The sequence below is a fragment of the Coffea arabica genome, chromosome 8c (genome assembly GCF_036785885.1).
Source record: "Coffea arabica cultivar ET-39 chromosome 8c, Coffea Arabica ET-39 HiFi, whole genome shotgun sequence".
In the NCBI taxonomy this organism is placed as follows: Eukaryota; Viridiplantae; Streptophyta; class Magnoliopsida; order Gentianales; family Rubiaceae; genus Coffea; species Coffea arabica.
The window spans coordinates 44,928,028-45,038,674 of NC_092325.1; the positions used below are offsets into that span (position 1 = coordinate 44,928,028).

The 110,647-nt window shown below is 36.5% G+C and overlaps 16 protein-coding genes, 1 long non-coding RNA gene and 1 pseudogene across 30 annotated transcripts; 8 read left to right on the top strand and 10 right to left on the bottom strand.

The window, feature by feature from the left end:
* Window positions 1-5,418: 5,418 nt before the first annotated feature.
* On the top strand, window positions 5,419-14,451 carry LOC113707243 (respiratory burst oxidase homolog protein A-like). The gene is made up of 14 exons (XM_072063052.1): window positions 5,419-6,489; window positions 6,617-6,776; window positions 7,014-7,062; window positions 7,966-8,079; window positions 9,520-9,942; window positions 11,165-11,551; window positions 11,647-11,742; window positions 12,071-12,186; window positions 12,322-12,489; window positions 12,746-12,905; window positions 13,071-13,268; window positions 13,351-13,479; window positions 13,688-13,766; window positions 13,851-14,451. Exons 1-14 carry the CDS (start codon window positions 5,805-5,807, stop codon window positions 13,958-13,960), a joined length of 2,874 nt encoding a protein of 957 aa, XP_071919153.1. The 5' UTR covers window positions 5,419-5,804; the 3' UTR covers window positions 13,961-14,451.
* A 2,804-nt stretch (window positions 14,452-17,255) lies between these two features.
* Window positions 17,256-18,428, top strand: LOC113706626 (late embryogenesis abundant protein At1g64065-like). The gene has a single exon (XM_027228552.2). The coding sequence runs from the start codon at window positions 17,488-17,490 to the stop codon at window positions 18,106-18,108; it is 621 nt and encodes a 206-aa protein (XP_027084353.1). The 5' UTR covers window positions 17,256-17,487; the 3' UTR covers window positions 18,109-18,428.
* A 1,162-nt stretch (window positions 18,429-19,590) lies between these two features.
* LOC140013241 (late embryogenesis abundant protein At1g64065) lies at window positions 19,591-20,805 on the top strand. Its single transcript, XM_072062442.1, has one exon. It carries the CDS (start codon window positions 19,944-19,946, stop codon window positions 20,598-20,600), a length of 657 nt encoding a protein of 218 aa, XP_071918543.1. The 5' UTR covers window positions 19,591-19,943; the 3' UTR covers window positions 20,601-20,805.
* A 3,166-nt stretch (window positions 20,806-23,971) lies between these two features.
* On the top strand, window positions 23,972-24,833 carry LOC140013201 (late embryogenesis abundant protein At1g64065-like). Its single transcript, XM_072062321.1, has one exon. The coding sequence runs from the start codon at window positions 24,031-24,033 to the stop codon at window positions 24,703-24,705; it is 675 nt and encodes a 224-aa protein (XP_071918422.1). The 5' UTR covers window positions 23,972-24,030; the 3' UTR covers window positions 24,706-24,833.
* A 2,066-nt stretch (window positions 24,834-26,899) lies between these two features.
* On the top strand, window positions 26,900-28,029 carry LOC113706396 (late embryogenesis abundant protein At1g64065). Of its 2 annotated transcripts, XM_027228299.2 has the most exons (2): window positions 26,900-27,096; window positions 27,136-28,029. In XM_027228299.2, the coding sequence occupies exons 1-2, from the start codon at window positions 27,079-27,081 to the stop codon at window positions 27,784-27,786; spliced, it is 669 nt and encodes a 222-aa protein (XP_027084100.1). In that variant the 5' UTR covers window positions 26,900-27,078; the 3' UTR covers window positions 27,787-28,029. The 2 variants fall into 2 exon arrangements, with proteins under 2 accessions (XP_027084100.1, XP_027084099.1); XM_027228298.2 differs by having other exon boundaries at window positions 26,902-28,029.
* Window positions 28,030-32,232: 4,203 nt separating this feature from the next.
* On the bottom strand, window positions 32,233-35,191 carry LOC113706249 (probable membrane-associated kinase regulator 2). The gene is made up of 2 exons (XM_072062376.1): window positions 33,837-35,191; window positions 32,233-33,578 (listed from the first exon to the last, which is right to left on the bottom strand). Exons 1-2 carry the CDS (start codon window positions 35,128-35,130, stop codon window positions 33,514-33,516), a joined length of 1,359 nt encoding a protein of 452 aa, XP_071918477.1. The 5' UTR covers window positions 35,131-35,191; the 3' UTR covers window positions 32,233-33,513.
* Window positions 35,192-41,740: 6,549 nt separating this feature from the next.
* Window positions 41,741-43,941, bottom strand: LOC140013845 (glycosyl hydrolase 5 family protein-like). Its single transcript, XM_072064029.1, has 3 exons — window positions 43,338-43,941; window positions 42,622-43,213; window positions 41,741-42,419 (listed from the first exon to the last, which is right to left on the bottom strand). The coding sequence occupies exons 1-3, from the start codon at window positions 43,929-43,931 to the stop codon at window positions 41,977-41,979; spliced, it is 1,629 nt and encodes a 542-aa protein (XP_071920130.1). The 5' UTR covers window positions 43,932-43,941; the 3' UTR covers window positions 41,741-41,976.
* A 926-nt stretch (window positions 43,942-44,867) lies between these two features.
* Window positions 44,868-46,952, bottom strand: LOC113705019 (glycosyl hydrolase 5 family protein). The gene is made up of 3 exons (XM_072064131.1): window positions 46,367-46,952; window positions 45,610-46,207; window positions 44,868-45,467 (listed from the first exon to the last, which is right to left on the bottom strand). The coding sequence occupies exons 1-3, from the start codon at window positions 46,922-46,924 to the stop codon at window positions 45,046-45,048; spliced, it is 1,578 nt and encodes a 525-aa protein (XP_071920232.1). The 5' UTR covers window positions 46,925-46,952; the 3' UTR covers window positions 44,868-45,045.
* A 3,664-nt stretch (window positions 46,953-50,616) lies between these two features.
* On the bottom strand, window positions 50,617-53,331 carry LOC113706394 (uncharacterized). The gene is made up of 3 exons (XM_027228297.2): window positions 52,810-53,331; window positions 51,487-51,616; window positions 50,617-51,002 (listed from the first exon to the last, which is right to left on the bottom strand). Exons 1-3 carry the CDS (start codon window positions 53,236-53,238, stop codon window positions 50,782-50,784), a joined length of 780 nt encoding a protein of 259 aa, XP_027084098.1. The 5' UTR covers window positions 53,239-53,331; the 3' UTR covers window positions 50,617-50,781.
* A 1,945-nt stretch (window positions 53,332-55,276) lies between these two features.
* Window positions 55,277-56,453, bottom strand: LOC113706250 (uncharacterized). Its single transcript, XM_027228128.2, has 2 exons — window positions 55,954-56,453; window positions 55,277-55,864 (listed from the first exon to the last, which is right to left on the bottom strand). The coding sequence occupies exons 1-2, from the start codon at window positions 56,407-56,409 to the stop codon at window positions 55,277-55,279; spliced, it is 1,044 nt and encodes a 347-aa protein (XP_027083929.2). The 5' UTR covers window positions 56,410-56,453.
* Window positions 56,454-59,973: 3,520 nt separating this feature from the next.
* Window positions 59,974-62,551, top strand: LOC113707159 (reticulon-like protein B2). The gene is made up of 5 exons (XM_027229339.2): window positions 59,974-60,514; window positions 61,269-61,449; window positions 61,563-61,704; window positions 61,962-62,031; window positions 62,121-62,551. Exons 1-5 carry the CDS (start codon window positions 60,319-60,321, stop codon window positions 62,288-62,290), a joined length of 759 nt encoding a protein of 252 aa, XP_027085140.1. The 5' UTR covers window positions 59,974-60,318; the 3' UTR covers window positions 62,291-62,551.
* A 625-nt stretch (window positions 62,552-63,176) lies between these two features.
* On the bottom strand, window positions 63,177-71,543 carry LOC113706453 (uncharacterized). 2 transcript variants are annotated; one of them, XM_072063724.1, is made up of 16 exons: window positions 70,414-71,543; window positions 69,260-69,381; window positions 69,083-69,171; window positions 68,806-68,841; window positions 68,578-68,671; window positions 67,324-67,366; window positions 67,126-67,226; window positions 66,604-66,668; window positions 65,969-66,465; window positions 65,787-65,874; window positions 65,590-65,706; window positions 64,653-65,221; window positions 64,305-64,443; window positions 63,906-63,974; window positions 63,672-63,803; window positions 63,177-63,574 (listed from the first exon to the last, which is right to left on the bottom strand). In XM_072063724.1, exons 1-16 carry the CDS (start codon window positions 70,623-70,625, stop codon window positions 63,458-63,460), a joined length of 2,490 nt encoding a protein of 829 aa, XP_071919825.1. In that variant the 5' UTR covers window positions 70,626-71,543; the 3' UTR covers window positions 63,177-63,457. The 2 variants fall into 2 exon arrangements, with proteins under 2 accessions (XP_071919825.1, XP_071919826.1); XM_072063725.1 differs by having other exon boundaries at window positions 69,260-69,332; window positions 70,414-70,553.
* A 2,798-nt stretch (window positions 71,544-74,341) lies between these two features.
* On the bottom strand, window positions 74,342-77,817 carry LOC113705555 (uncharacterized; annotated as a pseudogene).
* A 1,472-nt stretch (window positions 77,818-79,289) lies between these two features.
* Window positions 79,290-80,783, bottom strand: LOC140013246 (uncharacterized). Its single transcript, XR_011820318.1, has 2 exons — window positions 79,775-80,783; window positions 79,290-79,695 (listed from the first exon to the last, which is right to left on the bottom strand). It is a non-coding gene; the product is annotated as an uncharacterized lncRNA (long non-coding RNA).
* A 1,045-nt stretch (window positions 80,784-81,828) lies between these two features.
* On the top strand, window positions 81,829-88,410 carry LOC113705312 (uncharacterized). 3 transcript variants are annotated; one of them, XM_072062335.1, is made up of 6 exons: window positions 81,829-82,053; window positions 82,567-82,725; window positions 84,298-84,435; window positions 85,084-85,221; window positions 85,305-85,448; window positions 87,738-88,410. In XM_072062335.1, the coding sequence occupies exons 1-6, from the start codon at window positions 81,967-81,969 to the stop codon at window positions 88,080-88,082; spliced, it is 1,011 nt and encodes a 336-aa protein (XP_071918436.1). In that variant the 5' UTR covers window positions 81,829-81,966; the 3' UTR covers window positions 88,083-88,410. The 3 variants fall into 3 exon arrangements, with proteins under 3 accessions (XP_071918436.1, XP_071918438.1, XP_071918437.1); XM_072062337.1 differs by having other exon boundaries at window positions 82,013-82,094; XM_072062336.1 differs by lacking the exon at window positions 81,829-82,053 and adding an exon at window positions 82,063-82,186.
* Window positions 88,411-88,687: 277 nt separating this feature from the next.
* On the bottom strand, window positions 88,688-94,336 carry LOC113707247 (calcium-dependent protein kinase 1-like). Of its 4 annotated transcripts, none has more exons than XR_011820267.1 (9): window positions 93,626-94,336; window positions 92,427-92,570; window positions 91,821-91,973; window positions 90,958-91,073; window positions 90,706-90,873; window positions 90,109-90,158; window positions 89,807-89,934; window positions 89,629-89,728; window positions 88,688-89,401 (listed from the first exon to the last, which is right to left on the bottom strand). XR_011820267.1 is itself a non-coding variant. In XM_072062333.1 (9 exons), exons 1-8 carry the CDS (start codon window positions 94,263-94,265, stop codon window positions 89,318-89,320), a joined length of 1,533 nt encoding a protein of 510 aa, XP_071918434.1. In that variant the 5' UTR covers window positions 94,266-94,332; the 3' UTR covers window positions 88,688-89,183; window positions 89,276-89,317. The 4 variants fall into 4 exon arrangements, 3 of the variants coding, with proteins under 3 accessions (XP_071918434.1, XP_071918433.1, XP_071918435.1); XM_072062333.1 differs by lacking the exon at window positions 90,109-90,158 and having other exon boundaries at window positions 88,688-89,183; window positions 89,276-89,401; window positions 93,626-94,332; XM_072062332.1 differs by lacking the exon at window positions 90,109-90,158 and having other exon boundaries at window positions 93,626-94,332.
* Window positions 94,337-96,423: 2,087 nt separating this feature from the next.
* Window positions 96,424-99,652, top strand: LOC113706663 (aluminum-activated malate transporter 9-like). The gene is made up of 6 exons (XM_027228595.2): window positions 96,424-96,966; window positions 97,273-97,413; window positions 97,555-97,824; window positions 97,899-98,038; window positions 98,155-98,301; window positions 98,978-99,652. Exons 1-6 carry the CDS (start codon window positions 96,684-96,686, stop codon window positions 99,602-99,604), a joined length of 1,608 nt encoding a protein of 535 aa, XP_027084396.2. The 5' UTR covers window positions 96,424-96,683; the 3' UTR covers window positions 99,605-99,652.
* Window positions 99,653-100,746: 1,094 nt separating this feature from the next.
* Window positions 100,747-105,024, bottom strand: LOC113706686 (uncharacterized). Of its 7 annotated transcripts, none has more exons than XM_072062324.1 (3): window positions 104,750-105,024; window positions 104,402-104,478; window positions 100,747-103,501 (listed from the first exon to the last, which is right to left on the bottom strand). In XM_072062324.1, the coding sequence occupies exon 3, from the start codon at window positions 103,233-103,235 to the stop codon at window positions 101,199-101,201; it is 2,037 nt and encodes a 678-aa protein (XP_071918425.1). In that variant the 5' UTR covers window positions 103,236-103,501; window positions 104,402-104,478; window positions 104,750-105,024; the 3' UTR covers window positions 100,747-101,198. The 7 variants fall into 7 exon arrangements, with proteins under 7 accessions (XP_071918425.1, XP_071918429.1, XP_071918427.1 ...); XM_072062328.1 differs by having other exon boundaries at window positions 104,402-104,556; window positions 104,750-104,977; XM_072062326.1 differs by having other exon boundaries at window positions 104,649-104,977.
* Window positions 105,025-110,647: the final 5,623 nt, after the last annotated feature.

Sequence of the window (110,647 nt, forward strand, 5' to 3'; positions counted from 1 at the left end):
TCCATCCATCTTTAGACTGAAAACACGACAAAAATTTGTAGGTAGATAAATAAATAAATAAATTGATGTATTGCCTGCCTACCTAATCTGATCATACGAGTATAGGCCATGGCCTGCCTGCAGACTACACCTTTCAGACATATGCGCGAATTCGATACACAGTTCAGACGATGAGGGAAAATAAATCCATAAAATTGTTGAATAGTTTTAACATAAACTGGACTACAACCCTGAAATGTGAGGTTTGAACCCATCGCCTCGTAAATTAATTGGTTGTTCTTTCCAACATAGTTTACAGGCCTGATTGGCGGAACTCGAATGGCTTATCTTCCATGAGAGAATAAAATGAATAGCAACTTGATTCCAAGCATCCAAGACCCATTTAAATTCAACCCAAGAATCATCATGAGCTTCCTGACTCTGAAACTTGACTTTCCTCTTTTTCTAGCTATGAACTCAAAAGAATTCCATTGAGCTTTCCTCAAAAAAAAAAAAAAAAAAAAAAAAAATGCCCTTTGTGATCAGGTTTTGAAAATCTGTCGTGAATTAGAATGACGTACTTTGGGTTTACTAGTAGTAATGGCACGTTGTTTGGATTGCATTTTTTTTGGATTTTTTGTAGAAAAATTACTGTAACGATTTGATATACGTGAGATAAAAAGATAATTGAAAAATGTGTTCACGGAAAACATTATAATTTTTCTTTGAAAACTTGCAATCCAAACACAAGGTTTCCTTCAACTTTAGTTTTTTTTTAGTATTTTTGCTCTCTCTTTTGGTTTATAAATTAGTTCATGAAGACAACGGATCGGAGGTTTCTGTTGCAAGTTAAAAAAAAAAAAAAAAAGAAAGAAACAAACAAAAGGTTGAGATTTCATAAACGGTAAACGGTACACTTCTAAACCAAGCACAAGATGGTTAATAAAAAAACAAAAAAAAAAAAAGGCAAAAAAGGGGGCGACTTTGTCAGCAGATGGTTAATATTTACATTCCCGGCTTGGAGTAAACGTCACAATGGGTTTAGGATTGAGGCCATTAATTTTACGAGTCATGGGAATCCAGGGAGTTGGTGGCCTCATGACCGATAGAATTCTGCTCGGCACTTTCGAAAGAAGTGGGCCCAAATGGACCGTGGGCTTTCGTACTACAGATCTTCTAGAACCTCACCAACTCATGAATCATGATCCACTTCCACTTCCACTTCCAACATCGATGATGTGAAAGGGGTTCCGAGCTTTGCCCTGCTTAATCATTTGACAATTGTGTGTGTGTGTGTGTGTGAAACAAATGGATTGGATTTCTTTTTTGCTTTTGTACAATACAATACAAATTGTTCACATCTTTGTAATTTGAATCTCTTCAGCCAAAATCCCTTTTGCCTTCGACTTTGAGGATCCCATGTTGGCATATTCTATTTTATCGTGTTTCATCCACTAATATTGAGTTGATATTTCTTAAACATTCAAAGCTTGAATATTATCTCCTTATTATTTTGTGATTTTTTTTTAGAAACATCAATACTGAACTTAGGTCTAAATATATTGAGATTTTGAATTTAAGCCTTCTAAAAAAGTGAACCGTTTATGATTTTCCCTATACAAATCCTCAATTAAGTTTACCTTAGGAATTCATTGTTCATGAAATTTTTTATCTTTTAATGATATCTTCGTCTAAATTTCCTGTTTGGATTGCTATTTTTAAGATTTTTTTATAGAAAAATATACTGTAACGATTTGATGTATGTGAGATAAAAAGGTAATTAAAAAATGTGTTCACGGAAAATGTAAAAGTTTTTTTCCGGCAGAAAAATGCAATCCAATCAGAAAAACATGTGTACCCTTTTTTTTTTTAGAAAAAAAAAAATTCAACTCCAGTTCTCACCATAAGTCAATAAATGTTGTCGAAACCATAGATCCCTCATAAGGATTTTTATAAATGCCTACTAATACAATCCTTATATCAACAGTAGAATTTAAACATACAATTTTTTTTTTAAAGAAGATTGTCTGTTCTCATCAATTGAGTCAATTTATATTTGCAATATTTATCCTTTACCACTTGTACTATGATAAAGAATCAGACTTAAAACCCTTTAAAACATTAATTTGCGAACTACTTGAAAATAAAAGTTGGCTCCTCCAATTGAACGTAAGTAAGAGGAGTCATTTGAATTCGATGATCTGAGAGTCTGAGCAATTATTTTTTCTGGCAAGAATGCCGCAATAGACTTTATGTCCTTAGCGTAAGAAAGATTATTGATTGAATTGCCCATAACAAGAGGTTGTTACTTGTTAGATTCTGCTTCTTTTATGAGTGGTTGAAATAGTACTCTTTTCTGTTTTTCCAGGCTTGATCTTGTGAAAATATTCATGTAGTTTTGAAGAGTGTAGGCTAAAAGTCAATAATCTCTTGTCTTTTTCAGCATTATCTTAAGCAAGAAGTTAATTTACTGGTTATCTTTTTCCAAATTCTAAACGAATATTTCAATTTTGCAAAAGTAACCTTTAGTTGAATTCGATGTTTACTCACAAAAAAAAAAAAAAAAAAAAATCGATGTTTACCGATTAAGTTACTTCCTTGTGTAATCAAATTCAAAGCCCAAATGACTTCCCATCCAAAATATAATTTTGTTTAAAAAATCTCTAGCATGACTTGTTATAGGAACACACAGTTTAGAGAGTAGATTTTGTTTTAATCATCTTGTACTCATCAATGGATGTAGTACAACGATTTCTTTGCATCGTTGTTAAATTTTTATGTCTCTCATCCCTTAATTATCTCGACACAAGTGCATTGGTTTATTTATTTTTTGTATAAGTGCTAATTTGAGAGTACCTCTCACTTATGCTTATTCTCTCTATATCACCCAACTCATCCCTCTCACATCAAATTCATTGGTTGTCGATAAACAAACTAAAAATATTTTTTAGCGTAAACAATTTTTGTCATTTTTTAAATTTCTGATTTTGCCCTTACAAATTCTAATTTTTACTCTCATCATCTAATGACATTTTGTTACTCATAGCTACCCTAACGTAACTGGCAAATTACTATAATTGTTTGGATAGGGTATTGTTTGAAATATTATTATTTGGAATAATTACTGTAGTACTTTTTGTGATGTGATGTATGCGAGATAAAAGGGTGATTGGGAATATAAAAAGGTGGGTTGGAAAACATGTTTATGATGCAAGCGAAATATTATTTGGGATAATGGAACTATGCGAAATATTATAAGCCAGGGATTTTTAATGAAAATTTTATATAACTTTAGAGTAAATCTTATATACACTGACGGTGTATACACTATCACGGTTGGATATACGACACATATACAAAATTTGAGTTTCAAATTCAAATTCGAATTATGTGTCATGTATATAATGGTAAAAATGTATTTGGATTGTAAGTTATTTGAAATATTTTTACTGTAGCACTTTTTGTGATGTGATGTATGTGAGATAAAAAGGTAATTGGGAAGATAAAAAGGTGTATTGGAAATTGTAATGGTGATGTCAGCAAATATATTTGGCCAAATAATTAGCTGTCCAAACACACTCACTGTCAGTGTATAGAAGATTAATCCATAACTTTATTTATGTAAAAAATAATAAAATGTATACAAAATTAATTCATTTTAATTACTTGTGAACTGTACACAAATTGCGCATGCCCTTAATACTAATACAGAAAATTAAAGTTAAGCGTGAAGATTGTATAGATCGATTGCTGCAATTAATTGGGAGCTGGTCCAAACTTTAAAGTTAGCACTAATTACGTTGTATCACACGTTTTAATGAAATTGTAGTTAAATTTATGGCCCTCCAAAATTCTTTAAAAATGTCCATTTTGGAAGAGAAGAGATGAAAAAACAAAATTGAACTCAAGCTCTAATTCAAGTTGAGACCCGTGTGAGAACGAACTAAAGAGCGCACGCAAGGATGTCGAGATCCATTTTTGCAAGTTGGATCTTTCATTCCATATATGATATACCTAACTAATTGTATCCAAAATTAAGCTTTAGTACTTTCAATTCATCAACTCGCGCTCATTATTAGTTTACACATTTATTTTTGACGTGACTGCATTCCAGATTGATCATGCCATAAAATGAATCTAACATGATCCACTATCGGAATTCTCATGTTCCAAGGTGGCTTCCTCGTGAAGGGGGAAAATATATATATATATATATATATATATATATATATATATATATATATATATATATATATATATATATGTATTTATATATATATGTATTTATATATAAACAAGAGAGAGAGAGAGAGAGCAAACACCGCCGTAGCATGTGATTTTTTATATGCTCTGTTTCACGACGAGTCTATATATTTGAACTAATGAAGATTTCTAATCTTTTGTTTTAAAGGAAAAAAAAATCTAGTGATATCATAGATACAGTAAAAGTTACATAAATAAATAAAACTCTTTTATTTTGTCTCAAAGATATTTGACGTGTATAAAACGAACAGGTGGAAATACCTAAATCAAGGATGCATGATTACAGATGTAGAAAAAAAATAGATTTTCAGAGGCATCTATAACTTTCAAAATCATGTGTATGTAACATTTATACTTTTTTTTAAAAAGAAAAACACACACATCAAGCAATCATGTCCGACTCACGTTTTCCAACTCATAAATATATTTTTTAATTCACCTTTTTATACTTTTAATCATTTTTTTATCTCACATACATTATATCATAAAAAGTGCTATAGTAATTTTTTTAAATAATACTCTATTCAAACAAACCTGGCATCATAGAACACTCGTTAAAATATATTTCAGGTGTTATATTTTTGAAAATATAAGATTAATTAGAAAAAAATAAATAAATACAAGAAAGGGCAAGTAAGATTAAATAGAAAAAGTATATAAATGTATGAGAGAATAATAATTGCTAATATACATATATATATATATATATATATATATATATGTGGTATGTTAGATGAATAGTAGGTGTCTTAATGAGTTTCCTAATTGCATCCATTAGAAAAACTCATAAAAAATACCATTCTTTTTTTTATTGATATAAAAAATACCATTATTGACCAGTAGTTCAGTGCTATTCTTAATCAATTAAGTACTAATGAAACTAAACCTAATTGATAAATGCTTTAACTATATAATTTATATGTCTCGCAAATTTGAGTTATCAAGGAGATAAGTGAAAAAAGACCGTTGATTCTCTTATAAATAGAAAAAGAAAAGGAAAAGGGGTATCAACCACGTAGAGATACGCAGCGCTAGTATAATTTAAGTGGTGTCAGTAGAATTTTTCTTCGGGAAGGAGGACGGATCGATCGGACATAGTCATCTCTTTCCCTCCGTCTCTCTCCCTCAACTTTCCTCGTATCGTTGATTTACTTCGCAGACTAAATACCAATGCATAAAGCCACCTCAAACAAAACCATCTCTATCGGTCCCCCGTTTCTCCTCTCTCTCTCTCTCTCTCTCTGCCTAGCTCTCTCTCGCCAGACCCAGAGCACCCTTGTCTCTTTTGCCTCCTCCTCCTCTCTCTACTTTTTCCGTTTCTCTCTCTATCTCATTATAGTAACATTCCACTTCCACCGCGTACATGTCTTTTCCGTTAGATTCCGGACGCGTACTACTCCTTCTCTATCACTGCTATTAATTTAACAGTACTGCTACTTCTCAGTTCTGATTTACTTTACCCTTTCTCAGTATTAGACCATCTCACCATCCCAACCTCGTTATCCTGCACCACCCCCATTCAAATTTTATTGTTCTATATTCCACTGCTTATTTTTTTTTAAATGAGAGGATTTTCGAAGCACGAACGTCGGTGGGGCTCCGACTCTGTTCCGGTGGATAGAGCCGTCAGCAGCTCCTCCTCCCCCGGGACCGACTCCGCCGCTGCGTCATCAGTAGGTACGGAAGAGTTCGTCGAGGTCACGCTTGATCTCCAGGACGATGACACCATCATTTTACGGAGCGTCGAACCGGCGACTGTCATCAACGTGGACAATGACGTCACTGTACTCACCGGCGGGAGTTTAAGCGGAGTTGAGACGCCAGTTTCAGGCTCGGCCAGCGTTTCTCGGTCCCCGACGATGAAGAGGAGCTCGTCCAACCGCCTTCTGCAGTTTTCCCAAGAGCTGAAGGCGGAGGCCAAGGCGAAGGCGAAGCAATTCTCCCAGGAGCTTAAGGCGGAGCTGCGGCGGTTTTCGTGGAGCCATGGACATGCATCACGTACTCCAGCCTCGTCGACAGGAGCAGGGAACAGTGGCTTGGAATCGGCTTTAGCGGCTCGCGCCATGCGTCGACAGCGAGCTCAGCTCGACCGAACTCGTTCCGGCGCTCAGAAAGCTCTGCGAGGACTCAAATTCATCAGTAACAGCAAAACTAACGGCGTTGATGCCTGGAACGAAGTTCAGAAAAATTTTTACAAGCTTGCTAAAGAGGGTTATCTTTACCGTGCCGATTTCGCACAATGCATAGGTTAACACAAATATATTAGTATATTCATATGATTATTCACTTACATCATATATATATATATATATATATATATATATATATTAATCGGAATATTCGATGCTTTTTTTTTTTTTTTATTTGGATGAAGGGATGAGAGATTCTAAGGAATTTGCGCTGGAATTATTTGATGCATTAAGCCGAAGGAGAAGATTGAAGGTGGAGAAGATCAGCCGAGATGAACTGTACGAGTACTGGTCCCAGATCACCGATGGGAGTTTTGATTCTCGGCTTCAGATATTCTTTGACATGTATGGTTTACTTAATCCTTAATTAATTGAAGAAAATTACGCTAATCACAGTAAAAAGATAGAGCTGAAAGCTATAGTATATACTATGTTATTTGTAGGAATTAATCATTGATGAGGAGTGGTTATTAAGAAACGAAATGACAAATATACAGCTACTTCCAAAAATTAGTACGGTTGCGTGCAGGGTCAATACTGTCCTTTTGTAGCCAAATGATTAATGCGTACCTTGGGTTACAGGGTGGACAAGAACGAAGATGGTCGAATTACTGAAGAGGAAGTTAAAGAGGTACTAATTTTTCTAACCTTACTCCTCCCACGCGAGCAAGGTAAAAGAATTTTAAGTTTTCTGATTAGTACTCCCAAATAGGCTTTCTGATCTTGTAAACCATAATCTTTTTTTTTTTTTACCCTTGATTTAACTAATTATTATTGACCAGTTGTGAGGTGCAAGGTCAAAAAACATTTGATTTAGGCTTAAACTAATCATTACATATAGTTGATCACAGTCTGTCAGATTCCGGTGACCCCCAAAAGAAAAAAAAAGAAAAAAGAAAAAAGAAAAAAAGAGAGAGAGAGAGAGGGTGCAGCTGACCTTTTCAATTAGCAGACGACTCATAACTTTAGCAGTACTAAAAAGAATAACATAAAATAAAAGTGTACTGCTCATAATTTTAATTTTATAAGTAGATACATACATGCATGCATATGCATGAGATTAAAACTACGGCCGAGTTGTTATGGCTAAGCTAAGGAGGACGGTGGTTTATAATTTTTATGTTTTTTGGGTTAGGCGTGATTTGGTGAGTATAAATTGGAAAAAAAAAATCCCAAGCCAACGAATCCATGGTATATGTGGTTTTAGACAGTAGTGATTAGATGAGGGTTTTTTTTTTCTTGATTTCTGACGTTTCCCACTTTTTTTTTTTTTTTTTTTTTATCTATCTTTGGGGATAACGGACTTGAATATTCGAATTACCAGAATTCGTAATGCTCCTGTGTCACTTGCCGATATTCTCCAGTTTGCACCACACACAGTTTCAAAATTAGCTTTAAGTCATTTTCACTGGGGTTGGTGAGGGTACTCTTTTCTACTCCACGTGGAAATTATCTGCTGATAATTTTTTTTCCTCTCTCTCTCTCTCTTTTTTTTTTTTGGGGGTGGTGGTTTAATTTAAAATAATTAATGCAGATTATCATGCTAAGTGCTTCTGCAAATAAGTTATCAAGATTGAAGGAGCAAGCAGAGGAATATGCAGCTTTGATCATGGAAGAGTTAGATCCTGAAAGGCTTGGCTACATTGAGGTAATGATGCTTAATTAGTTGCTTGCGCGACAATTAATCATCCTTCCAGTATTCCCTATCGATCTACTGAATCGATCACATTATTGAATTTAGTTATTCAAAACAAGCAATCTGAGTTCAGACGACGCCCGTCAAAGCGCGCCTTGGACTCGTTCTAAGAAAATGGTTGTAACTAAATTAATAATTATATATCAGACTTTTTTGTTTTCGGAGAGTCAGTAGTCGGATGACAAATGCTTGACTAAAGTTTGCGGTGGGTTACTTCTCCTTGTTCAACCGTACACGAAGAAGAAACGAACTGCTCTATTAGTTATTAGTTGTGTATTACTTTTAATTTGCTCTCTGTTTCGGCTCACTGCTTAATTGGTCATAAGTTGTTCAACAATTTCGGTACTACTTCAGTCGTTCTTTTTATTTTTTTTTTATTATGGATTATATTAGATTGGCTTTGAAATAATACCAAGATGAGCCTATATGAAACCAGATAATGCTTTTCTCCATGATGATTTTTATTTCTCTTTTTAACAACGTTGTTGGTACCTAATTTAGGACAGATTAGCTGGACAGATATCGAAATGATAAAGAGTTATTTGTTCTACTTGCTGTACGTTAACCTGAAAATAGCAGCAGTAAATGCTACTTTATGAAATTGTGGAAATAATTATATTAATTTTCCCACACATGAGAGGGAGTCTCATCAGTTTGGCCACAAACGGAAAAAGAGAGAGAGAGAGAACCAGAGAAATATGGACAAAATAATATTTGTTAGAAAATTGCAAGTACGGATGTTTGATTGATTGGGCGTGTTCCAGCTCCATTAGTATGCGTCTGTCATTAGTTTACTTTATTATATTATTTTTTTGTATGAAAAAACGGTTGACTTCATTAGTAACAGTGCAATAAATTTCATGTGATAGTCTTTTAATTTTTTTTTTTTTACCCCTTCTCAAACATGATCCATATCAAGTTGATTAGAATGAAATTGTAATCAAACAGAGAGTATGACTATATGATTAGAATAAAATATTTTTTTCCCTACACAGTAAAAGTATTTGATAACTGTTACTATACGTTTGCACGCACGAAATTACTATGTGGTGCAAAATGACAGTAGTGCTTTAGATGTACTTTTGATTCCACTTCTACAGAAAACTATCGACGCTACCCTCCCCTGCGACCGCTTTTGCGGTCCAGGCACCACTTATCCCATCCATCCATCCATTGTTGGGTTCCCCTATTTGACTTGAAACGCGCGTTTTAAGCAGAAACACGTGCTCAACAAGCTGTGGCCCTGGATTACACTAATGTATTGTAATGTAACGAGTAGGTGAAATGTTGAATTGTCCCTTGGTGGCGTGGGTAGCATGATTTGATGATTCATCTGATTTTCTTCTGATCCCATATATATTTCTTGCATGTTGGGTTTTCATGATGATGCAGTTGTGGCAGCTGGAAACACTACTGCTTCAAAAGGACACGTATTTAAGCTACAGCCAAGCCCTGAGCTACACGAGCCAAGCTTTGAGCCAGAACCTACAAGGGCTGAGGAAAAAAGGCCCCATCAGAACTATGAGCACAAAATTGGTTTATTACGTGCAAGAAAATTGGAGGAGAATTTGGGTTCTGACGTTGTGGTTCGTGATTATGGTTGGACTCTTCACTTGGAAGTTTTATCAGTACAAGCAGAAGGATGCATTTAAGGTCATGGGCTACTGTCTCCTCACGGCTAAAGGTGCGGCTGAGACGCTTAAATTCAACATGGCTCTTGTTCTGTTGCCTGTGTGCAGGAACACCATTACGTGGCTGAGGTCCACCAGGTTGGGGTGTCTTGTGCCCTTTGACGACAACATCAACTTCCACAAGGTAAGTTAAAAAAGAGTTGAGACTGACTCGGCTTCACTTTTTCAGTTTTCACAAAGGAAAATTTCCTCCTCATTGCTTGTTTTATTTTAGGCCTTAATCCTTGGGCCCACTTGAGATACATGATGAATAAGTCAGCGTGATCCGTTGACGTCAACCATGAATCGCAATAGATATACCTTCTGTCTGCCTTCGCTTTGATTAGTTCACAAGAAGCAAAATTTGACCACTTCCAAAAAAAAAAAAAAAGGGACTCGAATTAACTTAACAAATGATCATAAAAACAAGCTTTGGCAGACATCAATCCGTTAATCAAAACTGTATATGTAGCAAAGTTGTGCATTGTAAAAGGCTTAAATAGTCAACTGGATGGTGTATATTTATTATGTGTACATAACATTATTGGGTAGTGGGTACCATAAAAAAGTTCCCTAAATGTTGGCCACGGAAAAGCGAGGTACGTGCTACAGTCGACTTAAAGGATGGATGGCTGGCTTTGTGTGACATATTGGACGAGATAAGTTCATTCTAGAGTCCTTTTAGCCATAGATTGTTGTACTGCATAATGCACTTCAATTGTAGTCCAGCGTAGAGAAAGACTTTTAATATCGCGAAAAAATTACTTGCAGTTTGATTATTGAAAGTTTTTCCTTCTTGTGAAAAGAGAAGAGAAGGTAGCGTAAAATAAGAATTTATGCAATTTAGGGATGACTAAATTCACGCCCTTCCTGTCTAAATCCACACCCGTGATGCATTAATAACTTGTATCACGAGCATTGATAACTTGTCAAATTAGTATTAAAAGTTATACCAAGTGAAAACTAGTGGTTTCACTTGTAGATGATTGGTGGTAAGACAGCATCAAGAATCCATGGGTTCTCATGCCTCATCACTAGATATCCACGTTCCATCAATGATTATTGTGATTCTCAAAAGTACTTCTGGGAGTGATATATATTAAAACATCCAATTATGTTATGTAGCCTTTAAATTTGAGCATGATGTTCAAAAGTTTGACTCATAAGAGCAACCTACTAGGTTCATGGCATTTCTATGCGAACCTTGGCGCAACTGATTCTTACAAATCTTTAGACAAGATTTACTGCACCAGTCAACGAAAATGAATTTTTTGTTCTGTCGTATCGTATGATAGGATATTCTAAAACCTGCACTGCTTATCATGGTTGGTTATGTAAAATCCTGACTTTTCTTGTTCTCTTTGAAGACCATTGCAGCAGCCATTGTTATTGGTGTCATACTCCATGCTGGAAACCACCTTGCATGTGATTTTCCCAGGCTTATAAATGAAACTGATGAAACTTATGCTCATTATTTCTTCAATGACTTCGGGCAACATAAGCCCCAATATTTGGACCTGGTACGAGGAATTGAAGGTGTGACTGGAATTCTGATGCTTATCTTCATGGCAATTGCTTTCACTCTTGCAACGCGGTGGTTTAGGCGGAGCCTTGTTAAGTTGCCCAAGCCCTTTGACAGGCTTACTGGCTTCAATGCCTTCTGGTATTCACATCACCTGTTTGTGGTTGTTTACATCTTGCTCATCATTCATGGCTTTTTCCTTTACCTTGTGCACAAATGGTACCTTAAAACGGTATAGTTGCTAACTCCTGATTTCCTTTTGCTATAAATCAAATTACAGGTAATTCCATTTTAGTTAGCTTAACGGACTTCCTCATTTGCTTGCAGACATGGATGTTTCTAGCTGTTCCTGTACTTCTATATGCAGGGGAAAGGACCCTTAGATTCTTCCGCTCAGGATTCTATCCTGTCCGACTTCTAAAGGTCAATTAATAGCCAACTCTCAAGTATCATACTAGCCTTGTTCATGCAATTATGAGAATACCAATTCTAAAGGCTTCTTTTCTACTTAAAACTGAAGCTAGGCATCATGTGCATGATTTAACTGTCAAATTAGTGGCTGGTTTCATTTCAAATTGACGAAGAATAAGAAAATTGGAGATGCAAATAGAGGAACTCAATTTTATGGCCACAACTGAAAGTTTTGCAAACTTAAGAAAAACTCTCCTGATTCTTGTTGCTGTTCTTTCATAGAAGCCTACTCTTATTCATTTTGAGGGTAATGAAAACTATCAACTTTCTACCCTTTCAGGTTGCAATTTACCCTGGAAATGTCCTCACACTGCAAATGTCTAAGCCTCCTCAATTTCGATATAAGAGTGGACAGTACATGTTTGTCCAATGCCCAACTGTTTCTCCATTTGAATGGTAAGCAAAAAATTTTGCCTGCACAATATGATGCATTTTATGGCCTCTTTAGCCCGGTCTATTTCATCTTTATCAATGTCCAACAATGTAATTTTCCTAGTTTCTCAATTCACCTTTTAATGTTTCGATATACAGGCATCCATTTTCCATTACTTCAGCTCCTGGAGATGACTACCTCAGTATTCATATCCGGCAGCTTGGTGATTGGACACAAGAACTTAAAAGGGTATTCTCAGAGGCTTGTGAACCTCCCATGGCTGGGAAAAGTGGGCTGCTTAGAGCAGATGAGACAACCAAGAGAAGGTATATGTCCTTAATTAATACAGTAGTTGGAGCTACTTGTAGATGTCTTCAAATTAACAAATGCTGCTTTTATAAATAAATTTGACACAATCTCTTTACTAAATGCTACTTGTAAGTAATTCGTATTCTTTAGGTGCAAGTTTGTCAGATAGAATTGACTAACCTCTTTTACCTGCCAACTTTGTCATAATTTTGGTTTCCTTATATCAAAACAGTACTGTAACTGCCTTTTTGAATATATTCCTGTGCATCTTAGTTTGCCAAAGCTATTAATTGATGGACCATATGGGGCTCCAGCACAAGACTATTGGAAGTATGACGTGCTGTTACTTGTTGGTCTTGGGATAGGAGCAACACCATTTATCAGTATCCTAAAAGATTTACTCAACAATATTGTCAAGATGGAGGAGCAGGCCGTAAGTTCCTATGTTCTTACTAAGATGAACTATCTGCAGTACTTCCATCATTCTGCAAATACTGAGACATGCTACCATGTTTTAACAAATTCTTGCATGATATTAATTATTCTGCACAATGTTCTTACTCATACATGAGCTTGATTTCAGTTTCCTAACTTTCAGGATTCAGTTACAGACTTCAGTAGGCATTCAGATCAGATTAATGGATCCACAACATCTCCCTCTCTTGACAAGGTTTCTGGAAAACGCAAGAAGACATTAAGGACAACTAATGCTTACTTCTACTGGGTGACAAGGGAACAAGGATCATTCGATTGGTTTAAAGGTGTGATGAATGAAGTTGCTGAACTTGATCAAAGGGTAATGCGATGTTTATGGTCTTCTGTATCAATAGAAGACATTCTAGATCATACGCACTTATGTTTCTGCTTCTGAATTCTAGGGCGTTATTGAGATGCATAACTACTTAACCAGTGTATATGAAGAAGGCGATGCACGTTCAGCTCTCATAACCATGGTTCAGGCACTTAATCATGCTAAAAACGGTGTTGATGTCGTATCTGGCACTAGGGTAAGATGTTTCAAGTATTAGTACTTTTATCATACCCCAAATGCCTGTAGAAAGGCCAGTATATCTATAATTTTGGAATTGAACCGGCTGAATTGAACTGATGGTCAATTTCTCATTTTGGTTGATGGTCCCAAAGAGATATGGCGATGGAAAATTCGAGGTTTGTGCTTATCTAAGAAAAAGACTAATTCTAATTATCTATTCACAGGTGCGAACACATTTTGCAAGGCCTAACTGGAAGAAAGTACTATCTAAAATTTGCACCAAGCATGCTAATGCTAGGATAGGTAAGTGCATTTTTCTGAACCTAAACATCAGAATTTTATTCTTGTTAGGCAGTGTATCGCAATCATAATTAATTATCTGGACAGGAGTTTTCTATTGTGGGGCTCCAGTCTTGGCCAAAGAACTAGGTAAGCTTTGCCAGGAGTACAACCAGAAGGGTTCAACCAAATTCGAGTTCCATAAAGAGCATTTTTAGAATGCCGTAAAGATAAAATTATGCCATAGAAGAAGTACTTCGATCTTAGCTGAAACACCAAGAAAGATGTGTCAACAGATAGTTAGTTGACTAAACATCATTACCACATTGATGCTCGATTGGAGCACTATAGAAGGGTGAAACGACAGAAAAGGAAAGGCATAAAGAAGGCAGGAAATGTTGTACAGTTCTGCGTTAGGGCAGCAAAAAAATTCATTGAAAAAAAGAGAAAAAGTAGAGATATACAAGTACATTGGCAACGATGGTTTAGCAGCATTTGTTTAAAGTAGATCCTCACGACCAGAAATGATTCTGGTTGGCTGTGAGATCGATTGAATTTGAATCAGGCGGTAGAGGTTGTGTTTCATGCACGTGGCAGAATCAAAAGGAAAATCGCAGGATGGTGGCCTTCACATCCAATGGAGATCACTGAGACTTGAGAATGCATTACAGCTAAAAGATGTTGACCTTTGTGATAATTGAGCATGAAAGGGAGACGTGACCTTTGTGATGTTAAAAAAAAAAAAAAAAAAAAAGCCACTACAATTTTTAGGTGAAGATGAGGCAGGTCTTCTGGATTTGTAGAGTTTGGGGTGGACGGCTTGCCGATTGAACTATTGCATTTTTTGGAGGTGGGCTCCTCAGGGAATCCTAGAAGATCATGCTGATGTAGGTGTCTGCTGCAATTTTTCTCATTATCTTGTTTGTCAGAATGCTAAGCTTGATGACACACTTTTTACCGGTACTGCATGTTTGCTGAAATCAAGAAGGTTAGGTAGGATAATTAACAATATGTAAATGAGACTCACTCAATAGCATCAGTCTTCCACACTCCTCAGACGATTAGAGATACTAAAGTGTATGTAAGAATAAAACTGAATTCAATTTATACCAAGGAATGTTTGGGCATTCCACATACTTGAAAAGCTCTTTTATGGACACCCTTTTCGCTTTTGTGCAGCTCTGGTTTACTGCTGCTGGCGGAATGATGGCTGTTCCGGGCAATTTTGAACAGTGATTAATACTATTTCAAGCCATCGCATTAGACCATCTTTAACTCCTCATCTAGTTATCGCGCTTACAAAACTCTTGTCTAGTTGATTTTAGCCTGTTGAGTTCATCACATGTTGGTCCTTTCCATCCGAAGTCAAATGCAAATCCATCACGAAACATTAAGGTCGCTTTTCTGTTAGTATTTAAAAAACACTTGTGCCTAGCTAGCATTATAACAATCCAATTAATGGCCACCTCATTTGATTATTTGACCCTAGGACTTTCTGAAACATTAGCATGTGCAATTAATCATTCCTGTCTGGCAATTTATTTACTGCTAGTTAGTGCAAAAAAAAAAAAAAAAAATTGTTATAGAAAAAGAAGAGGAGCCAGAGTCAGCAATCTGTACCCGACAAATTGCAAATTAGCTAAAGACTAAAGCTCAAATTTTTTAGAGCCCGCTGCCGGCAATGCCGCTAGTCTTTTAGTTTCTTTATTAGAAATTTAGGATCATAATTACTTAGCTTTAGCTGCTTAGAATTTTACCGTAGACAATTTAAAACAATATCTTTTTTCTTTGCAATAATTTATGAACTTTCGTCTTACCACAGTCATTCATGCATTTAGGTGTTTTTCGTTCCTACACTTTAGCGTCACTAACTTTCCATCCTACTTTGTAGCAGTATTTATGAATAACTTTGCAATAATACATTTTTTTTTTTTTTATGCGACACAAGTTAATTCAATTAGTAAAGTGAGATCGTCTCTTCAATAAAAGTCGTATATTCAAATCTAGTTACCAAATCTAGATGGGCAGTTTGTAAGACGCTCTAAACAACTTATTATTTTTTGATTTGACAAGAAGAGATTGACATCTTCTAGATAACCTCGCGCCCACTCAAAATAAAGTATATTCTCGGTTGTTTACATCAGAATGAATGGTACTGTATTTCTTCCGCTTCGTTCTTTGTAAATCCAGGCTCAATACTGAAAACACTGGGTAGGCCCAATCTTCAAATTGAGCCCGTGGGTTCTCTGCGCACAAATTTTTGATTCCTTAGGACCAGACGAAGAGAGGAAAGTGATCCATTATCCATAAAAGGAAAAAGAGTAATCTTTTCCATTTCAGGAAAAAAGATAAAATATGCATCACATTTCTTTTTTTCTGTTTTGAATTTAATGCTTGTTTTTACTTTTTTGGGGGTCAATCAGAAATTCAGAATTAGCTAGGCGTTCTCAACTCAATATGGAGTAAAGGTGCTGGTAAAATTCTCTTCTTTTAGGATTTGGCCTACTGCTGAGTACGAGAAAATTTAAACAGTAGGCATGCAAGCATGTTTTATGCTTTACACAATCAAAGCTCGGTGTCGGCTTCAAAAAGCATAAAATATAAGTATTTATTTGAATCATCCATCTAAATTGAGTTCATATATATTTGTATATATAACTTATTATCCAATTACGTACTAATAATTTTGTACCTACCCAAGCTCTGGAGGCATGGCTCTTATCAGGAGGAGTTTGATGGAGTACCATGTATTTTATCCTGTCTTGGACTTTCGGGTTCTATTCTTCCATTTGGTTGGGATTCCGTAAAATTTCCAACATCTGCGTAGGCTATTGATCAAGAAAGAAACTTGGCCCACTCGTCAAGACATCAACAACTTTCTCTAGATCCACTTGCCCCATTAATTGGCATACCTTCAATGTGCCAAAAAATTTTAGATCTCAAACTCAAATTGTGCATGAAAAGCTGATAAAAGTACCAAAAAAAAAAAACTTTGTAAGAAATATGAAGACGCTTGTTTCACACCTATTGAGTCCTAGGCCGATGCATACTTTTGATGGATTAAAGTTTTTTTTTTTTTTTACTGCAACGGTAACAATTCTATAAGTTAATCTGTTATGCTCTACGTGGATGGGATGCTAAATAGGCTATATAAAGGGTTAGCAGGTATATAAACCTGACTAGATCCTACGGGGTGGAGTTTGAATCCTGATCTCATGATGGACTAAGTTAGTCTTAGTAGTTTTTTCCTTTGTCGGACTCACACTATTAGCACTACAATACTCCCATAAGGAACCCCATATGCTGTAACGAGTCCGAAAGAGCTGCTGGAAATGAGTGTAAAATCGCGCGTTTTAGACTTTTACGTCATCTCGTGGTACACGTCCGCCCAAGCGGGCACAAGAAAGTCATAGCTTCTCGAAGGTAAAAAGGACCAAATCAAAGCTTAAGCTGAATAATACAATCAATGATCTTATCTTAGTTCCTACAAGTAGAAGACGAAAATGTCTTGGAGAGCTCTAATTGTCAAATTTGAAGCAAAAGTCTCGATCACACAACGCGATATGTTGCAAATTTTCGTTGCTGCTGCATTTTCCAGGAAGGCGTTCCTCTCTACAAATAGGAAAAAAGTGCCATACATAGATAGTACTACAATGGTACCTATGTAAGTTTCTTCCATTCCATTAAAGACAAATTGAGATAGTTTGAAGCGACCAAAAAAAAAAAAAAAAATCCTGTGAGAAACATGGCTGAAAAATACCAGCAGCAGCAGCAGGTGTACCCACTGGCACCATCTACTATTGTGCCCAGGAGTGATGCTCAAGAATCAGGTACCTATGAATCCATGGAGCTCAGGAAGAAGAAAAGAATGAAAAGGTTAGCATATATCGCTGCGTTTGCTGTATTTCAGACAATAATCATCCTTGTTTTTGCCCTGGTGGTGATGCGCGTAAAATCACCTAAAGTAAGATTGGAGGACATCAATGTCATCACCAAAGGGAATGACAACATCAGGCTCAATGCACAAGTCAGGATAAAGAATACTAATTTTGGGCGTTACAAATTTGATAGCAGCATAGCTACTTTGACCTCAGGAGGTGTATCGGTGGGAGAATTTGTGATCCCTGATGGGCGGGCCAGATTGAAATCCACCAAGACATACTATGTTGTTGTGGATGTTACTAGCCCTTCAAGCTCTGGCAGAGGTGGCTCTAATTCTGGACTGCTGCAACTGAACGCTAAGGCTGAGTTGACTGGAAAAGTCGAATTCCTGCTGGTGTTGAAGAAGAAAAAATCTGCAGAAATGGATTGTACCATGTCGGTTAATTTGTCAACAAATTTTGTCCAGGACCTCACATGCCAGTGAGGGCTTTGCTCAAGAGCATTCTTTTTGTAAAAAGCTTGTTTAGCTCGTCTGCTGCCTGTGAAAATGCTTCCTCATCCTTGTTTTTTTCACTCTGTGTTTTTACTATGAAATTCACGTTTTAGGTTAGTTTTTGTCAGTCACTTGAACTCTTCTTGGTCTTGAACTACTATTATTTACTTCCACCTTCACATCTTGTGAACTTTTGATATTGTAACAGCTGCAAAAACTTTTGTGACACCATTGAGAATGAGATTCTCTGCGGTGATTCATACATGTATACATGTGTATATATATATATATATAAAGCAGTTTGGTGATCATCAGGACATTTCCTTTGCTGTTTAGAGCAGTAAGTTTCAAAGTTACTGATATGTTTGTTGTGGGGGGGGGGGGGGGGGGGCTATAAAATCAGGCATTATTAAATTATGCTTTTTCTACTATTTGATATCATAAGAGCACGGGATACTGCACTAGGTAAAGAAGGTGAATCCACAATAAAAACTTTAAAATTACCACTCAGCCTTAATTATGACAAGGAAGCAATTTATAGAGTGTTACAATAGTTTTTTTTTAAGAATACCTAAATAAAATTTCAAAATTTACAAATATCTTAAAAAATACATCTACAATAAAAAAATTTTCACAGGCAAATGCTACAATGTAATAGATTTAAAAAAAGAATCCCTAAAAACACCTAATCCACACATCAACAGGCCAGCGACACGCACTCATGGGTACTTCTCTTTGATCGGCTTTGGCGATTAAACTATTGGGCCTGCATTGTTGGATGGTGAGCTGGGTTTGTTCTGGGCTGTAGTCAAGTCTCTCTGGTCTAGGTGGCACGACAAGTTCAAAACGATCAACCAAAGTCTACTTCGTGAGTCCGATTTAATTTTAGCCCCCAAGCCCAAACTGTACCTCACAATTTGCATAGAGAACAAAAAAGAAATAAAAAATATAATTATTCCGACATGAAAAAGAGAGAAAGAGATGAGACAAAAAGGGCAAAAGCATGCAGCAATAACGGTTAAAAGAAGCTCTCTGTTTTTTGAAGTTTAAAAAATCAGTTGAATTCGAAATGGCAGCAGGGAAGGTTGCGATACGAGGAGGCACCACACCAACAGATTCAAGAAGGTTTTAACTTTTTCTTTTGGCTCTTTGGAGTTTGAGAGTCGATTAATAAATTCTTCAAACTCTTCTCAAATGGATTCCCTACTAAAAGATATTGCAGAGAAAGCAGGCAGTTTTGAGTATATGAATTGATCAACTGAGAACACCTTTAAAGGCGTGTGTTAAAATGAGAAAATAAAAACACTAATAATTAAATAATTACTTCCAGTTTGACTTGCTAACTTTTAAGGGGTTGAAGATCATCTTTATTTTTCTTTAAGGGCTTGGATTGCCCTTATCTTGTAACATTCCAATCCGAGTAAGAATACTAATGATTCTAAATTGGTGGACCTTGTCTTTAAAAAAAAACACTCTGCTGATGTCTGCGGTAAAAGCGAACGTGATCGAGTTTGATTACCAATTTGTTCAATCATCGTTGTTTATTCTGATTTAACCAATTTGAAGAAATCAATCAACTCGGTGAATGATGATGGCCATTTCAACTTGTCAAATGCTGCCTTGTATATTAAATATTATATACTCCTATAACAAGATTTTACTTGAAAAGACCTGCTATGTATAAATACGTCCATCCAGCTTCCCAGGCCGACAGGAGCACAAATCCCATCAAAAGATACTGCTGTTGATCTAGCTAGCCGCATACACCCTTCGACAGCCCTCCAAAACTCCTCTCCTCTCTCAAATCTTCAAGCTATCTCCACAAGATGTCGGAGGAAAGCCACGTAACTCCACTAGCACCGCCACAAATTTACCGGAGAAGTGATGAAGAATGGGGGGCTACGGCTACCACAAAACCAAAAGTCATTCATCACAAGCACGGAAGAAGCAGCAAATGTTTCGTCTACCTCTTACTGTTTCTCGTCCTACTAAGCATAGCTTCTTTAGCCTTCGGATTAGTAGTTCTGCGAATCAACGCCCCTAAGCTTAAGCTGGAGCTGGTGGAGATAAAGAATCTCAAGTACACAGCTCCAGATTTTGCTTCACTGAACATGACTATGGTTGCACAAGTGAAGATTTATAATCAGAACTTCGGTGGATTCACGTTTCACAACGGCAGCACGAGCGTGGTGTATGGGAACACCACTCTCGGGATGACGTATTGTAAAAGCGGGCTTGTTAGGGGCAGAAACTCCGAGAGAATGACCGTTGCTGTACAGGTAAAAGCCAATAATGGTTTAGCTGAGAACAAGAATTTTAGCAGTGATATGGGCTCGGGGTTGGTGAAATTGAGCAGCTATGCTAATCTTAGGGGTGAAATTCGTGTGTTGAAGCATTTTACTAGGCGTAGAACTTCATTCATGAACTGTACCATGAGTCTTAACTTGACGAGCCAAGCAGTCCAGGATCTGAGATGCATGTAATCTTCACGGGACGGTTCTCTCTTCTTTTTTTTCCCCCTTATTTCTTGTACATGCTCTAAAACGAGTGAGTAGAGTATCCAAATAGAGATTCAATCTGTACAATTTTTTAGTATAATGGTGGTGAAAGCTGCTTTGGTTTGACGTGTAATGCAACATTAATTGCTCTATAATGAAGCGGGATAATGACACAAAAGTTTACCCGGTTCTTTTTGAGTGCATTCTTGATGCACCTGGTCCCATGATAATGGGGTTTTTCTTGTTCTTCCAAGTCGTTTCTCTTTGTTTTCTGCCCTCTCTAGCTTCCAAGTTGTTCTCTTTACTTTGAAAGTCGGTCAAAATCCAATTACGGCACGAGGCGTCCTGAAAATTCAAGTCAAGGACAATTAGACTAAATCAAGACACGAATTCGATAGATTCTTTAACTAAATATGACCATGTTTGAAGCCTGATTGCTAGCTTTATCGCTCAGAAAAAAAAAAAAAAAAAAACTTGCCGTAAAGTGTCAAAATGGTCTTTGGGATATACAAACCATAAAACTCGGGACTTGTTAAAAGCTAGCTGCTCCTAAATTTTGGGAAAGGTAAGTAACAATTCTTTGTTACAAGAATCTTGCGTCGAGAAATTATGGAAGTACTCGAGTCCGCTAAACTTAGATTTGGTTTGGATAGGCAAAACTTTCTAGGTATTGGCGAGATGTAATAAGCATTCTTGCCAGAACTGTAACTGAATATGTCTATACACAAGTAAAATGCCGACACATACTTGAACATCCTCAGAATAAAACGGAATTTCTAGGCCAACGGCAAAGTATAAATTATGGTACCTGGCTTGGCGGCTGAGCCCGGATGTCACTATCTAATTTTGGCAAATGCATACCGGGCACGGCACAGATTAGTTGCAGGAGATAGTCTGATATGGTTCAGCCGACAGCACCCGTAAGAGCATTTCAGTTTTGCACAGAGTGCCGTTGGAACCTGATAGTATGAATATCTGCACATTTTCCAGGTCAATATTATGGATTTTTAGCCTGCCAAAAGTTGGGGGGGGGGGGGTTTTGAAGTGGTGTAGGTTGTAAAGAATTGTTTTGCCAAATTTTGTTGCAAATCCAATTTCACCCGAAAAGCGAAAATGTTAGCCTAGGGCCCGATTTAACATAGTTCATACACACAAGCTTGCTTATATCTGTGCTGTATCATTCAATCTAGTGGCATAATTTTTGATGATTGAGGAACAAGTTATCAACAATGGATGTCTGTTAGCAAGCTCTACTTAGTGTCGCATTTTACTGAAATCAATCAGGTTTTTCTATACGCTGGAAAACTTTATTAGACTTGATGCATTTTACGGAAAAGAGGGGGGGCCTGAATAGACTACATTTAACCATTGTCTATTGGTGAGCCCACAAACACTTAAATTTGCAACGGCTCCATCCACATGGATGATGGAACCAGTGGCAGGCATGATGCATCATATGGAGCTCCCCTTTCCAGCCGCCACTGCTACAAGTTTTTATGTCTAATTACTGAACCAAAGTCCCAGTTTAAAAGAAAATGCCGTGAATGTTTGCGAAGAAAGGGATCGTTCTATCGTAGGACAAAAAGTTTAGACTTGGTTGACCTGATGATGAAAGATTAATGCACATTGGAAACTCAGACTTGGGAGGGAAAATGGACGTTGGAAGCCACTTGGGCATGAATTAAGTGCAGGGAGGAAAAATTTTAAGCTTGGTGAAGAAAGAGATAATGAAAGAGAATCTGGAGCTGTCACGGGAGTCATTTTTCATTTTGGTCACGACAATGTGTTAATTCAAGAAACGTCAGTACTCAGATTAGATTTAATGACGGGGACCCATATTATCCAAACCGATTCATGGGTGTGGAGATTTTGTTGGCTGGGCTCTCATTCTACCATGGGCTTCTGCAGTACAAGTAGTCAGGGAGCTCATGCAACCAAGATATCTTGTCGAGCAATCAGAACTCTTTTGTTGCCCCCGTAGCTCAAGCGGTCCGCTCTCCCTCTTTAGATTATGGCGACCTTCCTGACAATCAGAATTCGACTCTCGCTGTTAACGCGTTCGGGAGATGAGGTCTCTCCACTCGAGCCGGAGTGGGATTAGTCGAACCCCGTAAGGATTGATCCAAATATCCACTCTGTCAGAAAAAAAAAAAAGAAAAAAAAATCAGAACTCTTTTGTTTTTTCACAATTGCTTGTCTTTTTTTTCGCAACGATAGAATTCCTATAATTTAATCTAGCCTAATCTAGGGGAGGGGGAGGGGGACTCGATGTAAATAAAGATTTCATCAAATATGGCCAATTAAGGCCGTCACATGTTGTGACAAAGTTTTGGTGAGAGGCAAGAGTCAAACCCACGGTTGCTTGTCTGATTGGCTTCCTAAGCCCAAGCTATGGATGTTGTCATTTCATTTGAGAGAAGCAGGTCAACGTGAAAACCCCCTCATGCACAAAAAGAGCCCATTTCGTTTCAACTTTGAGAAGAAGATTTTCTATTTACAATCTCTTTCATTTTATCATCCAATTCAATTATTATCCATCTTAGCCGCATTCTTCCTGGCAAAAATCTTTCTTCGGGTGTCAAAAAAAATTTATTGCTTGGATTGCTTGTTTCCGTCGAAAAATATTGTCGTTTTCCGTGATCACATTTCCCTATCACATTTTTCTCTCACATATATCAAATCACTACAGTAATTTTTCCATGAAAAATGACGGAAAATGCAATCCAAACACAACCTTAAGCTTCTAGCTAAAAACAACTAATAAGCAATGGATGAGTGGTCAAGATCTTTATTAATTGATTTAGTTAGTATTGACCAACCGATATAGATTTAGTTTCATTAACATTAGGACAACTGGTATCGTCCTATGCAAATCAGTTAATGCAAATAGGCCAAGGACGAGGATCAGACGAGAGGGGGGGGGGGGGGGGAACCGCTGCAGCAGCTTATCATGACGTTTTTATGCGTCTTCATGGAGTGATATAAAGAATTTGTGCTCCTCCTTAGTCAACATTAATACAACAAAGCTGCTTTCCTCGTTTGGTATACTTCTTTTTTGCCTGGTATAATTCCGCTTCCTTGTTGCGCAATGGTAGAATGCCAAAACATGTACGAGATTCTGTCACTTGTTGATTCATAAGTTGTTGTGCAATTCCTTCCTGCTCTTGAAGGAGTTCCACCGTACAAGTCCAACTTTACCCCCAATTTTAAATGAGTAAGGAGATGATGCTGAAAATATTACGATTGTTTAACACCAAAGTTTTTAGCCGATAGCATAAAAGTCTCAATCAAGAGTCAATTAAGCTTCGAACGTCCAAAATCTGTGCAAACTAGATATATACCCCCACCTCTTCAAACCACCCTTTCATGTAACAGCTGAACTGTTCTAATTCCCAGTTAGCTGTGCATTTTATCAATGCCTAGGAACCAGCAAGTTGAAGTAGAACCTCTCTCCCCAGCTGCGGCCCCTTACTGGAACAACATAGATGATGATGGCCTCCCCGTGGAATTTAAGCGTCATCGCCGCCACCAGAAGTACGTCCTGTGCTGTGGCTGCGTCACCGCCCTGATTTTGATTCTAGTGGTGGTTGTCTGTGTGCTAATCTTCACCGTTTTTGGTGCTAGATGTCCAAAACTGAGAGTGAACTCGCTCCAGATTGATGGCTTGGATCGTGTCAACTGGACAGATATTAGGCCTAACACAAATTTGTCCATCATAGCCGATGTCTCAGTGAAAAATCCAAATATAGCCTCCTTCAAATACAACAATGCATCAACCATTCTTTACTATGATGGGAACATCGTCGGAGGAGCTAAGACACCAGGAGCAACTGCCAAGGCTGGTCGGACTCTCAGATTGAACGTGACTATGGATATTCTGCTTGCCAAAGTCCTGAATGTTTCCCGGCTGCAGGCTGATTATCTTGCAGGGATACTGCCAATGAGTAGCTACACCAGAATCAGTGGCAGGGTGAAAATTTTTAACCTTATAAAAAGGGGTGTTGTTGTAAGGACAAATTGCAGCATGATTGTTAATGTTACTAGTTATACCATTAAACATCAGGACTGCAAGAGAAAAGTTACTCTGTAGCAGACTGGCAAGGCATATCTGCAGAGGATTATATTCTTTATTTACTGGAATTAATTCCCCAACAGATGTAAATACGAATGATGAGTCTACGTTAAAAAAAAAAAAAAAAAAAAACCGTCCTATAGTCAGTGTCCATTTTTATGAAGCGTATTAGTATATTGTCGTTGATATCATGGTTAAACATTGATTAAATGTTGAATAAACAGGTAAATTGAACTTACAACTTCTGGGAACAAACTCACTGCGCTTGTCAATTTGCATCTGTTTGAATTTTAGTGATGCAAATTCGGGCTTTCCTTGTAGAAGGAAGTCTTGAGACTATAAATCTAAAATGGACTAATTCTATTTTGCATTTCTAAACTTGTATCACTTTTTTAATTTGCACTCTATACTTTAATTTTGAATACCTTGCACCCTAAACTTTTAATTATGGACACTTTACACCCTAGCTTTGCAAGTTTGTCTAATTTAACTCCAATCAATGACAATATTACCAAAATCACTTTACCACATTAACGTTCAATGGCACTATCAATTTCCCCCTTAACGTTACATTATAGTCATTTTACCCCCAAAACTAATAGTCAAAATTAGCGAAATTTGTCAATTAATGTGAAAAGACATGTTTAGCTTTTAAAATTATTATCGTTTTAATTATGGGTCTCATTATCAATTTACCCCATAGAATTATTTTTTAGGCAATTTATCCGATCATTAAACCAACTTAACAACTTTAAAAACTTTAGAAGAAAGTACTCTCCTCTTTGTATAATAAAAATAATAAAAAAGTTTAGAATGACTCTTCTCCTTTTTAGTATCAAGGAAAAAAGGTTAAAGTATTAATCTCTTTCTTCTTGGCAATCTTATTAATATTAAAAATAAAGAAAGATTGGGGGTGGAGAGAGAGAGCTCAATTTTTTTTAAAAAAAATACAAATAAGAAAGAGTTAAATATTTTTATTATTTTAAAATTATTTTATCTTTTTGTTTACCATTCAATTCCAATCCTAATCCCGATAATTTTAAAGTAATACGATAATGTTAGACTCTTCTTTATTTTCTCTCTTTGCAAAACCTAATTTTCTGTATCTTTCTTTCCTTTCTCTTTTTCTTTTCCTAATATTAATAAGTGTGAAAAAAAAATTTGAGAAAATCCTTTTATTTTTATGTTTTTGGATCTTTTGAAGTGAAAAAAAGGAAGAAAAATCACTCCAACTTTTTTATTTTTAATTATATATAAAAAGGTAAATATATTTAAAAAAATTTTTGACTATACTAGTTAGATTAACAATGAGGCAAAAATGCCTTGAAAAAAATTTTAAGGATTAGAGCCATTGTATCACTATAATTTAAAGAATAAAAGGATATTTTTTATCCAAAATTTCTTTAACATATTGAATTGAATTACTCATGAGGGTTAAGTGATTAAAAAATAAAGTTAGAAGGTAAAGTGATAATAAGCCTAACAATATATCGTTTTGTTCTAATTGCAGAGGCTTGTCTCTATACAAAGGGAATATTACAATTGACTTCAAAGACTTCTAGAAGACAAAAAAGATGGAATAATGCACCCAAGAAATTGAATGTTTCTACGCGAGAGCATACATGTGTCTTCCAACTGCATTGCCGCAGTCAAGGTTCAATGCTCAGAGTACGCAGTTAGGACCAAATTCAAGAGTCTACGAAGACTTTAGATGGTCCAGACCCCCGCAAAAGCTCTACTCAGAAAATAGTAAACTATTATTCTTCTAACAAATTTAAGTAAGGTTTGTAGTAGAAAATAGTAAACTAAATTTATTCTTCTAACAAAATTGACTAACTTTTGTTTAACTTGGATGAAAAAAATTAAACCTATCAAAATAAAATGAAGAGAGTATATTAAATAAGGATATGTTAAAAAAAAGTTAAAAATTAACTATATTTTTGAACTGAAATGTGAATTATAATTTAAAACAAATGAAAAAAAAATAAGATTATTAAAATGCAACAAAAGGGAATGTTACAATTGACTTAAAGACTTCTACAAGAAAGAAAGATAGAATAATGCGCCCCAGAAATTGAATGTTTCTTTGACTGGCATGTGCGCGTAAACGTGTCGTCCAACTGCATTGCCGCAGCCCAAAAGTTCTTCCATTTTCCAAAAGTTTGCCGCAGTCAAAATTCAATGCTCAGAGTACGCGGTTAGGACGAAATCAAGAGTCTACGGAGAGTTAGATGGTCCAGACCCTCGCAAAAGCTCTACTCAGAAAATTTGTTCAATTATATAAGAGATTCCGTTATGGTACATACTTTCAGCGAGCAACCTAGCTAATTGCGATCGACCCACTTCAGAAAATCTTGCTAATTGTGATCGACCCACTTCAGAAAATCTGCCATGGGCGAGAAAGAACAGGCTAAGCCTTTGGCTCCTGCCATGGGCGAGAAAGAACAGGCTAAGCCTTTGGCTCCGGCATCCCACAGGATCCACGTAGAGGAAGGAGCTGAAGCTCAGTCCATGGAGACTAAAAATTACAGCAGCAGGAGGAGGTGCATCAAATGCTGTGGCATCTCTACCGCCCTCATATTGATTCTAGCTACGACCATGTTGGTGCTTGCTTTCACCGTATTTCGCGTTAAAAAACCCGTTTTGACGATGAACTCCGTCAAGGTCGAAGGATTGGATGTTGCTATGGAGGCAAATTTTCGTCTGGGGACAAACGTGACACTTGTAGTAGATGTCTCGATGAAAAATCCGAACGTGGCCTCCTTCAAGTTAGATAATTCGACGACTTATCTTTATTATGGTGGCAAGATGGTTGGGGAAGCCATGACTCCGCCGGGGCATGCCAGGGCGAGGCGGACGATGCATATGAATATCACGGTGGATATTCTGGCAGATCAACTGCTGGATGTGCACCGGCTGGGGAGTGATCTGCAAGCAGGGGCTTTGCCTATGGGTAGCTACACAAGAATAAGCGGTAAAGTCAACATTTTAAACATCATTAAGAAGCGCGTTGTTGTGAGAATGAATTGCACTATGACAGTTGATATCCACAGCCAGTCCATGAGGGATCAGGACTGCAAGAAACATGTTTCCCTCTAGATTGAGCACCGGTTAATTAATTAGGATTATTTATTTATATTATTGAGGGTGTATGGTTTCAGAATTAATTTGGTAGAATCCTAAAGATACATAGATCATTCCATGCTTGCATCAAGCGGTGGAATGAAGAATATGCATTCCGTTATGTAAAATTCAAAAATTGAGAGCATTCAAATATGCACTTACAAAACTTTAACACATTGCTTATGATATCAATAATGGCTACTTGAGTATTTTTTTTGATACTATCATATTCTTGACTGGTTAGAGAATTTGTACGACTACTAGCTATGGCCGATGCAGAAGCAGAATACTTTTTTTCTTTTTTCTTTTTTTCTAGAAATGATAACTGTTGTATAATCTAATATATTGTACACTAAGGGGAGGGGATAGATCTAAGAAAGTTCAAGAGTAATCCGGAGAGGACTGAACCACCACTAGATCAAACGAATCCACTATACACTCGTTTGAATTTTTTAAATAAAATTACTTTTTAATATGGCAATTGGTGAGAGGCAAGAATGCATTATATATCAAATTTTAATGCTTTGGTGGTGGCTACCGGTCCAAAGGCTGGTGGTTGCCGATGCCGAATACATTAAAAGCCTTTTCGGTAATTTTTTGTCCAACATGAATATAATAGTCTCTTGCAAATTGAAATAGCGTGAGTAAATTTTACCTGCCGACTAAGCTAAATTACCCGATTTCATAGTGGGTTGAATAAAATTCTTAGGCCTATTGGGTTGGGTGCCAGACCAAGTCAACAAGCAGCCATAATCCTCCTGGGACGACACGGAATTGATCGTGGAGCAACTTCCTAGTCAGTAGTCACTGGTCTAGAGTCTAGACATAGACTAGCCCAATTCGGGTGGTAAAATACTTCGATTGTGTTGATATATGGACTGTAGGTTTAATAACACTACGCGAGGCCACCTAATAACGCATATACGTATTATTGGGCTTTTCGCAAAGAATGGGGAATTTAAGTAGTTCAGTCCAGAAGCACCCAAATGTAAAAGATTTGATTATTGAAAGAAATGAAGTTTAACTGAGTTTTCAGCTTCTTCGTGCTTCCCAATTTACCATATCGAGAAGATGGAAAAAAAAGGGTTTGAAGGTGGCTCCTAAAAAAAGGCACGCGAGGTTTCCCAAATTAGAAACTGCACTATTTATGCCCATATATTACAAGGAACAGTTTCATGAATGTGAGCGAGGTTTATGCTCAAAACCATATAATCCTTCAAGTTTTCTTTTCGCTGCTTTTATGATCTTATATCAACTAGAGCTTCACACTTTTCTTGGACATGATTATATATATACATCCCTTCCATGCATGAACTTGCAAGGTTTTTCCCTCCCAAAGGGCATATGGAACACTTTTGTCTTTGGGTGGCGGATTTGTACTTTTATGATCAGCTCCTACAATTTTGACTTTTGAGACATGAATATTTTTTTTTTTTATCGCAACGATAATATTTGTATAATCTACTTTAATTTAGTCTAAAAGAAAAGGCAGTCGACGAAAAAATTGTCGGAGTCCCACCCTCACCAAGATTTAAATGTCTTGGTGGTGCCAACAGCCCAAGAAGTTTGAGCCATGATTCATCAAATTTGTGTAGAACATTCTTTGCGTAAATTTTTTTTGTCAGAAAAAAAAATAAAGAAAATAAAGTCAAATACTCATAGAATTAATTAAAAGTGGAAAACATGCTAAATTTTGACATTAAGACTTTAGAGAAGTGCATTTGTATGCTCGACCTGGACCCCGGATTGAGCTACATACAACACCCTTAAGATCTCCCATTTCCGGGGGACCGTGAATATGTTAGTAGTACATGAGAATGATTTCTGGGCATTGAAGGGATTTAATTTGAAAGGGTTGATAGGACCCTCCATCCAAGTCTTAATTACGTATATATATCAGGGTCCTTGGCCCGGAGAAACCCTCCCCCAACACGCGCGCACCAACAAGGCAAAATACCACTCCCAGCAATTCAGTGCTCTGAGCTCTGCTGTCTGCTCTTCTTTGGTTCCTTTCGGCTTTTCGTGTCATATGGGTTTCGTCAAGTAGGTGAAGTAACTCGCTTGAATTTACCCACCACATCTTTTGGAAGAGATTTTAACCTAGTACTACATCCATATTGATTTGACCAGGCAAAATTTCTCTTGCCCTTCTATTTTTATTTTTTTTTATCATTTGTTTTCTTCATAAAGTTCTACTTGTCAATCGGGTCCAATAAATTGTCGAATTCAACTCATTTAATTTGTAATATTTTTGGATTTTAAAATATAATTTTTACATTAATAAATATGAAACTCATACTCAAATTACATAATATTTAAATTGCAAGTCTTATTCGAGTTTAGGTCAAACTCACTTATTACTCATTAATTTTCTTAATATAATTACTATAACTATTAAGTTGTAAAATTAATTTAATATTTACAAGACTACAACATTAAAACTAAACATGAACAAGTAATAGTTTTTAAAAGGTATATAAATCAAAAAATTTTCAACACTATTTATATCTAATTCATTCAAAATACATAAAAAATAGTAATAAAACATGCGATCATAAACCAATACATTTTCAAATGTTGGACTTTTTTGTAACCTTGTGATTTGAATCCAAACATGTTTGATGATTTGTGTTTCTAGACAAAAAAAAAAAAAAATCAACCAATATTATGCTAACACAAAAATTTACTCAAACAATAAGAAAAGTTAGATATTCAGTTATGCATTACTAATATTGGGTCTCAAGAAAAGTTAGTAGAAGAGTTTTCAGATATATTTTTGTGTTTTATAATTTGTATATATTTAATATTAAGTAATAATATATTTGGATATATAATTATACATAATATCAAAATATAAATATTATATATATAGGTAATTAAAGGGCCGGACCTATATCGGATTTGAGTCTAATGAGATTCAAACTTGGCTCATATTTAATTCGAACCTAATTTTTAAACTCAAATTTAGACAGACTTAGTAAAATGTCGGACTTATCGGACTTTTTCTCAAGCCAAACGAGTCGAGATCAAATTCATCTTACTCCATTGACAGTCCTAGATAAAGTGAATTGAAATCAAGGTCCTACGGTGGTAATAACTCACTTTTGAATCAAGGGCCTTCAACTTCAAGCCGATTCTTCTTCATGATCTAATCTGAGTCCCTACCTTTCCGGTCCTTGAACAATTGCATTAATATATAAACGGTCAAGTAGACGGATGGATAATGCTACATTGCTACTATAATAATCAATAATGCCAGACTACAGTAACGAATATCAAAGGTAATGGTCAAAGGAGCGAGGGACAAAGCCTTCTCACTGCTTTAGTAGCCCCAAACCAAATGGTCCAAATCCCGCCACAAGGAGACAAATTGAATCTCCCACGTACATTTCATCAAGACAGGAATAGGGAAGTATCAACATCAAGTATCTTCACGAGTTCCAATAGGAATGGAGTCCTGTCGCGGACCATGCTTAGTAAATATGGGAAATGGTAGAGCCTTTTAAGGAATTGAACAACCTACGATCAAGATCATGTCCATATCCGACTCGTTTGAATTCGAAAAAAGTTTAATTATTTAATAAATGAATCAAATTTAAATATAATATGAGAGTCATTTAATAATTAAGTCTAATATGAATTTACACGAATAGTTCATGAATACATATATAAATATATTAAATGTATATTATATTTTACTACAAAGGAGTAATTGTACATAAATTAGTCTAATATTATTTGTTTTTTTAAATCAAGAAACACAATTAAGCTTATTCTAAATAATGCATTATATATTAAAAATATAATTAAATTATCTCCGAATTCAAATTCGGTCTTGAGCTCAAGTTTGAATTTGGCTCATTTAATTTAATTAGTCGAATTCAAATTCGAACTCAAGTATTTGTACAAATAAGTGAATCAAATTCAAGCAATTTAATACTCGAATCGAACTTAAACCCTATTCCTATAATATAGGATCAAAACTTGAAAACAAATATTTGACTCGTTAAAAGTTTTAGACGTGGCTGTGCTTGGTGTAGTTGCAACGTTGCATATGTTATAATTTGATATATGCTTGTACGCACGGCTATGCTGCAACGTTTTTAAACCCGGACCGTAGAGTAAACTAAAAAATTTTTTGATTCGATCTCGATTCAAAGGTTTAATAATTTTTATTCATTTTAATATTAAGAATTATGAATAAAACTAAAATATTTATTTTAAAAATAAATATTTAATAAAAACCGATTAAACCTCCCAATTTTAACCGATTCAACCAGTTATTGACCGGTTCAATTAATTATTTGGTTTTTTTAATTGAATCGGATCGAAGGCATGGCCAGATCACGATTCAACAAGTCGAGCCCCGGCGGATCCGATTCGATTTTCAAAACATTGCTATGCTGTTGCATTGATTCGATGTACATGAATAAAATTATGAATATAATAAAATTATACCACCGTACATTATATTACGTAAACAAGTGTAATAATTGAAAGTCCCAATTATACTTGTCCGTGGTCTGTAAATAATGGACTAGTCAGGTAAAGACGCAATATACAATCTCGTATATTTGTCCCTGAAGTCTCATCCTCGCCCACACAATCTTCTCACTAATCCGTTCCTTTTTCAGTTCTACGACCTTTCGTGTTTGCACTTGCAGCAGCTCGCACGATCGTATATTTTCTCCTCTTTGAATGGAAGACAGGACAGGAACAGGGAAAGGCGTAAAAAGAAAAAGTGAAGCGGAAAGGAAGAATCTCACTGCTATTGTTTTAGGTACTTTCTCCAATTTCTCGAACTACTCCCCCAGCGAGAGACCAGAAGACATATTTTCTTCTTTACCGGCGAGTTCATTCCGATAATGAACAAACACCAAGAAACTGGGGACTATCCGATTTTCCTCCTCAACGTGAATCAAACATTTCCTCAGAGAATGTTAATTACAAAAATTCAACTCTACAAAAAAATCCCAAGTGCTGCTTTTCAAAATCATTTTGCCGTTCCAAAGAAATTCAACAGGAAAGATCAAATCAAACCCTTTACTAATAAATGAACTGTGGTGCCAACTTGAATTCGTCCTTAATTACATGTAGCTAGCACAGCACTACTATTGTGCTCTCAAATTTCTGACCATCCTTACAAAATACAGAAAAATTCTAACACGTGATATCACTGGCATACCCCTTCCTTTCCCATCACAACTTTGCAAGAAAATACCGGAGTAATTGAGATATTTACAGCAAAACGAAGCAGAGAGGTGATAATTTTTTCTAACATTTTTTTACAAAAGTAAGAATTTTCGTCAAATAAATCTAGGTATCCTTACAGTAACTCCAAAGGGTGATAATTGATTACTCATTTCCCAGTCAATGCCATCGCTTACATCAAAGAAGACATACCCCACCAGCCTACCAAACTAGGGCATCTCTACTCTTTACTTTTCACTACATTAATTAATAATAATAAGTTTTGATACCACTTTACATAAATTAATATAATAATATATTATTGTTTGCTTATCTACTGCTACTGCTACTCCATCAAGCACTTACAAACAACCTACTCAAGTACAGCAATTAATTGTAAATAAATCTACGAATTTACTAATAAGTAAACCGTCACGGGGTCTCCTTACAATTGCATGTCCCTCTCTCTGAACAGGGACAGACAGAAGGGATCAAGAATCTGTTGATTCACTACTAACTCACCGATTTCTCATGTGACGGATCGCTTACTGAACGCGATAGAATCGAAGCCTCCAAATCTACAATGCATGTCATCGTTTAAAATGATTATTAAGAACATAAAAGTATTCATTTCATTACTACATTACACCATCTTTTTGAGGTTTAGCTCCTACACCTTTTCTCCAACACCTCTGAGAATTTCTCAAGTTTTGATATCCGTTTGTTTTTCCGGTGATTATTCAGTCACATATTTCGAAAACTAAAAAAAAAACCTTGAACGCATGTAACTGAAATACTACTATGACTGTCAATTTACTGGGTAAATTCTCGTTTACCTCTAGAAGCATTGAAAGATCTTTTGCAATGCAGGATGGCACTTTGGATCCCATCCTGTTGCTGCAACAGGGAATCATCCCGTCGATTCGAGGCTACAGGCGCCGCCGGAGCCGTCACCACCGCCGACGACGCCGACCGACTTTTGCCCAAATGCTTACAGACAACGCGGAGCCCAGCCTGTAAATTCCCCTGCTTCTGAGTGCTCTTCACTACATTACTCCCTCCCGCGGCTTCGCACGCCACCTCGCCCCCCTCACCACCGCCATTCCCTTTCATGGCAGTGGGTTTCTCCGTCGGAGACTCCACCTCCGCCGCCGTCGGAGGTGGACCAGCTCCGGGCTTTGGAAAGCTCAACTGCCCGGAAAATCTCAGCTTATCTCCATACCTTTTTGAAACGCGAACATAGAGCGGCTTAACTTTCTTCAGATACTTTTGCATGACATCTTTGGAAAACTTCCTCTCATCTGTAGGGCCATTCGAATCAGTGGAATTCTCAACGACGACGTCGTTACTCCGCTTAATTGACTTGCTGTTTGTTCCCTTGGAACTATTATCTCTGGTGAACAGAGAAACCAGAGGAACTTCTTCAACCTTCAACTTGACAGTGAAGAGTTTACTAGTCTGTTGTTTTCTTTCTTGATTCTCCGGTTTCTCCTGGGGTTCGGATTTTTTGTGGTTTTCGCGGGAATTGGACTTGGATTTGTTGAAGTTCAACATCTGGACGCGAAATTTGGTAGCGGATTTTAAAATGGAGGAAACTGGATGAAATTTTGGGAGAGCTTCGGCGGCGTTGAGAATCATGGAGGATGAATCTATGGGAACGAGACGGCCTTTGAAGAACAAGTCATCGGAAGGAGAGAGCGAGACATTTGGATCGTTAGAGTCGCCGCTGGAGCTGGAGGAAAGCGTGAATTTTATCTCCTCTCCTTCTTCTTCTTCTTCTTCTTCTTCTTCGTCATTTTCTACTCCTCCTCCATCACTCTTTACCTTTTCACTCACATTTTCTACTTGTTCATCAACATTCGGGACCAAATCTTTGTGGTCCTTCATTTGTTCCTCGGAGTCACTGTCGTCATCTTCTTCTGGAAGAGTGAATTCCAAGTCAAAGAAGGGACCATCGTCGCCGCCGTCAGAGTCGGAGTCTGAGGAGAAAGGACTGACCGCGGTGACTATGGTGGTGGTGGCGGTGGAAGAAGAGGAAGAGGAGTCTGCAGCGCGTAGGTTAGTAGGGCCGTCACTTTTGAAAACTGCACCACCACCACGCCAGTACTTGAGTAAGCTAAATGCTTCCATTGTTGGTAAAGCCAGTATACAAGCTTTTGTTATTCTGCGGCTAGTTAACAAGACTTTGTAATAGCTGATCAAACTTCTATGGAGAATTGAGTCAACTCCACATATATGGCGAATAAACTTGAGAAGGACACGTGTTGATGCTGACATCAGCGTATTTATGGTAGAGAGAGGGTTAACATGACAACTAGACAAAAAGTTGTTGAACGTGGAGGTAATAACCGGTGCACACGGTCAAAAGAAAATGCACTTGCCTTGACAGACAACGCGCCTAATAGGTGTTTATCTCTCTGGCATGCATAAATGTTTTCAAAATAAAGAATAATATGCTCCTATGACAGGATTTTAAAATAAATATGAAGAAAAAATTACAAGGGAATTGTAGACAATTACACAAAAGTGTTTCCAATTTACTTGGATAAATTTAATTATTTCATATAACTAAAATTTATTTATATTGGTTATATTAAAATTTACTAATTTATAAGTTGATTTGCATTGAAACCTAATGATTTGTTCAATTATTTGCACTAAATACCTCGCTTTCTGAATATATATATATATGATCCTCATATCATTTCGGAACATATTTAATAAGAGGGAAAAGTTAGCGAATAACATACTTGTATTGAGGTTACTTATATTAATGCATGTTAACGGGTAAGATTTGATTAGATTCCTTTAATCCAAATTTAGGCCCATTATATTTAATTAGATACAGAAACCCTTGTGAGCCTGAAAAAGTAAATCTAGACACGTATCCTCATGGTTTGGCCATTCTTGGATACTTTTTTGAACATACAATAAAGAACTAAAGTAAAAATATTTTACAAATATATAGAGTTTAAAAATAACATAAATACTATATAATTTTTATTTTCAAATAATAAAATTAACATTCAATAAGTTGAATGCAATATTATGAACTCAAAGAAAGAACTAGTATCAACTACTTTTTTTTTATTTTCAAAACTTCATCTACGTCCATTGAGTCACACAATAGATGGGCGGGATTAGGTGATTTTTTTTATATTAAAAGCATATCTTTTAATTTAGCAGTCATAAAATCTTAATGTATTTGATCCAATGACTATAGAATATTAGATTTTATATACATGTATGTATATGTTTGTGTGTATATCTATATATATATGTATGTAATTTATACATAAATCTGAGTAGAGTCTAGTTTGGATCTGAATTTGGATATAGATAGTAAAAAATTAGATTCTACTAGACCCATGACTCTCTAATAGGGGTTTGGGTCTGGGTAAAGGTTGGATTTGAGAAATTAAATCTAAACTTTACCCAAGTATATTGGGTCTGAATTGGATCTAGATAAGATTTACTAATTAACATGCCTACTTATATCCAAATTTAAAATTTTATTCTAATAGGCCCGTTCTTGTATCATTGATTAATATTCATTTTCATACCAAATATAAATGTATTTCTACAACATGTAATGTGAGGCAAACCAAATGAAACTTCACGCTATGTACTTTTACTAGAATCGTTTCTTTAAGTACCCATGATATTAATCTTTCAACTATTATAAAAAATTTTAAAATTTAGGTTATAGTAGTTTTGCACTTGGCAACATAACATTTAAAAAAATATGATGGGCATTTTAGGTGTAATTAAGGGTGTAAATAAGCGTAACTCAATAGAGTTACTTGCAAGTTTGAGTTCTTAATGATCGAGTTCAAATAGATCGAACAACTTGAAGAGCTCAAGTTTGAACCTAATATGTAAGTCTCGAAAATTCGTCAGTATAAATGAGCTCAATTGAGCTTCAATATATATATATATATATATATATATATATATCAAAATTTTTATATTTATTAGTATAAAATATCTATCGTGTCCTTTGTTTAAAATTGTATAAAATATTAGTTTATATTACTTAAACTTGATTGCGCTCGATTAAACTCAATTGAACTGAATTGAGCTTAATGAGACTTGATTGGGTTGACTAAGCTCAATTAATTGAGCTTTGATTGTGCTGGATCTGATTGAACTCAAACAAGGTAAAATAAATTCGATGTAAATTCAAACTCAACTTTCAAGAACAAAACAAACTAGAGTTCAACTTCAAGTTTTTTCTACATGTTGATGCATCATTTTTGGCAACAAGTAACAATTAAGCATTAGTATAAATTTCCATAAATATTAGTTACAATTCTATTATCATAATTTTCATCACTTGTTTATTAATTTTATAACAAGTGTTCCGTAATTAAATAGATAATTCAAAACATTTTTTGTACTTGCGATATTTAGTTATCATACTTTTTCAAAAATGATATAAATAATCAAACATTAAATATCATACTGAACTATTTACTTTGTGTTTAGAAATTTTAACAATGAATACTTAAATTTTTGTATCTGTATTTATAGTTGACAATAGAAAAGATTTATATATGCTTGAGAGGGTAAAACTAGTAAAAAAGTCATGAAGAGACATCCTTACATTTTTATAAAGGCTTTCACAAGTAAAGTCTAATATTCACAAGGAACATTTCAAGAGGACATAAAACAATTCTGAAAATCCTGCTGGCAAGGTTTATTTTCCGAGGACATAAGCACTAATTTTTAATATTTTGAGGAACTATGAAAAATTTTCTGAAGTCTTGGATTTATTTATGCTCCTCAGTCCTACCATTTCACTCCACTGGCGCGTAGTTATGCGGAGTTAGCGATGCGGAATATTGTGGACCACAAAACTACCAAGATTTGACAGCACCGCAGTCCGTCCAACCAACCCATTTCAGACTGACATAGCCGGTTGCCAATTTATAGACTAATTCATAGGGTCAGCTACAAAAGACACCTTAATTTCAGTGATTGTTTGTTGTCAGCTTCACGTTTTATCTCCCTATATAAGGAGTTGACCTGATTCTCCGCCATAGAATTGTCCCTATTACAGATAGAGATAAAAAGGATAAAGAAAAAAAAAATATCAAGAGCTTTGGGAGACAGAAAATGAAAATGAGAGAGAAAGAGTGTAATGTGGGTAGTAAGTAGGGGGGGAGGGGGTTGCAGGGGTGTGGCAGAATACTGCAGAGGGGCCTGAGGACTGAGGAGACAGAGGAAGGAAGGACGAGGGTGCTGGTAAATGGTATGGGGTTGAAGAGAGGAGTACGGTTGTAGGGTAAGCTTTAATTAACTTTTTTTACCGGGAAAGAGGGAGAAGACGGGCGTGAATGTTGAAAGTGTTGCGAGACCTTTGCCACCAAGGACCAAAGACTAACGGGGAAGAATCTATTGGACTTCATTTGTTTGTTTATTTGGAACACGACTTGGTTCACTTTGTAAATTGGATCCCTCGAATAGGTTTCAACATGAACACAATTATGGGTGTAAATTTACCAATTTAAGAGAATCGGACTCGCAAGTAAGTAGCTTGGTTCGAACTCGACATGACTGAGTTTGAGCTATTTGATAAATTAATTGAGTTAAATTTGAATATAAAAATTAAAACTCAAGTACTCAAGAATTTTATCGACTAGTGTATTTATAATAAAATTTTAATTATTTATTATAAAATTATGAATGAGATCAATTGCATTATAACACACCTTAACAGCGTCGATTAATTTTATAATTTACTAAAACATCAATCTTGAGAACTTGAATGAGATCGATTAAGTTCAATCGAGTTCGATTAAACTTGATTGTACTTGGTCATGATAAAATTTGAACTCAAATAAAATAAAATAAGTTCGAATTCAACTTTGAAAAACTCAACGAGTTGGAACTCGAGTAATACACTGCTCATTCTCGAATCGGCTCTGCAGCAGTAGTTCTAAACACAACTCATTTGACACTACAACAAATCAAACTGACTGCTAGTCTTCTGTTAACAAGTTATAACTTGCCCGACAAATATAAGAACTCGTACTAGATGGGAAAACAAATAAGTTTATAATCAAAGTTTGAACTTGCATTTGTCAAGAAGTGTTTTACCATATCATTACTATAATTTGAAAGCATATTCATTGAAAAATTAAAACCAACGTTGAGCTCTGAAGTTTTCATTTAGCACTCAGATTTTAGCTATGAATAGCTATCGTTCAAGTTTGAACGGCAACCGAATTAAAATCTGATCAATGATTTGTTGAATCAGAAGCAAAATTGAATTCGGAGAATCAAATTCGAGGCCAGGAATCTTGGTTAAATGTTTCGATTTAGATTCGTAATGAATTAGAACTAAAGCTAAAATTGGCCATTTTGGTTGAGTTCGAACAGTCATTTTTATTTAATATTTAACTAATAATATTAATTATACTGTGTATATAATCTGAATGTCTCATATTTAATTTCAACTCTCCATGCAACTCAAAAATTTGCTGTTATCGAGGCTAAATTTATGGTTTTCTTTGGAGAAGGGATTTGAGATTGTTACGGTTTCACTGTTAATTAAATTATTATGGTAAATCAGTCCAATTATTAGGAGAGGATTGTTAAGTGTCAAATTTAAGATTCAAATCCTACCGCTATTGATAGAGGTGGAGGAAAAAGGGTGCGCCAAAGCAAAGGGTACGAGGGTTAAAAATGATAATAGTACACTAAAATTACTGTGGTAACTTTTTTGTAAGGTGGTTTGGCTGCAGAAGAAAGAGTCACGTGATTGCAGGCAGAGTCCGCGTCAGGTGTCAGTGTGTATACGGCTGCAATGCAAATGCAGGCACGAATGTGCAGTGAGTAGCAATAGAAAGCCTTCAATGGATCATTTATTTATTAATTTTAGGCCATTCAAAAATACATTTCTTTTTTTTTTTTTTTTCCGTCAATCGTCAACCCTACTTCTGTTCTTACTGTATCTAAAGGGAGATTCAATTAATTGGACACATAAGGGGACTGACTTCTACTCCTATTCTATTTAGGGAGAAGTCTAACTGGACCTATGAAAGATCGATGGGAACAGAATTATTACCGGACCCGACGGTTGAAAAATACATCTCTCAGTTCAGTACTCCTTTTTTCAGGAATTTGGTAGTGCCTTGAGGTGTAGGGTAATTTACATATAGTAGCCTAAAAAGGACGCAATTATTTATTGAGGCCCCTTCCTTCCATTCAATAATGGTCAGCCTCGTTTTCTAATGCCAAAATTAACCATCCACATGTGCGGTATTCTGGTAGAATGTTAATGTTGAGTGTCTAGTTTGGGATACCCCTCTTTCTTTTTTTACAGCGAAACTCCTCGAGTCACTTAATTCAAACCTAAATAAAATAAAGTAGCTGCCGCTTTACTTTCATTATGCGCCGAGCCCCAGAAAAGCAAGCAACAATTAGTAGTGCCATATATAGCTCTATAGCTTATAGTTTGGCTGGCTAATATTTTATTAGTAGTGTGTTGTTATTTTTGTACTGTGGAATGGATGAGATGGATATACATTTAATTATTAGGACGGAAACGGCGATGGATTATCTATCCATTTCCATTCCATTTTGGGATGGGCTTGTGGACCCTTTTTCTTTTTATTTTCTTTACCATCTTGGGATAGACAATTCTTTACCGCGGGTCATTCAAGCCCACCGTCTTTCACTTGGAACCTATCAGCCGATTTATCATTCTCCCCATATTTTCTTTTCTTGTTATTTATAGAAACAAAAAATGTAAAGGAAAGGGCTTAAGATTCATCAGATTGCAGGAATCATATTCAACTTAACTGATGTCTCTGCCAAGTCCCTCCTCCGGTTTGGCTCCGAAGAGAAGAGATGGTCAAGCTTTGGGCTACCCTATGCCATGAACACGAAAACTTAAGCCTGTTTGACTCGAGCCGAAAAGAAAAATGTTCTAAAGGAATGGATTTTGGACCCATTTCACAAATTCGAAAGGCGTCACATTGTCTTGTTATCTTTATTTTATGGATCATTCTTTATCAAAGTTTAATCATCACGCAGAAATAGTTGAATTCTTTTTGGGCACTATAGTAGCAATCCATCATCCTAAAGCCACTTTAGCTCAGCCTCCAATTTGCCTAATGAGTGGTGACATTGAAGCTCAATTTCCAACGCTCCAACAAACATTCTGCTCCCTTTTTTTTTTTTTTTAAAGAATTACCTATTGTTATGCTCCTGCTCCAAAAAAAAAAAAAAAAAAAAAAAAAGAAAGTACCTCTAGCACCACTACTAGGTTACTAACAACAAACTTTACAACTCAAGGTATTACCATGTTTCCGTCCGACCTCCACAATCATCATGGCCATCTTATTTAGTACTCCTATAAAAATACAATCATGGTGGAGATCCCGGAATTTGGAGCTTTCCCCTCCTTGTTCCTTTCATCATTTCTTTTCTTTCTCCCTTTGTTCTTTCTCTGTTTTGGTCAACCATCCAAAAAGTTAAGAGCATTTCATTCCGCCCTTTTTGATGTGCTGTCATTTCATCAAAATATTTGCGAGCCCATTTGGATTGCTATTTTATGAAATTTTTACTAAAATAAATTATACTGTAATAATAATTTGATGTACAGAAAATAAAAAGATGATTGAAAATTATGTTTAAAGAAAATATAAATAATTTTGGATGAACGATAACAATCCGAATTAACAAGGTCCAAGTTTCTAAAACATTTTATGTTACTCTTCGCGTGATGATTTTCTCTGGAACTTGAAATTACAACCAAACTAGCTTAGAAATTTTTTTTTTTTTTAAAAAAGACTTAATTTAAGACACATGGAGTAGTGTAGATTGTTTCTCCTCCTCTTTTGTTTCCACCCGCCCCCACCTTCCTTACCGTCCAAACATTACATGGCCTCGCTTCAGGCCCTACTCACCGTTTAAATAAAGTGTTTGCACAGTTTTTATCCCAACCCAAAAAAAAAAAAAAAAAAATTAGCTTTCATTTGTAGGAACAAGCTTAAACCATTGCCCCTCAGGATTTTCAGCACAATTGGGAACGTCATTGGAATTCTCGTCCAAGCACAGACACTTCCTAGTGACAACCACCGAGTCGGAAGAGTTCATCTCCAAGCACAAATATCCACCTTGGGCAGCAATGTGAAGCTGCGAGCTTGAAACCAGTTTCCACAATGTCGTTTGGTTCCCACAATCACTTGAAACAGTTGCCGGCTGACCATCACCAACAGCCCTTAAACACCCAAATGTCCCCTCGGCCTCCGCCTCCAGTTGAATTGAACTCCCAGCTTCCTGTTGTTTCCAGCGACCTGGACTTTGGCAATCACTACCCCGGACGCTACCGTTATTTCCAATCTGGGCACATAGGCCACTCTGGGGATGATAAAGCTTGGAATGTGTTGTGTTATTTGACTTTGGATCTGCATGGCATAGAAACAAATTCACTATACTATACTATACTATATATATATTAAAAAGCATTTAGCATCATTAAGAAAATGAACATTTATTTTGTTTCCAGCGTCATCTAGCACAAATTTGAAAGAAATGCATATATTTTTTTTTCATGCGGAAAATCCTGTAAAAAAAAAAAAAAACTAGTTTGGTGATCATAATTCATACCCCAAATAATCTGTTTTACAAGCTGCAGCCTGCGCGAAAGAGTTGAGTTCCTGATGTGATCCCAGTTGACATCAAACATCCCATACACTTCCTCCAACTCAACCACGCCTTGCCTAAGTATATAGCTTCCCTGCAATGTCCACAACGCCCAATCCAAATCGTGCTCGGCTACAAATGCCAACAAGCAACTCAAATACCTGTTATCTGCCTCATTCCCACCTCTTTGATCGGCTCCAAATTCACTCAAAAACAGAGGAACAGGTTTACTGCTGCTGACAACAAAAGCAGAATGATCCGCAAAACGTTGGCTCCTTTGTGCACATATCTGATTGGTTTGAGACAACCAGATTTGCCATGGAGTGTCAAATGCATACCAATGCGCCTCGTACACCAGCTTGTTTGTGAAATTCAGTACTAGTGGCTTTTCCTTTACAAAACTAAGGTCAGTCTCGTACCCTAGACCTGAAACTATGATAAGCAAAGATGGATTTTCTCCATGAATGGCTGCTGCTCCTTGCGGGATGTACTCGTACCAATCATTTGTGTTCTGGCGTGGACCTCGTAGCTCATTCCTCATGCTCATGGCTACAACCTGTCGTAGATCAATATGATTAGCAGATTAGTAGATCAATAAGCTCAGTAGATTTCCTCCCAAAGTTTAATAATTACTACAGTAACCAGACCGCGTTCAAGGATTTATATCATATGTTACTTACATTAGGAGCATCCTTGTACAGGTTTGCAACTGCAGCAAGGCCTTGTAACCATTCCTTGGGATCAAAGAATTCATCTCCAAAGAAGCCATTTCCATCATCTCCACCACAGCACCATTGAGGTTTACTGACATGATTATCCAATATTACCATGATGTTCTTTCTCCCAAGCTCGTAGACAACAGCCTTTTGGACCTCAACAACGGTGGCGTCCAGCAATTGAGGATTATTCATTGCAATGCCTGCGACGGATCCATCGAGGCTCAACTGATTAAGGGACTCCCTGACCGTGAGGTTTCCGTAGTTTTCTCTGGTGAACATGAAAGTAGCCCACGTTAGCCGTACGCAGTTGAATCCCATCAAAGCTACATTGTCAACAATGTAGGGCAATGGCTTCTTCTGCAGCCCCTCTACTACCAAGGGCTCTAAATGGCCTACCCAGTTGACACAAGTTAGCTTCACTCTGCTCCCAGTTTTATCATCAAGTATCCATCTTGAACTTGTTGAAAGAGGCAACGATTTGCTGAGTTTTGCAAATGAAAAAAGAAGAATCCATAGTAAGAATGTATGAAAATGAGAGGAGTTTTTCTTGGCCATTTTAATTGATGCAGAATGAACAAGACTACTACTACGACTTCAAATCTTCAATTCTAGTTTCAAGTAGTTAGTAGTACTATAATTTTGAATGTGGCAGGGGACGTACTCTTACACTCTCCCATGGGCAATTAATTACTGCGCAACGACCTGTCAGGCTCTGATTAAACTCATTAAAGGAGGATGATATGCGCGATAGATAGATGATAGTTGTTTCCCATGATCCCATCCAAGTCCAACACAGCTTTCAAGTTCCAAAATTGATGAAGACAGAGTAAATCATCCCAAATTTCATTCTTTCCAAAATGAACGAGACCATCCACCCCATCACACACATTATTATTTTTTTCATAATCCTTATCAAAGGCAGAATGCCACCAGTACAAAGGGGCCACTTCGGATTGTGTTCACCAATTATTGGGTAATTTTGGGATGCTTAATGCTATGTTATCTACCAATTAGGAGTACTTTCTTAATTTTCATTTCTTTTTGCGTATTCGTCAGCAGCGGTACAGGTAAGGACCTTGATCGCCGACCACGTTGCCGGATATCTTCTGAAGCATGTTCTTCGTTCATTGTAATTTTCATATCCGGGAAATTATATGAAAAAAAAAATGGAATCATAAACTAACTATCTAGGCCTTAGCTTTGGATGCTACAAATACAGTAGTATTTCAGTACATGTTGCCGGTGAATAAGAAACTAAATATAGTGATCTCTAAATTAAGTACATGCATGGCTACAACTTCTAAAAGTGAACCAACAAGGAAAAAATAATTTATACCTACAGTTTATGACTCTTACCAAAATTAAAAATAAAGATAAAAATCACAAGGATGAAATCATGACAATTTTCGGTTCAGTTTAACGTGGACTAGATGTTTCATTTATAATGAATGAACAAAATAGTACATGTTTGATTCGTAAGTTCCACCAAAATATAAGAAAATCAAAGAAACATAGTTGAAAGATTGATTCCTGAATGGACACATTCTAATCGAACTTGACTTAAAACGCAACCAGGAGTTGCACCACTCTGCTGAAATTCATCCTAACATAAGAATCCAATTCCTAAAAAAGAAATTAACCCCCCAAAAAAAAAAAAAACAAAAAAAATCTAATGCTTATTTGATTGAATGAGTTTGAACCATTGGCCCTGGGGATTTTGGAGATCATCTTCCTCAGGAACAATGCACTTGCTGGTTTGAATCCTTTTAGAATAGTATGGGTTGAATTCCAAGCACAAGTCATTGCCGTAATCATCTCTGCTGGCTAACTGGAACTGGGAATTCTGAGCCAGTTCCCAAGCACTTTGCCCAGTCAGGCATTCCCGTGTAAGAGCCACAGGTAATCCATCCCCAGTTGCTGTCAAACACAAGTCGGTTCCCTTCAATCTGATTGGGGTTCCCTCTCCTTCATAGCTCCATTGACTCGCATCCCAGCAATCTGTCGCACGAACCTCATTTTCCGCAACCTTGGCACAGTAACCACTCTGCGGATGGTACAATATCAAATAATTTTTTACCTTTGATCTGGGATCTGCATCAGAAATTAAAACGTAAGTTGGTTACCTGCTAAATTTGTACAAGAATTAATTAGTCGGGCCATCTAACAGTATATGATATATCCATTCAAGGAAAGCGTGCCAAGAATATTTTTCATGTAGGAAACAAATATGTACCAATGAGCGTCCGTTGTATAAGTTGCAGCTTGGTGTGAAATTGTGGATTTCTCAGAGGTCCCCAACTGGAATTAAACAGTCCATATGTTTCCTCAGGATCGTGTTTTCCATCCCTAAGGTAGTAGCTTCCTTGCAGAGCCCAGAGGGCCCAATCAAGATCATTCTCTGCTAACCAACTTATGTAACAAGTCAAGAAATAGTTGTCGGCTGTGTTGTCTCCTATCTGTTCACCACCAAATTCAGTTATAAACAGCGGAGCAGGATGTCTTCCCCTGAACAGAAATCCTACTCTATCCTCTACATCCTGGATCATATTTTTACACATCCAGTTCACCGATTTGGTTAACCATAAAACGTCTTGTCCATCGCTAAATGCGTACTGATGTGCTTCGTAGACCATCTTTTTGCCAATCCCCAATTTCAGGGGCTTTGTTTTGAGAAACCTGAAATCCAGATCATAATTCAGACCTGATACAAGTACTAAGACATTTGGATTTGCCCTGTGGATCGTTTTTGCTCCTTCCTCAACCCAGTGATACCAGAGAGTCTCATTCTGGCGTGGACCGCGGAGCTCATTCCTCAAGCTCATCGCCATGACCTGCACGAGTTGTGACGGTTAAAAATGCTTTATTTCAACGATATATTGAGTCAGCAGTAAAATGTGTAAAGAAAACCCAAAACAAAACATAACTAAGTCTAAGAAACAAAATCGAATAAGGGGTACGAAAAGGGAAGGGGGACAAAGAAAAAACCATACCATGTGCATATCCTTGTATCTTTTAGCTACTGTAGACAAGGCTCGTAACCATTCATGAGGGTCGAAATACGCATCTCCCCAGAATCCATTCCCATCATTGTCATTGCAACACCACATAGGCTTGCTAACTTGGCAATCAAGTATCACCATTACACCATGGGAGGCAACTGACTCGATAACAGCCTTCTGAGCATCCACAAGTGTGAGGCTTGCAAGATGAGGATTATGTCTTTGGATTCCGGCGAGGGCATCCGTCAGGTTCAGATCCTGCAGATGCTGAGCCACTGTTACATGTGCATGGCGGGTGTACATGTAGACGGCCCAGGTGAGACGAATGCAGTTGAATCCCAACAAGGAAATGTGCCTAGAAATGTCATCCAAGGGACTTTTACTTAGCCCTTCTGGCAACATGGAGACGTGCCCTTCCCAGTTGGCGCATACGAGCTTCACTCGATCCCCAGTGGACTCGTCTATGATCCATCTGGATCTGGTAGATAAAGGGACTGCATGAGATGAGACTGCAAAGAAAATGAGCACAGTTGCTACAAGAGTTTGCATGACTAATTAATTTCCCACACTTGGTTTCTTCCGGCTAAAAAGTGTTTCTTTTTTTCCCCCTTCAATACTCCCAAGCCAAATGCTACTTTTATAGGCGCTATCCAGCTAACTGATAAGATATGATAACCTCATCAAAATGATTTTTGAAGAGTTTCAAAATAACGAGAAACAAAAGAAAAACAGCCGCTATTCAATTTCAGTTTCAACTTTAAAAATTTCAATTTCAAGAAGATTATTATTGACAACAGCAATGATTTTATTGTTAGTTATACAGCCATTATCGTTTATCAACAAACTAATTTTGTTTTATCTATACATATAATGCCCTTCAGGCAACTATGCTTTTAAAAACAAACGAAATCTGGCACACCGAGGAAAGACTATACAACTATTGAACACCAAGGTATGCTACTAGTTCATGAAATGACCATAGAACTAATAAACAGACTTGCTGCGAACGAAGTTACTCGTCATTTGTCTAGTTAGGCATAACTTTACTCGTATAGTAGAGCATGAAAGCGCGATCATGCGAGTTACTTACTGTTTTTGCATTAACGATGTGCAAGTAGACGAGGTTAATGTTCATTAAAATTGTTAACATATGTCTACCTATGAAAATGATCCTGCCTATCACCAATTTTCCTAGATAATGGTCTCGATAAGGAGAACTAAACCCGTTGATAAGGAGAACTAAACCGTTAGAGGCATGATCATTTAAATCATGTAAAGATCGATGGAGAAACTCTAATTGAAGAAGCTTTACTGGATAGAGATTAAAAAAAAAAAAATGGCAACTGAGGCATGCATGGCTAATTAAAGTAAAAGGGAAATTCACTTAAAATTTCGAAATTCCACTGCACTTGATCTTCCCCATAAGAAATAATGAATAATTTCCCAGATAATGATGTAGATAAGGAGAACTAAACCATTAGAGGTGTAAAGATTGATGGAGCTCTTGATCTTTCCGATGAGAAATAATGAAGAGTTTCCTAGCTAATGAAGTAGTTAGGGAGAACTAAACCGTTAGAGGCATCATCCTTCTAATCATTCTAATCATGTAAAGATTGATGGAGAAAGCTTTACTTGATGGAAATTAAAAAAAAAAAAAAAATTGGCAACTAAGGCATGTATCGCTAATTAAAGTCAAAGGGAAATTCACTTAAGTTTTTTGAAATTCTAGTGCACTTGATCTTCCCCATAAGAAATTATGATTACGGCTAAAAAGAAGTACGTAAAAGAATGGCAAAATGATTTGATAACAGAAGAGCGCAAAAGATATACAAAAGCAATAAATTCTACTCTAGCAGTTAATTAGTTACTTTGATTCCATTTCAATGAACCTCGTGAAGTTCAAAATAGTTATTTATAAGAGCTCATGCCATGGACGTTCCATTTCTTGTTAACCATAATCGATCCTTTCCTTGATTATTGTTTAGGGTGCAATTTTTACAAACCCTAATTGAGATTTAGGTCCGATTGTGGTTAACAAGAAATAGAACGTCCATAGCATGATCCATCTGGTTATTGTGTTGTCATTGATTGTTGCTGTTGGATTATGTGAAAGGAAAAGTTGTAGTTCTCATGGCATGGCACTATATCTTAACCTAATTAATTGTTTCGCTTGGTGCTATATATTCATGCATAGTGCACTGTTCTTGTCGAAAAATGGTGCAAAATAAACTGATAGTTCCATTTCCTGGTAAAATACAATGCAAGTGTTTCCTACATCCTGCATCCATGAGAGCATCCTGGACTGTGGACGGATTGCCCCTTCATGTTGGGTTTTTCACTCGCTAATATCATCTTTGAATCAATTGAAAATGTTGTCGTCTTTCCCATACCATTAGGCAATAAATATTTGCAACAATATACACAGGGCTAGATATGAAGTATCTTGACGACTTGAAGCTTTAGAATCTGAGCTGTTTGAATTTCCAAAGCTCCATCTTAAGTAGGCATTTCACCCCCTTGCTATCTAGCTTTTTGCACATAAGCTATATATCTTTACACGAATGAAGGTAAACCTGTTTCTAAGAGTGAACTCGAAAAACTTGATGGACAATCCCGACAATTTTCTTGAATGGTCTGGTGTTTGAAATTATAGCGAGATCTTCTTTTTTTTTTTTTTTTTTTTTTTTTTTTACGGAAACGTTAGAAATATTGTTGATATCAAAACAAATTATACAAACTTGAGCAAAGGCTCATATTGAGCTTTACAAGAGTGTCCTTAAACACTGAAGATTCAAGTATTTCTCATCTTGCACTAACTTAGTAGCATAAGAGCTAATCATTCTACTTATCATATTACTTTGAAATTATAGCGAGATCTTTCACTTTGCCAATTTCATGTACATGAGGAGGAGGATGGTTTCTCTTCTCTCAATAAACACCATTTTTCTGCAATTTCTTTGCAATTACTTAAACATGTACAGCTCTCAAGAATTTTACAAACAAGCTTGTTCTGCTGATTTACTTTGTATTTTTTCTTTGGTACAGAAATTTACGTGCAGTCTGTTCTATTCTCCCGCAACTCTACTTCGGCTTTATAACTAAATCTATCCTATTTTACAGGGAAGGGACTTAAAAGACGCTGATTAGAGAACTAGCAAGTATATTTAGGATAAGATTCCAGCTCTCCCGCAACTTTATGTAGGAACTCGCTGAACTGTGGAGAACATCCAGAAGGGAAATCATGCTGCACTGTCGTTTATTTTATAACTTGTTACCTCAACCTTCCCGTAGGTGTTCATCTTTGTAGGTGCTGGCCCATTTGCTCGAATTGATAGCGCAAGAACTCCATCCAGCATAAGAAGCAGAAGAAAATGATTAAATATCTGAATATTTATGTTATATACTTATGGTAGCTTTGTTTTTTCCCTTTCTTGGTTAGTAGATACTGGTAGTTAGGTATGCCAATGGATCGAATTTTATCCAGATCTAATTTATTTGAATATGATTTAGATTTAATTTCTCAAATTCAAACTCTATCCAAACCCAAATCTTGCGTCTAGGTAGGTTCTAATTTTCTATATTTTATATTCAAATCCAAATCCATATTAGATCTTGCTTAAACCCATATATATATATATATATATATAATTATGTATATATATTAGAAAATTTATAAATATTTTAATATTCTATAGTTATTGGATTGAATACAATAGACTTCATTTTTTTTTCAAACTAATTCGAATTGTCATTGTAATTAGTATAAATCTTTTCAGAAAAAAGGAGAAAAAATAAAGGTAAATAAACGAAAAATTAGACATAGATACAATTGATGTTTTCAAAATAAATAGAAACAGTCAATAGTAGTTTTTTTTTTTTGAGTTTATAATATTGCATTTAACTTCTTGAAAATTAATTTTGTTATTTGAGAATAAAAATTATATGATTTTTATATTTTTTTTGAAAACTATATTTTTAACATATTTTTATTTTAGTGCATTTATTAAAATATAATGGATACCCATTGGATACCCAAATTCAGAAGAGTATGAATTTGAACTTATTTCTTTTAGAGCCTTAAGGGTGTAGGTTTAAATTTGGGTTTAACTAAATTTAACTGAGTCTAAATCTGGATCAAAGGATTCAATCCAAACTCTACTCATTGACATGCTTGCCTATAGGTAAGACTATGAAGTTGGGAGTACCTTTCATGTGAAATATCATCTGCCACTATCACTATCTGAGACATTGCGACTGCATTATCCTATTCCATCAATTAATACTATGGATTGACAAAATAATGTACCTGAAACGATTATACAAAACCTCAAAGGACCTAAGTACCAACGTGCAGTATTTAGTAGTCCTAAAATCCATGACAGAGTGCTTATCCGCAAGCCGAATGTCTACTTGGACTTCCTCTGGTCAGAAACCCGTGCTCCCACAATCTTGCAAACAGGTTCGTTTTCAGGCAGAACAAGCTTTACAGCAGGATGGACTTTGAGGTCACCCATGGATAGCTTCTGGCCGACTTCCAACTCACTCAAATCCACATCTATATATGGAGGAATGACATCCGGAGGGCAGAGGTACTTAACAGTTCTCTTGATGATATTCAAATAAGCCCCTGCCAGAATGATGACACTGTTAAAAAAAAAAGAAAAAAAGAAAAGAAGGTGTTTTGTTCCCAGAGAGTAAATAACTTAGATGAGGAAACAGTACAACCTACAGGATGCTAAACTAAAGAAGCAAAGCAATTGAATCAAAACAAATTAGAACAAGAAACCCCGCTTGTTTAAGACAACTGGATGTTAAGAGTAGATTGATGAAACATCAGCGTACCACCAACTATGCCTTACTCTACAAATTCAAAGAAAACACTTACCACTTGCAAACTCAACAATTCTAAGTCTTCTGGAGGGGAATCTAACTTGAGCGAAAAGCAAGAAAAGAAAAAACAGCAATTTAATATTTCTCGGGTACATATATCCACATGAATGTCTAAGCTAGAAATCAGAAATCAGACTTGGTAGAAGGCATATGTCTCAAAAGAATAAAAACATTTCGCAACAACACAACTGGAAGACTATGACTGCAAAGATGTTTCATACCTTGCTTCAGACCAGGGCAGACATCCTCTCCTCTGAATACAAGAGGAACATCAACCTTTAAGAGAGCACTTGATGGGGCTCTTATGAAAGTAACATTAAGCACAGCGTCAGTTCCTGAATGCAGGTGAAGCTGACACATAGAAAGACATAGAGTCAAGATACACATAAGTGAAAAGCATTGAACCATATCAAATAAAATACTTGTAGTGCAAAATACACGAAAAAGGATTTGAACCGCATGAGCCTACAAGGCAATTACGTAGTCCTAAAATCTTTTAAGGACCAATTTTTGTGCGGATAGTTACTGGGTTAATTAATCACTTCAAACTCGCATTTCTTTTTAAGTAGTGAGCATGTATAGCCTAAGGTATATGTGCACAGCATGAAGTATGTAGTAGCAAAGGATGTGTTGCCACAAGAATGCTGCATGCCAGATCTAGGTTGTTACGTATACCCTCAGTGAACAGCCATGGGCATGGAATGCCAATTTGATGACCAAAATTTGAACCCAAAAACAGAAGGACAATGGTGAAAGCTCCAAATGCAACTTCTGTTTCAATAGGTGAATTTTCAATGAAATTGATAAACTTCCATCAGGCCATTCAACTTCCCTCCCCTGTCATTCAGATCCCAAAAGCTTAAGCTAAAGACTCCAAGATCTTACTTATGCTTTCAGTGGAATGTATTTGTAGCTTGAAATCACAATCAGAGAATCTCAATTCAATATAAATTTTCTTTTCCTTTTGTTAATTAAAATGACTGAATAACAGACACCCCAGACTCAACCAAGTCAGCTTTCCATCCAACATTATCCACAACGACAATTGCAGACCTGCAATCCAAATATCATAAGCATTTTTCACCCCTATGGTCTTCTATTATTCTTCTAAAGAGTCAAAAAATAACCTGCACTTCGCACAGCTATATCTTCCCCGATCCTCATATAAGAATTAGCAAGTTCAATTGCTAGAATTCTTCCAGGAAGCATTGTCTTTCCTAACTTCAAAATATAAACTAGTTGAACGTCAACCAAACCAATTACAGAATAACATAATTATCACCATTTAAAACCATAGTTCGCAGTAATGCCACCATCTACCAATCCCCAAATACAATTCCTTTCAAAATTAGTTTATGTATTATACAACAAATATTATTAAGCTTCTTATAGTTATAATCTCAGCTAAAGTATCCACAAATTACCTAGTTTTTCTTTTACGAAAAAAATGCCACAAAAGTCGTTTCTTTAACTAACTTCACGAAATATGGAAAATACAATGCAGAATCTGCCTATAGACAACTAAACGACAAGACATGACATACCAATCTGGGCAAGACCCGAACTTTCTCAATTACTTCCTCGGACTCGAATTCTGGTAGGACCTCAAGATCATACACCCTTGAGAGGAAAAATGACCGACCCATTTGATTAACTAGCTTCTTGATCTGATTGTTTTGTACAGAGATAAGCCTTTTGTTGCCTCCGTGCTGCCCATCTTCTTGCTCGAATACTATGCTGGGAACCCGACCAACTTTTCTTTCTTTAGCACTAATGATCTTTCCGCTCTTGGCCCGTGGGATAGCGTGGATGGTCTCTGCATATTTGGGGTCGGGTTTTGGGAATCCCGGAAGATATTCGAGTGGCGGTGTGGAGGGAGCTTCGACCCGTTCTTGGAAAAGTGGAGCCAGGCTGAAGTGGCGGAGGTGGTGCTGGAGGATTCTGATCACCGCCGGTGATTTTTGGACCAGCATTTGGATTTCTGGGTCGGTTTTCCTACAGAAAATGATGATAAAAATTTGGAAAAAGGAATTTGTATTTTGTAGAGTGAGGATGAAGGAGGGCTTTAGGAGGGTTCTGACAGAGGCAATTGGAGACTTACTTTTGGGTTATTGGTCCGGGGTTCGGCCTTTTTTGGGACAATACAAATGGGCTGTCTTTTGGATTCATGAAGCTGAAAAGTGGTTGGTCTTATGAACATTGGGCTACTTGTACACTCGTGTCACTGAGCTTAAACAGCATTTGTATTGGCCCAAAAAGTGGTGTCCCCAAAAGCCATCAGTCTCTATTTTGACTTTTTCAACTCTCCCGGTTTCTCCTTCTAACTTTCTAAGGTTTGGGGTCTCTCATTGGACCCCCAAAAAAAAATGGGGGTGCAAAAATTAAGGAGCAGTTTGGTAAAATGCGAAGAACCACAAAAAATCATTGGCGAAATATATATTCTCTCTCCCATTAATTAGGTGTTTTGTTTATTTTGGTCATGAAATTATTTATTTGTCCACTTAATTGTCTCCACGACTTGAAAATGTATTGAAAGTGACAAATGCTCCTTATCCTTCTTCGTTTCTTAAATTTCATCCGTCCTCTTACTAATTTTTTTAATAGAAAAAGGTATAAAAAATGTGGATGTGATATGTGTCTGATTGGCACCAAAAAGAAAAAGGATGAAAAAAAAATAGAATAAGAAGTTTGCTTTAAAAGTGTGTGATTCTATTGTTCTTTCTCATTGTTCGGCAGTGGTTTGCAAACAAATTTGGCTTTGTTTGGATTGTGAATTATTTGTCAAATTATATCTGCTTACATCATCATTACAATTTCCAACGCACCTTTTTATCTTCCCAATTACCTTTTCATCTCACATATATCACATTACAAAAAAGTGCTACAGTAAAAATATCTCAAATAATTCACAATCCAAACAAACCACTAAAATGAAGGATTGCACTTAACCCCCAAAGAAATTGAGAAGACTTATCTCACTCTCTCTCGTTTATCTTTTATCCCGAGTTGTCCTTTTTCTCTTGCTTTCTTTCTAGAAACTCGAAACCAATTTTGTGTAAGACCGATTTGGAGGGTACAGATTGATCATTTAGTTGTTGTTTGGCATGCCCTGTCTCTTTCTCCAAATGGATGAATATGTAAATGATCACATTCTCAGGCATAATTGTGAAGCTGGCCCTCATATTTCATGAATGGCAGTTTGCCACGAGAAATGGGTTAGAATAAACGAAAAGAAAATGATAATAATAATTAAATAAGACCCCAAAAAAAAAAAACGATCGCCAGTGGGACGACCGGGGGAAAACTACGTGTCCCTCCTAGTGGGGATTCTTAGAAGATTCACACATAAATTAACCCAATGCAACAATATATACGTGGAAGGTAGCCCATGCACGCAATAACTTGTCATTCTCCCCCTCCTTAATTGCTAAGGCTCATGTAGCAATACTTTGATGGCTACTTTTTAGGGTTTATTTATAGAGAAATATATCGTAATGATTTAATATGTATACTCCCTCCGTCCCACTTTGATAGTCCTGTTTTTCTTTTTTCCCTATCCCAAATTGTAGTGCACTTTCCAATTGAAAAATGTAGTTGTATTTTAATTTTTTTAAAATACCGTTATTCAATGTAAGTTATTGTTACTATAAACCTACCCCATTTAATGAGACTTAATTCTTTTTTTACCATTAATTCAAGTTCCCATAAAGTTGTACTCTAATTAATGTGAAGGTATTTTAGAAAAATAGCTACCTAAATTGATTGTTCTAACAAAATTAACTACTTTTTCTTAAATTATGTGAAAAAAAATAGGACTATCAAAGTGGGACGGAGGGAGTATATAATAAAAAAAATATATTCAGGGACGGAGCCAGAAATTTATTTTTGGGGGGGCTGAAGTGTATTAAAATTTTTTTTTTGTGACGAAATAAATATATTTAATAAGTAAAATTTAGAATCAATAATTATAAAAATAATAAAAACATATAATTATACATACCCAAAAATTTGTTATTGATTAACACTTGAAGTATTGATAGTTGTTGCACTCGAATAACGAAGAGGAGGCAATTGCATTCTGCGAGTCTTCATCCGTTGAAAACGCTGCAATATTTGCTCATTTTCAATTATTGCAAAAATATCCTTCTCGATATATACAACCAAACAGTCATTCATCCACTCGTCTCCCATTTTGTTGCGCAAATCAGTCTTGACAATATTCATTGCAGAAAATACTCTTTCAACAGAAGCAGTCGCAACTGGTAGAACTAATGCCAACTGGATCAGACGATAAACCAATGGAAAAACTGTATTTTTACCAGTTTTAACCATTTGTTGAGCAAGACTTCCCAAATCTCCAACTTCTGAAAATTGAGGATCGCGTTGCACATTATAAATATAATTTCGAAGTTGAGACTCAAGATATAAATAATCGTTACTTGAGAAGTCTTCAGGATATAAATCAGCAAGACGGAGTAGTTTCTGCACATTGAATTGAGAGAAAGAACTTTTTGGATCAAGACATGCTATGCAACTAAGCAATTCCGTGCTAACTTCCGAGAAACGATTATTCATCTCTTGTATAATTAAATCAACAACCTGACATCACAACAATAATAAAATTAATAACTAAGAAAATCTGCTAACAAGTAACAAATGTAATGAAATAATAATTTCAAAAATAATACCTCACAAAAAATTTCCACGCGATAATGATGAAAATTAGTGATGGTTTGACCTCTGCGACTGCGCCTGGCATTGCCACGGATTGCTATACTGTCTTCCATATCAATCACGGGAATCATATTCAACTCACAAAAATTGTTGACTTCATCTAAAATTATTTGCCATCCCTCATCTCTAAAGTCTTGCAATTGAGATTTCATAGTATCAATCAAACTCATGGCTTGGACAATATTTTGATCCCTTTGTTGCAAAACAAGTGACAAGTCATTTGTGATTCCCAATAAATACTTCATCAGGTGCAATGCAAAAACAAACTCATAATCATTCATTCTATCAATCAAACCCCTGGCCATACCTCTATTGTCAGAAGTGGTGGCATCATCTTGTATATTTCCCAATATTCCAATCACCGAAGCCCACATAGAGGATAGACGAAGTAATGTTAAAATAAGGTACATTCAATCTCATAAAAAGTTAAAATAAGGTACATTCAATCTCATAAAAAGTTAAAATAAGGTACAACTAAATACCCATATAATCTCTAATTCAATCTCATAAAATTTTGAATTTATATTTACATTCAAAATTTCTAATTCACATAATTAATTCTTAAAATTTCAAATATAAAACTAACAAAATTTTAAAAACTAAATACAACCTAAAATCTATACAATTTCTAAACTAATTTCTAATTTAAATTTAATATCATTAAATTTTTTAATGTAATCTTTCAAATTCTTAAATTACATTAACATAAACTAAATAAAAATTAATCTTAATCAAATTAATATCAAGATACTCAAAATTCAAAAATAATTTAAACATATAATTAACAAAAATATAAAGATGAATATTGTAATTTAAACCAAAAAACTAACCTAAAAGATTTATGTGAATGGAATGGACCGAATGGTGGAGAGTTGGAGTCTTGGAGCCTTGAATTGAAGGCTTGAAGCAGGATGGTAGAATCTCAACTGAAGCTTCTTGGAGTTCTTGGAGCATGGCGTCTTCTTCTTGGAGTTGGAGTCTTGTTTGCCCTTTGGCACTGGCGGCGTGCTTTTGCATCAGATGAAACCCTAAGGCTTCATCTGATGTATTTTTTTTCCCCTCATTATACAAAACGACGTCGTTCCACTAAAAGTGAAACGACGTCATTTTGTATTTAGAGGGCAAAAAAAAAATTCAAAATGAAATGGGTCATCTTCTTCCTCAGCAGTCAGCACGGCAGCGGCTTTCCAGCTCTTCTTCACTTCCTCTGCAGCATTCATGGAGCCATAGAGGATGGTAGTCGGTAGATCTGGATCACCGTGGGGGGGCTGGGCTGGGCTGGCCGCCGGAATCCCCTATATATAGGGGGTTTTCCGGCGGCTTGGGGGGGGGGCTTAACCAACCCCCCCTTAAATCCGTGGCTGATTATATTTATAATTTTCTATGTAAAAACAACAATCCAAACGTAAAAACTACGTACTGATAGTCTGTTTTGATCCCATATCTACCTGATTTGTTGTGTGAAATGAAAATGCTTACGTTTATACATTTATTACATCCTTTAAATTTAGGCACATTTTAAATTAATTACACCCTTGCAACAAATAAGCATTCCTAGCAAGCGCACAATGAACACTTGAGAGTTTTACATTCAAGATGATGGGGTTCAAACATTCGAATTAGCTTTTTTTTTTTTGAAAAAATAAAATTAGATTGATAAAGTATATACATGTAAAAGAGGGTGCTAGTTGTTGGTATAGTGAGTTTAATTAACGGGATCCGTTGGAAAAGCCTTCAAACTTTTATAGTACATCTTCTATCTATTACTAGAGGGAAGTCCCACGCGAAGCGTGGGGATTGATACCCGTGGGGATTGATACCTGTGGTGTGGTCAAATAACTTAACAGTGTTTGATAACTTGATATCAAGTGAAACACACTTATATGTTCCTTAAGCTTTCTATTGTCAAAATTAGCATTACATTTTTCTGGTGCTTGACTAGATTCTTTTCTTGAGCAATAACGGCACAGTTCCTTACTTTCCTTTTCCATGTCTAATACAAATGAAAACTCATGGTGTTATCATGTGTATCATTTTCCCCTAAGTTTAATCTTTCAAACAAAATTAGGTTGTTCAATCAGGAACACTCACCATTGTTTTGTTTAATAGTTTTAACAAAATGAACATGAATTTTTAGTGCTTTTCGCTTATTTTCTGTTGTTCCAATCGTATTTTATCTTTTTCTTCTACTGATAACAATACATATCTTTTTCTTGCCTTTTGATTCCCAAATTGCTTTTTAGCATTAAGTTTTTCAATATTGTTTGTTTGATCCATCCTAAATTTCAACCCACAAGCCCTAAACTTAAACATAGAAAATTTATATATAGCATTTGTTTGCTTGACTACTACAACTAAGAACCATTATTTCAATCAATACATGCATCTACAAATAATTAGAGAGCAAATTAATTTTCCCCATTACAAACACTAACTTATATCAAACAATTATCAGGTCTACAGAATTCAATACAAAAATAAAAAAGCATGTAAATATAGCCGTTTATCTATTCAAATGGCAATTTCTATCCACACACAACAACTCAGTCACTTAACTATTGAACCAATAAATTGCATCAACTACAAGATAATTTTCAAAGTGGAACAATCATTCACACACTTGTTCATTTAAGCACATGATTCAAATGGATCAAGTATAATTGTAATAATATTTAATCAATAAATGACATGCATGAAGTGGGAATATAGAGTTACCTTGTACTTTCGGTAGTAAAGTGCAATCTAAGAGCAAAATCTCTCCATACTTCGCCCGCTTGCAATAGAAAGCACAAAGGCTTATTCAGGATTTTATAAAATGGAAACTATGCAACTCATAGGCCAGAAAGCAAGAGCAAAATTGAGCATACCTCTACAAACCCAACTTTGGTATTGTGCAAACCTTCTTAATCCACAATTTTGTACCTTAACAATAGCCATTATTGTAACCTACGTTACAAATTGATGAGCAAATGTTGAAGAAAATGGGAGGTCCTGCATTACTCTTGTAACATTTATTCCAAATGATTCTTTACCTCTCACACTTTAATGGCCTCATCAATGTGCTACAGTTACTAATTCAAATAAGTGCCATTTGTTGCAATAGTTGAATTAATGGTTCTTCAGCTTTAATGATGAAGAAGAGGAAACTTTCTACAGTTATAATTCAAGCATTCATGTTTAGCCTTATGCACCAATATTATCTTAAATGCATTTAATTTGCATAATCAATTCAGCTAAACATACTTGAGGGGAATTAATTTCGCTTTTCTACCCACTTTGCTAAATCAATGGCAAAGTAGCCAAATCATTAGCCACTAAAGGATACAGTAGGTAAACCAGGCGAAATTAGGCAACAGAAACTTGTGCATTTTTCTTAATTAATACTGTTATATTTTTACCATTACCAAAACGCCCCTATAAATGTTAGATGAAAATCACCCAAGAGTCATACAACAACTCCTTTTTATATATACTCCCTCCCTTTTTTTATAACTGACGTTTAAGATTTTGCACGCCAATTAAGAAAAGTTTTTCATTGTTTAAATCTATACACTACTTTCCTTTTGTACCCTCATTAATTATCCAATTCACTCATATTTTCTCTCACTAAAGTATTAAATGGTGCTGTTTTACTAGGCCAAAAGTAAAGAGAGAAGTAATAATTACTAGGAGTAGTAATTAAGAGCCCTGTATTGGTAAAGAGAGATAAAATGGTAAAATTGTGAAAAAATAAATAATGCTGCATGAGAATAATACAACGACAGATAAAAGTACTTAAGAGCAAATTTCTTAAACGCCAGTTATAAAAAAAGGGAGGGAGTATATAGGACACTAGAATGGAGGACCTTCACAATTTCCATTACGTTCCTTAATCAGCACCCTCGAGTCGAGCTTCGAGTAAGTTCGGAACCAATCGGCACGCCCAATCGGCAAAGCTTCACCTCAAATCAGACATCGTAATCTCGAGGGCCCAGATTCATTTTCATTCACTACTCGCCACCAACGAAATTACTACCCGTAGTCCCCGTCTCTCTTATCTTAATCACCAAGTCTTTTCACAGCCAGAGCCAGACCCCTCCCTCCTCGTATATAATAATAATAGTACGTTTGTAAAAATCCCCTTCATTTCTCCCTTCTTCACCCTTTTTCCTCCAAAACCTCTGCCCTCATCCAGTTCACAATCCGGATTTCTCTGTATTTACTATTCTTAGGCTATATTTGCTCTGGGATCTTCACAGATATATCGTGTATATATATATATATATATTGTGGGTTTTACCTTTTTCTTTTTTCTGGAAAAGACAAGCTAGCAAGTAAGGATGGCCGATCATCATCATGAGGAGGATGCAAAGGCGGAATCTTTGATTGAGAAAACTAGGGACAAAGTTCATGGTGCTGATGATTCTTCTTCGTCTTCTTCCGACGACGAAGGCAAAACCTCATCGTTGAAGGCTAAGGTTTTTCGCCTCTTCGGAAGAGAGAAGCCCGTTCACAAGCTCCTCGGTGGGGGCAAACGTACGTTATTTCTTTCGTCCCTTCTTCATAGTCTTACCAATTCCCCATCCTCTTCCTTCCTCCTTTTGCCTTAATTTACTGTCACTATAGTAATATCATAACATCAACTGCTTTGTTTTCGGTGAAGTCATTTTTTTTCCTTTGTGGGATTTGGTGTCGGAAATGAAATTGTTACTTCCTCTGTTCTTAGTTGGTTAAGATGTAGCTCAAATGGGCAAATTGTTTTCCCATTTTGGGTTTTGTGATGTTTTTCTTTGTGTTAATTTTAGCGTGTGAAATCTTTTTTTACTATGTTGATTTTCATGTTTTGCAAACTGTACTTCTTTTGTAACTTATCGAGTTTTTGGTAATTAGAGGGCGCGCTGATGATTCGGAATTTTGATTGTGTGTTATGGATCCCGATCTGTTCAAGTGCGGTACTAATTTGTTGTACCAGGATACTTTGGAAAAGATGTTGCCTTTTTTCGAGTTATCTGTTTATTTGTATTGATGATCATCTGGATTGGAGTCGTTTATAGAAAAGTTAAACTTTTTCGACCTCATAAAGCTTGGCTTGTGGTCGTCTTTTTCTTTTGAAGTTGAGATTGTCAACTAGATAAAAGTTTCTCTAACCATTTAAGCTTTTTTAATGGGTCTTCATTTTTTGACATAGATATTGGCTAATGGCAATTTAAAAAAACAAAAAGGAGATTGGGAAATGTTATCTGATGCATATTGATGGTGATTATAGTAGTACATGTTCTTTTCCGTGCAGCGGCTGATGTGTTTATGTGGAGGAACAAACAGATATCAGCAGGAGTACTAGGTGTTGCCACTGCTATCTGGGTTCTGTTTGAAATTCTGGAATACCATTTGCTCACATTAGTTTGCCATGGTTTAATTATTGTACTGGCTGTGTTATTTTTGTGGTCCAATGCGAGCACCTTCATCAACAAGTAAGAGAATCGTAGTGAAGATTCCTTTTTTTTTTTTCACCCCCTCTCCGTCTTTCTTGCACATTGTAGTTTCTGAGCTCGGAAATTTTTTTTTTGGTTGTCTTCTTAACTAGATCTCCACCTCGCATTCCTGAAGTTTCTGTTCCTGAGAAGCCGGTTTTACAGTTTGCATCTGATGCAAGGGTCGCGATCAACCAGACTTTTGCACTTTTGAGGGATGTTGCATCAGGAAGGGATCTGAAGAAGTTTCTATCTGTACGGTTTTTCCTATCTCATATGAAATATAGCCAGCCTGATGGTTTTTTATAGTGCTCTCTTTATGTCTGTTGTGCCCATTGAATGCACTTTCAAAATTACTAGGCTATGTTACAATGGGATGATAAGATTTGTCTTTGTTATGAAACATATGAAAATTTATATGTTTTTGGTACCAAAATAGTTATTGGGTCCTCAGCCTACGGTTTTGGCATTCTTATTTCCAATTGTTGACAATTTCGTTGCTGAAAAACCAGGTGATTGCTGGCTTGTGGATCTTTTCCATCCTGGGCAGTTGCTGTGATTTCTTGACCTTGCTTTACATATGTAATGTCCTTAAACCCTTCATCATTACTGATGACTGACATAAATGTTTGGGTCTAATGATATGCTGTTGATGATGATTTTGGAAGCAGCTGCTGTGCTGCTCCACACAGTTCCTGTGATATATGACAAATACGAGGACCAGGTGGACTCGTTTGCTGAGAAAGCTTTGGCGGAGCTCAAGAAACAGTACGCTGTGTTTGATAAAAAGGTGCTGAGTAAAATCCCAAGGGGACCATTGAAAGACAAGAAGACGGATTAAATTTAAAAAGACTGATCTTATGGCGCTGTTAGTTCTGATGAGAGATTTGATGTGGTGTGATAGCTAGCCTAATGGGGGGCGTGTCCATAGCTTGTTAATTATGCACCCAATATAGTTGAAAATCCTGCTTTAATCCATAGCTTGTTTATTTTGGGTGGTTGGCCTCAAAACCATGACCGCAGTTTGAGTGGGTCTGTACATGCATCATCATATGCCACACTCACACGCTTATTTAAAAATGTTCATCTGAATTCATGCTTATTATTGTTGCTTATTATTGTTGGGTGAGTGCACAGGTCTCAAATCAGGCTGGCTGTTCGTTGAGCGGGATGCATGTAACGCTCTTACTGACAAGAACTAGGCACGAAGAATGTAATAATAATATTGACTCGCAGTCCCCCCCCCCCCCGTATGTGGATACATCATAGGTTCGCAATAATATCACCAATCTGTAGTTCGCGCTCCTCTGCATTCGAGAACTCTGCCCGCGGATTGAAGCAATCAATAGGAAAACCAGAAATACGATCGAGTTATCAAACAGACTAGTTTGTGTTCTGTTTGATGGCATTCAACGATTATTAATCTTCTTTTCTTTTCTTTATTTCTTTCTTTGGTAAAAGCACTTCATTTCATTCTGTCCCTAAACCGGTGGTGAATAGTCAACGCTACTATCATCATCACGCTACGTGTCCGTACTGTAGCTTGCTGATAGCAATAGGGTCAGTCGAACATCATTCAAAGGAAATGTCGGCCTGCATCAGTTCCCTCAATTTGTTAGCTGGTCCCCGTTCGAACAACGACCGACTCTGCAAACTTTCTGATAAGAAAAGGTTGTGATCTATCTATAACAAATCTGAGTAATTATCAGTTACAAAACACATACAGCTTGTGTAATAACTGTTTAATTCCCTCCGAAGCATACCATGTAATAACCTTGATCAGTTCCACGTAACTGTTGTCTAACTAGGCAAACTATCTAAATATTATTATTGACTCACTCAAGTGATTACAATGCTGCTTTCTAGCAAATTAAAAGAGCTAACTTTATCTTAATCAGCAGCTATGCACCCATCCTCAAACTCACACCTTTCACATCTAGATTGATTACCCCTTCTGCACCATAAATTAGCATACGCATGAGTAACCAACTCCGTGTCTATTCTATGCCTACAAGAAGTATGATAATTGCTCTGTTGTCTTCCTCGAACCACCTTCCCCGTACAATTCATTCCATTGCCTCAGCTCTGTCATTATGGGTCCCTCGGCTGCAAAGCTAGCGGCAACCTATAACAGAAGTACGTAGCGTTACTCAAGAACAACACCATCAGCGTAAAAGTAACATCCCATAAAAAGAGTCATAAATTCGAATGCACTCATTTACCTGGTTTTTAGCTTCCTTGAAATCTTCCATGTTCAACGCCCTGATAGTAATTACCCTTTCTTCTTTATCTTCTTCTTCTGTAGAGGTAGCGCCTTCGCAATTTACACGTTGTTCCTCTCCAAGCTTCTTCTCCTGCATCAATTGGAAGCTATTAATAACCTATTACTTGAAAAATTGGCTGACTGGGCATTAAACAAAACGTAGCTTACAGATAAAAACAGATTATGTACTCACAAGGTCCTTTAGGCATTCCTGGTGTATTAACTCTCTTACTGGCCGATAAGCAGCAGTTGTGCAGAAGTTCTGTTTCAGATCATTTATTTCAGTTTGGATAGTGAATAATGTCAAGCACGCCAAACATTATGAGGTATGCTCACTTTTCAAAATAAAAAAAGAGGAAGGTTTGCTCACAATCATAGGAACCTCCCCTAAGGTTTTCCAAATTACACTAAACATGAGATGACTGTGAGGGTATAGTCCTCATTTCTATGGCACGATGGCCACCTCTTTCCGCAATTCCAGATTAAGCAATTTAAGGACATCAATATAGTTTCAAACAATACAAGAAACACACCACTTTAATTATGATAAGCTTCTGAGAAAGTAAATGTAATAATCTAGCCAAAGCAGGACCTTTAGATCACTTCCGCTGTATCCTTCTGTCATGGCTGCAAGCTCCTTGAAATCTAAGCTTTCATCAACACACTCCTTCGAGAGGAGAGTTTTTAGTATCATTTCTCTATTATCCACAGATGGTAGACCAACCATGATCCTGCTCCCCCACCACCAATAGAGAAAAAGAGATCAAAGAAGAGAGACAGAGAAAACATGTCGTCAGACACAAATCAAATCACTGCTGAGGACTGAAACGTGCATTACATTAATAGGCATTCACTGATGACACAAATTTTTGTGCAACCAGAAAACGGTGCTCAATGCTACTAGTGCTAGGTAAAAGAAAATGGTAAAAGCAGCAAATACCTTCTCTCAAAACGTCTAATGATTGCTTCATCGAGATCAAATGGCCTGTTTGTTGCAGCAAGAACAAGAATTCTCTCACCTGATTTTGTCATTAATCCATCCCAGTGGGTCATGAACTCATTTTTTATTTTCCTCATGGCTTCATGCTCCCCAGCTCTTGATCGCTGTCCAAGCATGCTATCAACTTCATCCACAAATATTATAGTTGGAGAAACCTTAGCTGCAAGAGTGAACAAGGCCCTAACATTCTTCTCATCTTCACCAAACCATTTGGATGTAATGGTAGACATGGAGGCATTAATAAAACTTGCTCCGGCTTCCCTGGCAATGGCCTTGGCCAGCATAGTCTTTCCCGTACCAGGGGGTCCAAACAACAATATTCCTCTGCATGGCTTTAGGATGCCACCCTTAAAAAGGTCAGGCCGTCTGAGAGGGAGCATCACTAATTCTTGGAGAGATCGTTTAATTTCTTCCAAGGCACCAATGTCCTCAAATGTCACATTTATTTCACTTGCAGGTATCACTTCTGGCCTTATGCGCTTTTCAAATTCATTGTCAGGAGGAACTTCCTGTAAAATTGAACAAAAAAAGCTGTAAGCTTCAACAGTTGAGGTACAGAAATTTTGCAAAAGGCACCCCCCTGTTGCAGGGTTTGACAACATCCTAGACTCTTTTTAACTTTTCCATCATTCGGATCAACGTAAGCCAATTGCCATTTGATTTGAGAAATTCTGTCATACTAATACCATCTGCTGCATAGACGTCTGATAGCTGGTTGGCCCAACATTTCATTCTATTTTACTTTGCCAAAAATGGTATCATTTAGTTTAGACAACCCCACATTTAGTCCTCAACAACAAATGATCACATTAGTCAAAGTTGAGTTGTTTAACTGGGGTATTCTTTCTTTGGATAATAGAAATATCACTTCACTCACTGGAGCTTTAGACGCTGAGTCCGAAGCATCACCATCCTTTGCAGTTGTAACTGTTGCTTCAGTATCAGTTTGGCTTCCGGGGTTTGCTTCTGCAATTGCATTGACACCCCCTCCATTCTGTACATCATTCATGAGAGAGCATCAGCATACATGAATTCAATTAGTCCAACAACAAATAACACCAACCAAATACAAACCTTTGGCATTTCAGCTTGGGCTTCAAGCTTTAAAGTATCCTTTCCAGCAGATTTACCTTCCTGAAATATGCTCGATCCATGGGACAAACTAAAGCATGACAAACAGCAAGTCAGCAGAAGTCTAATACAAAGACAACCGCAAAAGGTAAAATAACATAATAGAACCAGAAGGCTGAAGTGACCTCGAGGAAGAAATAACAAGTTTTCCATTTCTGTACTCAGGATCTTTGGTATGCATGAGATGGTAAGAGATTGCTGATACCACAATTTCTTCTACATAATTACTGAGGACCATTGTGTCTGCCATCCGAAGTGAACCAAGATCATCGCACATAATGTCATTAGCTGCAAGTACTTCAACAATGTGGTTCTTAGTATCTTGGTATTGGATCATTTTCATATCCTCCTCCAGCTGGGAATTCCAATTGACAAGATGTGTTTCATCCTCTGGGGCTTTAATTTCAATATTGTAAGGGAATACAGAAGAAAGCCTTTCATCCAATTCTCTATAGTCACTACTAGCATCTACAATTCTTGAACCAATGATCAACACTGATCCACTCAATCTTTTCAACATTTTCTGGAACAAGACATACACTCTTTCTGACCTACAAAGCAGCATCTCCACATCCCTGAGATAGAGGATGATAGGATGGCTCTTTGAGACTTTGGCCAACACCTATTATAAAGACAAAATTGGACAGCAATCAGCATATTTATAAAGGGATTAATTCATCTTTCTTAAGCAAAACCATTTATATAATTGAGCACAAAAGTTGGTCAAACTTAAAATACAGAATTAATTGAAGTGTAGGACCTTGTATAGTGTCTGTATAAGAAGTTTATCATCAAAAGACCAACCGCTTGTCCGCTTGAGAGGAGCTGCAAAAAGAGTTCCAGAATTAACAAGCAAAAAGAACAAAAGCAGTACTTTTTGCTACTTTAAGCATATAGGTGCACGTTATATGAACATTAGCATACTCAACTGGAAATCCTAATCAGCATTGTGATAGAAGGAAAAAGGTAAAACCTAGAGCTAATATCTTAGATTGCTCCATAGCATTAAAGATTATTCTTTTGCATACAACTGATAAACAGACAGGTCGGTTGAAAAACATCTCGGAATCAGAAGCATGTTTAGAGGTGCCATGATAACATACCTGCTCGTGCTTGCTCACTCACACAATTTGGAGTTTTCCAACATGACATTTTGCACAAGAATATGGAGATCATCTAAATCTAAGCAGTGACAGCAATAGTCTAGAAGCCAAATCTTATAATAGCTAAGCATCAATTGTATAAATGTTATTATAACAACTATAGAAAAATTAGAAAAAACCTGGTATCACAGATGTTGTATTTGAAGTAAGACTACTCATGTTAGCAGAAGCAGATGCATTTCTTCGCAATTTTGGAACATTAAGTGACCCTTGGGTTCCCCTGCACGCAAAGGCAGAAGCAAAAATATGAAAGACAAACATGAGGCAAATTCCATTAGTCCAATATTTCCAAATCTGAGGATCAACTACGGACATACTTTGATTCAATATCTACCCCGCTGCTCTGTCTACGTAATGTTCCTGCAACACCAAAGAAGTACTAAGAGAGAACCAAGACAAACAAAAATGAAAATGAATCAACCAATGAACACGTTCAAGTATCAATGCTACAGAATGTCAAGAAAAATGAAAAAGGAAAAATATACAGAACCACCAGAGGAATTGGAAAGGGGAACAAACATGCAAGGCGCTCCGAATTCTCAAAAGTACAGATGCCTCTCAAACGCAGGGAGAAACTGAAAAGAATTACTATCACATGCGGTTGCAGAGGAAGAGTTGCATGTAAACACACATACACTCTAAAGGGCCATGAGCTTAAAAATTATTATTAATATCCAAAATAGTAAATAATGGTTTCTATGCTCAAAAATAACATTTTGGCATCAATAAGTAATACAGTAAACAGCTGGCCAAGTACTTCAGTGTGCAGGAGATTGGAATCAAACTAAACCACATTTTTTTGGTCAGTTCCACAACACAGTTAAAAGAATTCTAAAATCATCCATGTCCAGCATCATAGAAGTGACTGTGCAGTGAAATAATTTTTGAATAACATTTTCCAAATGATATGTAATCACATGTGATTAAATGAGGATGAAATACCACGCAGTCAAGATAGTGTATGATGAATGATGATTTGTTTAATTTTTTATTTTTTAAATGAAAGATGATGAAGCCAACTGCAAGGTCAACCAAAACTACTTGCATTACTATATCTACAGCCTACTAGTATGCCATTTGAAGAAGCTTCTTTCACATAAACCAGTAAAACGAAAGGCACAAGGCATAGGAGTTGTACAACCGAAAACATAACAAAGGAAGTTCTAGATGATCTCCTCCGGAAGGCTGTTCTAAATCCACATCTATAAAAGCAAAACTAACATAAGCTTTTCTTTTATTGTGCTCACTCAAAACAGAAAAAATGATACTTAAACAGTACAAGTGAAATTTTAAGTGAAAAGATGTAGCAACTAAAAAATGAATCTGCAAGATGAGAAAGATATAAAGGCAAAACAGGCTGCTTAGTTCTAAAAGTTTCGTTTGGTGATGCTAATAAGAGGGGTCACTGTGAACTAAATTTACGCTATGATGATGCAGATGATTGAGTGAAAGAAGCAAAGTCTAGGAAATTAACACCAGTTATGCATTAGCAAAACCCTAGCAATAAACTGTGGATATCCAAGAAAAATTCAGCTTCATGAAATATTAGAAAGAACCAGACAATTTCATACCTTTGTATTCTTCCTTGGGTTGAAGCATTGAAAATGATCCAAACAAATCAGATACTCGGCCCAAAGTCGCTTCAGATATAGACCTTTTGAAAGACTGAAAAATAAGGTATGAATATTATGAAGCTTTATAGTTAAACTTTCAGGGACAAAAGCATTTAGAACAGAAAATACCACATTAAAGTAGTGCATGCTATAATATATAATAAACAAGCTGTTGGCTAGACTTACAGTTTCCTTACTGGTGCACCCGTATTTGTTCTGAATCTGTAAGGCACCAAGAAGTAATGACACGAATAAATTAAGAACAGCTTAGACGAAAGCAAATGAATTGCCGCTATAACATGTACGAGGGATGTTGTTTATTAATAATCAAGCATAACTGCATCGTTTAATGCATAAGTGCATGTTTATCATAGTTTTTGCTAGCAAATTGATGACATGATGGGGTTTGTCCATTCTTTTCCTTAAAAAAACCAATGGTAATTTTCAAGCTGAGACAACTCACCTTGAGAGAGAAGTCGGTTACGTCTAATAGCAACAACTTGGCCTCAAAGTAATGAGCCAAAGCCTTCGCAAGCATCTGCTGGTAAGTTTCTGAAAAACATGAATGCAACAATTATGCCATCCAAAGATTAGAATACCGTGAAGGTCGAACAAAATGGGACTGTTTTAGATAACTAACCAGCAGGTCCCGAAAGCAATATTGTACGACTTGCAGGAGAAAGATTCCTTGCGTGTTTATGAAATTCAGCTTTCTTCAAATGAAAAAAGGCTGCACTTGTTAGCAAAACTCTTGTCTGCTCACTGTCATAACCGGTAAAAGCAATTTAGTGCTACAGTAAATAATACAATGTAGCTACTTGTAGCAGAGGGAAAAAGCATAGGAAAAGGTGCATCCCTCCTAAGAACTTGCAGTCAACAACTAGAACAGCTTGAATAATCAAGTCTATGCCAATATGGTAGCCTAACCATTCCATTTAGAGGAAGTTCAGTACATCATCCATTCAGGATTTTCAGTTCACCATCTAGTCATGAAAGAGACTCAGAACAAGAGTAGACATGGCGAGACAAGATGAGAACTTTGCTAGTGTATGCAACACATTTAAAAGATATTGGGCTTTCTTCCTAATTCTAATCTATTTCAGTGAGATTCTGCAGAAAAATTTTAGGCCTTCTCTTCTTTCATCATGAGAGAATCAACAGATCAAAAGTCACATTCTTCTCAACAAGACGCTAAATGAAGGAACATGGAGGCGGAATTTCTTTATGACCTATTAAAAGTCCTTAAAATTGTGCACACAAACATATGATATAAAAACCATCACTAAATTACGGCAACTAAGATGATAAACATTATGTGCAGCAAACTATCTTCAAAACATTTTCTTTTTTGTTTTCAGATGGCTAAAATTTTTATTACAAGTGACACTAGTGACCCAAACAAAAGAAAAAAAGTTAGAAAAACATCAACTAGGACTCCAAACACTAGGCAAGCAAAGAAACTAAATCTTTTGACAAAGAAAAATTATTGTAGTAATAAGAAGATGGCAGTGGTCAATCAAGACAAGTACATCAACCAGCATATAAGAAAACCACTGACACCAACACCACTGCACTGCCATCCTAACCAGATATGAGATATAAAACTGCCATCCAGAAATGGCAGAGGGGCACAATAGAAATAGTCAACACATAAAACACTTCTGTTGTGGAGATCATGGAATTATGAAATAATTAACATTTCCAGAAAATTCACTAACACAAAAAGCATGTAGAAATGGAAAACAATAACAGAACAAGAAAGTACTAGTAATCAATTGCATAAGCCCTGTCTACCTAAGATAGTAAGGGAATTGATCAAAGGTGACTTTGCTATCTTTGCCATCAACCAAAAGATACATCATCTCTTTCTCGATAACCTGTGGGGTGAGGCCGTTGCAAGAGGAGCCACCACCGGTCCACTTGCTAACAGTCTGTCCAGAGGCCAATCCTATCCCTACTCCTATTCCCACACTCAATGCTGACATCATTATATGCTTAGACTCCATTTTTTTTTTCTTTTGGCTTTTTAATAATCCAAACGCAGATGAACCAAAATCACTTCAATTTATGGGAAAAGAAAGAGGATATGATTAAATTTCACGAACAAAAGAGGTACCGAGGAAACAGAGCAACACAGGTAGAAACGATAATTTTTTTAAAAAAATCTAAGAAAAAGGAAGAAATGAGCAGATTCTAATTTCTATAACATGTAAATGTGAAACTTTCCGTGATCTCAACCGATTTCAAGAGAAACTGGAAGCAACAGCAGTGAACATTGTCCAAACGGTACAGAATTTTTATCAAACCAAAAAATTCAAAAGATAAAAGAATAAACAATTTGAAAAAAGAGCTTGAATAAGAAATTAAAATGGTAAAACGGTTTCTTTTGACACGAAAATTATCATCTGAATTCAAAACCGAAACCAAACACCTCCGATCTCCTTCTCACTCTCAGTGGGTGACTGTTTGTCCCTGAATGGTGGCTGTTAGCCTTTTTATCTTGATGAGTTTTTCTTCTTTCCTTTTGTTTCTCCCTCACAAACTCTTCGAAATGCTTGGTTAGCGTTTTTTCCTTCTGTTATGGTGGTGGATTCAGTGGGAAAAGTTGTAGAAAATTTTCAAGGCAGCAAACAAGAGAAAGGGAGATATCTGTGAGTGGAACCAATTAGTGATTGAGAGAGTAAAAGCAGAAATTCTCTCTCTTTTTTTGACATTTCCTATTATTGTTGATGCGAAGAAATGGCGGAGAAACGGTGGTCCAAAGGGTGGAGAAATGAAGGGAGGAATGGAGGCACAGGTGGAAGCTTGTCACAGACACGAGAGAGGGGAGAGAGGAGTTGGTTACGTTATGGTCCTAAGTAACTCCCAAGTCGGTTGGTTCCCGCCTTTTCAGGTCCTGGCGTACCGGCATTTTTAAAAGTGCGCAAAGCCGCAAAAGTACACATTTTTAAATGTGTACTTGTCCAGTGCGCAATGCAACCTCACAGTAGCGTAACCATTACTAGTTCCGTCGGTTGGTTGAGATGTTTTCTTCCTGGTAGCTACAGTCATCCTCATGTAGTGGCGATGCACACAGAAAATTGCCCGTCGCCTGATACGCCGATCTGCTTATCCAATCAGGATTTGGTAGTAAAAGGTGGTGCAGAAGAGAGGACTGGTTTTACCAGAACGGGCCTTTGAAAATTGAAATACAACCGAGTGACGTTTTCGGCCCTTATCCTTTCAACAACTGGGACAGAAAATATCTTTCTATTTTTGGCTAGTGTACGCTACTGGTTCTGGATAATATTTTATTTGATCGACTCTCTCAGGAATTTGTTGAAGTCCGTTCAAAATCCAGTGAAAATGTATTTCTTTTTTTTTTTTTTTTGGTTCCATGTTGATGGCTGCTTCAAGTTGGCGAGGTCAGTGCCACCCCCACCAGGCATTGAGTACATGTAACACAGGACGAAAACAAAGCAGCATTCATAGTATTCCGATCATGATGGTTCTAACAAAAACGCAGTGAGAGTAGTTCGACATCAATAATCAAACGCGAAATAATATAGTTGATAGTTTATGCAAATATACTGTAACCATTCGACGCTAGAAGGCTATTGAACCAGCTGCATCAACGAATCACGCACGCGATAGATTGACAATTGCAGATTCCCTAGGCTGGCCTTCCATCTTGCACTGCTCCTGGAGTAGGGCTGCACCAAGCACTGAGCTCCAGCCGAGTGTTAAAACATTTGAGTCGAATTCGAGTATCTATTTGTTAGACTCGATTACTCAAAGAGCCGCTCGAAAAGCTAGAGTTGACGTAAAATTATAAAAATGCTCCTATATCAATTAAAATCGAGCTGATTTCGAACTCCTTGCGAGCCAAAATATTAAGCTGACATCTCGAGTTAGAAATTGAGCCAAACTCGCGAGTCAGAAACGAATCAAGTTTGAATTTTTCTTTTCTTAAATCGAGTCGAGCTCTAGTTTCATTTTTATTTTTTTTTGACTCGATGAGCTCGCACATTAACAATTTCAAATTGACTCGTTTGCAGTTCTATCCTGGAGTCACAAGTCACGACTACATTCTCTTCTCTTTTTTTTTTTTTTGGTTGAAAAGCAACGCAAAAAGATAAATTTTGTTCACTTCTACTATTTGACAATGCATAAGCGACGTCAAGGTATATTATATTGGATACTCTCACAACAGGCACGGTTCCACACGTAATGTAAAAGTGCTATGCGTGCCTTGGGCTGTAAATGATGAATTCTTGAATTTTGACTTGTATACATGCATATTGAGTTTGAAAGGAATTTCAGGGCCAAAAACCATTGGCGGTTTCATCTCTTTGTAGTATAATGCTACCAATTTTTGTTCCTTGACAAGTAGAATTTGACAAGCTAATTAACAATAAATTAAATGCGGATCGACAAGAAGCTGTAAACTGAATGGCTACTGGAATGCACAACTGACTAGGGAGGGACGACAAGGAGATGTTGGATGCGATTCTTTCATAAAGTTAGTGTCACCACAATCCGTTGCTGTCAAGATGGCCGAGTGGTCCAAGGCGCCAGGCTTGTGAGAGGGGATGTGGGTTCAAATCCCACTTCTGACGAGTTTCTTCTTACCTTTTTAGCTAAGTCCCCCCCATGCGAACGAACGAATCAATGACACTGCCTCCATTTCATCCCTCTCGCTCAATTCGAGTTTATTGCCAAAATAACTCTTCTTCTAGAATATATACTTTTTTGACACTTAATTTTAAAACTTATTACCTTTGTGATTCTTTTTTGCCACTTAGGCTGCATATGTGTCAGGATAGAGATAAAAACGTCTTTCATTTCTCTTTCTCATCTAATATTTTCTTCAATTTTCTCTATAAAGTTTCCCACATTTTTTTCTTTCGTTATCTTTCCCTTGTCAAACATAATTTAAGAAGCCAATCTTTATATTAATAGCATCTAAAAAATATGTTTCGCAAGTCGATAATTTTAAGGTAGATGAAGATTATTTTCGTCTTTTCAAAGAGTAGGAAGGATAACATAAACAAATATGATAACCTTGAAATTTTTGTAATTGATTACAATTTTCGTTGCAATTTTTGGTGCAATTTTTGTATTTTTAAAATTATTTTTTGAAAAAATATATATGCAATAGGTTTGATACATTTAAAAAAATTTGGAGACCAATAATAGTAAGGTCAATAATGGCAAAATTTATTTCAGATAATTATAAGGAAATTATAAAAATTATGCAATCTTCTTGTGCCTCTATAATAAAAAAAATTAAAATTTTAGTTAATGTTAGAAACTATAATCTGGATTAGAACTTTCTTTTCTTGTTATTCTACATGGCAATCAGGATAATTAGATGGGAACAATAATATCATTATGGTAATAAAATTTGAAAGTGAATCACATTGGAAATATTTTTTAGTAAGAGTGTTATTTTGGCAAAAAACTCCGCTCAATTCTATGGTGTTTTCTTAATTAGTCAGCTACTGTAGTAATTGCCATAGCAGTTTTAGCCTGTCCAAAATTTTTAGTACGCTGGCTTCGATTCACATTCTCCTGATCTTCACAAGCTGGCATATAACAGCGTCCCTATTTGTAATACAACCCGCATACATATCGCATAATCTGCTTTTCAGCAGTAGCACCCAAATTAACTCTTCAAAGCCCAAAGAAACAAAACAATCCTCATTCTGTGCTCAATTCAATATGAGAGTGAGACAGAGAGTGATATAAATTGAAGACATGAAATTTTATTTCATCAAATCTAAGAATACAAACCCATTCCACAAACTATGCAAGAGAATTGATGGTAGTAGACTCCTAGACCGTGCATAAATTACACCCATCACAACCCCTAGAAAAATTAGTGGCAACATTCTCTGTACATTAAAATGTGCTAAAGCAAAAGCAACAGAACTCATTAGGACTGAACACCAGACGGGCATGTATTTAGTCAAGGAAGGCAGAAGGAAACCACGAAACACAATTTCTTCCCACAACGGAGCACACACAACAAGTACCAATGCATACAACCCCATTGCCACCGGATCTCGTGCCATGATTGACTGCTCGACAGTTGATAGAGTTACAGGAGTTGAAGGCAGAACAGGCAATAAATCAAGGTTGAACTGTGACAGCCTGTTAACCAATGGAAACATCAAGCATCCCAGAACAACATCAAACAGCCACTTCCCTTTGAGGCTAAATTTAAACCCAATCTGATGGAAGTGGGCGAAATCTAGACAGACAACGATGAAGAATTAAAATTCCAGCAAGACCTTCAGTCACATCAGTCAAAAGGCTGAACAAAGCTTGCCCTCTATAAGTTAGTGATTCCTTGTTGAATCCCACCATATGAGCTCCAAACGGAATCATCCAAGAACCTACGAACCAGAATGAGACAACCCAGAGGAGTGTAACCTGCATCACCATAGCGGATCTTCATGAGAGATGATTTACTCTCGGTCACCAAAAGAAAATATCCCATTCATTATTGTCACTAGTAAAATTTGCATCAGAGCTTAATCATATTCGTCAAATATGTGTGTCATTAAAATGGAGACAGAACAGCAGTATTGAGGAAAGAAAATCAATTAACAAGTGGAAGTTGGAAATTTTATGTTCTTCAGAAGAATGTGATGCAAGGCTAGTTCAACCAAAGCTAAAAAGTGTACTTAATGATAAAGCCCAGAATTCAAGTTAAACAACATTTGGTCAACAAGGTTTCAGGGAATAAGGCAGGCTGAAACATGAACATGATGTGAGGACACAATATGAAGGAGTGGGCGAGAATTAAATATGGCAGTTAGAGAAATTGATGTACCGCTGGTTTGATGTATGGTACAACTACTCTGCATGAGTAGGAAGGCTGCGACAACTTTCAGCCTTTTTTAGACCCTACAGTTTGGAAGTCTCACGAATGATATTCTTCCACTACACAAGTGGATAAAACATTCAATGGCATTTCGCCAGTAAAGGAGAGTTTGCAAGGTTTCATACATCGAAGATTATCTGCCTACTCCTTTTGCAAAGTCAAAAGGCTTTGCAAGAAGCATATATCCCAAAAAGCAATGGCACACATACTTTCCAACTAGTCATATATATTAAAGTTCTCAAATCTGTCTTTAAATTATAATTTTTGAAGTAAAGATATTCTCCACATAAGCAATTTTTCTAAACTTTTTGCTCTCCAAGTGCGCCAGATTCCTGGGAAGTCTGCAAACACATAATTTGGGATCTCAAGAAGATGTAATATGCCATCACAATGAAAGCCTCACCTGTAGGATGGTCTCTGCTGTCCATGGTACAGTCCACGGTTTTCCAATCACTCTTAACACAGCATCTACCCACTGAAATAGTAAGGAGTTCATGAGAAAAGCATCAAAAAAATAATAGTATTTCCAAGATATGCCAATCTGTTTAATTGAAATGTCATATCCAAGAAGATAAAAATAACTAAGAAAGTATCTGTAGTTAGTAGTCAAGGGAAAACAAAAGGCAAAAACTGTTTGCATTGCCATGCAACAGTATTACTACATAGAAATGAAACCTTGAAATCCAAAATCTTAAAAAGAAGTTGCAATCTGTAAAATTTTCTTTTCCTTAGTCTGCTCAGCCAACCAAGAAAGCATCCAAAACAATGTGCAGTCATCACGTAAACTACAGAATGACAATAAGAGTCAACTTATGCAGAAGACAAAGACGTGACAAAGTTAGAAGTCGCCTCTTGTAATCTTTAATAGGTGCTAGCCAAAGTTTTTTTTTAAAAAAAAAAAAACACACACACACACACACACACAGCAGACAATTTCGGATTCTCAACATGATAAAGAACAGGTTGCTAATAGTGCTACTCTGTATATCATAGATAACAAGTTCACCTCAACCACAACTAATTATCAAAAAGAAGCACAAGTCTGCAATCCCATTATGAACGATTATTTAATGGCAAACTAAGGAGATACAGTAACGCAACTCCATACATCAAATGCACACAATTCTACCTCATCTACCACTAAATACCAAAGCTAATAAGTATAGTGAAATCCAGTTAGCAAGGCAGTATTGCATAAAGGCAATAGTACCCATCCAATAGATTTCATAATGCCACTTGATATATCATTTGCACATAGGTTTACCTCATTGTATCACTAATTACCAAAATGGAATCCTATTGACAACATTATTGGGAAATAGCAATGGAGGAGTTAGTATTACCTCTCCAAGACTTGATATCCAACTTCTTTTCCCAGTACTTGGCTTTTCAACTTCTGTTTTCCGCAAATTTTCATGTCGAATCTCCTCCCCAAGAGACTCTCGATTGATTCCCGCTGAAGAACATTCCTCATGCCTGAAGCACGATATTTTCCACTTCTGCAAGAATTTCCATATGCAACAAAATCCTAATCACGTAATACATATGCCACGCGTATGCATAAACAGAAACGCACACAAAAATGTACAGTAATGCAAAGAACAAAATAAAGGAAAAGCAAATATCGGATTTTCATGCTAGATTACTTAGTAAGTTCATATAAATGCAGATATAATGCATCCAACCCTTACAACCCATCAAGCTAAAGAAACCCAACTACTAGTAATTATCACCCCAAAAGAAACCTACTTTTTAGGTACCCAGACATCATCAGGATTAGATTTCTATGATAAATTACCTTCGTACAGGAGGGTCTGAAGGTATGAGTAAGTGGAGCTACAGATTTGATATTTGGGCTCAATTTAGAAGCCCTAAAAAATGGAGGGGCTGGAATGGAACGGAGAGGTCTTCGGGGGAAAGTTTTGGGGCAATTCAAAGAAGTGGAGCTGAGCATAAGATTAATCGGAGGAGGAGGAAAAGCCCTTAATCTAGAAGAGGGGGCATTAGCGATTGAACACATGGGGCTCTATGCATTTCTATCAGTGTAGTTCAATGATGAAGAAAACCCTATTGATAACCGGTCAGTTTTGTCTTCATTTTTTTTTTGGTTTTGCTATGTTTGTGTGTATGTGTGTGTGTGTGGGTGGGGGGCTGGGGTGGGATGGGGGTGGTGGTGGTGGCGGTTTTGGGTGGGTTTGTTTCTGGTATATACTATTCTATTTGTGGTGTCCAAGTTGACGTTTTCGACGGCGGACGCCGGAGGGAAATGGGAAAATCTATAGGATTTTGATGGGGAAAGCAAGGGAAGGGCTCGCCCGGGTGGAATATGGAAGTGGGTGGTATAATTAAAATGTGGTGAATTAAATTCGTGGTTTCTCACTTAGGATGGTACAAGGAAAGTCCAATCTCACCCCCGTGCTTCACAATAAATAATTGGTTTATTTTTTGGTTGGACCAGTATTTTTTTTTTTTCACATTTTTTCTTGGGGCTTTGTGTCAAAGAAAAAGCAAGAAGGAAAAAGGATTGGTCTAAAATATTTTTGTAGGACAAACTTAGTTGATTGTTGATTTGATCCATGTATTTATTGTCCTCCCTTTTGTAAAAAAGACTTGTTTAGCAAAAGGATTTAACACTACATGTTTAACTTCTGGGCATGCATTTGAAATACAAAATACTCGATACTCAACAAAGAGTACATAGCCAAATAATAAGGGTGCCGAACAACTTTTTTTTTTTAATTTAAAAAAGGTCTTAAGTAGATGTTGTGCACATAGGTATGTGCTACTGCAAATTAGGTTACAAACGAATTAATTTGTTTGTGAGTCGGTTTGATCAAAACTGAACTAGAGTCTAATCAATATCGAACTCGAGTTGAGATCGAACCGACAAAGTTGAACTATCAAACTCCAGCCAAACATAGAGGAACTTAGCTGTTTAGCTTGCGAGTCTTTTTTTATTTTAATAATAAAATTGCATATGTATCTCTATATTTTTATTATTTATTAAGAAAATTGACTGTTTTATTCATTTTTAAAAAATAAAATAATTATTTATTAGTTTTTTAAGCTCTAGTAGATTCGAACTTGAGTTCGACTAGGCTTGAACTTGAGATTGAATTCGAATTCAAATTTTGCATTGAAAACTCATCGAGTTTGAACTCAAGTTTGAACTTGATAAAATTGAATCGAATTCATCTTGATTATGCCAAAATTTGATTGGATTTTCAACTTGTTTGCAACCCTAGTGTTAACAAAGTAAGTATTGCAATGTGATAACTTGCTTAGTTATTTGCTGTAGTTAAGTGTTCCTAGAAGATAATTCAGATGTTTGGTTCTTATTATTTTAACTCTAGAACCCTTGTGGCTCTATTAATACTCTATTAGTTCTTGAATAATAGATTGGATAATCAAAATTCACAATGGACATTATTTGTTTGTTTTTTTGTCAGCAACGATACATTTGTATAATCTACTCTATCCTAATCTAGGAGGGAGGAAGAGCCTAAGGAGACTTTGATAAGGATTAGTGGATATACAGACCCAACTAAATCAAGGGAGTACTATGACACAACTCTTAGATTTTTTTTTGCTGCAGGTGAGATTCGAACCCTCATCTACAAATCCTTTCCTGGTGGCCACTAAGCCATTGGTTGGATATTATTTGTTTGGATTGGCTTGATTTCAAATAAAAAATATTTACTTCACAAATCTCAACCATCTTTTTATCTTCCCAATCACCTTTTTATCTCACATATATCACATCATAAAAAGTGCTACAGTAATTATCTCAAATAAATCATCCAAATAAACTCTTATTCAAACAAACATGTACTTCTGAGAAACCATTAAGTGCGTGGTACACTCAGTACATGATTGAGTTTCAATATATTTACGACCTAATCAGGGAAGGAGTTCAATTTTACTGTTGAGTTTTATAGCCACACCTTTTAGCTTACGTGTATCCAATATTTTTGCCTTTTCCCCTAATGGGAAGGAGCCCATTATGGTTGGCTGAGAGATTGCAAGTGGAGATTTGCAGCTATGAACTCAAGGTTGTTTGGCTATGGACTCAATCATGTTAACCCTCCAATTTGTGAACGATATCTTCAGTCTCATTGCCTCAAACCAAAATTGGAGAAGATCCAATTGTTACCCGATGCGTTGGTTCCACCATTGAATTTGAAGCCGAAAAGAATGTTGGTTGTCTGAGACAAAAAGAGAATCTAAACTGAGTAAGAGACCTCATCTTGAACAAATTGACAAAAGCATATTGGCTAACTGTACCAAGGGATAAGGAAGTCAGCATATTGGCTTGATGGTTTTTCAAGGATTAGGAGCACATTAGGTGGTTTTCTTTCTTACGCGTGTTTTCCTGTTGGTCTTGGGAAATGCATATAACATTCGTCTTCGGAAAAGTCAGATAGAATAAATTGTCCGACATATAGGATGCACGGGGGACATTTCAATTTGAGATGATCAGCATATTTACGTGCTCAGAAAAATCATAAATTAAGAATTGAGAGCATAGGACTTTTCATCCATGTTGATAGAGAAAGCTTGAAGGAATTGCAATGGATGGAGAGATGGTGAACGATAATCCTGAGGATCCAATCCAAAGAGAAATAGACCAATTAGATGAATCAAACAAGAAAACGGAGCAAAATATTCGAAAGCTGGAAGCAAGAGCAGCCCAAAATGTCAACCTATATTTCATATTCCAAGCAGTGATTCTTGCATCAATCACCTCTGCCTCATCTCTCAGGTGTCATCACTGGTGGCTTCCATTGACCCTCTCACTTCTTGTTGCCGTCCAAAACTTGTTCACCTTTGTCAGCGCCATGTACAAAATTGTCAAGTCAAAAGAAGAGCTCGATCAGGACACCTTGGACCTTGCTTTCATCAAGTTGTACCGGATCGAAAGGGCTCAACTCAATCAGGTATTGCCTGGAACTCCGTTCGATCAACTGCAGGGTGGTTCTCAAGTCGCTAAACAAGGGAATAATCAAAGTTTTAGGCCAAAGCCGGGCTTGTTTAGCCGGTGCAAACGCCGTTTGCTTGTTTATTCTTCCGTTGCTCTGTTTGTTGGCTTCAGTGTCGCTATAATGTATGGCTGCTACAGCCTTCTTTGCCGTTCCAATGGGGAAAAGTGTGTGAAAGTCTGCTAATTCAACACCTCTTTTTTCTCAGCAAGGTAAATGGTGACCACAAGTTAAAATTACCTTGTTGGTTGAGGCCTAAAGACTGATTGTCAACCTCTATAGTAGCCATTTTCAAAAAATTAAAATAAATATAAGATGAGAGTGTATGACCTTTGCTTCTCCTCTTGCAATGGAATATTTGACTTTACTTTGTTATAGTACTATGAAAAAATTGTACACGTTAAGGGTTTATAAAAAAAAAGCCCAAAATTCAATCACTTATGCAAATCTTTTCATTTGTCAAACAATTAGTTAATGATTGATTACAGTCGCGAGTTACAGTTGCATGATATACATCTGGCTTGGGAAATTAATTATGCCAACATATGTAGCTTTATATATATATATATATATATAGTTATTTTACTCTTTTTATTTTTTTATGTTTATTTTTTTATTTATTTTACCTTCCCCTCCTCCCCATGCCCACCCTAATCCCCTACTCAACCCTGCATGGTCAGGAGATTGAGTTAAAAATTATATAGGCTACTAAAATCTAGCTTGAAAATTGGTTGTTAGTATATTTCTTGCTCCAAATTCCAAGAAGGAGACTCCAAATTCAGCAGGTAATTTGTTTGCTTATTCTAAAGCAAAGCTTCTTACCTTAAACCTTAATAACTCAAATTCAAGTTTGAGATCGAATTTGGCTCATCTCGTTGAACAAGTCAGCTCAAATTCAAACTTGAATACTTATACAAATTAATGAATCGAATTCGAGCAATTTTTATAACTTGTCTAATATTTATTCAAATTCAAACTCTATTTATTTAATATATGAACAAAGTTTGAACATCAAGTATACAATTCGATTCAATTTGTTAAAAACTCTAATTTTGATATTCAAACATAAATCAAGACATAGTGGAAAAAGTAAAAAAAGGAAAGTTTAGACAGAGAGAATGGGAAGAACGAAAATTCATAAATAAGATACAAGCTTTAAAAGATTTGTAAATAAGATACGAATTACTTTTCATAAGTTATAATAAGTACTTTTGTCGCAGTCAAAATTATGAATTACTCTTATGTGTATATTACTAGTACTCATATGTGCACGTGTGCTTCTGTCTCTATATTAAAAATGCGTGATGCGTGCACCAATATTCGCCAAGTTCACATTTTTATTAGTTAAGGTGCATTACTATGGGAGTAATTTAGGCCCCGTTTGGACAGTTATTTTTTGTCAAAAAATTGTGTCTGTGATCACATTTTTCTATTATTTCTTTTCCTCACCTACATGGTTACGTTACAGTAATTTTTCTAAAAAAAAATCCAAAAAAAATGCAGCATTTACTAATAAATTTATTAGTAATTTATAAATGGTTAAGGGAAATTAAAGTACTTTTCTCTCGTTTTATCTTCTTTCTGGTAGGGGATGCTTTATGTTATCCCGTATTGCCTATTAACAAGTAAAATTCATATATTTGCTGTTTCCTGTATACTTTTATCCTTTTTCCCCTTATCAGGGCTGCTTAATCTTAGCCATGATGCCAATTAACATGTAAAGATTGCATCTTTATTAGTTTTTCTGTTGGAGACGGCAAAATGAAATAAATTATCTTGCAAAAGTTGCATCTTTGTTGGTTTTATTTTGGTTCAAAAGATTGCATCTTTGTTAGTTTTTGCTGTTGGAGACAGCAAAATGAAGTAATTGTTATTGCAAAGGCAGTTCCTTTCGTTCTCTCTTTTTTGGGCTTGGAGTAGTTGTTAATAAGTACTGCTATTAACAAGTGAAAATCAAATTTTTATTAGTTTATTTTATTCTTTTTTTTTGGATTTGAGCTTGTAAATTAAATGTGAAAATTGCATCCCGTTGGCCGCAGAGGTACTATAGAAGTATTCTGGCAATATGTAAGAAGTTCTTTTTCGTTATTGTTTCAGGAACAAACAACAATGTGCTGGTTTGGAAACAGAGCTCTTCCTTTTGCAATCCTCGTGGCGGCAACTGGGGCGGCCATTCAGAAAGCAATTAAATCTTTTGGTGGACAGGGGAGAGCAATTGTTTTGCAAGAAAAGCACGAGCAAGACTTTGTTCATAAGGTACTTATTCTCAGTTATTTGTTTTACTTTGGTAGCAATATGCTATGCATTGTTTGATCACGAAATATAATAAGAAGCATATGACAAATAATAGCTACATAATATTCATACTTTTCTAAGGAAACTCATTTTTTAAAAATGAATGGAAGACTTTGATTAATAAACATGAACACAGTTCCACCTGTTTACTTGCTATTGATTATGTAATTTTCCTATCACCCCATTGTTCCCAAGTATCCAAGTTTCACAAGCCATTCCCATGACTCAACTTGAGACATTGGGAATATTAGGATATATCCAAGTCTAGAATAAACAGTTGTAAGAAAAAATTATTAGCACAATGATGTTCGAAGCTCACTTTGCCACAATATATGTTAGTTTTATTCGTTACATTAGAAGTAGCCTCTTTATTGTTTGTACAAAGAGAAAAAAAAAAACAGATATGGTGTTTAGAGCGCAAATGGATATTAAGTCCAATGTGCAAACCTCACCTATGAAAATGAGCCGACCCAAGTTTTCAATTGAGGCAGTCCTCAAACAAAGACGAGTTGGCAAATATTGATAGGTCTTGCTTCCTCAGGAAAGATGTTTGCTTGTTCTGCTGGTTGGACAGTTATAGTATGGCGCTGCTTAAGGAATCATATTATGGAAGAGAAAATCTATTCTGTAATAATAGGACATACATTCAAAAACTGAAAGAGACTTGGTTGGTAGGGACCAATTTATTGAGCTTATTGAGAAGTTTTGTGAAAATTGAGTTTTAGTTTGACTCAATAAAATCGTCAGGTAAGTATGAGTTGTCAAAAAAGCCAAGTGACCCACCATTATTAGTTAGGATAAACTTTCAATTGCTCTTTCTTAGACTGTAATAACAGTTTTAAGATTCTGATGAAAAACCTGGTGACTTGTGTTTAACCTGGTGACTTTAGTTTTAACTTGATTACAGTTTGGTTTAACTCTTGAGAATACTGTAACTATTCAAGTTGAATCTGGGTGTCTTTTCGGTGAACATTGAGATGTATTTTCTGTAATAATAATGAAAGGAAGAAGATTTCCAGTGGGTAAAGACGTAATCAAACATTAGCATTGGAAAAAGTGGCAGGGCACTCTTGTTATGTTAATGGGGGGTGTTCTCATTTGACTTTTCAACTGATTTTAGATTCTAATTTTCCAGCATCGGTTCTTTTGATGTTCTTGTTTGCTTTTGTGTCTACATTTTAGATTATTTGTAATTGGCAAATGAACTGAGAACTGAAATCCTGAATCTTTCCAAGAGTATCTTTTGCTAATTCTGATTAAACACCTTTTTGTTAAATGTAAAGCAAGCGAAACAGCCCCATAGTAATGCATTTGTAATCATATCTGCTAAATCTTATTGTTTTCCTCTGGAAAAGAAGCAATTGTTGCTCTATTATGTTAAGCAATTTGAAAGTGTATTTTTGGAAAGGATAAGTTGTTTATCAGAAAAAGTTTGTTATTATAATGTTTGCTAGTTTATCTAGTGGGTATGATGCATTGATAGATTCTTTTTCCTAACATGTACATTGTGTTGTGCTTGGAATTTTGAATCAGGCTGATGATGGTCTTGCGAATGAGGATAGTATCAGTCGACTGCCAGATGATTTGCTGTCAGATGTCCTTTCACGTTTGGACTTGATAGAGGCTGTTGGGACAAGAATTTTGTCAAGAAGGTGGAAAAATGTTTGCAAAGTTAGGTCTGAACTCCACCTAGATTGCCTTGACATGTTTAGGCCTAATTGCTCTCACGATATGGGTAGCCATTGGGTAAAGTTTAGGTTTTTGGAAGCTGTAGATCAGTCTTTACAGCTTTATTCAGGTCAAAGCATAACTTATTTGAGAATTTCATGCTGTTTCATGAAAAAATTTGAGCCCAAATTCACTCAATGGATGCAGGTTGTAGCTACTTTAGATGTTCAGGAACTTGACCTCAAATTTATCTGTTCTTCTTTGCCTCTTTGTCAATGTGCAAAATCCAACATGGGTGAGCTTTTCCCTGTCTCATTTCAGCTTCTTACTGCAGTAGCTACAATGAAACATTTGCGCTTATTGGCTTGTTCTTTGCAACCAAGTTTCCCTACCCAATTTAATTCCCTTGAGGGCCTTTATTTAGACTTGGTTCACCTGAGTGATGGAGAATTACCGAGAATGTTGTCTTCTTGTGTTAACCTTCAGACTCTTAGACTCGGATTTTGTAAACTTACTCCTAAGCTTTCTATCTCTGGTCCGTGTCTCCAATTGAAGTTTCTGTATGTTCATTCCTGTCCTGGTTTGGAGGAGATTGATATCTGTGCTGGCAACCTGATTACTTTTTCTTTCTTTCACAATGGCCCGATAAAGTTTTCGCTCTGTGTTCCCAAACTAGAAGATGCACGCATCACCTTCACTGGCAATGGTTCCATACCTTATTTTTTTGGAGAAGTTCTGAAGGACTGTCCTAAGTTAAAAAACTTATTATTCCAAACACACACTGACAAGGTTTGTATTGACTATGGCAATCATCATTTTCTGTGTCCAATTCTTGGCAGTGGTATTCATGCTTTTTGTTTCTCTTGATTCAGCTAAAATATACACCTGGAAAGATGGATATGTTCAGCAATCTTAGGACATTATATTTTGTCCCAGGAATGAGGTCTCCACCTGATCTACTGAATGTTGTGCCTATTTTGGAGGCTTGTCCACATTTAGAAGAATTTCGTCTGCAGGTTAGTTACTAAATCTATTAATTTTTCCCATTTTCTCCCCTTCTTTGTGAGATTTTTTTTGGGGGGTGGGGGTGGGGGGTGGGGTTGATTTATAGTTAGCGTCTTTTTACCATCTTTTTGGAAACATTGTAAAAGGCTAATATTCTTTGACTTAGAATAACTAAAGCAAGAGATATTGGCCCTTTCTTTGAAGAGATTGGATTTTCAAAATGGCATTGTTACATTTAGTTTGCTTTTAAAATTTGTGGTGCTTGTTGCTAAGTGAATAAATGCTGAATGAATTTTCTTTAGTCTTGATGATTCCATTTCCTTAGGTCTATTTGGGATAATATCCTTTGTTAAGTACTCTGTGAAACTGTTCTTTTTGCCATTCTGAATGTCTTTTTTACAGCGTTCTCTAACTGTCATATTTTCTACTTGTACTGCCCCATTTTAATTTTTTTTCTCTAAGTCCATGACCTTCACTCAGAAGCAGTATTCTAGTGTTTTAAGCTCAGCCTTATGGCCTTCAGTGTGAATTGATGTTAGTCATGGATGCTTATATGAAGCATTTAAGTTGATTGCCTCAACTAGGGTTATTGTCAAATCAGCTTGACTACAATCTAGGCCAATCTTCCATCGAGAGTTTGGTTGACTTTAAATTTCGAAAGTTAGCAAAACCAGAATGACTGGATTTCCTTTCAACTTTTGATGTTTTATGTGTACATATTCATGATTTGCATGGATGATTAGAGGTTTGACATGTTTGTTTCAAGGTCAATTTTAGCTCTATGACATCAGATGTAGGGGTTTCCATCGAATTATAAACAATTTATCTGTAGAAAAGGAAGGAAATTTTTTGTTTATATAATTTCCACTTCTATTATAAAATTGATATTGGATGGAATCTGAGCTGAACATCTGTTTGGTTGAGCATAATTAGATAAGATTTTGCTTTGGCAAGATTTGTTGGTGGCCCTAGTTGTAGCATTGCTATTAATGTCCATAATGTACAAGATTATCTTTTTCTTACATCTTGTGGATTTGTAATGTATAAGATACTTCGTTTATTTGTTAAATTGATTGAAAATCGTTTCAATATCCAGTTTGTAAGATGTAAATCTCTCTTTAGATGTTGATACCTTTGCATGTCTTTTTTCCTCTTCATTCTGTATAAGAGCTTTCTGTTTTAGCTGTTGATGGATGTGTTGTTTCTAAAATGCAGTATGTGAATATTTTATAGTTGAAGTAAGTGTTTGCATGCTTATTCCATAGTCGGTCCCAATTTGAAGGTGAACCTTGCTGCTTACCTGCTACATCCCAACGTCCTTGCATGGCTTGGCTTGTTCTTTAAGCTCCACTTCTGCCTTTTAGAATGCAGTATGTGAATAGTTGGCAGTTGACATATCAAATAAGTGTCTGCATGCTTATAGTGACTCCTAATTTTTGGCCTTGCATCCTGGCATGGCTTTGCTCTTTCTCTGAGCCCTGCTTCTCCCTTCCCACTCTCCCTGTTCCTACCCCAATAAACAGGCCTATGGAATAAAGCTGATCCATAGGTACTTATTTCAGAGTAAACTTTGGGAAATAACAATTGTTCTTCTAACGTTCTCACAGCATGTGTTTTGCACTTTTTGTCACGCTGCTTTTAAAGATGCAAGTCAGAGGTGTGACTTCCAATGGTGTCACTTTGAAGAGACAATGCTGCTTAAATCACGACTCTACTGTTGCAATCTGTGGGAAGATTTTTAAAGTGAAAGAATACCAATTTATCACTTGTTTGTCTTTTGTTTTTCACCCTTCTTTGTTGATGCCACAGTCCATTGGCATGGAGAAACAACTTAACTGCCCGTCAAACTTTGTTCTCCTGGTTTTTTGTTTCTCTCTCCTTTCTACTTCTTGTTCATGCCACAGTATGTGTAGGAACTTTGCCCAAGGTGACCTTTCTTTTGATGTCCATGACTTTTCACTCAACCAAATTCTCTTCTCCAATCTTAAGTCATGTTTGAAGGTTATAATTTAAGCAGATATTAATTGAATGATTTTGGCAAATTGAAAGAAGTGAAAGCGTGCTATGAAAATCATTGCTTGTTATTGTGACTAAAATACTTGGTTTTGCTTCTTTGTGCATCTTCAGTGACCTGATAAAATAAAAACAAATGATTATTAGTGTACATCTTTCTCTGAACTTATTATGATGTACTCTTCACTCTCCTCATTTTGGTTTCTCATTTTAGAAGGTTGGGCATCACATCACATGTTCTATCGATGCATTTAGCTAAGAACCTGACTGATTTATTTTGGCTTTAGTTACTTTGTCGAGGTTTCAATGAAGAAAGAGGAAGAGAATGGCCTCCCAGACGCCTTGGTCAATTAAAAGAAGTGGAATTTAATGGATTTCACGGGACAGTAAATGAAATTCATTTCGCTACTTATTTGGTAAAAAATGCTCCAGCACTTGAACGACTGTGGATCCGCTCACCCTATAGGTTCTATTGTGATGATTATCATTTAGAAACTGGAGGCGGTTGGTACATGGATGAGCGAGTCGATACTCTGCATGAAGAATTGATGATGCAAGCCGTCTCCAGCAAACTGCAGGTGGATATTGTAAGATCTCCAAGAACAGAACTCAAAATCTGTGGGAGAGAATAAACGCATCGAATAAAGTGGAGGTGAAGAATTAATGATTCAAGGCCGCTCCGACAAGCTGCAGGTGAATATTGAAAGATCTCCAAGAACAGAACTCAAAATCTGTGGGAAAGAATAAACGCATCGAATTGTGCTGGATTATTCATATACAAGGTGTGCAATAATTAAGTCTACTAGTCATTCATACGTCAATTATTTGTAACAATAATAAGTCTACCAATTGTAACAATAATAAGTCTGAGAAGATGCAAACACTAAGTGGCTTTGAGATCTTTTCATTTGTCAAACAATTGGTTAATTATGATTACAGTAGCGAGTTATAGTTGCATGATGTACATCTGACTTGGGAAATTAATTATGCCAAACAATTAATTATTCTACTCTTTTTTATGTTTTGTTTTTCCTTGATGAAATTCTTGTAATGGCTTTTCTACAAAACAAGGAAAAAATCTCTGGGTACTGCTGATTAACGATCAACCATACTTAATAATGTTGGATTGTTGGAGACAATTTTGATTCCCACTCGACAAATATGCTTTCCTATTCAATGAAGATGGTGATAATCACAGGTAAATATAATACATAAAACGACTCCAAAAACAGGGAAATTTGTCTCAAGGCGTCCATTTATCTACGTTTTTGGGTAAATGAAGAGTTACAATTGTTGCGTAGCAGCCGGAACATTTGTTCTTTTTTTTTTTTTTTAAACGGTTTTTGGGTTTAGACCGCCGTTAAGAGCAAGCCAGTTTCCACTTGGCTGCTAAAAGGAAGGAGGAAGATGCAAGCAACAGGAGATAGCTTGTAGTTCAAACACCAATTGGATCGTGTACCAAAAGAAAAGATTGTGTAGCTTGTTGCCACACAGACTTCAGGAAAAAGAGCTCAGATCAGACTGACCCCAAAAATTGTTCTCTGGTCGACCATAATCCAAAAACATGCACGATATCATCGATATCCGTATCCTGTTGTATATCTCTAGTACTTGGCCTGATGAGTCTGCTAGCCGCCTCAACAATCAAAATATGCACAGCACGTGATGGCAAAGCTCAATGCCTCAGTTGACATGCAACAGCCTACAGGCCATCCAATCCTGGAAATCAAGTTCTTCCCACATCCACGTACTAAGAAAAATCAGGAGCAACATATTTCGCAACACGAGGTCTTAATCATTTACATCATTAACCGTTGAGCCCAACCTGTTAAAGGAATGGGAAGGCATGAAAAATCCTTCTTTAGGCTTATTTCCGACGTCTATTTTGGGGCATCTCTGGCTGGCCTTTCCTCATCATGGCAACGAACTCATCATAGTTAATTCTTCCATCCTGCGAATGAATAACATAACATATCATGCATAGGCCAAGAACATTATACAAATAAGACAGGAACATCTAAATTTTGCCTGTCTTCCTCATAATTTCCCTGTTCAGCACCTGGGACTAAGGGACCCAACGCAGAGCTTTTTCCAGATTGTGATAGATATATTGTTCATTGATTGGAAATAGGCATCATTCTGTATCTTACAACCTATTTAGTGGAGAAAGGTACATACATGATCTGCGTCAACCTCTGCAATGATCTCCTTTATTGTTTTCTCATCACCCATATTATACTCTTTTAGGGCATGCTCCAATTCTTCCATCGTGATGTACCTAAAATTCGAAGAAAGATTACAAACCAGAAAATATATGGAACAAAATTTGGACAGGCATTTTTTGATCGGGATCTACCCGCTCTTATCTTTGTCAAAATATTCAAAGGCTCTGTACAGGTGGTCTTCTCTTTCTACTCGGTTCATGTGCATCGTGGCAGTTATGAACTCAATGTAATCAATTGTTCCATTTCCATCCACATCAGCCTGGGACAGTAAAACAGCTTATTAGCAATTAATGACTGTAATGCCAAGGCATTACAGAAACCGCCACATACCAACCTACGGACTATTGTTCTCTCTAAGTACAAATAAATGAATACAGATTATAGATCTTCATAAGATGACTAATCAGAAGAAGAAAAACAGCATAAGAAAGACCTATCTTTAAAGAGATACATATTGATGTGTTGGCATTTCAATCCATGCACCTAAAAAGATCAAGAAAATCTTTGTATTTGAATTACAGTATACTAGTATGAAATTGCATTTCACTCCATGCACTGAAAAAGGGCACAGTTGATAAATGCAATATGTTATAAAATAAAGACAAAATTGCATATTTCTTCCAAGCCAACAATTTAAGACCACAACAGTCTCAAGGTAGTCTTGAGCATCAAGAGAATTTCATTCAGGTACTTATGCATAAAATGAGTTGTTCTACTCCATAAACCGTTTAGAAAGAGGGGAAAAAATTATGAACACAAAAGATTGCATCAGGAAACAAGGGGATTTGGTTATCAAAGTATGCGAGGAAAAAAGTAGATGAGCTATAGTACTAATTTGCTTCAGCTCTCAGGAAGACAGCAAAGAAGCTTAGAAAGTAAGGTTCGCGACATGCTTAACATTCTTTTGGAGCTTCTGACTTGGACACCCTTAACAGAATTCTATAATCTGTAGAAAGGTTCATAAAGGGAGGCTGAGACTTTCTGAAGCCAAAACAAGTGAGAAAAACTAAACAGAGAAATTTTTACGCACCGCTTCCATGAGCTGCCTCACTTCGGACTCAGAAAGCTTGGTGCCAAGCTTTGGAAGGCCAGCCTTCAACTCTTCAAAAGTAATTGTCCCACTATTATCTGTATCCATGGATTTGAACATCTCCTTCAAACCAATAATTTCTTCTTCTGATAGATTTTCTGCAATTACCTAATGGGGAAAGACCAACAAAAACTTAACAAAGCTTAACTGTAAAGGAATCCTTTACCAAAAGTAAGTACAACATTTCCCCACCTTGAGGGCTACTTTCTTGAGCTTGTTCATAGCACGGAACTGCTTCATCCTAGTCAAAACAGCAATGTCGAGAGGCTTATCAGATGCGTCACCGTCTTCTCTCATCCATGGATGGTCTGCAAACATTCACAATTAACTCTTCATCTAATTAAGTGATCCTAAAAAATGGTTGGTTTGTAGGGAGCCCAAAGATTGCAGAAACTCTATTTTCTGAAAACTTTGTGAGCACCCATATTTTGATTTGCCTTCCTAGTTTGTGGGGACACGGTGCCATTGTAACCGCCTTTTAGCAGAGAAAAAAATTACCCCGGAATCCAAAACAATGATTCTAAAACACATGGAGCTCAAGGTAACTTGTATTAAGTGAAAGCATACACATAAACAAGACCTGATTTAGGAAATTAGAAAATGACAAGTAAACTATAGAGCAACACATTAACTCTTGTGGTCAGCAAACAGTTTTAATACTGATATTAGTTTCCAGGTGAACCTAAGGCAAATGAGAAATCCATCTTTTGAAAGCTTCTTGAGTAGTTTATGAAAATGGTCTTTGTCCTTATTTACCATTATTACAGGATTTTTTTAATTTATCCGCATGAAACTTCACTAAAACTAGGATTTTATTTTTTTTCTCCAGTGTATGACAATGATGCAAATATAAACCCATTTAGGATATTAATTAACATGTGCGAGCGTGCACACACACACACACAAACAGCTAGCTATGCAGCTATACAAGTGTAAATTTCCATTAAAACAAATCTGAACATGGCAAGAATCAAAGAGTTTCTGGCCTTAGTGGAAACTTGGATGAGCATTCAAGGGAATTTTTATGTCACGAGGGATAAAGAGCTGAAGATTACTTAAAACTTGAACTGCAGAAAGCCTTTCTTTAGGATCTGCTCTCAGCATCTTTTTGACAAGGTCCTTCGCACTACTAGATATTGATGGCCAAGGTTCTGATGAAAAATCAAGATGACCCCGCAGAATGGCATCAAAAATACCCTGCCCATTTTCTGCAAATAGGAGAACCAAAAGGATCATTAAGATGTTGTAAATCAGTACTTGGAAAATAAAAGACATAAGAAAAGCAATGGATGAGACAGTGGCTTTCATTTTCAATATATTTCACTAACCATGCAGATGCATTACTATGCTCATTTTCCATGGACTATTAACATTTAACAATATAAAAGAAAGTACTTAAAGGCTTATTGGCCTCAAAATTTACACAACAAAACTAAATAGTGTTAAAAATTCTATAGCTGTCTGTCATAAAACTTAAACTGACAGTGGCAGAATCAACAAAGATAACGGAGAATGTTTCCAACCCACTGCTTTCTTCTCAAAGAGTGGCATGTTACAGAAACATAGATTACAAATGGCTAAAGAATGCAGGAAAAGCAAGAAAATAAACGAAAATGGACAGAACCACAGCACATTATTTATTCATTCAAATAATCATTTACCTCCCCAAAAAGGTGGGACACCACTTAGTAGAATATAAAGTATCACTCCAGCACTCCAAATATCAGCTTCAGCTCCATAATTTCTCCGCAAGACCTCTGGGGCCACATAGTATGCACTTCCCACAAGGTCTTTGAATGCATCTCCTACAAAAGGCCAACTATAAGTTAAAAACATAAGTACACACCCGTAAACATGCTAAATTAATAAGCTGCAGTAGGGCTTTGAAGTGAAGAAAAAGCAATCCAAAACTGTCTAGGTTCTGCAAGTTTTTTATTTTCTGTGTAGTTTAAGCATTAATGACCACTATGCATAAGAATTTGTAGACGACACAGGATGACAAGAAACCTGCCCCCCTGTCTGTAAGATAATGACAAAAGAAGAAAAAAAAAATCTTGGAATGCACACTTTAACATTTTATTGGCAGTGATGTACAAGGGAAGAGGTTCCTTTGATTACAAGTTTCTTCATTAACAAATCAATTGATTGGTTAATGCTAGCAAAGCTGCTGCTCTTAATGGTCATTTCGGTCGCAAAAGACTGTGATGACAATTTCTGTTCACCACATAGCTAAAATCTTGTTTAACAGAGAGACGTATCATAAGTTTCACTAGACATTCTCAAGGTGCATTAGTATTTTGCAATGTTGCAGGCCCAAGACCTAGTAGATTTAAGGCCATTTAGTGTTTCACTTCTCTGAAGCTTTTCCTGCAGAGACATGCACACCTCCACATGCAAAAGAAAATGCTTCAATCTATGGACAAATAGGATGAAAAACTTAATGCATTTAACAAGACCATTAAAAAAAAGGCTCTCCTCGCTCAAGTTTTTATTTTACTAAACAAAATATAAGATAATGCCAATTGATACATAATCTGCATTCTATTTTAGCAAAGATCATGTCAAGCCACTCCTTTCTAAATAATAATAAAATTAAAAATACATCACTAACAAGCACTTCAAGATTCCCAATTATACATTCCGCACATAATTGCTTCGAAATTAATCAAATAATTTCAAAGCGTTTTCTTTGTTTTTTTATCAACTACACTTTTACCAACGCATGCACACACAAATATACACAAAATCAATCCACTTTTGTATTGAAGAAAACTGAAAACCACATCAATATTATGGCCAGAAAAGAAGAGGGGAAACAAAAATACTAGAAGCTTTACATCATTAATAGTACACTACCTACCTGGCTTGTAGAAGACTGACAAGCCGAAATCAGTAGCCTTCAACGGCGAGTCCTCATCAGAGCTCAAAAATAAAAAATTCTCAGGCTTCAAGTCTCTATGCATAACTCCCATAGAGTGACAATAATGCACCACCGTTACCATCTGCCGGCACAGCGCCGCCGCAGCACGCTCCGAATAATGCCCTTTGGTAATAATCCTATCAAACAGCTCGCCACCGGCGCACAATTCCATGATCAGGTTAACATTATGCCGATCCTCGAACGCGCCTTTGAGCTCGACTATATTCCGGTGACCGGTGAGATGATGCATGATCTGAACCTCGCGGCGGACGTCGTCAACGTCGTCCTTGTTCAACAGCTTCCTCTTGGCAATTGACTTACACGCGAACTGTTCGCCGGTGGTCTTGTGAGTGACGAGATAGGTGACCCCAAACTGTCCCCGGCCTAGCTCCCGGCCGAAAATGTAGGTGGAGCTGATGTCTTCCATGGGGCGGTTAAGGACACGGCCGATGCCCGAGAGTGGGCGGGGAGGGGGAGGTTGGTCGGGGGGGAGGACGGTGATGCCCTTGGACGGCGACGGTGTTGGTCGTGATGATGATTGGCCAGATTGGTGAGAGGGTAAGCCGCTACAGTTACCCATGTTTCCCGTTTCAACTTTCAACTGAGCTGTGGGTGGGTTTTATTTTGTTACACGACTTTAAAGTCAAACTGTTTGTGGGAAGAAAACGCATAAACAGGGTCCTCTGGTCTGAACGCTGAAGATCAGCTGCTGGTTCGAAATGACAGGATTGACCTCTGAAAACGTGCGAGACACGAGCTAGACTCCAGGCGGCATTTGGTCAACTCAACGCTCCCTCTTCCTCTTGCAAGGTTGGCCCGGAACAAGTACGAACAAGTAAAAATTTGTGTATCTGACCCGTTTGAATTGTACATAAAACAGATCCGTGTTGTCCAGTGCAATATATATATATATATATATCCTAGTGCCATGCCACTCTAACCGTCATTGCCATCCTTGAAAATTCCAAATAATAATGAAGAAAGTTTCCGGTGTATTCCATCCTCGTCTTTAACTCCTAAACAGCTGACTTCCTGCATGAACTGTGTGTATTTTTACATGGATATCTTCTTATCTTCTTGCTTGATTACCTGCTTAGTTAGTTAGGTGGATGACTTTTTTAATTAAACTTGACAATTGGAATAGCAATTTCTAGCTAAACTCGAGATCTTGTTATTCCCATCACAAAGTCCTCTAGCTACCTAAAAGCTTATATATTTTTTTTTAGCAAAATTGAACATTTTATTGACAAGAATAGTGAGCTTGTACATGGAACGTAGAATTTCTACTACATCAATAGAGCACTCTATGCTATACAATACTAGTCATCTAAAACAAATCAGAGGTAGCCCCAAATCAGAGGTATATTTATAGCCGGCTGACTGCTGATGGTCGTGCGTGGAGTGGAGGAAAAGCTTACATTTATGCGTATGAATGCAAGAACTGTTAGTTATAGGCTCTGTATTTCGAAAACTGCTGCTGATGAATCTCTAAATTAGCTTCTGTAAATCAATTACTTTCGTCAGATAGAAATTTAGCAAATACGTGAATAGCAAAAGAATGAATGGTTGGTTGGTCGGTTGTTGACTACTTTGTGTGGCAATCAAACTGTAGGTTCGTGCAGATGGACATGGACAGAATGTATATATTCTCCACCATTTAATTTGTATTGTTCCAACTGCATCTGGATGCCCCCCATTAATGCTGCATTAATCTGATATTGTTGAAATTGGCATTCGGTGCATTGATTTGACGCTTATAGCATCCAATTCTAAACGTGATATAAAAACGATTGTCGGAAAAATGGTATTTCACATTTTTTTGCTTTCAAATATTTTATCTCTCTGCAGTGCAGTTACGAAAACATTCTTTCTTTTGCATTGAATTCCAAAACTTTAGTTCGACCTAGTGAACTTGGAAAACAAGTAGATACTATATCATGTGATTATTCTCGACAAATGATACAAGGAAACAAGCGTTCGCGAAAGAATAACAGCTCATACACTATGTGAAAGAATGCTGAATGATATGTGATGAACAGATACCTGAGAACTAATGCATATTCGAGATGTAATGATAAACAACTTGTGCGTTTATCAAGAACTAAAATTAAAAGACACCTATCAGTTTTACGCTGGACATATTCGCACATGAAGAAGTGGGACTACCTAAGCGTGAGTACCTCATAAAGTCTTCTTGTAAATGCTCCTCCCAGGGAATTGTAGAAACGAATTTAATCAAGAAACAAGAGTCAAAAGGCTGTAGAATTTGTCTCGAGAACCTTCGAAAATCTGCCGGATAAAATCTTAGCTAGATGCACAGGACAATCGAAAAGAAGTCGTTAATGTACACTTTGATTTGTTGAAATAAGACCTGATCTCTAAAACTCCAGTGTGCGTTCCTGGTTGCTCTAGTAGTCTTCCATGCAGCAAAGGTTGCATGGAAAGATATTTTTCGAGTTGTTAACGTGGCGACAGAGGCCGCTTAGTTCTTCTACCCTAGTTTCTTCTTATATTCTAGTCTCTATCCATCCCACATTATTGAACTCAAGCATCTCTTATCCAAGTTCTGAACATCATCTTTCCTTCTATTATTGCCGTATTATTCTTTTTCTCTGCATATCATTTCCTGACTAGACATACTTTCTCCTCCTACTTGCATGTACATCTGAGTGACTGAACCAATAAACCCCACTCCCCCCCCCCCCTCTTCCCCCGGCAAAAAAACTCCCATGCCATCCCCAATGCAGCCAGTTCTTTATATCTTAGTCATACCATACAACAAACCCACTTGTGCTCCTCATTTCAACTGACTGATTTCCTGAAGATTTTTTTTCCCTTCCGTGAAGAAGCACAAAAGCTGATAAAACTTTCTTCTTGAAATCCTAATATTTCTATTTCGAGGGCTAGTTCTCGTAATTTTGAAGCTACGGGAACTTTAAAAATCAAAGAAGCCCAGTTAGAACAACATTTGGAGAGGGATATATTTCTTCTTTGGAGAATGAATGGGAAAAACTGTAGTATTGAGATCAATATACCGCAGGTTAGCAAAGTTGTTTTCCGTGATGCCGAGAAGAACTCTGGCTTCTCATGCAGAGGATGGATTATGGAGGTCTGGAAATTTTGCAAGGAAGATACCAACAGAATAATATTCGCTTTGAAAGTTGGCCTTGCTGTTCTTCTGGTTTCGCTGCTAATTCTGATCCGGGCTCCTTATCATGTCTTTGGATCCAACATTATATGGTCTATCCTCACTGTGGCCATCATGTTCGACTATACGGTTGGTATGTAGCTTTTTTTTTTTTTTTTTTTTTTTTGATAATGTTGGTATGTAGACTGTTGAAAGTGGAAAATTACCTGATTTCTTCTTTCTTGTAAGCTAAGGAGGAAAATTAGCTGAGTTATTCATAAATATTGGAAAAAAGGTATTGGATACCTGTAAAGTATGACAGCACGGAAAAATTGAATATTATTGTACAAAATATCATACACGACATGTTTCTAATACATTATCAAACATTCGGTTGAAATGTTTAATACTAGGAGAATAATGTATAACTAGAATTCTTTGTTGCATTTTTGTTCAACAGGATCCACATTCAATAGAGGATTCAACCGAGCACTTGGAAGCCTGCTGGCAGGAGTTTTAGCAATTGTTGTTGCTCAAATAGCCTTAAGCACTGGTCCTGTTGCTGAGCCTATTATTATTGGTGTCAGCATCTTCCTAGTTGGTAATTCACCCTTTTTCCCATTTACCTACCAATCTGACAAACACGAAAAATCTTGCAGAATAATAATAATAATATTATTATTATTATTAGAAACAGACCATCCAGACTAAGATATTTTGTTCAATTAACTTTGTTTCGCAGGGACTATCACATCCTTCATGAAGTTATGGCCTTCTCTTGCGCCATATGAGTATGGTTTTCGCGTAATACTCTTCACCTACTGCCTGATCATTGATTCTGGATATCGAATGGGGAATCCAATAAGAACATCCATGGATCGGCTTTATTCAATAGCCATTGGAGGGATTGTAGCAGTCTCAGTGAATGCACTAATATTTCCTATTTGGGCTGGGGAGCAGTTGCATCAAGAACTTGTAACAAACTTTAAGTCAGTGGCTGACGCTCTTGAAGGTAATCAACAACTTTAAAAATTTCATTTCTTTTACTTTGGAAAACAATAAAATCGTCAACTTGGTACGTTTCAGAATGTGTTAAAAAGTATCTAGAAGACGATGGATCAAATCATCCAGAGTTCTCAAGTACTGTGATGGATGACTTTCCAGATGAGCCTGCATACAAGAAATGTCGATCCACTTTGAGTTCTTCTGCTAAACTGGAATCATTGGTACAACTAGTTTATAAATCACGATCAACTAGTCTATAAGTCATTTTTGTTTCTTTCTCGTTCTCCAAGATTAGGAAACGGTAACCATATTTTATTATCTTTGCTTATATTTGAAGGCTAATTCAGCCAAATGGGAGCCGCCGCATGGCAGGTTCAGTCACTTCTTCTACCCATGGTCAGAGTACGTGAAAGTCAGTGCAGTTTTGCGATACTGTGCATACGAGGTCATGGCACTTCATGGCGTTCTTCACGCAGAAATTCAGGTCTTTGCTACCCTATCGTCATTGGTTATATTCTGTTTTCGGTTTCTCAGATGCCCTGCTTAGTCCCACATTCACAATCTACTTAGCAGAATTATAACTCTTTCCAATCAGTGTAGGAAATCTAGAATATACAAAAAGTACTATAATTATGTTAAAAAAACTCTCTTGATAATTCAATTTGATGCGATAGAAGAGGGTAAATGGCAAACAAAAAGCTCTAGAAAAGAACTCCCTGAAAACGCAATTGATGTTGTTTTTTGCCAGATACCATATGTGTATTGCATCTCTCAAATGTGCGGTCTAGCCTTAACACGGTTGAGACGCAATTCTTTCTGTTAGTCCAAGGATGGCAGCATTTATACTTTCTGTTTATCTCCCAATTAAGCATCTTCTGCATTTTATTCTTTCAACGGTATAACACATCTAACATAAATTTTTATCTTTCCGAACATATTCCGCTATGTTTTCAAACAAATTCTTTACGTGCATGCTTAGACAGCAGCATCTATAACAGATGCTGCATGTTTGAAACAAATATGCAATGCTTTTACTGCAAAGCCTACTATTACTGATACACTATTGCCTGCACATACTTAAAGATCATGTGAACGAATACATTTATGCTGATGTAACTCTGTAACTTACCAATGCACTTGTGTATTGATATGTGATTTAGGCCCCTTATAATCTCAGAATTACATTCCAGCAAGAGATCCAGGATGCTACAACTGAGGCAGCTGAGCTAGTTAGATGTTTAGGAAATGATATACGCGATACGCAGAAAAGTCTCAAAGCTCCTATACTGAAAAAGGTGCACGCCACAGCTGAGCGTCTTCAACGAGCAATAGATATGCATTCGTATCTCCTCATTTCCACTTATGATCAGCCTCCTGATAGACAACTGCCGAAGTTGTCCCACACTTTGTCTGCCAACTTGAGTGATATTTCAAACCAGATGGCTGAGATCGATGTCAAGCTTCGCGACGAACAAAACTTGAACATTCCGCCCTCCCAGCCATTAGGAAGTTTTCCTCCAGCGCAAACAGAATCTTATCATGAGAGTACGAGAAAACATTCGAGAAGGCTCCATTCTTGGCCTTCCAGAGAAGTTGATGTCTTCGAAGAGGAGGGAGCTAATAGTGCAGATTTTGTTCCCAAAATGCAGGCGCTGGAGAGCACTGCTCATCTGTCACTTGCTACTTTCACCTCATTACTTGTTGAGTTCGTTGCTCGACTTGATCATCTGGTCGAAGCAGTTGATGGCCTCTCTAAGATGGCAAAGTTCAAGATTCAGACGGCATAGAAATGGAAGTAATGTACATGGGAATACTGGAACAGTGGTTTTTCTTTTTTTTTTTTGGGGGGGGGGGGGGGGGGTGGTGGTGTGGTGTGGGGTGGAGAAGCAAAAGCGCCAATAATATCAAGAACTTGAAAAGTTTATTTTAAGATACGGCATGGAAATCCCATTTATGTTCTGTTGTCAAGAAACTGATTCTCCATTCTCCATCATATTCGATACTCTGAGAGTGATAGGTGGAGGGCATACGATACCGTGCAATGTCAGTGTTACTTAACTCACATCTTTTGATATTTGCAGCGTGAGAACCAATTCTGGTACCTATTTCAGTGAATAATCCCAAATTTACAGTCATGGAATGTAACGTTTTAAAATTTTTTTAAAAATAAAATCGAACTGGTAATCATGGTTGTCCCTGGGATATGTTAGAAACAATAATAAAATGTCTGCCAAAATTCGCACAGAAATTTCTTATGCAACAGGAGGAGTTAGTGACAATCCATATCTATGCGTACTGGACCAATCCCTCATTCCCTTGCCAAACGGTGGGCTAAGTCGTTAATCATTAGTCAATCAATATAGAAATGGAAAGGAATTTTAACTCTTGTTAGAATGCGCCTGGATTTTGGAACAATGAATTTCTTGGAGGGATTATCGCTAACTGATGGAGCATGGACCGTACTGTGAAAGAACTGGGCCGTAGGGAAACAACAGCCTCATTACAGATTTTGGGCCGCCTGACCCTTCAATCATTCGTTTGAGTCAAGAATAAGGTTAGAAACCTGCGTCCATTCCCACGACATCTCACACTCTATTACTTTGTACAGCAAATGAAATAAAAAACCACTTCGGTTTCCAAAGGCCAAAAGTACATTCACCTTTTTACAGGATTGAGATATGAATCGAGTGATTTGATACCGCCAAGAACTTGTTTAAATTTGATCTACTAACTAATTAAACTAGGCTGCAATAGTATTTTTGGTTTGGCTAAACTAGGCTGCAATAGTATTTTTGGTTTGGCAAACTTTCAAGTTAGGTTTGAATTCAGCTCGATTAGTATAAAAGTAAAATTTACATGTAAAAAATTCAAATTACTTGAATTTGACTTGAATACGGCTCACTGAAACCAATAGTATTTTGAATCCAGATCCATCTAAATCTCCGGTCCAAACAGACCCGAGGTTTATTCGAAATTCAGCTACTCACGATATGGACTCAGGACTCAAATGTTAACTCACTCAAAGCCCTAAGATACCTAATACAAGACACTCGAGATACAAAGAGATCGCCTGACTTATTTTGAACACAAACATTTGGCAAACCAACACTACAACCCAATTTACGAAACTTTAGATATTTACAAAGATGAACACCAGAAACCACAATCAAAGGGCTACATCTGAAAGCCACGTAGCTTTCCCCTTATTGCTACACATATTCACCACCACCACATTCATAGTTCAACGATCTAAACAAATATGAAACAGTTACACATGTATAACAAGAGCACAAGCTGTGAAAGCAGAAGATGCACAAACAACCAGAAGAACATGCTGGCCATGAACATGATAGAACAAACAAACAGGAAAGCAGATAGTCTTCAGACCCAGCTTTGACGGATCCAAGACTTCCTTTGCTCAGACGGACTAACCATGCCATTGCTGCTGCCAAAGCTCAGAGCAGAATTGCTTACCATCATTGCCATCAGACTTCCACCATGCACCCTTCCTTCTGGAATTGCAACTGCATTTGACGATGCACTTCTTCCAACAGGCAGACCAGCTTGCAGGGGACAAACACATTTCCCACCAGAACCACTGAAAGGTGTTATAACACTGCTCTCCATTTTCATGATATCAGCATTCATGTCTTCAGCAATGATAACCTGTTTCATCTTATCAGGTTTGCTTGGTTCTGGATCCTGGACCATAGCTCCTAATGTCACAGCACCATGAACCCGTTTATCCTGGACCAGAGCACCATGAGAAGCACACAACCCGGTCTTCCCACGCACAAATGAATTGCAAGGACTTTCACTATTTCCAAATTCAGAACCAGGCTGCCCCCAAGAGCACCTCTTCCCACCACCATGGGCCTTGCAGAAATCAGTGCTTCCCTGAGCACTTTTTCCACACCCTTCAAATTTGCATCTCTTGCCCCCACCATGACGAACACAAAAATCAGTCCGCCCCCTTGCACTCTTTGTGCATTCTGGAACAGCACACCTCTTACCACCACCATGTGCTACGCAGAAAAGGGTGCCTCCGTGTACGCTTTTTGGACAAATCCCACCTCCCTGGAATGAACACCTTTTCCCTCCACCATGGCCCTTGCAGAAAGGCGTGCTCCCTTCAGCACCCTTGGTACATCCTTCAGAAGTGCATCGTCTACCGCCACCATGTGCTTTGCAAAACATTGTGCTTCCTTGAGCCCCTTTTGTGCATTCAGGATATTGACATCGACGGCCACCTCCATGAGAAATACAGAGACCAGAGAGGCCTTCTGCACTTTTTGTGCAGTTCTCCCTTTGGCATCTTTTCCCACCACCATGCCGGATACACAATCCAGATTTCCCTCTGGCAGCTCGGCTGCAGCCTTCATGACTGCAACGCCGACCTCCACCATGTGCAATGCAGAGATCAGTCCGCCCTTCTGCACTCTTGGTACAACCTAGGAATTCACATCTACGACCACCACCATGAGCCTTACAGAATGCAGTTCGACCCTCAGCTCCTTTATGGCAACCAAGTCTCTGACACCTCCGCCCACCTCCATGGGCGATGCAAAGGCCAGAAGCACCTCTAGCCCCTTTTACACATCCGTTGAATTGACACTGTTTCGTACTGGCACTACGCTGCTGTTGCTGTTGAGTTATCCCGGAAGTACAGGTGACTGAGCTTTTTGGTGTTGTCACCATGCTTGTTGAAAGCTCAGGAGTGGTTGCAGCTGGTTTCAAATCTCTTACAGCTTTGTTTAGCAAGTAACTAGTCTGCAAGTTATCCACAGTCGGCAATGGATGAAATAAGCTCCCCATCTTCAAGCTTGATGATATCGATCCTTCTTCGCTGTAAAATGCCCCACCAACAGCCACATGCATCTGGTCTACAACATTTTGTGGTGGGGTAGAGCTCAAATGGATAGAGGTGACATCAGATTCAGCAGTCCCACTGGAAAGACTCAACTCCAGATCAACCTTTGGCCAGACATCCACTAATTTAGAACTAGCACTAGTAGATTTCCTTGGGCTAAATGTTTTATCATTTCCAAGATGGAGGGAGAAGTTCAGTTCTAGGTCCATCGAAGATGACTCTTCAATTTCTTTTGCCGAAGAGATTGATGTGCATGCAGTTGCTGAACTCCCTTTACTGTCTGAGGAACTTGTTGAATGGCCTAGACGGAGACACAGTGATGATTCCAATTGCTGACCCACAGAACCGTCAATCAAGCCCCATTTCCTTTTCATTCCCTTTGAGGCAGATACAAAAGGTATTGGTGAGCCAGAAGAATCAAGACACAGTGTAGTATCTGCACAAAAGCCACCACCAGCAACTCCAATTTGAAAGGAATTACCCAGATTCTCTAATGCATTCAACGCAGGGTTAGCAGCAAAACCCAAATTGTGGAATCTGGCATCCATGACCTCACAGCTAAGATGCAACACTCTTATTTGAAGCAAATTTAATGACAAGGAACAGTCTCCCTGACTTCCGGGTTGAAAAGTTATCTACAAAACTAGCGTTAGATGTCTCTAAATGAGTACATCCCACCCCCACTAACAAACCCTGAGGTATCACGTCGATCCATTTGCTGTAAAATTATCTGAATCAAACTAATCAGCAAGAGTCAGAGGAGAAAAGTGCATACAAACTCAAAATGTTCAGCATCCCAATACCAGAGTTCATCCTGTCTCAAAAAAAGAAATAAGACGTTAGACTAGGTGATAAGTATCAGAGTAATATGTAATGTTTCAACGAGCAGGCACATAAAACTTGGCCAAAAAGGTAGCATAATGAAATTCTGCATATCACCAAAAGCACAAAATTTTTGAAGAAGGACTTGTTCAATGGATTGGAAATGCTTTCAGAAAAACACCCACACCAAAATGTAGAGGAGTGCCTTCAATATAATTAACTTAAGCAAAGATCTTTGTCAATAAACAAATGACAAAATAAAGTTATTTCGTACTGCAAATTACACATTCGAAAAACCCACTACTAACTCAAGTTTTTTTTTTTTTAAACAGTAAAGAATTACATGCTCATACTGAAATTAAAAATCAAACCATGAAAATATCCAGGACAAGTGAATGCATCACATGATAGATCTTTTTAAAAGCCAGATCTGTTATTAACAAGCCAAAACAGATCTTCTGGAACAAGATTAAAAGATATCAAATAAAGTCATCAACAAATAAACGGCATACTGATCCAGAATCAGCAACACCAAGCATAACTTTTCCTTAAAATAAATTAAAAGCTTCTGCCGTAGTATAATAACCAAGTTTCACTATAGGAGAAGATTACGAAGATAAGCACACCAAATCAACCTAGGTAAGCAACATCTCCTCGAATGAAAAATGGGGTAAAAACATTCAAACCTCTGAAGCTAAATTGTCCGATATGAATAAATACAGAATTAAAACCCTCACTTCAAAGGGAAATAATTTTGCATAACAAAAATCAATTAAATTTCAACATTTCAGAGGTTTCTTATAACTGAAAATCCACTAGTTTTGAGGTTTCTCATAACTAAGAAAATGGAATCACCAAAATTCATTTTTGCCAATCAGATGAGTTCAGTTACCTAGTTGAGCTAGCAAAGTTTTCCTAAAACCGCCAAAGGGAATAAACAACCTTCAAGCTCCCATCTTTTCCTTCCCCCTAGCTCAGCAACCAAATAGTAAATCGTCAGACTTCAGATTTTATCTAGATTATGCAACTTGTAATCCATACATGAAACTGCAGAACATCAAATTCCAATGAAACACAGAATTTATTGAAGCAAAAATTAACAGAATTTAAGAATAAAGTAAATTGAGCTAAAACCTTACGAACTTAACACTGCAAACTTCTCCAAAGCTAAAATCAGAGATTTAGCCAGACGGAAGACAGAAGGAAAGTGAGAACCGATAAAATAGATCGGGAAGAGTACCGTCAATACGTCCACGAATTGATCGAGAGGTGGCTAGGGCTTTGAGAGTGCCGGCGAAGAGGAATAGAGACAGAAATATGGGTAGTGCTTTTATATGTACGTGCGCAGGAGTGTTTATTAAATAATGGAGTGGAGAGAGAGAAAATATTAGTGTGTGAGTGTGTGTGAGAGAAAGAGAGACAGAAAGAGATTGCTGCGCGTGGAAATTGGGGAACGGAAATTGGGCGAAAGCGACGCGGCGGCGTATGCTAGATTACATACTACTGTAACCACTAATCCGCGGCATGCTCTGAATTAATTGATCAGGATTTTAATCGACTGACTTGATCATTCATCAATCATCATTCGGGTCAAATATCCACAAAAAGAAATGAAGTTTAATGTAGTAGTTTTTCTCCATAGACGTGTTTAATTAAGGCATCCAACTTGGTAAACAGAAACCGTTATTTTTTTTTTTATTTAGGTGTATAGCTTAATGCAATTAAATCAAACGTTATAATGTTCGAATCTAACCCTTATAGTATCACTTTTTAAAATTTTTCACAAAAGTAAATTAGTTTCAATATATTTTATAATAAAACTCTCTACCATCGATAAAGAGATATTCCTTTGAGATCAAATTACATCTTTCTTATAATAACTCCCTCACATCCTCACTTTTTTTTTCCTCTTAATCTTTTAAATACAATAACTTCCTCTAAAATAGTAGTTAGATTTTTTAGGTATATACATATATATCTACAAAATAATCATACAACTTCTTCAAATAAGCACACACCTAGGGTTTTGTGCCAAAAGCACTAGCTATGACTATTTGAGCGTGGCTTGATTGTTATTCATGCGAATATCAAGTTAGCATTTTTAGCTGGTGTTGCGTGGTTTGATTTTTTTTTTTCCCCATGTAAATGTCAAATTTTATGTTTGTTAAGCAAAATTCACGTTACTAAATATTAAATCTTGTTTGAGTTTGAAGTAACAATTAAACGGGTTTAGATGTAAATTGTTTGCAAACGAAGTATTCAACGGGGACTAATATCCGCGTTTTATGACAAATCTTATGGTAATAATAATGACAGTAGTATCGTCTTAAATTTTAATACTAGTACATTTTATTAGTATATGATAATAAGTAATTACACAATAGAAAATCACAACCACGTCATGAAATTTCATTATCTAATTACAAAGTTCCGTATTAATGAAAGATGGAGCGCGTGTAAGCTTGTCCATCTACTTAAGTTAAAAGAGTTAGATTAGCATTTAGCAGCGTGCTAAAAATGTTTTTTTGGTTCATAAGACAGTACGATGTTGTCTAATCCATGTGGTTCAGGACGGTCGGTGCTGCGTCCGAACAATTCCCGATTTACTCTTAAAATCATGTAGCTAAGTTCATGCCACTACGTCTTGTCCCTCCGGGTCAAATCTAGCAACAGGTGGAAATCGAGAGAACTTTTAATTGTCTATCCACAATAAATGGGAAAATGATGGCATAAGAAAACTTATTAGGTAAAAACACACAACTATTGTATACCTCTCACCCTCAGTCATGGGATAGATGTTAAAAAAATGGAACAGTCATTACTTTTATTTCAATTTTATCCTTACATAATAGAGTACCATACAACCATAATTCATTTTCTATTCCCTATAGAGTCACACACTCGGCCACTTTTACAACTATAACAAAACTACTAAAAATCACCAATAACTTCTTCTCTTTTCACAAAAAAAAAAAAGTGTACAAGTGTGCTCATAAACACTAACGTACATAAAATATTTGGCCCAATAAATTAAAATGTAATTATAGTGGAGTGAAACCTATATGACTCAATAACGTAACATAAATATGTGTATCTGTCGATACAAGTTAGTTCAATTGTTAAGGCCGAATTATTTTTTCAACAAAAACAGCAGTGTGATCGAATTTTATTGTTGATGCGATGATGATTGTGCATTAACATGTGCGACCCGTTAGAGTTCTTGTAAATAATTTATAGTTTTATTTCTTTTTATTTTTTTGGGGTAAAATTTGATGTGGAAGCGTTGGTATAGCCAAAGGTCAACAAAAATTTAATTGGAGTGTGGGGCTGGCCGTACAATAATCATACATGCAGGCATAGCAACCAAACTATTGGCAATTTGGCGTGGCTGCTGCTTGAGAGGCTGGAAAGGTCACGTTAGATTAAAGAAAAACGTGGCGGTACGACATCGCTCGTCGATTTGTTGAAGTGCCGAATTTCGAAGGTTGGTCGATTCATAGAGAGCCACGCCAGCAATATGACACGTCGAACTGAGTTTTGATGGGACCGCTTTGATGGAGAAAACAAGCAGAAAAACCTAAGGAACCCAGGAGTAACGAATTTCCCAATCTTCGGGTTTGTTTGGATAGTGTATTATTTGAAATATTATTTGGAATAATTACTGTAGCACTTTTTGTGATGTGATGTATATGAGATAAAAAATCGATTGGGAATATAAAAAGATAGGTTGGAAAATGTGTTTATGATGCAAACGAAATATTATTTGGAATAATGTGTGTATCCAAACACTTTCATTTACTATTTGGCAGTCGGCACTCGGCCGCGGCCCGTCACCGTTCATGGTGCCTCGGCTTGTGGACCCCATTCCGCCACCTGTGTTTTTTTAGTACTTGATTATGCAAGAGTTGTTTGACACTTTGACGGTGGGAGTGGATGATTGTTGGCTGGCTCCACGGCTGTTGATGTTGCTAATATGAGCCGCTAATTGGCTGCTGCAATTCCACTTTACAAAATTTACAATGGTAGAGAATCCAAGCCTTTTACCGTCTGTAAAAAAAAAAAAAAAAAGAAGAAAATTCAATCCTTTGCTAATGACCAATTAACCACAAGGCATTGGGCGTTTTCATGCCATTGTGTTGTACAATAAAAATTGCAGGATTCAATTGTAACTCGTATTCTTTAACATATATGCTTTCATTTTTTAAAACAATTATCATGGATTATATTTATAAATTCAAGATAAGTCCTCAAAAGCTTTGACGTTGGTGTTTGGATGGCCTTTTTTTCTTGTGCCTCCGTTAGAAAAATATAATTTGTTTAAAACATGCACGAGTTTTAATACCAAAAAAAAAAGTACATCAAATCTATATCTATATGTATTCAGGAAGGGGTTTTTAGCCGACACCCTCTCAATGACTTCTAAATTTCTCATCCTTTTTTCTAGATTTTTGTATTTATTTTAATACATAAAATGTAGTGGGTTATAATTCACCTTATCACCTATCAATATTTCCACTATCTCACTATCTTAACTCATCCTACAACCACTCCTACAAATTCTCTTTTCCCACTATCCCACTATCTCACTCCCACTTTCTATCCGTTTCTTATTTGTTTTTTGTTCTCTATTCATTTTGTAAATGTATTGATTTTATTTCTTTTATGAGCAGTAGTGGAAGATATTATGTGCAGAGACTTTAGCAGAACTCAACCTTCTTGCGGAGAATTGGAAGTATATTCTTACCAACTTAATTTTTCAGGTCAGTCCCCTCTGCCTTTTAAGTATGTTTTGCTTTTGCTTTACTTTTTGTCATGAATGATATTGCATTGATTTTCTGATCATCCATTATTTCTGAAAATTTTTTACAAAATCCTATGAACGGTTGTTTGCTTATTGTTACACTGTAAAGTAAAGATAGTCAGTAGTGGGATAAAGTATAAACACAAAATCACAATCACATTTCTAACATAAGGTATTGCTTGCTTATATAATTGCGGATGGTATAAGTTCATGATTGAGGGTTTTGCTATTTCTAACATAAATTGCATATTATAAAAATTTATTTGTTTGTATTACTGAAATTTTTTTAATTATTTTTTATTGCACATTTATCACATAAAAAAGGTGTTACGATAGTTATTTTCATAATTTTATTCCAAAAATGATCGTGCATGAAATAAAAAAATATTTTTTGATAATAAAAAATAATAAAAAATGGTTTATAATTAGAGAAAAATAATTCAGATACTACTAATAACTAAGGCACTATACGCCCATTATTAAAATTGGATTAATTTTTAATTTCGTCAGAAATCCTTTTGGCAAAATTGCATTATAGCCTTTCTTTTCTTTATTATTTTCTCTCTGTATTGACTGCAATAATTTTCACTTCACTTTTAACGGGTGGACTTTCAAAATTGGTAGAAATAGAGTTTATTAGCATTCAAATAACTGTTATGTGTTGCATCTTTTTGAAATGCTAAAGAATGCATGAAATTTCTTGAAAAGATGGTATCCTACTTTTTAGAATTTGAGTCACAATATTACCTTCATTTTTTGTATTTTTGCATTCACTGGATTAGAAAAAACGCGTCCTTCTAAACTTGGATAATGTTCAGTAGTGATGCCAAAGACCTAACGATATCTATATGAAAAAAAAATCCAGCGGACATAATTATATATCATACCAGATATCAGGAAATTAACTGCATAAAGGAAATAATCCTGACTCATATTTCGGCGCTCTATCTGACTCAAGACAGTGATTTTTAAAAAAAATCTGGTTTCTCTTGATATTTGAAAATTTCTGAATTCTAACTGAATTTAAACAAAAAGAATAAATTAAAAATTATAGAGACTGCCAAATTAAAAGACAATATTGAATTGGATATTAAAAGATGGTTTAAATATAGTAGGGACTACGAACCAAAATATTTAAAAAACAATTCTGTATCCAAAAAAAAAAAAAAAATCTACAAGAACAAACTCATTTTTCCAAAAAAAAAAAAGAAAGAAAAGAAGCCTATAAGAACATACGTCATTTTCCAAATTTAATAATTTATCTACATTATGAACATATTATAAACTAATACATTCCTTTTTATTTAATATTAAAAATTGATTTAAAATATACAAGTGATAGCAGATGGAATGAAGCAGTTAGCGACATGTGAAAAAATCGAAATGAACAAAAGCAGTTAGAGGGATAATTTCGCACAAAATTCATGGGTTAAAGTGCAATTTGAGGTATAGATGGGAGGCATTTTAGTGCATTTATTGGTTTGTTTTCAATAAGTGATGATTGATTTTGCGGGGTTTGGGGGGTCTACATATACCAAAATATATAGGGATTACTTCATTAACTATGAGTGCTAATAACAATTTTATTGGTGCGTAATTTTCATTTGATTATAACACAATTGTATTAAATTCTATTGATGCTACTTCTATATTAACTATTGTATTTTTTTGTTAACAATTCTCATACAATGTATCATTTACTACGCATAAAATAAATACAAAAACTATTTATTTTTTATTTAATATATATATTTTTTCTAGATCAAATAAATGAAAATATTGTCTCTCTTCAAGTTCGACAGCCATCCGCATCACCAATACTTTTGCGTGATCATGGTAAAGATGCAATTTTTTATATCGTCAAAGATCGTGCATTTTCATTTGTAGTACACACTTCACAAAATTCAACATAGTTAATTAAATCATCAATTTTGGCTTTCGTAATAAAAGTGGATTGGTGTGAAGAGTGTTCGCACCTTCAAGAAAGATTATCAAATCGAATGTTTAGTATTTATAAGTATTTCATTTTAACAACATTCAATTACATTCATTTGTAGAAATATATCATTCCCTTTTTTAATATAAATTTTAATTTTTTTTTCAGGATTCATCTTTCGAAAAAAGACAGTTTTTGAATGATATACACATTTTATTATATTTCAAACTATTGTTAAACAGATATTACATTTAAATTTTGTTGGTTCAATTTTTTCACCTTTATTTGTTCACCATTTTTATTTTTTCAATAATATTAGTATCGTGCGTAGCACGGGTATTCACACTACTAGGGTACTATTGGTGGAGGTGGGTAGTGGAGATAATTGGAGGAGGCTATCG

Bases quoted from the DNA above. Each gene is read 5' to 3' on its own strand.
- LOC113707243 (XM_072063052.1), top strand. From the start codon at position 5,805: ATGAGAGGATTTTCGAAGCACGAACGTCGGTGGGGCTCCGACTCTGTT. The intron at 7,063-7,965 runs GTACTAATTTTT...TAATTAATGCAG, and splicing joins CTGAAGAGGAAGTTAAAGAG to ATTATCATGCTAAGTGCTTC. The intron at 12,906-13,070 runs GTAAGTTCCTAT...CCTAACTTTCAG, and splicing joins TCAAGATGGAGGAGCAGGCC to GATTCAGTTACAGACTTCAG.
- LOC113706626 (XM_027228552.2), top strand. From the start codon at position 17,488: ATGGCTGAAAAATACCAGCAGCAGCAGCAGGTGTACCCACTGGCACCA.
- LOC140013241 (XM_072062442.1), top strand. From the start codon at position 19,944: ATGTCGGAGGAAAGCCACGTAACTCCACTAGCACCGCCACAAATTTAC.
- LOC140013201 (XM_072062321.1), top strand. From the start codon at position 24,031: ATGCCTAGGAACCAGCAAGTTGAAGTAGAACCTCTCTCCCCAGCTGCG.
- LOC113706396 (XM_027228298.2), top strand. From the start codon at position 27,079: ATGGGCGAGAAAGAACAGGCTAAGCCTTTGGCTCCTGCCATGGGCGAG.
- LOC113706249 (XM_072062376.1), bottom strand. From the start codon at position 35,130: ATGGAAGCATTTAGCTTACTCAAGTACTGGCGTGGTGGTGGTGCAGTT. The intron at 33,579-33,836 runs GTAAACGAGAAT...CATGCATTGTAG, and splicing joins ATCTTTCAATGCTTCTAGAG to ATTTGGAGGCTTCGATTCTA.
- LOC140013845 (XM_072064029.1), bottom strand. From the start codon at position 43,931: ATGGCCAAGAAAAACTCCTCTCATTTTCATACATTCTTACTATGGATT. The intron at 43,214-43,337 runs GTAAGTAACATA...GATCTACGACAG, and splicing joins TGTACAAGGATGCTCCTAAT to GTTGTAGCCATGAGCATGAG. The intron at 42,420-42,621 runs GTATGAATTATG...TATGCCATGCAG, and splicing joins TGTAAAACAGATTATTTGGG to ATCCAAAGTCAAATAACACA.
- LOC113705019 (XM_072064131.1), bottom strand. From the start codon at position 46,924: ATGCAAACTCTTGTAGCAACTGTGCTCATTTTCTTTGCAGTCTCATCT. The intron at 46,208-46,366 runs GTATGGTTTTTT...CAACTCGTGCAG, and splicing joins GATACAAGGATATGCACATG to GTCATGGCGATGAGCTTGAG. The intron at 45,468-45,609 runs GTACATATTTGT...TTTCTGATGCAG, and splicing joins TATACAACGGACGCTCATTG to ATCCCAGATCAAAGGTAAAA.
- LOC113706394 (XM_027228297.2), bottom strand. From the start codon at position 53,238: ATGCTGGTCCAAAAATCACCGGCGGTGATCAGAATCCTCCAGCACCAC. The intron at 51,617-52,809 runs GTATGTCATGTC...TCTATGTGTCAG, and splicing joins TTCGGGTCTTGCCCAGATTG to CTTCACCTGCATTCAGGAAC. The intron at 51,003-51,486 runs GTATGAAACATC...TCATTCTGGCAG, and splicing joins CTGCCCTGGTCTGAAGCAAG to GGGCTTATTTGAATATCATC.
- LOC113706250 (XM_027228128.2), bottom strand. From the start codon at position 56,409: ATGTACCTTATTTTAACATTACTTCGTCTATCCTCTATGTGGGCTTCG. The intron at 55,865-55,953 runs GTATTATTTTTG...TTGTGATGTCAG, and splicing joins GCGTGGAAATTTTTTGTGAG to GTTGTTGATTTAATTATACA.
- LOC113707159 (XM_027229339.2), top strand. From the start codon at position 60,319: ATGGCCGATCATCATCATGAGGAGGATGCAAAGGCGGAATCTTTGATT. The intron at 60,515-61,268 runs GTACGTTATTTC...TTTTCCGTGCAG, and splicing joins GCTCCTCGGTGGGGGCAAAC to CGGCTGATGTGTTTATGTGG. The intron at 61,450-61,562 runs GTAAGAGAATCG...CTTCTTAACTAG, and splicing joins GCGAGCACCTTCATCAACAA to ATCTCCACCTCGCATTCCTG.
- LOC113706453 (XM_072063724.1), bottom strand. From the start codon at position 70,625: ATGGAGTCTAAGCATATAATGATGTCAGCATTGAGTGTGGGAATAGGA. The intron at 69,382-70,413 runs GTAGACAGGGCT...CGGTTATGACAG, and splicing joins CAATTCCCTTACTATCTTAG to TGAGCAGACAAGAGTTTTGC. The intron at 65,875-65,968 runs GTCACTTCAGCC...GTCATGCTTTAG, and splicing joins CTTGTTATTTCTTCCTCGAG to TTTGTCCCATGGATCGAGCA.
- LOC113705312 (XM_072062335.1), top strand. From the start codon at position 81,967: ATGCAGCATTTACTAATAAATTTATTAGTAATTTATAAATGGTTAAGG. The intron at 82,054-82,566 runs GTAGGGGATGCT...TTATTGTTTCAG, and splicing joins CTCGTTTTATCTTCTTTCTG to GAACAAACAACAATGTGCTG. The intron at 85,222-85,304 runs GTTTGTATTGAC...CTCTTGATTCAG, and splicing joins TCCAAACACACACTGACAAG to CTAAAATATACACCTGGAAA.
- LOC113707247 (XM_072062333.1), bottom strand. From the start codon at position 94,265: ATGGGTAACTGTAGCGGCTTACCCTCTCACCAATCTGGCCAATCATCA. The intron at 92,571-93,625 runs GTAGGTAGTGTA...GGCCTTTTGTAG, and splicing joins GTCAGTCTTCTACAAGCCAG to GAGATGCATTCAAAGACCTT. The intron at 89,935-90,705 runs GTGCGTAAAAAT...TTACTGTCCCAG, and splicing joins TGAGGCAGCTCATGGAAGCG to GCTGATGTGGATGGAAATGG.
- LOC113706663 (XM_027228595.2), top strand. From the start codon at position 96,684: ATGAATGGGAAAAACTGTAGTATTGAGATCAATATACCGCAGGTTAGC. The intron at 97,414-97,554 runs GTAATTCACCCT...TTTGTTTCGCAG, and splicing joins TGTCAGCATCTTCCTAGTTG to GGACTATCACATCCTTCATG. The intron at 98,302-98,977 runs GTCTTTGCTACC...TATGTGATTTAG, and splicing joins TTCTTCACGCAGAAATTCAG to GCCCCTTATAATCTCAGAAT.
- LOC113706686 (XM_072062324.1), bottom strand. From the start codon at position 103,235: ATGGATGCCAGATTCCACAATTTGGGTTTTGCTGCTAACCCTGCGTTG.